General features: G+C 45.5%; 1 protein-coding gene across 2 annotated transcripts; it reads right to left on the minus strand.

Annotated features, from left to right (window-relative positions):
• Positions 1-18,218: 18,218 nt before the first annotated feature.
• Positions 18,219-88,415, minus strand: Papss (3'-phosphoadenosine 5'-phosphosulfate synthase). Of its 2 annotated transcripts, none has more exons than XM_084589729.1 (12): positions 88,183-88,415; positions 42,246-42,357; positions 37,990-38,225; positions 37,763-37,901; positions 33,703-33,821; positions 33,154-33,379; positions 31,984-32,189; positions 29,826-29,957; positions 25,127-25,256; positions 22,985-23,127; positions 21,625-21,750; positions 18,219-19,532 (listed from the first exon to the last, which is right to left on the minus strand). In XM_084589729.1, exons 1-12 carry the CDS (start codon positions 88,210-88,212, stop codon positions 19,293-19,295), a joined length of 1,839 nt encoding a protein of 612 aa, XP_084445855.1. In that variant the 5' UTR covers positions 88,213-88,415; the 3' UTR covers positions 18,219-19,292. The 2 variants fall into 2 exon arrangements, with proteins under 2 accessions (XP_084445855.1, XP_084445854.1); XM_084589728.1 differs by lacking the exon at positions 88,183-88,415 and adding an exon at positions 45,054-45,296.
• Positions 88,416-144,179: the final 55,764 nt, after the last annotated feature.

The following is a 144,179-nucleotide window of genomic DNA, read 5'->3' on the forward strand; positions in this document are numbered from 1 at the left end:
GCTGTAAAGAACGGGGAAAGCCTTAAAGCGGTAAAGAAGAAATTGGGCATAGGCAAAATCCAGATGTATGCGATAAGGGACAAGGCGGACAACGTGATCACGAATATGGACAAGATAGTCAAAGAAGCCGAGCAATTGTATACATATCTCTACAGTAGCCAAAGAAGTCAGGACCGTACGAGATTGGCGGTAGAGAAAAACAGTCAGACGTTCCACCAGTCACGAAGGACGAGGTCAAGAAAGCATTAGAAACTATGAAAAGGGGGAAATCAGCTGGAGAGGATAAGATAACTACAGATTTGCTGAAGGACGGGGGGGATATTGTGTTAGAAAAACTGGCCACCCTGTATACGCAGTGCCTGGTGTCATCGACGGTACCGGAACCATGGAAGAATGCAAAAATTATCCTCATTTATAAGAGAAGGGACGCTAAGGACCTTAAAAATTACAGACCAATCAGCTTACTGTATGTTACGTATAAGGTATTTGCTAAGGTAATCGCTAATAGAATCAGGACCTTAGACTGCAATCAAGCAAAGGATCAAACAGGTTTTCGGAAACGGTACTCTACTATCGATCATATCCATACCATCAATCAGGTGATAGAAAAATGCTCGGAATATAACCAGCCCTTATACATAGCATTTATTGATTACGAAAAAGCATTTGACTCAGTTGTGTTGTGGGCGCCACTGACGACAGTGCCCCAAGCGGCAAGCTAACCAGGCGGACCGCCGGGAGACCCCGGCATGGGCGACCGCGCCAAGGAGAGCGAAAACGGGCGCCATTACCTGATGTATAAATAAACAGTTTTGCTTGTTATACCGGCTACGTCTACCACATGGTGGCAGCGGTGGGATAACCAACGCAGCGTGACACCCAGAAGGACAGCGAGCCCAACGTAAGCGGCAGCCGCGTCATGCCAGACACTCGCGGCGCCAACGAAGATCGCGCGAGCGGCACTCCGAGAATGACGTTCAACCCGCTCGCCGTGGAACTTCCGACAAAGCTCGATTTCCGCAAGCCCGAAAATTGGACACGATGGCACCGCAGGTGGGAACGCTACCGACTCATCTCCGGTCTGACAGGACAGGACGAGACGACGCAAATCAACACATTACTCTACGCCATGGGCGAAGAAGCGGAGGACGTGCTCGCTACTTTGAAACTGACAGACGAACAGATGGCATCATACTCCGCCGTGGTGAGTGCTTTTGAAAAGCATTTCCTACCTCGAAAGAATGTCATCTATGAGCGAGTGCGATTTAACTCTCGGAAACAAGAGCAGCATGAAAACGTCGACGCATTTGCGACTGAACTGTTCAAGATGGCCGAAAGATGCGATTACGGAACTTCAAAGACGAACTGATTCGGGACAGGCTCGTGGTCGGCTTGCGAGACGTAAAACTCAGCGAGAGCCTGCAGCTTGACGCAAAACTACCTCTCGAAAAAGCAATCACAGCTGCCCGCAATTCAGAGAGCGTGAAACTTCAACACAAGGAAATTCGCTCAATCGAACAGCCAGCTCTCGACATGGGAGAAGTTCGCGGCCAGACAAACGTCAAACCTCGCCGGAACGAAGCGAAGGTGCCTTTCACGTCGCGTCCTCAACGTACACACAAGACGGGAGACGAACGCTGCAAGTGGTGTGGTGGTGTGCGTGACCACACGAAGACACAGTGTCCCGCGATAGACAAGACGTGCAACCAGTGTGGGAAAAAAGGCCACTACGCCCGCGTCTGCATGTCTACGCCGAAGGACTACACCTCGAGTATCCGACAACGACCAAAAGATCTCGGAGAGGCGAAATCAAAGTGGGAGTGAACACGCCGTGGAGGATTACTGCTACCGTGAACAACTTGCCTTTTACCTTCAAGGTCGACACCGGCACGGATGTGACTGCAATCGCACACGACCAGTACGACAGAACCGTCATGGGACCCATCAAGTCAACGCAACAGCTGTTGATAGGCCCAGGCCAGACAGCGATAGCCACTGTTGGCTACATCGATGCAACAGTCACCTGGCGCAGCACTGAAGTCCAAGAAGCAGTCTTCATCATCAAAGGATTAAAAGAACCGCTGCTCAGTCGACCAGCTATAGAATCACTTAGGATTCTACAGCGCCCTCTTGAGCTAGACGAAACCATCGCACAATCAACTGATGTCCCCAACTTCTTGGCGTCATACCCAAAGCTAACGTCTGGGCTTGGTGTCATGAAGTCTGAGTACCGCATCAAAGTCAAAAAGGGTGCTGAGCCATACGCAGTCAGTTATCCTAGGCGCGTGCCTCTTTCACTGCTTCCCCTTGTGAAGAAAGAACTAGTAAGGATGGAAGACTTGGGAGTCATCCAGAAGATCGAGCGAGCAACCAAGTGGTGTTTTCCAATGGTTTTCGCACGAAAAAAGAACAATGAGCTGCGCATCTGCGTGGACTACGGTGAACTCAACCAACAAATAATACGCGAACGCGTGTTCATGCCTACGGTGGATGAGTGTCTTGCAAAATTACAGGTGCAACAGTTTTCAGCCGCCTAGAAGCGTAAGCAGGGTACTGGCAGGTGTCACTGTCCAAGGACTCTCGCGAATACACAACCTTCATCACACCACTTGGTGGGTTCCAGTTCCTGAGGCTTGCCTTCGGAATCTCCACAGCGCCAGAGAGTCTACCAACGAGAAATGCTCCGTGTGCTCGAAGGACTAGATGGTGTGAGTTGTCTACAAGATGACATCATTGTCTCAGGGAAGACAACTGAGGAACACGACACCAACCTACTGCTGGTGCTGAGAAAACTGGAAGATGCAGGTGTTACCCTCAACATCGACAAGTGCTCCTTTCGACAAACAGAAGTAACATTCTTAGGACACGTCGTAAACTCGACAGGAATCAGCGCCGACCCGGAAAAGGTCAGGGCCATAGTTCAGCTCCACCCACCATGTGATGTGTCAGATGTCAGGTCTTTGTTCGGCTCTGCAAACCACCTAGCTAAATTTCTTCTAGCAGACTTTACGAAGCCTCTCAGAGACTTGCTCCATCAAGACGCCGACTGGCACTGGTGCCCAGCTCAGCAGCAGAGTTTTGACAAGCTCAAGCAAGCTTTAAGCAGGACGCCGATTCTCACTCACTATACGATGCTCAGTCGCCTCACACAGTGTCTGTGGATGCTTCATCATACGGTCTTGGGGCTGTACTTCTACAGCAGTCGCACGAAAAGCTCCTACCCGTGGCATATGCATCACGCTCCCTTACGGATACAGAACAAAAGATATGCCCAAATCGAAAAGGAGGCACTGGCAATCACATGGGCTTGCGAACATTTCCGCAAATACCTGCCATGGGATCAACCTTTCACGTGGAAACGGACCACAAGCCGTTAATACCGCTGCTGACGACTAAACAACTTGACGAGCTGAGTCCTCGCCTTCAACGCTTCAGGATGCGCCTTTTGGAGTACGACTACACCATGTCCCACACTCCCGGCAAAAAGCTGTACACGGCTGACCTTCTGTCCCGGAAGCCATCTGGGAAACCAGCAGACAAAGAAAGAACTCTCGAGAGTGCAGTGCGTGAGTTTGAAGAATTAGCACTTGAACAGCTCCCTGCTTCAAACCAAATGCTGGACAGAATCAGGGCAAGCATCCAGTCAGACGAAACATTTTCCAGGGTGTCTACCTTCTGCACTACATCATGGCCAACTGTGCACGGGCTGTCACCTGACCTAAAAAGGTACGTCGAGGTGGCTAGTGAGATTTCGCTCGTTGATGGTCTGCTATTCAAAGGCGACAGAATAATCATCCCGCCAGACATCAGAGTAGAGGTTCTGGAAAAACTCCATGCAGGCCACTTGAGCACAACGAGGTGCCGAGCGAGGGCAAGAGAATGCATATGGTCAGGCCGCGGAAAGTCAAGGGTACTTCCGTCCCGTCTAATTCTCCCAAGCGGGGGCGAAAGGAGGAAAGAAAAAGCTGGGAGGAGGACTTTTCCCTCGCGCCTAAATTTTCCCCTCGCACTGACGGCGCCGCCGACTGCGCTGCGTGGCTTGCTTCGTCCTCGCGTGAAGCGCTGCAACCGTTACGACTCCGCTCGTTTTGAATTAGAACCGTCGTCTGCGTCGGTCGTCTGCGTAGCCTAGCGCTGTGAATTCTCTGCGTGTTGGCTTATCGGCCAAAGTCGCGATTTTTCGTCGCGGTTCTTTTACTCTGTGCATCTCATTCCTGCTGGCTCTTTGCCCCTTCGTGAGACGATCGAGATACTTGTCTGCGTGCACCTGCAGTTCCGTGGACCCATCTCATCTGCTGATTGTGCTGGCCATTACAGTCGGCGATATCCGCTGTGTTTCGTGTTGTTGAACTTGTTACCTTCATGTACTGTGGAGAGACGTGAGTTTCGAAGACGACGGTTCTTCCAGGAAGGGTAGTGTAAATTTTTAATCATGCATTTTGGTTATGTATAGCACAGTGACATGTGATTACTTGCATCAAATACCAACCACTAGGTAACTAGAACACAGGTATTTGCTCATGTTTCTACATTGCTTTGATGGTATGGAATGCGTAGAATGAATATGTGCATCATTTATTTAATTTCATATCAACTGTACACATGCTGATAGAAACAGTGCCGGCAAACTGGGTTCTTTTGTAGTGATAAAGCAAGCATGCAAGATTACAATGTTAAAGCAGAACACATAACACTACTGCAAACTGTTAGCTATGTAAAGTGTGTATGTGTGTGAGGGATACCTTGTCGCATCTTTTCATTTTCTGTTACACGAGCAGTTAATAAAAAAGAGAAACTATCTGCTGTTCTATGTGCTATTTCTTGCTGCGGTCGGGTACGCTTGCTCGCGAGAGCCTGCGCCCTCGAGAGTGCTATGCTTGTGGTTTTTCTTCCCATCACATTGCTCCTGCCGCGAGCCGGTCGCGCCGCGGCAGAACGGTGATGCGGTAGAAAATCGACGGGCACAGCGTTTTCCCGGGCGCGGGCGCACGCGAGCGCGCGACCCGCGCTGCTTGAAGCAACCTACCCACACCCCCTTCAGCGCACCGTTTTAATTTTTTTGGACCAGTCCGCTATACGGCCTCCCCCGTCAAGTCCATTTTTTACGCGCCCCCTCCCGCTATAATCCTATAATGGGGAGTTTGGCGCTAGCGTCTGTAATTCGTGGCCGCTGGGAGGTATAGGGAGTTTCATACGTGGCCAGGCATAGGCAAGCACATTGAAGACTACGTGGAAAAGTGTCCAACTTGCAGAGAGCACAGAAAACCAGAAACAGAACCCCTGCTTCTAACCCCATTGCCAGCACACCCTTGGGACAAAGTCGGCATGGATCTCTTCATGCTGGAAGGGAAAGAGTATGTAGTAGTAGACTAGTACTCCCGATTTTTCGAGCTAGAACAGCTGCCGAGGACAGCTACAAAAAACATAGCCCTAGTTTTGGAACCAATGTTTGCACGATACGGTGTTCCACGGACAATACGCACAGACAACGGGCCGCCGTTCACTTCCACAGAGTTCAAAGAACTAGTGCATCACTGGGGAGCCTCACACACAACCTCAAGCCCTTACTACCCGCAGAGCGACGGTATGGCTGAGAGGGCTGTGCAGACCGCAAAGCAGCTTTTGAGGAAGTCTTCCAACATACACGAAGCGCTGCTTGCCTACAGGGTCATACCCGGCGTGGAAGGGTTTCCACCAGGAGAACTCTTAATGGGTCGTCGTCTGAACACCACAGTACCAACCACTTCGAAGCTGCTAGCCCCGAAGTGGGACGACAGCGAATTCAGACAAAATAATGAAACCTACAGAGCTCGTGCAAAACGATCATACGACACCCGGCACAAGGTACGGAGCCGAGAGCGCTTACCACCAGGCACAGCGGTGCGCATCCTCGCTGGAGCTGCATCACACGGCGTGGTAACACAGCCAACATCAGAACCAAGGTCCTACGTTGTACAAACCGACAGAGGACAAGCAAGACGTACAGCAAGACACCTGCAACCATTGCAGGACACGAGCACCACAAGAGGTGGACGTGTTTGTAAGCGACCAGAACGCCTGGACCTGTAAGATCAAACCTTTCAAGAAAGGGGGGTGTTGTGGGCGGCACTGACGACAGCGCCCCAAAAAGCGGCAAGCTAACCAGGCGGACCGCCGGGATCGAGACCCTGGCATGGGCGACCGCGCCAAGGAGAGCGAAAACGGGCGCCATTACCGGATGTATAAATAAACAGTTTGTTATACCGGCTACGCCTACAACAAGTTGAAACCTCGGCGGTGATGCAGGCATTGCGAAATCAGGGGGTAGACGAGCCGTACGTGAAGGTGCTGGAAGATATATATATATATATATATATATATATATATATATATATATATATATATATATATATATATATATATATATATATATATATATATAATGGCTGCACAGCAACCATAGTTCTGCACAAAGAAAGTAACAAAATTCCCATAAAGAAAGGTGTTAGGCAAGGAGACACAATCTCCCCAGTACTATTCACAGCTTGCTTAGAGGAAGTATTCAGACTTGGAAATGGGAGCAGCTAGAGATAAGGGTAGATGGAAAATACCTCAGTAATCTGTGATTTGCTGATGACATTGCCTTGCTAAGCAACTCGGGGGATGAACTGCAAATTATGATTGGTGATCTAGATAGGAAAAGTAGAAAGGTAGGCTTGAAAATCAATATGCAGAAGACTAAGGTTATGTTCAACAGCCTCGGGAAGGAACAGCAGCTTACATTAGGTAGCGAAGTACTGGAAGTAGTAGGCGAATATGTCTACTTAGGACAAGGACAAGTAGTAACCGCAGATCCGGACCATGAAAAGGAAATAACAAGAAGAATAAGATTGGGATGGAGCGCATTTGGCAAGCACTCACAGATTATGACTAGCAACTTACCGGTATCGCTAAAGAGGAAAGTATATAACAGTTGCATCTTACCTATACTCACCTATGGGGCTGAAACGTGGAGGCTAACCAAGAGAGTTCTACTTAAGTTGAGGACGACCCAGAAGGCTATGGAACGACATATGGTAGGGGTAACATTAAGAGATAGGAAGCGTGCAGAGTGGGTCAGAGAAATAACTCAAGTTACCGACATCCTAGTGCAAATTAAGAAGAAATGGGCATGGGTAGGACATGTAGTGCGAAGAGAGGATAACCGATTGTCGCTTAGGGTAACAAACTGTATTGCAAGGGAAGGAAAGCGTAGCAGGGGGCGGCAGAAAGTGAGGTGGGCGGATGAGGTTAAGAAGTTCGCGGTGGTGAAGTGGATGCAGCTAGCACAGAACCGGGTTAAGTGGAGAAATATGGGAGAGGCCTTCGCCCTGCAGTGGGTATAGTCAGGCTGATGATGATGATGACGCACTGAGCGCAGCTGGCCAGCTTTTAAGTGTGTCCGTACCCGACGCAACGACCAGACGCGGCTATCAAATAAGATACGTTGTACCGCGCATGTTAAAGATGTGTTACACGCATACCATGGCGCACCATGCATATTCCAGTCATTTCGGGGCCTAGAAAGTCATACAGAAAATTGAAATATTTCTGGCCAGAAATGAGGAAATCAATTGTCTAGTACTGCACTCAGTGCGAATCCGGACTGCCAGCTAAGAAAAACACACACAACGAAAAGTAAGAAATGCGTTCCACTTCAGGAATTCGGAGAGGTGAGCCGACTTGAAAGAACGGTCATGGATCTGATATGGCCCTTGCCGACAACTAGCAATAGAAACAAGTACTACGTGTTAGTGTTTCTCGATCATCTGACCAAAGGTGCGCCGGCTCAGGACAACTTCAACGATTGCAGTGGTTCAGTCCTACCTGCGGCAACCGGCTTTATAGATCCCGAAATTGCTCACGGCATTCGGACATATGTTCAACAATTACCTCCGCAAAATGCTGAAATCGGGGATATTCAGCCGGGCAGCACTGTCGAGGGCGGCGTGGATCATTCACAGGCCGCAGGGTCGCAGCAATCGGAAGAGAACAAAGACGAAAATTCCGAACTGCCGACAGAGCTAGACCCATCCCCAGCCGATTGTCCATCCCCATGTGTATGATATGTACAATCTGAGTCCTTAATCGATAACGCTACGTGAACGTGCTTGATGAGTTTCATATCATATTAATGACGTCTTTATTAATGCGCGATAGCGTTAAGGGTCCCGTGTCACAGAAACGCCGGTGTCGGCGTTGTGGCTGTAAGGCGAAAATCAGAGGAAAGTAAAGAAACAATAAAAGTTCTGCGGGAGCTCGCGGAGTGGAACACGGTTTCTTCGCTGTGCGAGGAGAGCGCGCAACCACTCCACCACAGAACTTTTTTTTTTTATTGCCAACTTCAAACCCTGATTTTAATATTACGCGACAAACCCACAACATGGGTTAAACATCACGCGATCCATTAAAATTCGCACACGTGTAGTAGCGCTTCCATTCTCGGAAGCCACTCAGGCACTTGATCTTGTGCCTTGAAAACATCAACAACGCTAGCAACTGATTCTCGAAAGTACTGCCGTATTTTCCTCGCATCAATGTCTGCATGCCTGAAAGCCATTCTGGATCCCCAAGTATGCACGCCCAATCGCGTTGCTTCTCTCTGAATAAAGGTGAACCTAATGTATGCATTGCCTGATATCTGTCAGCTAATGTTAGGCCTAGACGAAGAGGCATCAACCAAGGAAAGTACCTCGCGAGCCCAGACAAGGGCACTGGACAGCTGTAGAACTGAGGAAAAGGACAAATCGAAGCACTCGCTATAGAGCAGTGTCGTGTTGAAAAGGGTAACCTGACGTATGCACTAAGCCACTCTGATATATTAATTTAGGCCCTACATTTGAATACCGTGTTCTAAAACCTTTGAACTCATTTTTCTTAGTTCGCACCTTTTTCAAGAGCACAACCGTTAGAAAAACTACCATGTCCAAACCCTTTCGCCAAAGGCTGCTCTCAAGGTTTTTCTGAACTAAAATTTTCTTGGGAACAAGGTATTTTTTAGATTCCTAATTATTCAAAAAAAAAAGTTATTGAATATGTGACATGAAATGACAACAGAAAAAATGAAGTTCGTTTTAAAATGTTCAGAGTTTTACGCAGATGTCATAAAGAACCCGCAATGAACTATTTAGAAGTTGTCGAAGCACATACAGTTAGCGCATATTCATGATTTTTAAAATGAGTTTTCCTAATCTGACCCACTATAAATACTCTTTAATATAGCTACAATATATATTTTTGTTCTGTTTTGTGCTAAGGTGATGTCTCTTGGAATATATTCTAACAAAAAGAAAAGAGGCCATTCCTGGACATTTTATCGAAAATGGTTGAACCTTTGAAAAGTTGACCATAATAAAAGCTAGTAGTCGTGTTTATTTCTGTAGTTTGGGTTGATATAAAGTGCCAGCCTTACACTTTTTAATCTTGCATCGTTACTGAGGCTGCTGAAGTTTATATAAGCTGTTGCCATCCGTTACTGCTCTGTACCCGGACGTAAGTGAGGGAATCCGGCGCAAGCTACCATTGCTATCCGAAACATAATCTCACAGAACCTTCTTTAATTAAAATTTGAATGGGCAAATCAGCGAGTGATCATTCTCATGATGTGCGCAGCAGACGTTTCAGCAAGACAGATTTCGTCCATATAGTTGGCGCTAAGCCGGCGCACGCTTTTTAATTTGCGCTTATCACTGAAGCTAACGATACTATGGCTGGAAGGATGGAAAAGATGCTGGCTTCTTCGTGGTGCAGTAAGTATCCTCCCAAAGAAAGTAGGAATCGTGCGAAGGCCAGAAGGTCTCAAATTATTTGACACGGAAGTTTCACTGAAGTGAACTAGAAGATTCTGTCGCCTCAGGCAGCGTTATATGCATGGTGAGTTGTCTCAGGCAGCGTCTTCAGTACGGTAGTAATTTCAAATGACAGAGTTCGTGAATAAACGAAAAATAGAGCACTGCATGCATGTTGCGATGTGCTGGTCGAGATATGAGTAAAAAAAAAAACAAAAAAAAAACCTACAGTGCGTAGGGAAAACAAATATCCGCTCTAACCAAGAGTGCCAATGACGGTAGTCAGTGCACAAGAATTCGCTGCGTGGGCCGCACGTCATCCCACTTGCTAAAAAATTAATCCATGTCATCCCCACAGTCAATCTTGTTTGCTCTAACTATACTACGTTCAAGGGAGCAGGCGAACGGTGCCGCTTCAGCCGACGCTATGCGAAGGCACTCAACATATATCTGTCAGGCTCCTGACAGTCATCTGCTCTTGCAGAGGAATCCCATTAATTGTGAACTGACTGCTTACATCTGACTGGTTGTGTGGTAGCTTGTCTTTTCTTTTCTTTTTTTTTTTTTTTTCTTTAATAACAGCAGAAATGCTGCAGCCGGTGCGCGTCGTCGTAGCAGTAAAGCTCGCCAACTTCGAAAACACTGGTTCGGGACAGGTTTTTTTGCCGAATGAGTGCGTCTCATACCTCAAAATAAGCTTATACAGGCCCAGACCGAGGTGTAAATTACATAATTAAATGAACTTAATGCTTACATGCAACTGAACTGCCTAGGAAAGCATCCTACAGCACCAGTTCGACGTGCGTTATCCCACTTACTTCGTCATGAGGGCCTTGGTATGGCCTCGCGCCCAATAGTCGGGAAGATACTTTTGCTGATCCTGGGTGCGCAATCATGTGGCACATGGGTGACGTAGCTTATTGTCTTGTGAAGCTTTTTGTTTGTTTGTATTTTTCCTTTATAGATGCGCGATACTCAGCCACAAGGCGCGATGCGCGGGAATGTAGAGTGAGCAGACTGAAAGCCGATACTGTGCGTTCACAATTCTTTGCTTTCGTTTTTTTTTTTTTTTTTTTTTTTCCCCAGTGGTTGGGAATTGCGATGCAGGGAGTCGTGAGCGTGCTTCTCTTCGCTGTGCTCAGTGATTGTGCGTTTGCTTTCCTCATTGTAATGAAAACGCGCAAGCGTACTGACCGTATACGGTCTTGCAGTGCGAGAGGTGGAAAAAAAAAAAAGTGGAGTGGATGCACCGTGTCAGTTATATTGGTCGCCTGCGCACTACCTGCGGACGTTATTTGCACGCACGCACCCAAACACGACGAAAAAAAAAAAAAAAAACGTAACCGTGAAGTCTGAGAGGATCTTCTCAAGGGCACGTAAACGTTGGAATTAAGCTATGGAATTATACAAATTGTTGAGCTTGTGGACGGACGATTTTTCGTCATTATATTTGTTTCAAACAACGGCCTTAATTACAAAAGCGGCAGATTGAGCCCACCTGCTCTAACGCGCTATGCACAGAAGCAGAGAAATATTTCGCGCTAGGGAAAAATAGGAATTAAGGAAGCGTGCGTATACTAGTAGTAGTAGTAGTAATGACTTTATTAGAATTAACAAAGGAGTTAACTACACAGGATGCTACCCGCGCCATGGTGCCTGTTTTCGGCACGTTTTGGGCGTGTTCCCAACAAAGACACAAAGCATGCCGTCTTACCCTTTGGTTCATGCCGACAGCGACCATGGGAAGTTAGCTGCTGCGGTGCTGCCATCCGAAATCAATCTACCTTTAATGACGAGGGGTTTCTAACGATCTGGGTCACTGACGAGAAGTCGAGGCATGCCATTTTTGGTACAGTTTCCTCTCTCTGCGAGACGAACACCGAGGAAATGCGTAACGACTATCGGTGCTGTGGGGACAGTTCGCCAAGGATACTTTTGTCTTCGTAGTTCTGCAGCCACTCTCTGCAATCCAGTTTAGTCATCTGCTCAAATGAGTGCGCTGTGTTCGAGCTCCGGAAGCAGGATCGCATATAGGAACACAACCATTGACTTTTTAAAGAAACAAAGTAGCGGGGGGGGGGGGGGGGGGGGGGCGACAACCATCCGTTGTCCAACAAGGTTGACGACTGGGCAAATTGGTAAGGGTTCATTTTTAACCAGCCAAAGGACGAGACACAGGGAAGAGGAGGACAGGACAAGGCTGGACTATCAACTGAATGTTTGTTGAACGAAAGAAAGGACAATTGTGTGTGGCTAGGCATCGGTTAGCAGCTTCATTGTAAGGAATTCGCTCTGTTGGAAAAGTCGTTAGTTAGGCCTTGACTTTGAATTGACTTTGAATTTTCTTCTTCATCTTCTTCTCGATTTCCTGCCATTTCACCGGTTAGGTTGTGCGCATGCTTTTCGGAACGAGTCTTCGTGGTTTTCTTTCGTTCAATATAACAGTCAGTTGCTAGTCCAGCTTTGTCCTGTCCTCCTCTTCCCTGTGTCTCGTCCTTTGGCTGATTAAAAATGAACCCCGTTGTCGTTTACCACACAAGTTTTGCGAAAAAGCGCACTGTCATTTACGTTTTTTTTTTTTTTTGTTGCTTTTTTGTCCCTTTTGTTGGAACGCGACGGAGGCCAGAACGCGGCCGGAGGAGGAGAGAAACAACTGCGCGCGCGCGCATAAACACGCGCTGGAATGCAGCGCGGAGCAGACTACAACAGGAGCAGACGTCGCGGCCGAGCGGAGCTTTTGCCGATGTATCCATGGAGGGCGCTGACGATGAATGGATGGAATATAGGAGCGTCTCCTTTGAAACGATGTAGTAGCAGTTGCTATCATGCTCGTTTTTTTCCCCCCTATATCTTAATTATTGTTTTAGATTGGTTAACTATACCATCATTCTATTAATTGAAATTTTGTTTCTACGTCACATTGTTACTTTTCGGTTTTTAAGCCACCAATCTTCCAATCGTTTTTTGCTAGCTTCCACCGCAAGTTCGTTCACCCGGCCACTGGTATCTCTAAACCCCAGGGTCTCAGGCAGAGTGACTTGTGACTGCGCCTGCGTCAACTTCCGGATGGATACCATCACATTCGAGTATAAGATGGTTACTTGTTTCTGTGGATTTACCTCATACTGCACATGTGTAATTTTCATGGTTAAATTTCTTTTCTAAGACACCCTGATCTAGCTATAGCTTCAAAAAGTAGTGCACTGCCTCTTGAGTTAAAGAAAGCTTCCTTCCTGACCTGCCTTTTCCATTTTCGGTATAGTTCCATATTCTGTTTCTTTTTTATAAAATTTATCCAATTTTTACCTTCTGTGTTTTTCACCTGCACTCTTTATTTCTTCGTCCTTGTGACCAGCATACTTACTGATTAGTTTCCTAGTTCTTTTCCTCCATTGTGAGTCAACGCTTTTTAGGTATAGGTATTTAAATACTTTAGCTGCCCATCTATTACTGTTCAATTTCCTCAGGCGTTCCTTATATAATATTTTACTCGGAGCTTCCCGTACTTCGAAAGATGCCCAGCCCATATCTTCCTGTACCGCCTCATTTGTGGTTTTGCCGTGGGCATCCAGAGGTAATCTTCGACGGTTCTCTGATTTATTTCTGAATATATGTCGACTGTACCTCTGCTTTTAGGCACAAAACCACATTCACGAAATTAAGCCCGGGCACCATAATTCCTTTCCAAATACCCCTCAACACCTGATACCTGTTGTATCCCCACAATGCTCTATCCTTCATTATCCCGGCATTTCTTCGACCTTTTGCCCTAACTAATTGCTCATGCTCTTTTCAATGTATGCCAATCCTTCATTCACCCATACCCCGGGATATTTATATTCTGCTGCTCTGGGTATTTCACGGCCTTGTATTTTAAGGCCCTGATCAGTTGAGCTGTTGAAAATCATCAGACCCGACTTAACTGCGCTAAAACTGAAGCCTAGAGCGTCCCCTTCATCTCCGCAATACTTAGAGTTTGCAATCCTTTCTGACTCTCAGCTAGCAGCACAATATCGTATGCATACATTAAACCGGGGAGGCGCTGCTCTACCACTTTCCCGCTAATCTATATGGCAGATTTATACCTAGGTTACTTTCTTGTATCCTCCATTCCATAATTATTATACAAAGTATGAACAGCAGCGGGGATAAAGGACAACCTTGTCTTAATTCTTTGCATACCTTGACAGCTTCCGTACTTCTTATCCCTTCCCATGTAATTTCTACTTTGTTATCTCGGTATATTTCCTGTAGGAAATCTTAACTCATGACCGATACCTTCTTCTTTTAATATGTTCCACAGGGGTTCCCTGTCTGCATTGTCGTACGCCCCATTTATGTCCAGGAAGGCCAGATACAAAGGTCTATTTTCCACTCTAGATATTTCGAGGCATTGGGTAAGCACGAACAGGCTATCATCTAAGTGCCTACCATTTCTAAAGCCGCTCTGAAGTTCTCCGAGTATCTTCTTACTTTCTACCCATGATTGCATCTTTAATTTCACCGCCTATACGGCCAACCTGTATATAACATGTTATTATGGTAATCGGCCTGTAGGATTTTATGTGCATCCTATCTCCTTTTCCTTTATAAATCAAATTCAATTTACTCTGCCGCCAGCTGTCCAGAATTTGCTTATTCATAACTGTAATCAGACTTTAAAGTTTCCTTACTTCTTGGACCAAATTTATTAATCAACTTTATCGGAATTTCATCTATTCCTGTAGATGTGCTTTTAGAAATATTTTGTCCTGCCTTTTTCCAGTTTAGATTGGTCAGTTCTAAGCTGCTTTGTATTTGGCTAACTTGTGTTGCTTCCTGATTTGCGGAGATTACCCTATCGTCGCTCCTAAATGACTCGGCTATAACTATAATGACTCTTCTATAACTAATTTAGCCGGCTAAATGACTCAGCTATAATGATCAAAAACAACAGCGTTACACGGCTCGCTCTACGTAATAATTTTCTACTACCTAAGGTCAGTACTAACCACGGGAAACAAGGCCTTCAATTTTCGTCCATATCATTTTGGAATTCTTTGAATTTCGACATTAACCAAACTAATACACTTTCTTTGTTCAAGTTGAAATAAAAAAATTTCTTCTTAATTTGTGATTTCTTTTGTGCCGTGGAATTCATAAGTGTTTTTGTACTTTTTTCTGTATTCTATTTTTGTATCTAAATCTGTCGGCATTGCACTCTTTACTATGTATTTCGTTATTTATTTTCAGTGTTGCTTCATAAAGTTTCTCACAGTAATATTATTCTTTATGTTGCCTATCAAAATTTACTACCATGGGAGGTCCAACCTGTGGTCATGTACCACGTATATTCTTGTATGTTGTGTGCTGTATATTCTTGTATGTTGTTTTTTTATTCGAAAATAAACTTTCAACTTCAACTTCAACTGAAGTAATGTAGTTCACAACGTTGTCTCCCTTTAAACGATTTCCCTCATTATCTTGAATTCGGTTCTGTTTTTCTTTGATTCTTTTTACCTAGCCAGCTTACATGGTTCCAGAATTTTCTTGGTCCGCCTCTAGTGGCATCGTGCATTTCAGCCATTCAGCGATCGGTGGACTGCTTTATTTTACATTAGACAAGGGCTTGAACATTGTTTCTTTTGTTGATACGATTCGCATTTTTGGAATATTTCCTCCTGAGATGCCTGTGCTTTCTTTGCTTCTCAGTGTTCCCTTGAAGCTGCCCGTCGTTGTTCAATGGCTTTCCCGATTTCCTTATTCCACCAGCTCCATGGCTTCCACTTTCCATTTAAGCGGATTGCTACTTTAACTTCCTTAATTTTTCTCCTTATTAATAGTTCTACCTGTTCATAATCCCAGTCTTCCATGGGGCTTTTTCTATTGCTTCCTCTATGTCTGCTGCTATCTGTGCTATTTAATCATCATTTGATTTTGCATTTACTTTTTGTCCAGGTTCCATTTCCCTTTTCATCAAGGGCCCCATCTGCAGACTAATATGTTAATGATCACTTCCCAGACTACACTCCCTTTCTTCGTTTATTTACATTTTTGCGAGCTTGCTATAAATTCCCTGCGACATTAGACAGTAGTTAATGGTCGTCTTCCTGTTCCGGAATTCCCACGTAATTTATCCAATTTGTCCCTCACCATTTGGTTTCTCTATTTACAATAACTATATGTTGTGTCGCTCACAAAAATCTAGCATTAGCTTCCCGTTACAATCAGCTTGTATCCATCTAGACCATTGATTTGGCCGTTCATGTCCCCCAGATGAACAATACTGGCCCCATCTCCAAACTGACATATCGTCACTGAGACATTCAACGGGATCCTTGTTCTCCTGCCTGCATTGGTGTTCTGTTTCTAAATAAACTACCCCTAGCCATGTCCTTATGCAGGTAATTGTTCCTGATACCCAGATATGTTCTTTGCAAGATGATTTTATTCTTTGCCAATTTGTTCCAATTGGTGTATCAACACACCTACCCCTCCCCTCTTTTCCTCCGTTCTAGTTCTGTTGCACCCTTTCCGGACGTAGCCTTCTATACACGGCTGATCTTCTAGGTCCATGAGAAGAGTCTCGCATAGACCGTACACACCTATTTCGTCGTCCTGGAACTGCTGTTCTATTTCTAGCCATTTCACTCTCTTTTTACCCCCTTGCATGTTTATGTAGCTGATCCTAGTGTTAAATCTCTTTTTCACACTTTTCTTTCTGGACCTCCTCTTTGCCATTTTGTTGGGCTCAGCCACCGTTATTACGCATTCTTCTGCTTCACTTCCAACTACCCCTGCGCCCGGAGCCCTCACAGACCCCATAAAAAAGCTACAGCCCTGCCTGCCAGGCGCCGACCGATCTCTGCTCCTCCCCTTCTGTTAAAATGGATGCCATCTCGATGAAAAGCTCCAAAACCTGCTCTATGCACCTCCCCGTTTGCCTCAACCACTTCGAAACGCTTCTCCAGGCTTAACTTTCTTGTGTGATGATTAACTGTCACCATGTCCTTTTCAAGCTTTCTGTTCAATCCTAGCACCTCAGGTACTGTGCACACAACGATCTGCACTTGCTGTGCTATCACCCTGAGCACACAGAGCAGCGCAGTGCCCCCTGGCCATGGGAGGGTGCACGTCTGGAGTTGTCGCCAGAGCGTCTGGGGATAGTTACCTAGAGATAGGGTAAGGTGAGGGGCAGAGCAGTTGCTCGGTCCGATAGGCCTGCGTTAGCTCACTGAAGGAGTACATGCAGTCCAGCGTGAATCCCGGATTGAAGGCCACCGGCGCACGGTTTAAAGAACCTCGGGCAAACGCATTAACAGCCTCGTTACCAGGATTCCCGGAGTGCGCAGGCACCCATATCACCTCGACATGGCAGGGCGAGTTAGAAGCAGGCAAGCTCAGTATGCTGAAAGCAGAAGCGTGAACTCTACCACGCGCAAAATTTAGTACCGCGGTTCTTGAGTCATAAATTATATAGCGTGCTTCCGTGTGTGCAAGCGCGTAGGTGATGGCTGCTTCCTCGGCTGCCTCCGAAGAGGTGAGCGAGGGGAGGGGGCCATATATGAGGCTACCCGAAAGTAATAGAAAATAATATGCCTCTGCCCGTGCCACTAGGTATAACGGGCTAGGGGAGGGGGACATATATTATGGTGAGGCTACCAAAAAAAAATATGCTTCTGCACAGTAGCAATAGGTTGTAGCGAGGAATTGATGTCCACTACCGCTTCCTCATCCGTGCATACGGCGTCGTTAGAAAGTTTTATCATGGGCACTGCCATTTTGTGTATGTGGCGCCATCTAGCGGCCAAGTTGAGCACAACTGCCATGCTGGTATGTGCGGTCCTATCTGTGGAACAGGCAACAAGTAGCGCACATCGTGATTTCGGAGCTTTCGCATGCAAAATTTTGCTTTCTGAAAGTACCTGGCTGAAAGAAAAAAAAAAGGTTTTGAACAGCAGCCAAGCCATTCAGCCAGAAATGACCAAAATTTATGCTCCCGATCAGGTCGGCTGAAGTCTACAAGCCTGATTACAATTAGTAACTTTTATGTGGAAAAGAGGCGGTGGCGTACCACTGGCCTCGAGGGCGGTGAAGCAAGCAATTGAGGCAGGGCCTTTCAACCCATTTTTGATCCTTAAATGATTTCTAAGAACGAGGTGCCGCAAAAATTTGAGCGATGAAAACAACGCGAATGTCGCCGTTTCATGTCATATTTAGAAGGATCCGTTATCTGGTAAGCTAAATGCCTGCAGACTAAATCAATTGGTTTGGGCAGTACAACAGCTAGCACATAAATAGAGAGCTCTTCCGCTAAAATTAATATGTACTTAAGGATTTCCAGCTTGAAGATGTGTTGCACAGAAAGATGTCTTTTGAACAAATTTCATAAAGAGTTCTGATCAGCAGTGAACTTGTCAGAATGTAGCAGCATTCTTATTTTAAAACAGCTTTTATTAAAACATGTATATGAATAATCTTCAAACAAACCAAACTTCTGCAATAACAATACAGCCGTGAAAATTGCACAAAGATCACAATAAATTCTGTTTAGGTGCAACATGTGCAAATTGCACCACTGAAGTCGTTGCTGGAGATATACAAAGTTTCTGGGTAATGCAGTTGGGACCAATTTTTTTTTTTTTTTTTTTTTTTTTTTTACATACATGATCGACGTGCCGGCAAGGAGAATGCACACAGAATTCTAGACGCTGTTGACGAAAGAGTAAAAAAAGTGTGTACACATATTACATAGACCACAATACCTTGCTTACTACCTAATTTTTAGAAGCTGCTACATCATCTTGTGTGCCACAATGAGCACATTGGTCCCAGTTGACTACAAAAAATGACTGCGCTACACGGTAAAAAAATGAAGCCCCCTTTCTGATCCCAAGCTTCTCAGAGGGTCACAGGGTTTATACTTGAGCACCATGCAGAATGTGAAGGTAATTAAGCAAGTGGTAATATAAAAAGAAGGATGTATATAAAATATTAGCAAATACATTTCTTCCCGAGTACAACAATAACAAAAATGTAACGATAAAACATAGCATGCATGTGTAAAAGAAATCTAAATATGCCTATCAACATCAACAAGGCGAAATCATACTCTACAGCTGTTCAGAAGCCACAATCAATACCATCATTTCTAGAGGACTAAAACAGTTAAGCTCTTAAGAGGCACATTTCATGCTTAACTATCACACTCTTTCCATATAAAAATCCTACAAATAAACTAAAATCAGCTCCTTCTGTTTGTTTTCAAGGTACATGCTTTGCCCACCACCGGGGAAATAAACACTCATGACAGGTATAAAAGCTTCTAAACATAGTGAATGAGTTTACTTTATGTGGTGCAAGCATCATGCATTAACTTCTTAAGCACCAACATTCCCAAAAAAGAATGCAATGTCCTGTCAAATTGACCTTGAAACCTGCAACGCAACTTGGAGGTGGGGGGATGGAAAATAAAGCAGGAAGCGACTATAGCAAGAAGGCTATACATCAGTTCGTTACAGAGCGGTAATAATCAGCCAGGACTTTCCAGGCAGATGGCTCCATGAACCCTGACGGTGGCTCCTGACCGCTACGTGCTAAGCTGCGCATTTTGGTGCCAGAGATGAACTGGAAGTCTTCTTTCCGCTCAGGCTCGAACAATGCCATCTTCTTCTTTTTCGTGTCATATGCAGCCACTTGGAATGGGATGATCTCAAGCTGTGTAAGGCCGGGAGCCATCGTCAACACCTGAAAAATGTTATTTACAAATGTCACCAAAGGAAAGCAACACCTATATCGCAAAACAAAGCTTGATGCAAGACAGGACAGCGCTCTCCAAACACTACACTTTGAAATCTCATTTTTAAATGAACAACAGTATTCCAAACAATGTTTTCAACAGCTGTGAAATTTTGAAGTCATACAGATAAGCCATATATTTCCAGTAAAAAAAAAAGGAGGCTTCATAACTAACCTCGCAGTATGAACTGTGCAGCATCTAGGTGACAAAATGCTCTACTAGTCAGAACTAGCTCTTCTTGATTTCATTGCAAGAAAACAACTGAGCTTACCACTCAGTTTCAGTTCATTCACTTTAGCATTAGACAGATGCAGATTTGGCACACAACAAATTACTTAAAAACTGTGTCCACGGGAAATAACAGCAGCCACACCCTGTGCAAATTGTATTGGTAGCAACGATAGTAGTGCATATCGAACCCGGATATATTGAATTTTGGTTATATCGAACTCGCGGAATATCCCCTTGAAAATCCCATGTGAAAGTACAGAAAGCCGTGTCATATATCGAACTCAATTTCACCGGTCGTTCGATATATCGAACTCCGCACCACGCACCAGAAAATGTGCCTTTCCCAAACACGATTGCATCACCCTCGGCCGTCTGCCGCGTGACTTTTTCAAGCCACGCGCAGAAGTAATGAGAGGGGACAGTTCGGCTAGGGCAGCGCCGCGTTCATTTGCAGTTACCGTTTCCCGCGCACCAGCACGTAACGTTTGCAAGCCATGTGCGTGAATGAACCAGAGAGAACCGGTGGGAACGAGAGGGGGGAAACGCAACAGAGCGAAGCTCAAGGGTGTGCCCATTCTTTTGCCGAGCTATCTCACTCCTTCCTCTTTCCCGGTCTTCGTTCGCAGTAGCACGCGCTACGCATGCGCCAAGCCAGCTCAGTGGTTCAGCCCGTTTTCAGACAGAATGTCTGACGCTTTCTCCAGCGTGTGTTGCAAACCCTCTGCGCGCGACGGCTGACCTGGCTATGGCGCCTGCGGAAGTTAAGAAGCGGCAGATGCATCTTTTTCTTTTTTTTTTTTGAAAGAGTCTTCTATTTTTATAGTTGTGCTGTACGGCGGCATAGTGTAAGATATGGCGATACGAAGCGGCTTTTTTTTTTTTTTTTTTTTTCGGGAGTCGTTTATCCTTGCATGTATGAATCAACGAAAGCACGCAGTCAGCTGCGATCATGACACTGGCTTTTAGCATTTTTCGCTTCAAACAGCATTTGCAGCTACTCTATCACGCTTTCCCATGATTTTGTGGCAGTGGACTACGCCCGCACCAAGCGCGGCATGATAAATCGAACCAGGCTTGTAATCAAGCCATCACGGGCAGTCTGCCAAGTTCGCTCCCCACCGCCGCAGGAGCTATCAAATGATAAACACGCCGCAACGTGTTTATCGCTGTGCAGCATCTTGGCACGCTGCCAAGAAATGAGCTGTGGATGAGACGACCGAAACGGAGTGGCGCGCTATCGTCATGCAAGCGAAAACGCTCGTGATTTCTGTTTGCCGCGGCGACACAGAAACCTTGTTTTGAGCTGCGGAGGTGGCTCGAACGGCAGAGGGACGCAACTCCAACAAGTTGGAATTTTTTTGCTCTGTCAATGCCGCTCGTCGCTGAGATCGCTTAATCGCTTGCATGTGAGTGAGCTGGCCTTAACGCTTTTTTATTTTTTCCAAATTCTCGAGTGCAAAGTGGAAGGTGGGTTCATTATGTGAGAGAGTTGATTACGCGACAAATACGGTATTGTTTTTTCGAATCGTAAGTGCCATTCCAAGCCGATTTCTGTATATCGAATTATCGATATATCGAACTATTTTGTGATCACCTTCGAGTTCGATATATTCGGGTTCGACTGTGAATATATTTATTTATAAACACTTGAGAACACACCACCACCTAGCCATGTCATCGAGTAACCTCCAAAGTAAAAACATTTGCTAGAAAATATAATACCACGAGTTCTTTGAAAATGTATAAAGGCTACAAAGGTCACGTATGAGGAGAAAGGGCCCTCATGAACCTGAGCAAAGCACACTATACCTTTGCGCCATGAGTCGGGTCATACAAGTCCTGCTTTGTCTCAGGATGTGGCATTCCCGCGGGGTCCCTGCCTACAATGTAGAAGTTGCTGCCACACACCATTCTTGCCTTCGCATGCCATTGAACCTACACAAACAGTACACAAAAGTGGGTGTTATTATGACAGTTGGTATGCTAAAAAAATAAAACAGTTGTACAATGCTAAAACGATGAATCAGAAGCAAATAGAGCTGAATTTTAGTCAAAAGCTCCCATAGTGTAAAGAGTGCTGAACAACTGCTTCAAAAAAAAAAAAAAAAAAGAATGCTACAGATTTTAAATGCAAGAGCATAACACCCGCCAGTTTGGAACAGATCCAGGCAATGCACTTTTAATATATGCTCCACATGTTACGCACAGATGTGCATGTGTCTTGCACCGTTCCGCAAACAGGCTGGACAACATGCTCAAACGTCGTGAACTTATCTAATGGTGTTACCATTACCAAAGTAAAAAAAATTGGTAATATGCTTCACGATTCCATAAAATGAACGAAACCAGCTAACATTTTTTTTCAAGCAGTGTCCAATAAGTACTTTTGCATGAATGTTGCAGCAGCAGACATTGCTACCGTCAAAAACCCATCGAGCACAGAAGCATGGTACAGATTGGTGGCCCTTCAGTAGCAGCAGATGGTGGAGCATTATATTGCACACTGATAAGTGAAATTCAGTTCTAATTTTAGTTTCAAATCACCTTTACTACCGTGAGGCATGCCGACGTGCATCCACACATTGTGGAAAAAGCAAATTGTTCGCCTTTTTTCAATGTCACGAAGCATGAAAATTCAGAAGTATAAGATCGCTAAAATGACTGCCAATAGTATCTCTTCTTGCGCTCTAATATCGCCACGACTTGAAGTATATGAGAATTGTAACTTTACACTGCACACTGCATACATGAGGCCTAGATAACCCTAAACATGCATTCAAGCAACTGAAAAAGCAAACATGAAATGCAATGAGCCACAAAAACTTTGGCTTTCGCTTGATTTGGCTTTGATTGGCTGATCAGACAATGATACCGATGATGCTAGTGCGGCCGCTGATAATGATGCTAGCGATTAAGATGCAGCTGCAGATTCCACTGTGCCAGTTTTGCAATAACTATCCTCGTGAGGGCAAAGGACACTTATCAAGAACCATAGAGCAGTGGTTGTACAGTATCTTTGTTGCACAATGGTTCAGTAAGCAGCTAGCTTAAAAGCAAGCTGCTTACTGAACTAAACAGCTCCGAATTTTTATCACACTGATGCATTTAGCCATATCCACATTGTCACTATTACACTTAACCTGCACATTGCAAAAGTTAATTAAATTACCTCAGTGGGTCCAGCATACATCATGGGAGAAGGGAAAATAGCCAGCACAGTCAACTTGGGGTCTAAAACACCACTGTCCAGCACTGCCTTGTGCTGCTTCATGCGGATTGCCAAGGGCACATCATCGTCCTTGGTCCATCCACCTGAAAAGGAAGTAGAGCATACATGTAAGTTGGATGGCCTCTCAAAAAATCAACACAGGATTACTACCATGTCTTGTGACAACTCACAGTAAAAGTGTTGTAGTGGTACCAAGATCCCACATACTTATCGTTTTCAACATGCCAAGCATTGTGGAAGATCAGAGTGTGCCTGGCAAACCCTTTACATATAAACTGCATATATAGTTACGATTTCCTGTCAGAATGATCTACAGAAAGTCGCAATGTTACTATCATTAAATAGAATTGGAGACCTGTGCAGCTGGGTCTCCAGATGATCAGATCACATATCTGCTAAAAAAAGCCCCAATACTCATGCATAGCCTTTTGACACTGAACTATGTCATGGTCATCTGGAGCTTTCCAGCAAAAATAGACGAAGTCAATCTTACTCGGCCTACTGTGACTGCAAATCAAACAGATTCTGCAATGCTTATGCCTGGCACAGCAGCATGTTACGCTTTTGCGAGACTGCCTTTTCCGTCTAGCCCATGCTCGACTAGAAAATGTTTCGTCCTAACCACCACAGCCACCATATGCCCCAGTTTAAATCTCATGCCTCGGCTAGTATAGCATTCCATTTTCCTGTTGTAACAAATGTTATATGGTCCACCCTTTACCCTTATTTTTAGCCATTAGAGAGTCTAAAATTATGCACGCCGCCGAGAGCAGTTTTTTCGTCTATTCCGGAAAATCTAGGGAAGTACCGATGTTGAATCACTTATCAAATAATGTAGACCATATTTTGCTACTTTGTGAATGTTATTTCAGCTCGAATAGTGCAGTAGATTTCACATAGCATTTTTTTTAAAACCCGGGCCTCAAATATTCAGGACCTTGTAGAGAGCAGCTGATGCAGCGAGTCTATCAACTGCTTCATTGCCTGGTATGCATCTGTGACCTAGCACTCGGCACACCACACCATAATTTTAAGCTTCTGTTTATGAGCAGGCATGAGGTTTTTGAAGAAGGAATTCACTGCAGAGTTCTTATGCCATTTCGAAAAGGATGGGGAAGCTATCATATGTAGGCAGTCTATGTAAACAATTGATGCACTTCTTTTCCACAGTGTCTCACAGCTAATGGAATGTCATTCATTCAGCAGTAAGTACAGTATTTTCTCACATACAGCCTACACCAAAGATTAAAAAAATGTGTTTAAACAGTGAAGGCACAAATTATCCGAGATTTTTGGGGAGGACTGGGGTGGATGGGGGAGGTGTGGCAGCCTCCAATGGAGAGTCCACCATCCCTGCTATCAAATCCATATCAATGGTTTCTCTATTCCACACCACTAGCAATGTTAGTTCTAGTCACCCCAACAATGGCACGTTGGTCACGCTTACAGGCTAGCAGTGGCCTTCAGAATCTGGCACTACTTGGTGTATTGGGCAGCCTTATTTAAGCATCAGAATGTCTTGGCAGCAGTTGTCCACAGCGATTTTCAAGCAAAGAACCCAACAATTACAATTTTTGACAGTTCCGTGAAATTTTTCGATTTGTGCACACTATCAAATGTGTCAAAAGAACTGCTCCATAATGGCAAAGGTATCCGCAACTTATTTTAGCATGCAATGCGATACAGCTGGAGCTTCTTTTGCACATGACGTTTCAGCAAAGTTTCAGCTTTGCAGGTTTCTGCTACTTCTGCCTGTTCATTGACAGACAATGCTGCAGCAAGCTTTCACCATCTTTACTTCCATTCTAGTCAGAAAATAGATGAACAAATTTCCTTTTTTTTCAAGACACTTGTATTTTCATTGCCTCACACTTTACGGTATTATTACACCTGAGAGCTTTAAACCGTTACAAAGGAGGTTTGTCAGCTGAGGCAGTGCATTTACCTTCATCAAAAATGGCCCCACACCCAAGCCACTTACACAGGCTCATTACCTCCAGTTCCAAACACCTCATGGCAGCCGATATTCAACTATTCTCACAATTCTATTGTGCCAAGATATTTGCATCCCAAACAACTCACCAAGTGGGTGAAGCAACAACACTGGCTTCTTGTAGCCTTTCTCTGTCAAATGTTTCCTTGTGTCTTGCATGAGCAATGCATGGCCATTGTGAACAGGGTTCCGCAGTTGAAATGCAAACACTGCATCTGCCTGTGAAACAAACATAAAACTTCCGTTCAAACCATATGCAGTGTCGAGAGCATGGATGGCTTCCTGATAGCAGTGTTAAAGATAGCACGTGACATCAGAAGAATGAAAAACTGCGTCCAATGCGAGACTGCAATTTATTGTAAAAAAGAAAAGAAACTAAAACACCTACATGATCTAACGAATAAGTGAAAATCTGAAAGCACAGAAAACCAGTCAAAGATTTTCACAAGTAGAGCCATTGGGCAAACTATATGCAGGGGCTGCACAAACTACAGAGACTGAACAGAAATTGCACTTTATACTGAATCATAAGAGCTATGAAAAAAAAAAAAAAAAAAAAATCTCATTGAGCCAGCAAATATGGCTAAGTACTGCATGCATACTATAGATGCTGCACAAGACACTTCTGCAGGTGGTCCAGCAGGTGCCACTTTCAGTTCAGCACACACTGCTATGGACCCCCGACTTTCTGAGCCAGAAAATTTTAGATTCTGCAAGTTGAGACAAAGAATCTGCAAAATTTTGCACCAGGCATTACATAATACAGTAGAGCCCCATTATAGTAAAGTCACCGAGACCAACAAAAATCTTTACCATATTAGGGTCTTCACTATATCATTTGTTAGTGATGACATGGTCCTGAATATGCTGTCTGTAGTTAAATGGCCACTTACTGAACACGTCCTGTTGCTTAATGAAAAAAAAAAAAAAAAACACTGAAATAGCTTCCATCTCTCTCTTATCTCTTCATGCAATTTTTTTCATTTACAAAAATTTTTTATATATCTATATGGAAGTACCTCTTAAGCATGAGGACGTGGCTATGAATACAACCAAGTTTGATTTCATGCGAAAATAAAAGCCTTGCATGAACATGGTGTCACTTTTTGCTGTTTTTGTCTTTTAAAAGGCAATAAATGATAAATGCGCATGGCAGTCAAGTGCTCCAAGATGCACACGCTACACCTCCACTTCTTGCCTCCATTGCCTCATGCTTTGTGCTGCACAGTACTGGGAATGTTCGCCCGTGTCTTCCCCTTTCTTATTTTTTGGTGCATTTTTACTCTCCATTACTTTTTGAACGGACCGCGCCGCCTCCTTACCATGTTTGTAGACAGCTTTATTTTTTTATTTTTTTTCCCTACGCGCTGCGTGCTTTCAGACACAGCTCTAAGGCCTTCGTAAAGCAGGCTTCTCCTGAATGCTGCTAAGCCTGGTGGTAAAGCCACTTAAAAGGACACTCTGTGTTATTTTTGTTTTGAAATAGAAAAAATTCCTTTCCTCGCGATTCTAGGTAATGCGCGGGTGGCGATGTCATATCGTGGAAGTCGTCGCCGCGGCCAGGCGCACTTTACTATAACCAATTTTTACCAAAAATATCTTTACTATAAAAGGAAAAAATATACAGTTGTCTATGGAAGATGAACTGGCACTTCAGTTTCACTTTACTATATCAGAGGTTTTACTATATTCGAGTTTACTATAGCGGGGTTCTACTGTACTTCAAAATACACCGGGACATTCACAAACAAGGCATGAACACAATGAATATTTTTCACTCAAAGTTTGAAACCACCTCTTTAGGATTTGGGGGCAAATTGCACAGTGAGCAAGTGCTAAGGAGAAAGTGGCTATGGATATAAAAAGAAGATAGTGCAGGCACTTGGGAAAGAGAAGGCAATTTTGCATTACCTACGAAAAGCAAAAAAGGCAGATGGGCAGTCACACTTAATAGCAGCAGTAGTTATCAATACAGGCTGTCCAAGCTAAATTTAGCAAAGGGTTAAAAAATGAACATTTGAGGTAGGCAAGGGAAAGCATTTGCATACAGCTGCCAGCCGTATGGCACACCACAGGTAATTTTTTGTTTTGCAATTAACTAATCAGTAATAAGGATATTTTTTCTAGTTTACTAACTATTGCTTTTATATAACAAACATTATTTGCAAATCGAAGAGCCCTTTCTGAATTCCCCATTCTATTTATTTAAGATAAAGAAAGCCTCACGCGTATCTTTTTTTTCCGAGCTCTAAAGAAAGCAAGTGAAATTCAAAAACTCATGCGAGTTTTTGAATTTGTGTGCCACGATTATGCTGCTCTCAACCATGGTTTGAGCGAACAAAATTAGCTGTGGCCATGACTCGACAGCCCAGTTCTAGCGATAGGCTAACATGTTGGCGACGATTGCAGTGAGTGTGGCGAGCTTGCTGCATCTTGCATCATCCCGTGCGCTGACTGGCTGACGCAGCGCAAAGAAACCAATGCAGATATATCGGCCTGCTGCTGCAATGGGGCCATGGAGCCACAACCACAGCTGGTTTTGTTCACTGAAACCACGGTTGAAAGGAGCATAATCGTGGTGCACAAATACGCCAGTCACGCATTTTTTGGGAGGGTATTTCACGGGCATTCTTTGGAGATCGGGAAAAAGATGAAATGGGGGTTTCTGAAGGTGCTCTCCAATTTTGCAAATTGCACTTATTGTCTAATGTCAATATTTAATCATTTAGAAAAATACATTAATTAACAAATCATTAATTGCAACACAAAATTGCGCGTAATACACAAGCCAGCACCTCTATACAACTGGTTTCCCTGACCTACTTCAAACTTTACATTTTTTTAACCCTTGGCTAAAGTTAGCTTGGGCACCCTTCATAACTGGAGCTACTTGAGTACTTTTCCAAAATCAGCACAACTTGGCAGGCTGCATTACTTGCCTCTTCATCGAGCAACTGTACTTCAACATATGTTAATGTTTACAAAAAAGCACTCTGTAGCTGCACTGACCGGAAAGCTTGCTGTACAAGACGCAGCGGTAATCTCATGTCTCAGCAATTTTCGGCCCATTAAACTGTGTTGAATTTTATACATAAAAAGAAGTTAGGGAAAGGGCCAAATAAACGACTTGGTTATTACAAACAGATGCAGGAAAGTATGCACTTCATAAACAGCTGCCATGATGCACTAATGGTGAAAATCAAAAAGAGTGCTACGAATGCAAGCTCCAAACGTGTACTAGAACTACTATACCTCAGTAGACTGCTAGTAATTAGTGCTTACAGAGTAAATTTACACATTGCTTTATCTTTAGACCACAATGACTTCCCCAAAACTACTCTAAAGAGCAACTATTTCTAGAAACCAGGCACCAGTCTAAATGTCAATGCAGTGCTTTTGTGTGGAGCTCAAGTACGCACTTGTTGGAGGAAGACCTAATTAGCTAGAAGTTCTTGTAAACTACATGCCAGTTAATTACCATTCTATTAATTAGCTTCTAAACAGCCACCCATTTCTGATCCCTGTGGCACAGGAAGACATAACTGCAACAGGTGTAACTATAATCAAATGCCATGCGTAGCTAATGCTTCGCAGTCTCGACCACTTCTCAACACAGGCAACTAAATACCAAACTGCAGCAGACCAGTGCATTTCAGAGAGCATGTCAACACAAAGAGATGCACCAAGCAAACTTTTCTGGGAAGAGGGTGAACCTGCCTTTTATAACGCACACCCACTTTCTCTGAAAGGGGGCACCTGTATCTCTAAGCCTTTCTGCGCGCCAAGTTTTCCACAAACTACCCAGCTTTTAGAAGCATACACCATATAAACGCGTGTAAGGGCCGCATTCGTGTATGGGCTGCACACCGTATTTCTCCAAGCAAATATTTCTAAAAAATAATTTGTGTAAGGGCCGCATACAAATTTTCCGTTCCTCGTGGGAATAGCCTTCAAAATGCACGCCCACAGGAGCTTCCAATTGCCGCCCATGGATGGGGCCCGTAGTCGATGGTCATCAGCATTATTATATTTTCCTTCTGCCGCAACCTTCTACAATCCATATTGGCATCTGTATCACCAGCCCCGACCACCCCTCTGTTTTTCGACTGTAAAAGGCACGTAAGTGGTGGTAGCGAACAGACATGACCATTATTACGGGTGGCCTTACCGGCATGCTGCAACCCCTGAACGTCAGCATCAATCGGCCTTTTAAGGTTGAATTCCGAAGGCAGTGCTCATAACAGATGGCAAACAGCAATCACAAGATGCCGACCGGGCGGCTGAAGAGGGCACTACTCGCGACTTTGCTTGGCTGGATTTTGTCCGCGTGGACCATCGTGTCTGTGGATATCATATCCCATAGTTTCAAGGTGACCGGGATTACAAACAGTTTAAACGGGACTGAAGACAACTTGTGGGGTGAACGTGCACCGGAGCACAGCATCAGCTCGGAGTCTGAACACTCCGCGAGTGCCGAACGCATGGTAAATAAACGCCGCACATTATTTGATTGATCTGTTTTTACCCGAAAAAAAAAAAAAAAAAAATTCTTATGTCGTGTGTATGGGCCAAAAAAGTGCGGCCCTTACACACGTTTATACGGTATTGTAGAAGTAGCCCACAAACAGTTGCATTAATTTCTGAAAGAGCACTTGCAAGAAATTCCACTATAACAAGCACTGCATGCACATGAGAAAGAAATTCAGTTCAACAACTAAAAAGTAGCATCTATACTTTGAACCCTTTGAGTAGCAATACCGAACCGAGCCAAAATAAGAAAGTACATACCCCAAGCTTAGAGAATGCTTTCCTGAGTTCTTTAGGTGTGAGTCGGTACTCATCAAGTCCATCATCCCAGCGAATTCGCTCTAAAACTTCAAGGTCACCACCAACAAGCCAGTCACCGCTTTCATAGATCATCTAGGGAGAACAAGACTATACTGTAACATTATCGAGAGGAATATGGGTTGTACATACGTACAAAAGGAGCATGCTGCAAATATATTTTGTTGCAAGCTCGTGCAACTGCACATCTAAACAATATGCAACTCTGTACAGATCTTCCATAGAGGAAAGCCTGTGTTTCCAGATTTTCTTTTTTTTTTCTGCAATTCAGAAGGGGAGGGGTGAAAATTGGGCAACATTTTCCTTTAGCTGAAATTCAGGCATAAATCAGGTTATTTGGCAGAAAGTTTCATACTTCGGGCTCTTCAGGTGATAATTTGCTGGAAGAGACAATTTTATAATCAGCAGTCCTTTTTGTGCTGGACATAAAATGCTGTATTTATCCATTGCTTATTAATTCTATAAGATAGTGGAATGACTGGTAGGACTAATAGGTTTTACCAAATCATCTTTCCTTTTTTGCATTTATTACAATTATTTTGTCGTGTTCATCATCATAAACTGCACAGGAGCCGCACCTTCATGCAATATTTTCCTGGCTGAACAAAAACCATGAACAAAAATACCATTCAACCTGATGATGCCCATTTTAGGTGCACAATTTCCTTTGGGTAGAACACCATAAGTATGGCTTGAGGCAAGGATGCCCAAAAGACATGCGGTTAGTTTCCACGTTTTGGTCCCCAACTCTCAAAACAATACTTTTAGATTTTATCCTCAAATATCACCAGTTACCTGAACCATGTTTTGACTATAGACACACGATGTCAGCTAACTTTCTTGTGCTGTCTCCAGTTTTGTTCAGTGGAAACCATGTTATCTAGAAGGCACAATTTCAGGCAGAAATCAGGTTCAATCCGATTTTAAAGATTTCCGTTTGAGACTGGAATATCTGGTGAAACAGTTTCACCCCAAAACACAAGCTCTTACATTTAGACTAGCTCTGTAATGCATTATTTCCATCTCCCCAACCCAACAGCAAAACCAACAACTGCCATCATTATTGCAGCAGACACGACCTTAAGGATTGAATTTTCTTTGAAGCTTTAAAAACAAAGAATACCAGAAGATTATGCAGCATTAATCTTTACTGAATTATCCAATTAATAAGGCGCACCCTTTTGCAAACTCTGCACAAAGAAATTGCACACAAGTCACACCCATATGCAAGATGTGCCTGTTCATTTGGCAAGTGCTATAAAAGCAAATCAAGAATTCGTAAAGAATGCAATGAAAATAAACACTTCCAGCAGCTGCTGTGAGCAGATCATTCCAGAGATCTAGCCATAATGGCTACTTTCAAGTCTATTTTTCTTAGTCAGTGCCATGAGTGCTCTGGCGACTCTGCCCTCCTGGGTCTTTTTTTTTTTTTGCTCATGCCTAACTGTTTCTCTGCAGCCTGATTTCCATTTTGCAGCACATACATTCAATGGCGCACAACTTTAATTTTACACTGTAGCTTCTTCACCGTGCCAGCAGCGTCCCACTGAGCAACAGTGCACACTGTGCAAAAAGACAAATGCAACAGATGCTGCCAAAATGGATGCCGAAACTCAAAGTCAAGAACATGGCTGCAGCAGCACTTTCTATAATTCTAAGAGGTGACAGATGGACTGGACTTACTGGACTATCAGTAAGGTAACATTTTAAAAATAACTTTTCCTTCTTTACAGACTAATTTTATTTTCAAACACAGTTACTGGGCACGACAACAGCTTATGCAATGGCAAATAATTTTTGGTTGCATACAAGCTGAACCGTTATCATTAGGCAAGAAGTGTTGCCAAAATTTAGAAAGAAAAAGTGACATGAGAAAATATGCCATTTGTAAAGAAAGGCACTGCAGAAGGGCAAATCAGTAGTTTTTGATTCCTGTATTTCTATTATTCCTACTCTCTAAAACAGTAAAATTCAAATCCTCAAAGAACAACAACCACACCTATGAGGGCAGTGCAGTTCAGATGTTACAAAGTTTGAAAAAAAAAAAACGAAGTGAATGAAATGTGATTTACAGCAAATGCATTTAAAAAAAAGTGCTCACATTAATATATGGGTGCCCACGGCAGCTGGTTCCAAACTGTCTTGAGCAACGCTCTTCCTTGCGATGAGGATAAAATTCAGGCTGTCTTAGAACAGCATAAACTTTGCCATTGTGCTTGAGTGCGAATGCTGGCTCATTATCTAGGCGCTTCATATCCTCTGTCGTCACAGGCAATACAATTGGGATGGACTGGTTGGTAACACCACCTATTAAAAAAAGCAATGCACAAAAGCCATCAATCAGTGAACAAATTAAGCTCAAATTTTGGAGGGGCACAGAATACCAAAGAGGCCTGTTAGTGAAATTAAACACAAAGCTGTCTTCTCTTAGCTCCAAACATGTGCTCATTTCAGCTTTTAGGTCGATGTAGAAAAAGTTTTCATACTGGATGTCAAATGAATAAAAAACTGCAGCCTTTGCAAATTTAGTGGTGTACAGAGAAATTTACTTCAGTGCATATCCATACAACAGCTTATGAAAATTGACAGTTTTAATGTTTCATATCCCCTTCAGATGTAAATTATGATGGAAAATTTTAACAGTTTCATGCTTTTGTAAGGAACATGCCAGGAATACACAGGAAAAAAAAACAACAGTAATGTCAACCTCTTCAACAATTCATTCACACATTTTCTGTTGTGTCCTCATTAACATCAACATTATGACTTGAAACCATTTTCAAAGCATCTGTTATACTTACTTTGACTCACTCTTGTTATAATGAGGTATAAAGAAATCAACACATTTTGGGCACATTGGAGCATTTATGCTGGCAAAACATGCAAACACACTCACAGGGACCATACCAGAGCTACCATGAAACATGTAGCTAAAGAAACCAGATTCCTGCATACAGTATCATATTTAACTGGATACCTTTCAAATTTTTTAAACCTCAGTACATTGTTTTGCATTCACATATGTTGAAGCAGTGCCTTCGATAGGTTAGATTTGGTTTGGTGGCCTTGTGTTTCACCTCCGTTGAAATGCAGCTGCCATGACCGGCATGAAACCCAGGTCCCTTGGGTGAATAGTTTAGCATCTAACAGACGAGCCACTGTAGCAGTGCTAAAAGCTAGATCTGGTAGTGTTCAAGTTGTGTTCACATATGTGGGCACAGTTCCAGAAGGGAGTATATACACACAGATTGCTCATGCACACTATTCCTACCTTCAAGGTAGCAGCCAAAGTGCTGGCTCTGCAGGAATTCAGCCTCGCGCATGAATCCTGTGAGTGGTGTGGCCCAACCTTCGGAAAGCACTTGAACCCACTGCAGGTCTAGCTTGGAGATCTCTATGCTTGGTAGTTCTGCTGCCTCTGCCATTACAGCTGGCAGCCTCTCAGGGCTCACAAAAAGCTCCTTGACACAGTCCACCACACTGCCAGGAATGACACCCTGCAAAAGCCATCAGTTGCTCAACAGGCCTTGAAGGTAAGTTAACATCTCCACCTGGCCACTTTTACAAGAAAGCACAACTGACAAGATGATACTTTTTCTACTTTTACATTAGTAAACATCAGGCCAGTATGTTAGCCAAGAGGCTCACTATCTGCATACTACTACTTTAGCGGACGTTAACACCGCGAAGACAATTTTCTCTTGCATGCAGTTATTTTACCAATGGCCGCCTACTAAAGGTACAATCTGGCCAGTAAACATGCTTGGTTTTAGTGGGGATAGTGTAAATAAGCAATTCTCAGCTCAAGCTGGTTCCTCACCCTTTCTCTGAGCAGCTCAACCACTTGCTGTACACAGTCCTTGATAGTGTCCTTGCCCGCTTTAATCAGCAGATCAGGGCTATCTGGTGCTTCATAGGGCATATCGATTCCAGTGAAACCTGCAGAACATAAGCAACCAAGAAAAGTGAAAAAAGTTACACAAAGTCATAAATAGCCAAGCTAAGAGTTACACACAAAACTGTGTTTGGGTTTGATGCTTCTGTTAACTCTGGCAGTGAAAACCGGCTATTGCTTCCAAGGTTTTTGTTATATTTTCTTTGAAATTTTCCCACCATATCAGTCTCTCCAGTTCTGCAATGACAAGTGGTGTAAACTGGTCCTGGGACAATAAACATGTCATAACTAGACTCTTATACAGTGAAAGCTCGTTAATTCGAACCTCGATAATTCGAATTTTCGGATAATTCGAACTGCACTACTTGGTCCGGCCAAGCTCCATAGAGATCTGTGTATAAAAAAGCCCGTTAATTCGAACGCGAGTACGTTCCGCTACGGATAATTCGAACTACGCGCCGCCGCGTCTAGGCGGCTTGGCGCACATCACACGGAAAGAAAAAAAAAAAGTAAAGAAACACCGCGGTTGGTAGGCATAATTAGAGGCTGCGCACGTCCAAAACGGGGACAGAAGATGAAACCAGGTAAAACTATGGAAGAGTGGGTAAAACTTAAATGGCACCATGACTGGCGTGGCGGCCGGCCGGCAGCGTTGGAGGGAGGGGACGGCGGCCGCGGCAAGGTCGGTGCATGGCCGCGCAGCGGCGGCTGCCTGCTCTCTCTTCTGCGCAACCTCCGTAGCTCGCAACTAAATACTCGTTAATTCCAACCCTGTTAATTTGGAAATAGGGATGAGTACTGTCGACACGGTTCCAGCCAACGCCCATAAAGGGCTATGATCTCGGACGAACACTATGGGTTAAACTTTTTATTTTTTTGCGACAGCCATCTATCCTTCCACCCATCAGTCATCAACGGAAGCACGCGAGTCAGCCGCGATCATGACGCCGGCTTTTAGCACCGTTCGTTCCGATGACTGGAGTGGCAGTTGATGGCGCCCCCCGCCCCAGCATGAGCGAACGTACTGAAAAGGAGGCTTGTAAAACCGGACAAGCGCTGGCACTTTGCCAAGCTCGCTTTCCTCCCCCCTGCCGGACCTAAAGTCAAAAGATAAACACGCCGTTATCGCTGCGCAGCATCTTGGCGCAATGCCAAGAAATGTGTTGTGGACCGTGACAGCGCGACGCGCTAACGACTGACGCATTTATTATTATTTTTTTTTTTTTCAGATTCGTAGGCACGAACGGGGCTGGGTGGGTTCATTATGCGAGTGAGTTTGTTACGCGACTAAATACGGTACATTTACCGTAATACAAATGGTTTTGGTCAGTTTTTTCGAGGCCATTTGATAATTCGAACATCGGATAATTCGAACTTTTTTCCCGGTCCCGTGAAGTTCGAATTAACGAGCTTTTACTGTACATTTACCTAGTGGCCTGAGGGAATATTGTGCAGCTGGATGAAGGGAATACTATGCAGCTGGGGAGTCTGTGTACTAGACAGTGTCTCATACAGTCATGTGATCCACGATGACCTTGACAGTAGGCACTCTCATGGGGTGGGAAGGGGTGAATAGGGTTCCCACCAGTGCTACTTTCTCCAGAGAAGGGTAAAATGTCGAGATTGCTTTTACTGCCATTCTTGGGCTATTTTTACCAAATAAAACAGCTATCACGTCTTTCGTCACCCGAGTGGCATGCAAATATTTGATCATAGCAAGTTGTATCAAGGAATGTTTTTTTTTTTCTTTCACATGCATTATCACTTGTGATTATGGCATTTGTGAGCATACATTACACCTGTTGGGCTACTGGACATGCTTGAACTGTGAAAGCATTCTTTCAACATAGGTGGAGGTCATGCTAGGGAACCATTCCAACTCATTCTGAGTGAAGCCATGCCTCAGGCAGCAAGTGTTAAAACAATTTTAACACCAATAATTAACCGAGCGGTGGACTTCTTTAAACTAGGCCTGAGATAATTACTACCTTCACCACATTGCCACAGCAGTTTACACTGGCACTGAAAGGCAGCCTTGAAGTCAAATCAAAACAATTTTGATATACATCTTGTTTGGGGTGCAGGAACTGTGAAATGTTGGGTTTTACTCCGGAACAAAGAGCTTCAATCAGGCCGCGGAAACTCGGGGGCACTTCCGTCCCGTCTAATTCTCCCAAGCGGGGGCGAAAGGAGGAAAGAAAAAGCTGGGAGGAGGACTTCTCCCTCGCGCCTAAATTTTCCCCTCGCACTGACGGCGCCGCCGACTGCGCTGCGTGGCTTCGTCCTCGCGTGAACCGCTGCAACCGTTACGGCTCCGCTCGTTTTGAATTGAAACCATCGTCTGCGTAGCCTGGCGCTGTGAATTCTCTGTGTTGGCTTATCGGCCAAAGTCGCGATTTTTCGTCGCGGTTCTTTTACTCTGTGCATCTCATTCCTGCTGGCTCTTTGCCCCTTCGTGAGACGATCGAGATACTTGTCTGCGTGCACCTGCAGTTCCGTGGACCCATCTCATCTGCTGATTGTGCTGGCCATTACAGTCGGCGATATCCGCTGTGTTTCGTGTTGTTGAACTTGTTACCTTCATGTACTGTGGAGAGACGTGCGTTTCGAAGAAGACGGTTCTTCCAGGAAGGGTAGTGTAAATTTTTAATCATGCATTTTGGTTATGTATAGCACAGTGACGCGTGATTACTTGCATCAAATACCAACCACTAGGTAACTAGAACGCAGCTATTTGCTCATGTTTCTACATTGCTTTGATGGTATGGAATGCGTAGAATGAATATGTTGCATCATTTATTTAATTTCATATCAACTGTACACATGCTGACAGAAGCAGTGCCGGCAAACCGGGTTCTGTTGTAGTGATAAAGCAAGCATGCAAGATTACAATGTTAGCGCAGAACACATAACACTACTGTAAACTGTTAGCTATGTAAAGTGCGTGTGTGTGAGGGATACCTTGTCGCATCTTTTAATTTTCTGTTTCACGTGCAGTTAATAAAAAAGAGAAACAATATCTGCTGTTCTATGTGCTATTTGTTGCTGCGGTCGGTACGCTTGCTCGCGAGCGCCTGTGCCCTCGAGAGCGCTATGCTTGTGGTTTTTCTTTCCATCTCACTGTTCCTGCCGCGAGCCGGTCGCGCCGCGGCAGAACGATGATGCGACAGAAAATCCACGGGCAGAGCGTTTTCCCGGGCGCGGGCGCACGCGAGCGCGTGATCCGCGCTGCTTGAAGCAACCTACCGACACCCCCTTCAGCGCACAGTTTTTTTGGACCAGTCCGCTATACGACCTCCCCCGTCAAGTCCATTTTTTACGCGCCCCCTCCCGCTATAATCCTATAATGGGGAGTTTGGCGCTAGCGTCTGTAATTCGTGGCCGCTGGGAGGTATAGGGAGTTTCACACCCCTGCTTCAATTGTCAGCATCAGGCTGAATGAAATGTATTCATGCTGTAGCTGAAAACAGTGAAAGGCGTTTAGGTAGCACCACTGATATGTAAATATGTGCAGAGAATGAAAACAGTAACGCCCTTAAAATTTAAGCTAGCTAAAACCATACAAAAAAATAATGCTTATCTTGCCTAGTTGCTAAAACTTGCCAATTCCGTATTGCAACTATGCAGAAGAGTGGAAATCTGGGCCAGCTGGTACACTGTGAAGAGGAGAACCAGTCAAAAAAGGAGAAGGACGAAGAGAAGAGACGTACGCCCTGCCGACACAGTTGCTAGTTCAGTCATCGTGGTGTACGTCTCTTCTCTTAGTCCTTGTCTTTTTTTTTTTACTTGCTCTCCTCTTCACAATGTGTGCAACTAATAATGCGCAATACTCCACAGGGGATTAATTTTTGTTTGTGCGAGCCTAATCAGACCAGTTGAACATGAAATTATTGCAAGACAATAAAAAAAGAGCATTCTGCTGAACTCTCAGGGCAGCAGCAATATCATAAGCCACAGACATTTCCCAGACAACACTGAAACTTGCCTTTAATTTGTCCTGCGCGAGCTTTCCTGTAAAGACCTTTGACATCTCTCTTTTCACATACTTCCAATGGTGTGTCGACAAAGCATTCAATGAAGAGCAACCCAGACTGTTCATGAATTTCTCTGGCCATAGTACGGTCCTGAAAAAAAAAAAACATGGCTGTGACTACTACAAAGTGAACAACATGGCTGCCGAAACACCAAAACCTTAATGCAACACATACTGACCTTCGCATATGGACTGATGAAGCTGGTAAGACAGACCACACCACTGTCAGCAAACAGCTTTGCCACCTCAGCCACTCGGCGGATGTTCTCTTCCCTGTCTTGTGATGAGAAGCCCAAATTCTTGTTGAGTCCGTGCCTTATGTTGTCCCCATCTAGCGCATAAGCGGGAATGCCATGCAGACAGAGGTACTCCTCCACGCCAAAAGACACTGTTGTCTTGCCTGCACCCGACAGACCTGTGCCATGTGCAAAAAAAAAAAAAGGTGTGGTTGGAAGAGAAATGCACAAGAGGAAGTCTGGAGCAAACCTATCACCTAAGCATCGCCAATGTGTCTAAAAGGCAGATAGATCACCATACACAGATCTTATAGTTTATGAATGTTTGTGAAAGTCTCATGAGGGAGCCTAAAGCTTCAACTCTGTCGATTTCTACAAATGTGTGTCAGCACACTAAAAATAAAAAATGTCCTCGGCCCTCAAACCCTTCACGAAAAGGTTTAAAGATTATGAAAATGCCTTAAAAAAGCATTCTACAAAGACCAACCTGTCACAAGGCAGATATGTCCTTGCTACAATACAGAAGCCATGCCCACAGCAGCACTGCTCAATTTTCGCTGCCATAAAAGATGCACTGTCAGGTATGTAGCAAAACAAGAAAATGACTTTCGCAGACAAAGCACGAGAAAAGCAATTACTAAATCAATATCCTTTATGGGTGGCTAGCAGGAGACTCAGAGAGACAGCTGCAAAAGGTGAGAGAAGAGCCAGACGCTGGCGGCATGTCTTTCTGGGTTTCCTCAAAAACAATGTGCACTTTTAAATACATGTCATTTGTAACACACACACATGCACACGTGCACTTGGTGCGACAAATCTATGGCTCTATCAGTTGCAGCAACATTGTCAGTGTTGACAGAATTAAGCCACAAAAACCAAGTCAAACTGCTTTGCAGTCTAGGGTACAAGTAAAAGTGTCAAATACTATAAATTCCTTGTCCCAAATGTATGTTTTGACAGGCTACACACAACGGTCAAACAAAGATTATAACAGGAGCAGACAGATGCACCAAACAATGAGATTTTCCGAAGGCCACGCCATATTAGACTAATCAGTACGAACTAGAAAAAAAAAAAGTTCACTAGACTATGAAATGCTGGTCTCCAAGCAAGTTAAAAGAACAGATACACTAAATTTCAGCTGAGAGTTCTGTCTCTGCTACTGTGTGTAGCATATTAGAAAGCATGAACATCCAGATGGATTGTGTGAAAAAAGCAGTAAATAATTTATGACTGAATTTTTTACCTTCTGCTGCTTCGGTTTTGGTCTCAACTGCCTAGTGATAGCTGTGGATGCCACAGTAGAGTTAAGTCATGTGAGGCACACAAACCTGCAGCATGGATGCTGCTTTGTTCATTCTTATTCCCTTCAACTATAATGCAAGACTTCCCAAGGGTTAAAATCCAAATAAACAGACAAGTAGCGATAACACCACAGCTTGTCTTTATCTTGCATGACGTCTGTGACATTAAAGCCATTGTTCAATGCTTGAAACCAAAACTACACAAATAAAAAATTAAAATATAAAAAAAAGCACGCATCCAAAAATGTGGTGTCTACTCTTTTACGCATCTCTTCTTGGAGACCAACTGATACCAGAACCATGCATGACTAAGTGTCAGCAGGTTACAGAAAGTACCTCTTCATTCCCTTAGACCCGTCAAAGAAGCTGGCTGAGTTTTGAACCAGTGTTTTAGAGTTAACAAGACCAATGAACTCTTCAGATAAAGTAGACAGGTCAAATTGGCAAGAAGGTACCCAGTGTTTAACTACGATATGGAGTAGTGCAGTGCAATGGTGTAGCCAAAAGTTTGAGAATAGTTTCCAGTATTAACACCCTGCATGTAGTGATCATAGCCAGTGTTAGGCAATTATGCTAGAAATATTACTGCCTACTGTTATTCTTGCACCTTTTTGAATTGTTTTCTATAAATGTGAGCCTTTTGGCGTGCAAAAAGAAGCTGTTAACCATTTACTGTAATATGCAAACCCATGCTGTTTTCAGATGCAGTGCTCTCAAATCGTTACTTTTATTTATTTATAACATACTGTCGGCCTCACTTCGAGGTAGTAACAAGATAAAGTTCGCATGCATATAAAAAAGCAAAAAATAAAAAAGAGAGCAGAGAAGCAACTTTTTCACTCTTATACAAAAGAACATGGTAAATTGTACATGGCGACAATGTTAAAAATTTTGAAAGTAGCTTGTCAACTGTGACACAAATGTTTCAAGACACATTTGGCTTATAGTTTGAGGAGACAAAATATTCCACTCATGGATCACATGAAGAAAAAAATTCAAATGTATCACTATGGAAGCTCCATTTGGGCAGATGCTTTTGCATGTTTCAATCTTGTGAAACCTGTATATTAGGATCAAGTAGGTATCTAGTCTTATCAAGTTTTATGTTAGCATTCAAAAGGAGGAAAAGAAACTTGAGCCACAAGAATCTAGCTTGTGAATGGATTTTAGAAAGGCCTGCTTTTTGCAGAAGCAGTGTTGTTGATTAATGGCTATTCACTGGACACGCTAATCTATTGATTGAATATTTAGGGGAAACCACCAAGGTGGAGTAGATTTGTAATAAGGGAGTAATTACTCCCCGACATCCACCCAAGTGCAGCCAAAAGCTGTACAGCTTTTCTTTGTAGCCATATGTCTGCACTTGGGTGGATGTCAATGAGTAATTACTCTATTACTCTAATCTATTAATGTGCAGGGCAGCCAGCAAATAATACTGTATTCGACCACAGACCGGACAAGTGAAGTGTACGGCAAAAGTTATGTTTCTGGTGAAGCAAGCCGAAGGGAATGTCTTACAGTGTACAGCAAAAAGCACCTTCATCGTAATGTGTGTCACATGCTTGTTTCATCATAAGCCTGACAAATGTCACACTGAGGCCCTTCAACTGCTCTACTACCTTAGCGAGTATCTACTGTTCTATTTCATAAATGAAACTTAATGAATATTTCTTTTTAGCGACTGTCATGCAGACCATTTCTTCCAGGTTGAGGATCATCTGCCAATGATATGTACTGCAGCGATTTGTTTAGTCATATATGATTGGCAGACCTATGAAAGTCTTGGTAGATAGTGCTGTTGTCAGCGAACATGCATATTCTTGCATCAATATTCTTGCTTAGATTAATAATAAAGAGAAGGAAAAGCATTGGACCAAGCACTGTTCCCTATGACACACCAGATAACACTTCAGCCAAATCCGACTGGCTGTTTTCAAAGTAGACAAACTGATGACAACCATTTAAATAAGCTTCCAATCAATTGGCAATTGTCCCATAACCGATTAGTGAACCAACTTGTAGTGCAGTTTATAATGAGATTATTGGTCGAAGGCTTTTGATAAATCAAGGAATACCATATCTGTTTGGCCCCATTTATCAATTGTCATAGCTACATCATGGACAGTTTCCACCAATTACATTGTCGTAGACAAACCTTTTCGGAGGCCATGACAATAGGCAATAATTAATTTGCAGTTGTCAACAAACGTAATATGCGTCAAAATTTTACAGACTGCTTGTAAGAGAAATAGAACTATAGGTGGAAACATTGGCTGTGTTTATGTACTGAATTACCTTCGCTATTTTACACATTTCTGGTAGTTCTGCATTTCTATCGATTTCTTGTATATAACCAGAAAATATGTTGAAATCTATTCACCATAACGTTTCAGGAATGCCTTCAGTATATTGAGTGGACCCATAGACTTCTTGTCAATAATGAGTAGTAAGACAAATATCCCTTCTTCAGTTAACATCATTTTTTCGATTGTATTGCTGTTGTAATTAATCCGGCATTGGATGGCACCATCATCAAGCGTAAACACAGATTTAAACTAATTGTTACATGAAGTGGCTGTGTTTCATTCTGTGTTTGGATGAGATTTACTGCTAACCTTTGAGAGTTCTGGTACTGCCAGAATTTATGGGAATCCGCTTGCCCATGACCTGGTGTTGCAATGAACTTTTTGAGCTGCTTGAAACCATGTCAACTGAACTATCACATAAACAAGAATATTTGAACACTGAACCTAATACAGGCATCCTTTAGTGGTTTCTTGAACACAGATGCGCTGGAGTAATGCAGCAAGGTTTGATGTCAGGTCAATGACTCACTGCACTATAGGCACTTATTAAACAGCAAGCCAAGAAGTGAATTCAAATAACTAGGCATACCAGTGAACCAGATGGTACAGCCACGAAAGCCTCCCTTCTGGCCCATGATCTGACCCCGCTTGTCTCGGCTGACATGGTGCTTCTGGAAGACCACATTGGTGGACTTGTGGTTCTGTGGACGAAACAGAATAAGGCTTTACCATACAAGTCAACCAGCTGTGCTTGCAACTGTTATTACACTTTGAGCATAAAATACAACATGAACAGGCAATGTGAAGCTACATTTCATGGAAAAAAGTAGGAGAAAAAAAAAAAGATATCAATGGACAATGGAATAACTCATTTACATTGAATAAAACAACCAGAATCTGGATGTCAGTGATTCATGGGATCTCTTGTGCTTAAACGGCAAAGAAACAATGCTTTTCTATGCTATCCTTTATGAAAACTGAAATCCTCTAAATCAGATGCACAACTTGGAGGGCTTGGTGCAAGTTGCTACTGCTGATACTTCTATTCCTAATGTTACAAATAACATTTGCTCTTAGAACACCACCAGCAAAAGAGGTTTGTTTTGTTTGTTTGGTTTGGTTCGTGGGGTTTAATGTCCCAAAGCGACTCAGGCTATGAGAGACGCCATAGTGGAGGGCTCCGGAAATTTCAACCACCTGGGGTTCCTTAATGTGCACTGACATCGCACAGCACACGGGCACCTTGCTTTCGCCTCCATCAAAAAGCTGCCACTACAGCCGGGATTCAATCCCGCATCCTTGGGCACAGTAGTCGAGCGCCCTAACCACAGCACCACACCGGCGGGGCTCACCACCAGCAAAACTTAACACACTACATACAAGATATATTACAGCCTTTGTTTACTGGATATTTGTGCCCACTGCACACAGGACCTTTCACGGCAAAGCTGTGCCCTAGCCAAGGCTCCTGGCTTGGTGGTAACACTGAAGTGACCAATCGATGAACTCTTCAGCAGTAGAACTTGGCTACCAAGGTACAGCACCCAGCAGATATGATCACACAAAAATTTTGTCTTTTTACACTCTACCAAAATGCTACCACACACCTTGAGATTGAGCACGTACGAGCAAGAAAGCTGCAAGGAATTAAATCTTGCGAGAACGTTTTTGCAGGCCAGTTGGTGTATTACTGAAACTGGTTTACAGCGCAGACAGACAAAATTCGTTCCTTCCTGTGTTTTATCTGTCTGCGTTGTAAACCAATTTCAGAATTAAACCTGTCTGCTCTAAAATAGCCTCTACCATGGATGCAGCTAAGTATCAATAACATTTTCCCAAGATTAAATATACACATATCAGCTGATGCTGGAACCACTTGGAGACAAAGAAAGATACGAATTGCGATGTTTAGTGTCTTGAAGCATCACATTATTTATGAGGGATGCTGTAGTGAAGGTCATTGAAATAATCATTACACCCGAGGCTCTTTACCATGTGATGATACTACACAGCCCACGCGCATTTTCTTATTTTTTTTTTCTACCATCCAAATACGGCTGCCGATGCTGGGATTAAACTCTGAAAACTTGGCATTAGTAGCCAGACACCAAAACCACGGGAAGGTAGAGAGAAGCGGAATGTTTGGAACAATACTAGTAATCAATCAACAGCCTTTCATGCTAGTGCTCCTTGCATTTTCTGCAGGACAGAATAAACAGATTGATGGGAATATTGGATGAAGACATTGTTGCACTGGGGGCTGCAGGGAGAAGCGAGAAACTTTTCCTTTGGCATACACGCATACTGCTGCCAGCTGCCAAATCATGCAATTTTCACACTGACACAAACTTCTGATCAATAGGTTTGCAAATACCACGATCAGCGATGTTTATCGCAACAAGAAAGTTTTTGCACTAAACAGAGTGATTTATACGAAGAATGTATGAATATGTTATGTTTTCTACCCGTGTGCCGTACTTGTACTTTATTTTTTATTTTTTGCCCGAAACTGAGGTACCAGCCGCCCTGAACAGACGCTCGGCGGCTTACGACTTCTAAAGGTGTAGCCTAGTTTGCAATACGATCCCACCCACTTATTAGAAACTCCTTAAAACAAACTGAAGAACGAGAGAAGGACAGAACCATCCTGCCCCGGTGTTTGGTAGTAGTCCGTGCCGGATACGCCAAACCGTTGATGCTATGACCCTGAATTACATGCACCTATGCTCCTGTCACACCTACTCGATTTTTAAGCAATAATTCAGCGTCAGTTGGGCCCAATAAGCAATCGTTCGCATGTAACACAGACACCGTCGTACAATGAATAAGGGAAGATTTAAGTTCGTGGAGATGTCGTGCATATGATTAAAGATGAGGTGAATTCTTCATGGTCGCTCTCTTGCTTTTTCTCAACAGTACAGCTCTAAGCCAAACCCTTTGAGCGCCCACGTACGGTAAAGTGGTTTCTCTTCCACAATATCCTGAAGCAATCGGCGCTTTTAGGTCATGGCAACTGAGGCGCGCAAGGCCATCAATGAATTGCCAGCCACGAAGGCAATTTTAACCCAGTCGATTAAAGGACAGGGCTACCTGCCTACTCTTCCACGGCGAGTCAATCATGAGCAAATGCAATTCTGCGTTCGAGTCATTACGTCTACCAAAAAGCAGTTTCGTTCCTACGTGTATACACCACGTAAACAAAACGGGTCATGCAGTTGTCCTGACGCAACTTGCATAAATCTAGGTAACTGCGAAAACTGAAAGCGATGTTTTATAAGCTTGCTGTGCTATCGGGCTTACTATTAGCTTCGAGTACAGAGCGACAGTTCCTATGGGGACGAGCAACTGCTAAACACCTAGCATAACATGCCCAATACAAAAACATATGTGTACTTACTGTCTCGAAGTTACAGCTGATATTCGGCATGATGAGGGTAGTTTGAAAACCGGCAACGAATCACAGTCGCTCTAGTCACGTGAATGCAGCAAGACTTTAAATGCTAAGGCGACTGGGCAAACTCATCTGTTCAGGGGATGCCGGTGAACTGCAGCTGGTTCGTCGAGCGTACCAGCACCGCCGACGAACAACAAGCAGCTGAGGCTGGAGACGATGCAACGCGCGGATGACTACTTGGCCAACAAAGAACGGCAGCGCCACCTCTCCATAGCAACGATCTCTCGACGCTAGCGACGCGGCCGAAGCGGCGCTGCGACGCCAAGGTTAACGACGCCAGCGACACGCAAGAAAGTAATCGAAATCGCTTCGCGAAATCGTGGAGTCGAAAATTTAGCAAGGATATGTAGGCGTGGGTGGTGATGACAAACAAATGTCCTGTATTTCACTTCTCTAATGCCGAACCTATAACGAAGCTGACGAATGCTGTACTCAGTCGCATGATCAGGCATGTCGAAAAGGTCAATGCTGTTTTTTCTTTTTTTTTTTCTTTTTTGCTTTTCCCCCGAACGATGTAGCGCACGTGTACACGCTGACTATAGACATGACGTGTCACATTCATGCCGCTACAGAAATTATTTAAAATACCGCGAAAAGAAGCAAGACAAAAAAGATATAACAGGTTACCCGCAAAGTTTCTTAATATGAGACCGTTCAGACAACTCGCGTCGAAATAAAGGCAAATCACTTCGGAGAGCGTCACTGCCGATATTTACATGAGGCAGATTGAACAGACGCGGTCACCGTTACAGCCGCGGAGATAGCAGTAGCAGACGACAGACTCTTGCCTGTCGTCTGCTACAACACTAGTCTGCAACGTGGCATGAGCGTTCCTTTTACATCGCACACAAGGCGCTTACATTCGTTATTATTTATTTTTTTCACACACAAAAAAAAAATGCAATTAAACGTCGAAAGAAAGGAACATAACCACAAAGGGCGTGCAACGATGTCTACGGTCATCTTAAATTCAGCTGTTTTCGAACATGTAACGAAAACAGTAGCAAGTAGAAATTCTAGCATGCTCCCCCCTTCCTCGTTTAAAAGAGAAGGTCCAAAATTCCCGCGAATTTTACGATTTATCTGTATATTTTATTACCGATCAGTACAGGTAGATTTTAGAGGCACCTAAGAAAACAAAAAATGAAGCTACGTTTGCTTTTTCAATGAGGTTCAACTTGCATGGATTGGACCCAAATGGAATAATTGTTGGGTGTTTTTAGCTGCCTCCTTCAGATGAGCGGCAAATTTGTCTAGCAGCACACTGAATGGGCTTAAAAATCCCAGGACCGATTAAGCAAAATTAACGGTGACGATCATTCAAAATGTTATTTTTTTTTATTTTATGAAGTAATCCAAGCATAGGTCAATTTTTAATTTCGCGGTATCGATTAAGGCCTGTAGGAAATGTGAACATTTTACACACATATTTTTAGGTAGTTGGTCGCTGTCTCTAAACCTATGTACCGGAAAGCTCCTGGTCAATCAAGGTAATTGAAGAGAAGGCATAAACGGCCAGCCGTTGCTTTTCTTTGTTGCCCATGCCTGCCGCGTACTACGTAATGCGTGAGCAGTATTTATCTGGGGTACACACCTGGCAGCAAATAGCCTCCGCAATTCTTTTTTTTTTTCTTTATAGACATACGATCAATGTTTAAACCCATTCTGCTTTACAAAGCTACCATTTTCCTTTAGATTTTCAATTAATGCTGTATACTGAAATTCTAAAGGGTCTAAAGGGGTGGGAGGAGGGAGGAGGGAGATGAGGGAGGGCAGTGTTCTCTCTCCTGATTTTGCCGGCGTGTCTTAATACATAAAGACAACTTAAGAGATCGAGTTTCTGTAAAAGTAAAATGGGTACATGAACGGATCAACTTCGAAGGCAAATGATTCTGCCGCATAGTACGGCAGGCCATGTGGAGAACTTCGAAAAATTGCGGGGACACCTAAGATCAGCCTTTAAGCGTAGACGCCACAATGTGGCTCCCACCTGCGGCACCCCTTGCGGATTCTGATTAGCGTAAATGCGCAATGCTACTTGCCTAATAACTAATACTTTATAATTTGAGCTTATATTATCTCGCACACACTCATTAGCATACATTTGTTAGCTACCACGCATATTATGCGGAAGACCACCCATAAATTCACGTGCCTGCGAACCTAAGGGTAGCGTGTCCGACTCGAAATCCAGGGAGCCCGGGTTCAATTCTAATATCCCCATCTCATCTCAAAGGAGCTAAATGAGTCAGCAACTACTGCAAACTCGGCCGTGTCACATGGTCTCGTGACGTCACCCAACCCGCGCGCCTACTAATCAGCACCCGGCCATGTCACCTGCCAGCTAACACCACCTGCAGTAGGCATGCTCGGGATTTTTGCCGACGCCACGGGTTTTTGGGGCCTTCACCACTATCGAATTAAATTGTCTCCTGAAGATACGACCTTTTCGATGGAGGCGAAAAGCAAGGTGCCCGTGTGCTGTGCGATGTCAGTGCACGTTAAAGAACCCCAGGTGGTCGAAATTTCCGGAGTCCTCCACTACGGCGTCTCTCATAGCCTGAGTCGCTTTGGGACGTTAAACCCCACAAACCAAACCAAACCAAACCTGAAGATACGACCCTCAAAAGAAAAAAAACAATCTCCAGAGAAAAATGTTTCTGAAGAAGCGGCCTTTAGGATAAAAGTTTTCAGGTGAAAAATTACCCAAAGCATGAGTTCTTGGGAATCCCCCATGAAAAAAAAAAAAAACAAAAACAAATACTGCACTCTATAAAACACTTGTCACTTTGAGGGTAGATGCAAGCATGAAGTGCTACGCAGAGGTTTCCCCAGGTGGTCGAAATTACTCTGGAGTCCTCCACTACGGCACCCCTTTCTCTCTTTCCGCTTTCACTCCCACCTTCCTCCCTTCTTACGGTGCGATTCAGGTGTCAACAGAACAAGTGTGACAGATACAGCGCCTTTCCTTTCCTGTGAACCAATTATTTTATTTATTTATATCATCAAGCGGCTGAAAAGCGAGAGCGTCCGTCCTCTCCACAAAAGTCCTAAATTAATGATCTTATCTGGATCCACTAAACCGACCGAGCTTTTTTCTCCATAATACCTTTATGGCAGCATCTCCAAAGACTAGCTGCCTTGGCAGAATTCTTGGTCGCTCTTTCTAAGTTCCACATAAGTTACATGGCGATATAACAACGTAGTACAGTGACGGAAATCATGACCTGACACCACTTTAGATAACAAAATTAAAAAAAAAAAAAAAATGTGCGGCTGACAGCTATTACGCATTCAGCCGCGCCAGTCAATATATTTTATTAGATCATAAGCTTGTTTTTACTATGGTTAGGGGACGTTTGATGGGATCAATTTGGGGACATTTTCAGTGCGGAACCACTGCTTTGCGAGGTCTAACCGCGGCTCACTATTCCCTAGCTGCGTCTTCGAATAAGCAGACATTGCCAATTCGGGCTTCGCTTCAGATGGGAGGGCGAGATCAGAATCCAGCCTTCTAGGTTCCTTGGATCCAGAGTTATAGATACGCTGCCCTCACGCAGCCACGTTTCTTGCGGCTTGGTTCAAGCGGGGCTTTATGTCTATGTCACTCCCGCCAACTTGGGCAACATGCATCCTATCACAGTCCTCCTCACGAGCGTATACCACTGGAAGGTGATGGCGAGAACACAGTGACGTAGTCATTTACATCTAACCTCTATAAACTATATGCCAAGCTAAAGCTTTCGCACGTAATACTAGATTTTGCCATGTTAATCTCCGGAAACATTGTAAGTGGGAACATTTTTTTCCCATACCCCTAATTTCAGTGCCTTTTGCGTTTATGCTGCTTTGCACTTGCATTATCGCCATTGGTGAGCGAATGACTGACAGTGCTGGAGCAGTACGTCGCGAGTGCAACCACCAGTTATTAGGTAGATGCGACAACCACTGCGCTTCGGTTCCTAATCCTTTTCCGTTTTACCTCGATGTCCGCGGCGCGTGAATACGTGTGGGTCTATGGGATTTTGTCGAGCAGCGCGTTCGCGGCTACAGTTCCGAGCGCGATCGTTCCCAACTACATTCGCCGCACGTATGCGGGCTCCGGCTTCCCGCCTACGTTGCAGTACGGAGCCGCCCCAACACGAGAAACCCTCTTCTCATGTGAACGGATACGGTGGTGCCACGATGTTCGCGCAAGTCATGTGGAATGGGTGTAGATCAAATGCGAAATTCGAAAGACGCCAAGTCGTGCCGTGTTGCTAACAGGTACCCACTGCCAAGGAATGAAGCTCGCAGACGGCAGTCGAAGGAACAGCAACCGTATTCCGACAGGGACGAAGTACAAAAACTCCAGTGTGCTATGCAATGCCATGTGGACAACTGTCGAAATTATCTGGAGCCTTCCACAGCGGCAATCCTTTCGACTAACCTTTGTTCCCCTTATTATCGTTACTCTCAAGAAGCGGTTCAGGTGTCCTCCGTGAGTGATACATAGCTGTACTTTTGATCCTCCCTCGTTATTCTCCATCGCCACTACTACGTCTGTAATTGCTGCAGGTGCAAGACCTCCTATTAGATGATTTGTCGGAGAGGAAAGATCTACCGGACCTCTTTCTTTCCTAACGAGTTACTGACATCGTGAAAAGGCGAGGAAGAGAGCGATTAAATTTTGCTGAGAAATATCGCGACGCCAACCTACTGCCCATCGTATCCTCTGCTCCCATCGGGACGCCCAGTATGATGCATATAGGTCTCATAGGCGTGTTTCTCTTTTAGTGGCGCTCACAACGGAGGCGAGATCACGACCAAGCGAGACGTTCACCGCAGAAGCACTTTATATCTGCCAGTTATGTGTGCAGGCAGTAAAGAACCCAGCGCATTCTGTTTCTTTGATTTACTTCAGAGTACGCATCGCAGAGCGGCAGAGGTAGGAGGGGGGGGGACAGCCTCGCTCGCGCCAGGAAATTGGCGAGTTCCGGGACTCTTCGCGCTTTTTCCCTGTTGATGTCGACGCTAACTTTGCACTACGCGACCAATCCTATAGCGACATCGGCGTCGCTCAGCCGGGATGTGCGCATGCCTGCGCCGTCCTTCGCCGCCTGGCGCGCAGCCAGCCGCGGCGGCAACCGGCCTTAATGGTGCGTCCGGGCCCTGACGACCCGAGAGTGCCGCGGTCGAAGCCAATAGACGGACACGTGCGCCCAGGGAATGATAACGATACGGAAATTGCGCGGTCGAAGGACGCGGCCGAGTGAAGGCGCGCAGTCGCGCCGGCGTGGCTGACGTACGCGACCAGTGGACAGGCCGTTGTTGACAATGCTCGAGGGCGCATCCCTCTGTTTCGAAAGCCTCATGTTTTTTCCCCCGAGCAATCGACGCCGATAGCGTCCACTGCGCCCCTCCCATTGCCAACGTCGTGCGAAGCGAATCGGCTCAGCCGGACCAGAGAGCGACAGAAAACGTCCCCGTCTCCGCTGACAGGACTCGGAAAAGTCGGTCAAGGGGAGAAAAAAAAAAAAAAAAAAGGAGGGGGGGGGGGGGGGGGAGAGATAATAGAAAATGCTCGCGTCCTTTTCCAGCCTTTGCTATCACGCTCACCATCTTGAACTGTCAACAAGAGTACCACTCGTTATCAGAGCGCCAATTTAGTAAAGAAAAATAAAAAAACGAGCATTTTCACAAGCCCCAAACTGTTGCAGTGGGCTTGCCTTCTGGCGTTGAGGGCTCCAGTTGGAACACCTTACGAGTTCTAAGTCTTCAGCCTTCTGGCAGCGGTGACGGCGTTTCAGCCGTGGAGAAATGCAAATACAGTTGCACAGACTCACTCCGCGGTTTGCATGCAAGATCCACAGAACGCTGTTTGTGTAAACATGGAACCATACATGCGGTGAACGGTGTTCCTCAAAGCCGGCCATGGTTGTGGCCTTGAACTGGAACACAAAACCTGACCAAGTTCGTCTGCGTCCCATGAATGTTTCCTTTTGGAAAATGCGGTCCTAACACGTCCAGATGGTTATACAGTGACTGCCATTTAGCTATAGTTATCGTCGGATACAACTCAAGGAAAAAGGGGCCTTTGTCCTTTCAAGGACCCCCTTGCCGCCGATGGCGCCGACCATATCTCATGCATGACGTCGTGAATAATGAATGACCTTGGACCTGCTAGCGTGACAACGCAGTGTGCGGCAAATTAAAGGGGGCTCACCTCGGTTTAACCTCGAAGTCATGAAACGAACTCGGCCGACGCCAATGGCTGAAGGGGCTCTCTGATCGAGGTGTACCCGTCGATCTTTTCTTGATTTGTAACCGACTGTAGTCTGGCTACTTCCGAAAGGAATTCCGTCGCTAAATGTGCCAGAGGAAAGACCGGTGGGAAGACACCTTAATTTGGCTCGCGAATGTTCAGCCCCCGAATTGCAGCGCGCATGAACCAATTCAGTAGCGTGCTTCAGAATAGTGGGATCCTATATCGGTTATGGGGATGGGGGGAAAAGCGGTTGCCAATGAGCACGCGAAGAACGACACGCTGCAAGGGTGAAAAGTGTTGTTAGCGTACTACCCCTATACGTTCCGACCCTATTCTGAATCGGCCTATTCCGGGCGTAAAAGCTGGAGAACCCGCGCTGAAAAGCACGGGCGTGACTAAAACAGCACCTGGAAGTTCAAGTAAACAGCAGTTCGTTTTAGGGGCTATGCTGAATGGTAAAAGCGCGAAAAGATAGACGCAATAAATTTTACAGTTCGGCTTGCATGTCTTGTCACAAACGAACAGCAGACGTTCCGGCGTCTCAGAGCGGTGGCAGCCAGTCGCGCTATACGGCTGTCGCTAACGTGCGCATGTTCTGAAGAGGCCCATAAGTGGACCCAAAAGGTAAAAAAGGTAAAGAGGTAAAAAAGTGGACCCAAAAGTTGTTTTCTTTGTAAAGCCGGAAAAGAGCTCTGCGGCTGAATTATGCGAGAGCTTATATTTAACTGTGATCCCAGAAAATGGGGCATGAGTCTTCGAATATAGGAAGGGAGGGGCTAAGTTTGTGTCGGCCACCGTGCTGCGCACCGGCGTTTGCGGATCGCTTATGAGTTGTATGTCTGCGGGAAACGCTGCCTGACGTTAACTCTGCTTCGTGGCACACCGCACAAACACAGGAGTGCAACGTCCAACGTGCAGGAGAGTGAAAGAAAACGAAGAGAGAATGTAGGGAGAAAATTTTACATCGCTATAGTTCGAACAAAAACCTCATAAAGCCAGACGGCTGCTGACTCACGCTTTCACGTATGTGGTGTTCTCGCTTATTCGCATACGCAGACGTTAAAAAAACAAACCTCCGAAGCAAGAACGCAGAGAAGAGGGAAAATAAATGCTGAAACGCCCCGCACTTGGCGTGTTTTGCTAACAGGCGCGCTTTCGTATACACACGCAGCGTGAGTTGGCCCTCCCATAAGCGCAAGACCTGTTAGCAACGTCAAGGTTGCAGGCGTGATTTGCTAACTCCAGTGAATGCGCGCGACGTTAAGGCATTCGTATTTCGCGTCCTGAGCATGTCTGTGAGCACAGGCCACGCTTACATTCCTCTCTGCTCGCTCCCGCCGATCGCTACCGGAATAGAACGCGATGCATGCGTACTGCGACTTGGAACTGCCCGGGCTCGGGAGAACAAGACAAGATCGGCGGCCGGGAACACAAGAAGCCAGCCCCCAAATGTGAAGCAAAAAAAAAAAAAAAAAAAAAAAAAAAGGTTTGGTTTGGTTTGGTTAGGTTTATGGAGTTTAACGTCCCAAAGCGACTCAGGCTATGCAGGATGCGGTAGTGGAGGGCTCCGGTAATTTCTACCACCCGGGGTTCTTTAACGGGCACTGACATCGCGCAGCACTCGGTCGCCTGCCTCCATCGAAACTCAGCCGCCACTACTGCGTTTCGATGAAGGCGAAAAGCAAGGCGATCGTGCGTTGTGCGATGTCAGTGCCCGTTAAAGAAGAAATAAGGAAAGGAAGGACGAGAGCGAGATATTTTGGCTGAACTCTGTTTTCGCCTCCAAACAAATAACAAAAAAAAAAAAAGAAACGCGCGTTCTTGTGACAGATCTGAACCGTGCACACCAGTGTGGCAACGCGCATGCCGTTCGGGGAAGAAACAGCAACAGCGGCAAAACAAGTGTTCCTGTCGCCAGTGATCATAGGTATTGTGCAAGTACAGGGTAGAGAAAAATATTTGCTCAGCAGAGGAGAAAAGCTTGGATATTCAGCCGGGCCTTCACTGTCACCGCCAGCAAGCATGCTGTGGCTTAGGCGATCTGCGCAGAGCAACGTCGTTTTTATTTCTTTTTAAACGTCCAAACTAACGAATGTCACCGCCAGCTGCTGCACAGTCAGTGGGAGAGAGAAAAAAGAAGCCTCACTTACTGTACGTGTGCCTAATCAGTGGCATACACCAATTGACCGAGGTTTCGACTTCTTGCGGACTGCCCGCGAGTGCGCAAGTGCGGCAAAGCATGCCAGTCAACTGCGAGGCCTTGAAGATGGCCGGCAACGCGTGCGTTCTTCTGCAGGGGGAGCAGTCGTTAGCCGCCAAGGCTTTGAGATTGCTTTGGCGGCTTACGTCGGTTACACGCGAAGGCCACGGTGGGTTAGGAACAAGCCGGCTCATTAAGAACAATAGAAGAGTATATTTACACGGAGACATCTCAAGAAACGAAACGTCATAATGGGACTGCGTGGCCTTTAGCAAAACCTCGAGAGGTGCTCAAAGTTTTATTTTGCAGCTTCATTTGCTGTGATAGTCAGCCCCCATCCAACACTAAATATGTCTAAAGCCGCGAGCTCTTTGTACCACGTTCCCTTCGATGATGAATGCAGTGACTGAGGGAGACAGGTATAAAATGACCTTCATACCGAGGAGAATATGGATGAGTTGCGACAGTATGGTGCGCGTTCGGCTGATCAAAGTGAGTGAATGTACGATTATATTTCGAAAGGTGTTTTTAAAGGAAGATCGGGGATAGGAAGGGATGGGGCAGACACGGTGCAAAATACCCGACTCATTGGCGGAAGCCAGAAGCGAGTCTAGCACCATCCTTATGGAATCCGGCAAATCTTCCAGCGACCGAATCCAGGTCTCATATGTACGTCGGCACCAGAGTACCGGCGAGGGGCGTGGGTCGGCACTCCCAGAAGTGATGTGGTAGCGAGACCGCAGTGCGGCCGAGGGCAGCTGTGCTATCAGGCCGCGCTGAATCACCCCCCCCCCCTTTTGTGTGTGTGTGTGTGTGTGTGTGTGTGTGTGTGTGTGTGTGTGTGTGTGTGTGTGTGTGTGTGTGTGTGTGTGTGTGTGTGTGTGCGTGCGTGTGTGTGTGTGTGCGTGTGTGTGTGTGTGTGTGTGCGCGTGTGTGTGTGTGTGCGCGCGCGCGCGCGCGCGCGTGTGTGTGTGTGTGTGTGTGTGTGTGTGTGTGTGTGTGTGTGTGTGTGTGTGTGTGTGTGTGTGTGTGTGTGTGTGTGTGTGTGTGTGTGTGTGTGTGTGTGTGTGTGTGTGTGTTTTCTTTAGAGCATGGAAATTTCAGGGGCTTCGGCGGAGAGCAGTTCGGCTACGGCAGTACTTGACATTCGAGCGATCACCAGGCTTAGTTGTGCAATCAGCGGTGTATCGTTCACCCGCTTTTTTTTTAATTACTTGCTTTAATGCGGGAACGAGGTCACTTCAAGCTTTGACTTTTGGAAATTTTCTAACTGACTTTTGTTTCGCTTACGGACCTCTGTTGCAATTTAATTATATTTCTACATTCCAAGATAAATTAGACGACATCGAAAATTTTACGTGCTCTTCTCTACTCCAAGAAGACAGTATAGACTGGTAATGCTTGCACAGCCTTCCTCCTCAAACAGGCGGCCAGATTTCGAAGGGCACAACAAAGGCAGCGTGCTCTGAGTTTTGCACGTTGTTTAAAAGGCTAAAGGTGGTTTGAATTATACTGGACTTCACCTTTCGTGCCTCACAGAGCCCTAAGAAGGAAAAATAAGGAGATAATATAACGAAAACGTTTGCGGTCACACCCTGAACACTTTCGCCAGCAGGCCGCAACAGGTACCGAGTAGAAATGACGGAAGTCAGAGCGCCATTTTGACGTGTTGCGAAAAGCGTTCACATCGCCCACTCCACTCGAATCACACCGTCACTTCCTCACAAAAAAACAAAAAAGGAAAACAGAGGGGGGGGGGGGGGGGGGGACAGAAAGGTGTGGCTGGGAGTTAATTTCGAAGGCTGTGCCCTGAAAACAGTCTGGAAACTGATGCAATTACGAGCAAGGCTCATAAACCGGTCTCAGTGGATGATTAGCGGAGGTCGCGTTTCGGCGGTGCCATCCAGTGGGCTTGAAGTGGCGCCCATCAATGGGTGTGCCTACATTACAAGATACGATCCATGCTGCGAATGCTGAAAATTACATTGCGAATCACCTTTGAGGAGCTGTACGAGCACACGGGCTGTTTGTCAGCCGCCGGTTCTGTCGAGGACTCTGAACGCCAACGAACCTGACAGCTGGAGGTGAACTGAAAAAAGTCTTATGTACCTAAGACACGTTAGTGCTTCGCCGCTGATTTCCCTTAGCAAAGCCAGCACACGTGTACCGGCCAACAGCAGACGGATATAACGTACTAAAATTTTTGCGAATCAAGCTCTTTGTTTAAGAAACTCGTGTGCTCTTAGCTGCCCTCGATTATTGACGCGTGCGGCTAGCCTTTGAGGAGGAAATCCGAAGCAATGTATGCGTTTAGAGAGAGACGAAATATTAAGTTGCCAGTTGCCTCACTCACGTTTAATTCAGGGAAAGCCTGAAAAAGGAAGCGAATGCAATGGAAGGAAACCTGTCAAAATTCCAAGCTGCTTAAAATGCAATAACTGCTGATGGGGACAGAAGTAAGCGTCCGTCATTGCGCCGTTGAAAACTTGCTTCGACGCAGCTGCCGCACTGCCGACGCTTACAGGGAGATGAATGATAGCCAAGCTGGGTAGCAGTAGTCAATATGGGCATAGTGTCTAACGACAGCGACTCCTTGAAGAGTAGTCTCAGCAAAAGAGAGACAAGTTGGGGTGCCGAGCAGGTTCCGTGATAATTGCGACCACTCCTCATATATGGCGGTGACTAACACTGAATAGAGTCCCTTTACAGCGACGTCCCCAATTATTATTTTCCCCTTTATTACGCACACAATATACAAAAAAATCTCAAGAATTGTTTGGACAGATTGGCCCGTCAAGCGCAGCCATGACTTGCGCCTTTGACTGAAGATACATGCACGATACCTGATTTCGGTTTTTGATGCACAGTTGATTGAATGCAAACTTAATCTGACTGCAACATGTTCTGACCCAGCTGGCGAGCAGTTAGCTGTGATCAGGCTGTCCTCTACAGAAGGGAATAGGCTTGGGCATTCTAGTAAATAATCTTAATTCAGGAACCATAGCGCGGGAAGAAGGAGAACGAGGACAACACTGGACTAGCGCTAGTCCTGTGTTATAGTTCTCTGTTCTTCCCGCGCTATTCTTCCCGAGTTAAGATATCCTCTACAGAACGTTAAAGCGGAGCTGCGTATAAATCGTCGTAGCATTATTGTGGTCTAATAACACGGTGAAGCTCTTTGCGCTTAGATATACCACACTTTTGAAGAATTTTGAGATCTTTCAAATCGTTCTCATGGATGTAGTAGTTTAGGTATTCTCTTTAGTCTATTCTGACACACAGAGCCTTAACATGCCAAGTGGACGACGTGTGTGCCAGTATTTCTATCTGTTCATAGGACTGAAACAACGTCATATAAGCACCCGAAGGAGGCGCGGAAACTGCAATCGCGGCCCTTTCAACCAACAACCAAGCAAGCAATAGTTGAATAAACAGCTTTCTTTCTGACGCCTTTTCGATGCAGCAAAGGAATTTTTTAGATCAACCTAGTCTGTACAGACTCCTGCTCATGTGAACGTTTTTCGAACTCACTCCTGCTCGCGGAGCGCGCGTGTTTTCAGGAGACTCTCTCTATACTTTCCCTGTTCGCACAGGTGCGGTTACTTTCCGCTGAACAAAGAGAGGCGGGGAAATGGAGGAAAGAAAAAGAGCTGCGCTGATGTCGTTTTCCCGTGGCGGGCCCAGGTGCACGGCTGTCCGTGCTCGTCTCGTCCCGATAGCCAGCCGAGCACTGCGGCCTCATTCGACTGTGCCAGCCAGACCTAGATACTGCGCTATCTTGTTTGAAGCCAGCGCCCAGACAACGGCGGAGCTCTGCCTCGCTGTTTTCTTTGCTCTTACATGTTCCGACTAAATACGCAATGCATTCCTTATCTTCCCCTACTCCGCTTTGTGCATTAGCGAGGGAAGCGTACGCCTCAGATTTAAATCATATGCAATCGAATTCTATTGTCTATAGCCTTGGCTGCTCACTTAGTTGTTCCGACCGTTTCTGCATATCTATCATGTTTATATATACCGGGCGCTCTTTCTTATTTTTCTTAGAAGGTCCAACATATTTATGAAAGGGTAACTGACTTTAGAATAACTTTCGAGGATACCAGGTAAGACGCAGAAGGCTTCAATTTGTTCACTACTTAACCAAATACGTTAATTAATTGAATTAAATTTTCGTTTAGGGGTTATATTGTTTTTGCAGAATGGAGATCGTCCTCCAAACAGTATAGCAGCGAAAAGACATTTTCATAAAAAAATTGTAGTGGGCGTTACAAGGCCCGAAAATCTCCCCCTCATAGGCGGTTTCACCCAATAGCATAGCGCCAGCGGCGCGTCCGGCGTAGGTCGGTCGGCCACCGGACTACAAGCGTAATGACTGAGCGCATTGGGCGAGGCCGCGGTCGAAAAGAAACTAACAGCGAACCACCGTGCGCCCATCTGGCCCTCAGGTGATTCCAGATGAGTGAAGAAATATCTAGGTGGAGTAATTAACGTCACAGGCGCTGTGCTGCTGAGTCAAACTGCCCATCAGGGTGGCGTACATAAGCCTTGTAACATGCGCTACAACCTTTATTTAAGAAACTTTTTCGCAGCTCTACTATTTGGAGGACGAGCTACAATTCTGCAATTCCAACGTACCCCCTAAAATAAAAATGAAAAAAGTTAATTAACGTGTTTTGTTAATTAGTGAACCAAAACACACACATACCGGGTGTCCCAGCTAAATGTAGCCAAGGTTTTGAAAAATACGGAGGTAATTAATTACTAAATACTAAATAGCTATTTAATTATTGGATTGAGAGTATCAAAGCAAAAGTCGTAGATCTCGAAAAACAGCTATCTACCTTGTTTCCATCAATCTAGCGTCTATGTAAAGTAATTTTTATACCAGCCGAAAACGACGCCTGGCGCAAAAAATAATAATAATAATAATAATAATAATAATAATAATAATAATAATAATAATAATAATAAACCCCCTCGTGACTGCGGCGTCCCTTTAAATCTCCAAGACTTGTCCGAAATAGCAAAATCTGTCTTTCTGGGCCGTGCTCTCTACGATGAAGCCGGTTGTACGCACTTTGCGAATGATTTTAAATAACAGCTGGTCACGTGACAGCAGTTTTGGAAGGCCTATTACATAGGGAGTCGTAAATCGTAGCGTGATGGAAACAACGTAGCCAGCAGTTTTTTTTTTTTTTTAGATCTACAACTTTTTCATCGGCACTTTTCCTCTCAAAGGAATAATTAAATATAACTAATCTAATTACTAATCTTTACTAATTAACTTTAGGGAACGAAAAATACTGCAGATTAGCATAGGCGCCCCTGAAAAGCTCTTAATTGGTTTAACTGCGCTATCGCTCACTGTACTTTTAAAACCTTGGCTAAATTTAGCTATATTTCGCTGGGCTACATGCATGTACCTATATACAGGGTTTTTAAGCTAACTTTAGCCAAGGGTAAAAAATGAAACATTTGAGATAGGCTTGAAAAACCACTTGTTACAGCTTCCAGCCATCTGGCGCACCATAGGGAATTTTTTGTTTTGCAATTAACTAATTAGTAATTAATAATTTTACTAATTTACTAAATATTTCCTTTGGACAACAGATGTGATTTCGTTGCGACTTGCATCGTCACGCGCGCCGACTACGTGAAGCGGACGAAGAACCACCGCAGACATAACGGCCTGCCGCTCAACGGTGTCGTGGAGCCAACGGCGCAGCTGATTTCGTTCACTGAAAGCCAGGTTGAGAGCAGCACAATCTTAAGGCATGACTGCGCCAGTCACGTGATATTTTTTTGTATATCGCGGGCTTTCTTCAAGGCTTGGAAAAACGGTACACGAGAGGCTTTCTTTATGGTAAATAGATGGTATGGGGGTTTTAGATGATGCTCTCTAACTCTGCAAATAACATTTGTTGTCTAAAGGCAATAGTTAGTAAATTAGACAAATTATCTCAATTACTAATTAGTTAATCGCAAAACAAGAAATTGCCTGTTGTGTACCAGATGGCTGCAGCTAAAGTTAGCTTGGACAGCCTGTATATATATATATAAGGGTGTGTTCAGATAAGGATGGTAATTGTAGTCCCGTAGCCATTTTTTGTTTTCAATTACATTTGGTACATTTGGAAGATAAGTTCTTGTTTTTTTTTGAGAAAAAAAAATTATATCGCATGAGATTGAAAACTCCAGTTTTTGTCATTTCGTAAAGTTGCAAGTTTGGAGCTCTGCTCCATGCACACTGAAATTTTATAACACATAAGTATTTATTCATTGAAGTTACTCTTAGGAATGCTGTAAAAACGTTTTTTGTTGCTAAAGCTTTATCAATAAAAAATCTCAAACTTCCTTTCAGGAAGTACGCGCCGGAAGAAAGTCAAATTTCAGCCCTAAATTCTGGCACAATGCTCCAAGTTCTTGGAGCGGAATCTTAATCTCAGGCGTTCATTCAGGTTATTTTCTGCATTTCAAGCAAAACGCGTAGTTCTAGACCAGTACGTTTTTCTGCACATCGCTTCAAATCTGCCAAAACTAAAAAAAAAAAAAAAAAAAGACATGAAAAATGGACAGTTTCATCTGAAAAAAAAAAAAAAAGTGTATTAGACTTTCATTAAAATCTGCTTAAACAATTCTGAGTGCTTCATAAATGTAACAAACGAAAAAGGATTGCATTATATTGTTTAAGGTTATAAAGATAAGTGCAAAACAGATTAGGGCTGCCTCCTACAAAGAGAAACCTCCTCAGTATCGACTAAATGTTGCTACATTTTACCTCGTATAATATCCAAAGCCTCCTCAATGCTTATAAAGCCTTCCTTCGTTTGTTGACGGAGTTTACGATAGCTCTGAATAGAACAAAGTGGCAATATCGCGTGATTTTTTTGAAAAAGGCCATTGACGGTATAAGTTTTTCTAGCCTGTAATTTTTAATCGCGAAGCGCACCGGCCTTCAATCGAGTTGTCAGAAATGCTGTATCATTCTTAGGCCTTTGCAAAAAATTATTAGATTGTCTTGGAAGTCTCTTTTTCTAATTTGCATTTGAGTAAGTTTCGAACCGTGTCGCATTTCATGAAGGCGCCACTTCACGAAATTGGAGGGGAGGTCTTTTACTCTTTTTGTACTATGGTTCTGCAGGGGAGTGTCAGGAGAGAAATTACCTTGCGTTGTGGAGGAAACATTTTAAGGAGGAGTATGAGGCTCGATGAAATTAACAAGTATGATGCTGCTCCGTCCCGAAACTATATTTCAGTAAAATCACGTCAAGGAACAGAAGGTGGCCGTTGATATCGGTATTTGAGCGGCTTATTGTCCAGCACGGGCCCGAAGCTACATCACCATCTCTTCCACAAACAATCAGTGGTGGATGCGCCGTTGAAATCATTGATTTCACTGAACACGCTTCCATGTGCGGGCTGTCTGGACGCCAGCAGTTTTGTAATTGAAAAAAAAAATAAAGAAAAAAAAAAGATAACAAAGAACCAAGCAAACAAATAACCTTTGTTATCGCGTCAACTCTTGGGCGGAGAATACGTCTCCCATTTTTTTTTTTTTTTTATTACCGAAGTGAGCGGGAGTCCCGTCACTTCCACAAGTTATCTTGGTATACATGGGAGCGTTGTTCTGACGGCGCACCTTATAGAGGCCCCAGGCAGGGCTTAAGGCTGATTTTCCAAAAAATAAAGATTGAGATTTTGAGAAAAAAAAAAATTCAACGAAGTTTTTCGCTTCACAGGCTGCGCACGGTCGAGACTATAGTTGTTTCGGCCGCACGTTGGATGTTCAGTTCAAATATTAGAGGTGGGGGGGAGTATTCTTCGGCTCTTTTCCTTGCAGAAGAAACGTTCTCAGAGGTTGCTTCCGGCACAGTGTTACCGCATTACCCAACTTCAAATTTGGCTAAGATGTCTTTTTAGCAGTCTGCTAAGCGTCTGCATGGAACCGTCTGCATGATACCAAAGGGGGGGGGGGGGGGGGGGGGGTGTTACCTCTTTTTTCTTTCCCTTCTTCTCCTCTCATAGTGCGATTTAGGTCTCCACTGACAAGTGTGGCAAGTAGTGCGCCTTTCCTTAAAAAAATAAAAATAAACAAACCAATATGCTCCTTGTTATAAACTATTTTTTTTTTCGCGACAACTGCACCACGTCTTGCAAACATTCGACTAATTCCTTTCTGTCGACACATTTGCTCAGTACATATAAAAATTTATTTTATAGCAAACAATGCAAATAATGGATTGGAGCAGGTGGCTTCGAAGCAATTGCAGCGTACGGGCAGGGGTGGCAGGCGGTATAGTCGGCGTGGCTGGTGCTACGGCGCAGGCGAAAGTGGCCAGTTAGTTTTAAAGGAAACAACGTAACAAGTCGTTTTTTGAGGCTGAAAGTTTTTAGACTGATACTTCGTTCTTCAAGCCAGTAATTAAATATGTAGGTAATTAATCTACTAATTAATTAACTTTAACGTACGAAAAATACTGCAATCTAGACCAATCGACACTTAGCAGCTCTTGGTTTCCTTGGACTAGGGATCATCGTTGTTTTGTTTTTTTTATCCTTGTTTATATATAAGTACCTGAGGAAATCACATTAAATATTTTGAGAAATTAGTCTTCGTTTAGGCCGGGTCTCGAGAGATCAAGAATACTTGATAAATGCCAAAACACCCATGCGACTCTTTGAACTTATTCAACTGCCTAAAAGAAAACTCAGGTGTACGAGGACATGCCTGATTAGCAACCATAGGCCACATTCCGTAACCGGTTCGGGTATCGAGTCGCTTGTACAATTGCGACGCGATACCTGCAATAGCGGGATTACGGCACACTGACGTCCGCCGTTCCAGTCGCAAACATTACGCAGTTGACAACGATGCCGCAGCTATCTCGCATAGAGTGGGGATGTGGGGCACCGCTTATTTTATGCAGATGGCGATCCACTTGTCAGTCAAGGGGAAACACCTGGCTCGTATTCATAGAGGACTTTTATCGCCCGCCGCCGACTCGCACGTGCAAAGAGTGATGAAGCGCAAGCCAAGTAATTTCTTTGTCCGAGCGGTGTCAATGATATGGCGAACGTGATACTGGCGGGCACTGACCCACGCGCAAAGGTATTCACACCTGCAAGGGGAAAACGCGGGGTAGATGAGGTAGTCTCAAAGTATGTCCATTGTTCTTGATGCGTAACTTTCTAAGAAAAGAAGACGATTTTCAAGGAATAGGGCAGTATATGCGAGCGATTTGCAAAGTTTTCCGCGGCATTACATCTACCGTAGTGAATGGTACGATAGCATTGCCTCTGCAAAAGCTATCGATGCATGCGGTATACTTGCTCTTAGCATAGCGTAAAATATTTTGTTCTCTTAGTGAACACTGATCTATATGCCGAATTCTTTTCTTTGCTCTCTGCTTCTAAATTTTACATTCATTGCGTATTTGTTCCAACCTACCGCAAGCCATGCTTTGCTTACATCTGTTTTCCTGTTGGCAGATCTTTCCAATTCGACCATGATATGTCGTCTAGTTAAGCCACAGAAACCGCCGACCAATGCCATGTCGCCTGCCAACTACTCCTTGTCAAAGGCACACTCGCGAGAAGGGCCGGACAGGCAGCGGAGAAATGTGGAATGTGGAAGGGCAGACTTTCCACTAACACGCTAAAAAAAAAAAAAAAAAAAAAAAAAAAAAATCTCACTGCGGTTAATTTATACACTATACAGTTGGTTTAGATAAGTTGGCTTGTTACGGACTCCATATTGGCCAGTTCAGACGTACTACACCGGATACTGCTGTCGGAATGAGGCGAACTGCTCGTGCTATATGGCTCCCGCCGGCAGTCACGCCACTTGGCTACGAAGCTCAAGCAGGCATAAAAAGAAAAAACAATGTACGAACTGGCTGTTCTAAAATGCGTCCGATTCAAGACTGGTTCTGTAGTCCCGTGTTGTGCGTCTACTGGAGCATGTCAGAGCTCCTAAAAGGCGAACAGGACATTTAGAAGGATGCGGCAACGGAGGACGAAGGGTGCAGAATGGTTATGCTCGAATGCGTCGCTATTAGAAAATGCTTCGTCGGGGCAGGATGTGCGGAAACTGAGTTCATGCGGAAGCTTCTGTATTATTAAGTACAGGGATGCAGTCGTAAGGCTTTTCCGTCGACTAACAAAAGCGAAATAAAGCAGAACGCTCTGCGCCCAGCGGAACGTTTACTGGCTCAGAGTCTCACTAAGAGTGGCATAATTCGAAAATAGTCAACAATGAAAATTATTTCAAAGGCATACTATCGAAATTCTTTCAAACAGGTTTGGCCAACAGTTGGTCACACTACATCAAATGTATATAATATGTGTTGGTTTAGTTTATGAGGTTCAGACTATGAGAGGCGCCGTAGTGGAGGGCTCCGGAAATTTAGACCACCCCCCGTGCGCCGTTATTGCACAGAACACGGGCGCCCTGCTTTCCGTCTCCATCGAAAAGCGGCAGGAATTCGATCCCGCGCCCATGGGAACAGAACACCAGCGCCCTAACCATTGGACCGTATAATACGATGTAATATTAAATGCTAAGGCGGATATATATATTAACTTTGTTGCCCACTTTTTCTCACAAAATTCTGCAGGCGGCGCCCCATATATACTGCTGCTTCTATCGCATCATAAAGCATTTACTGCTCCTACAGCATACCCCCAATGCTCTCACAAGCGCGCTTGCTACTGGCGGGTTCAGGTACTGCTTCAGTTCCTTTCTTTTTTTCAAGACGCGCGATCTCTTTGTATACCATACGGCATAAAAAGCCTCATCGGAGAAAAACACGGCAGCGTCCGACGGCGTCATCACCAGTGACATAGCCGAGAGCTGATCAGTCGCCGGTGTGGCAGCCGGAAGGCACGGCACGGCCGAGCAAGGTGGCGAAACCAGCTGCTCTCGGTTTTGTGCAGTCGTTCCAAAGCCGCTCCGCATATACTCACTCACTCACTCACTCACTCACTCACTCACTCACTCACTCACTCACTCACTCACTCACTCACTCACTCACTCACTCACTCACTCACTCACTCACTCACTCACTCACTCACTCACTCACTCACTCACTCACTCACTCACTCACTCACTCACTCACTCACTCACTCACTCACTCACTCACTCACTCACTCGCTTTGTAAGGAAGCCGGAACCAACGCCGCCTGAGTATACCACAGTTGATAACCCCCGCAAGCGGAGACCACGGACCTACGTTGCTGGCGACGCAGTATCAACGGCTGCACAGGGGCTCAGCGTACGCGGCTGAGCCGCATTGGCGGAGGAGGAGAAAAAGGCCCTATCGCTATTGCATTGTCAACATGTAATGTGATTCGTAATTAGGTGTCCCCTAGAAGTTTTTCTGCTCGGCCAACTGTGCTTAGGTAGCGCTGCCTGTGCCACTTGTCCAAGTTAACAATGTGAGCTACATCTGCGCGGAGAAAAACTTGTACATATCTCAGCTCCTCCTGCGATATGACGCGCCAGCGTTAATGGCTCCCGTCGGCGGATTTCCTTGCCGATACTCGTTCGCGTACACACACTTTACTACTGGCTTGATTATTAATCTCTTCATTGTTATTTCACACATTCTCACTAGTACCCAGTCATAAGCTGCCACGTTAACTGAAATCCACCCGGCACAGATACAAAATCTCGCTTAACCAAACCGTACGAAAGTGCGTGAGTGGCCTAGGAGTAGCGTGTCTAGCTAGGATGATTCCAAGTATAGTGGAGGGTTAAATTCCCATCACAAAAAACTACCCAATTTGGCAGCTCGCCTATGTCATGTGGTCTCTCGCGACCACAATGCAGCGACCAATTAGTGCCCAGTCATGTAACTACCAGGCAGGCTGGTGATTTATCGCTCGCACAACGCCGACATCAACGCGGGACTTTTTAGGGAACAGGACAACGCTATCTTATTATTCTTGAGGGTTGGTTACGCCCAAGTTTAGAGCGACCCATAGTGAACCGTAAACGCTTTCCAACTTTGCGCAGTTAATTCCAGGACTCTGGGACACATTTTAGTGCGAAAGCCCTCACACGCTCCCCACCACCTACCAAGAACCTCGTCCGATCTTGTTTGTGCCGTCGCTCTGATTGGCTAAGCGGTTTCGTAAGGTCACCACCACGTGGTCTCGCGTAAAGCTTGCTAGCCTACGGGAGAGTAATGGAGCCTATGACTGACTAATGACTGACCATGGCCTCTTATAACGGATTATTATTATTAGTTTTTTTAATGAATTCAAGCGCACAAGAACACGCACACAAGAGAGGAAACACACAGGACAGGCGCTATCCTGTGTGTTTCCTCTCTTGTGAGCGTAGTCTTGTGCGCTTGAATTCATTTCAAAATAAGCTATGCACCATCTAGCCCGAACAGAAGGAAATATATCAGGAAATATATATATATAGCGCCTGTCCTGTGTGTTTCCTCTCTTGTGTGCGTGTTCTTGCGCGCTTGAACTCGTTTCAAAATACGATATGCACCATCAGCCCAAACAGAAGTTTTGTATAATGCTTTCACACGAAAAAATAACAATCGGAGAGGATTGTAATCTTTGCAAAGGATTCGAACCCTGGTAATTGGGTTCAGTAGCTGAGTGTTTTACCCACTGAGCCACTGCGGCGGGTACTTTCTATCGTTATAACCAGGTTTAAGTCGGTTTAATCATCGGCTAATAGACGTGGCGGCTCCAAGGTGGCCCGTAGTCTCTGTGATCTATAGCGTGCCGTTCTAACGGAGCTGATCGCGAAGGCTACGGTTAAACTACCACCATTTGACGCGGCGATGCGTGATGGCGCTATATGCACTTACAGCTGAAACGCACCAGACCCATAGCCATAGAAAGTTTTCACGTAACTATTGTGTAAAAGTAGCAATTACACCAAGTTAAAACACATAAGACGAAAAAAAAAACGTGTGCTTTTGAATGATAATCAGTTTAACAAAGGTAACCTTTCTCACTTTTTAAAATCGTCAGGCATCTGCGATATATTATAAAATACTGCTATGCAGATATTGATGGGAATAGTCTAATTTTCTGATGCATATTGTTTTACTGATATGCACCGATGTGTAACGATGTGTACCAAAAGCAATTTGTGCTTCTCAAGTTAGTCCTGCGCTCACAAAAATAAACCAGATTGCCGTATATAAAACAAACGAGGCGGGTTCTTGATAATTAGTAACATAAACTAGAAGCCTGCCTAAGGAGAGTCTACGAATATATTGATCGTTATCGTGCTGTTAAACAATAAGTGAAAACAAAAAAAAAAGTTACGCTAAAAAAACTTCCAGAATATGTGCAAAATCTCTGGGGACCTCTGAAACGCACGTCGACGAATTGGTCAAATTTTGCGACCATTATTTATGTCCTTCGCCAATAGTAGCTGTACAGCCTGTGAGGTCAGGTCTGTTGGATACACGGCATGTTTTTTTTTCTTTTTTTTTTATTAATCATATGCCCATTTTTTGTACATACGAATGATATAAAAGCTGAAGAGAGCCGATTTTGAGCTTTGGGTAACAGGAGCATAGCTCGTTTGATCACATCGGTAAATCTCATTTGAGTCCTGGCATTGGATAGTTGCCTTCATATTTATTGAATATAATCGCATCATTGAAAGGAAGCAGGAAATATATCAGCCGCCAGCTCCGGTGTTATATGTGCAGTGTGAGCCCACTGAATAGGCATTTTGCGACCATAAATTGGGTGAACAGACACCGCATCGGTGTCGTAATTTCTCGCATTTCATCTTAACCTTTTGGGCCGGTGCGCGCAAAAATAAAAGATGCATTTCTTCAGCCCGCGATATTAGAATGCGGAACCTTTTGCTGGTGCGAAGGTATAAATTTAGCCTGGGCGAGAACACAGCCAACCGGTTACAGAGGAAGCGAATCGCCATTTCGAAACATAGCTTTGCATTATGACCTTGGTTTGGGGCGTCGTCGAAGTATTCCTTCGGCGCTTCCGTTGCATCGCAACAGCCGGTAAATTTAGTTCCCTCACTGCACAGAGAGATGAGCCAGCAAGCGATTATAAATACGCCAGTTAATAAAGGGATCGGTACGTAAGTGAGTTTATTAGGCAGTACACCTTCTTGCAATGTGTAATCATTTGCATAACGTGGACCACGCTTCCGTGTTAACACCCTTCAGTCGCCTTGTGTAACACGAATAGAAATATTTTCTGCCTTTATGTGCAAGGGCAAAAGTAAATATTGCATAGCCATCAAACTTTTGTTACTTTACTCTAACCCGTTGGAAGACTTTGACCTCCGTGACACAGTTCATATTCTGTCTGCGACTTCACTATCGGGATCAGACCTAACACGAGTGGAGCGATCCAAGCCAGACCACAAAAAACGCACAATTTAAAATCAAAGAAAAAGAAATACAAAAGCAGTTTTTATCACTTGTCGAGGACAGTCGTCGTACCTTCGATGTATTAATTGGTAATTACTTAATCTACAGTAGATGAAGTATTAACAATTTGCTGTTTAAGTTTCAGTGGCAAAGTTCTTGTTTCATATGACCTCCAGTGCATGGCGGAATACCAGGTGTTTCAAAGACAGTGTTCGCCGCTGCTTGTTCGGAGGTGGGCCAGATGTACTTTGGAGGTGGGCAAAGTCAGATTTCTGCTCGGATATACTCAATTTTCGAACTACGCAGTCATAATTGAGGGTCGGTCGCTCGGTCACCCAAATTTTGACGGTGGGCCAAGTCTATTGGTCAAACCTTATCCTATGACCTTTAACGCACCTTAAGATGGCAATACTATAGCGGTGTGTTCTAGATCCACTGCATACGGATTTAAATCGACGAAAACGACGTACGACGTGCAATGCAGTGAGAGAGAGCGGAGTAAAACACGCAGCGTTATCAGCTCTGGCGATAACTATGATTTGGGGGTCGATACATTTCTCTAATAAACGACACGCTTTCAATGACGCTATCACGCGCATACCACACATTGACATCTGCATGGTACAGGTGAGCCTTCTTGATGACGCGGCACACCTGAGGAAATTTCGATATAACACGCTATTCTTGTGTGGCGCTGGTGCATTGTACATATTGATTTGTAGGTGTGTGGTGTTTAGTTCTAAAGACAAAGTGGTGTAGCTACAAGGTTCCGTGCTCAACTCCTACGAGAAATACCATTTGGCTCCACCCTGACGGATTTCTTTTTTTTTTCTCCCCATTCTGACTGTAGCTTTGCTAAGCTGACAAGGTCATTTTGTGGAGTAGTGCTTTTGCGCTAAAATTACTGCCGGATTCCTTGAAACACCTAGGCCCGTATTCCGAGTTTGCGTCGTTATCGAAGTGTCGCTATCGCACATAACCTCGAGTCATCTGATTGGTCGAAACGCTGGAACCCGTTGCTGCCACTACGAAACCGGAAGAGGGGGCAACCTCATGTTTCGGCGTTTCCACCAATCAGATGACTCGAGGTCACGTGAGAAAGCGACACTTCGATAAAGACGCAAATTCGGAACACGGGCATATCTCATAAGGTTAACAAGTATAAAGCAGGATTTTTCTTCAGGGCTCTGCATTTCCGGGTATAAAGTTGAGACAGTATATAATGTTTCACAGAATATTTGTTTTCTTAAAGGGCCCATGAAAAACTACTTATGGAAACTAGGAAACGCGCACGAGCAGTATGCTGACAACACAGAGCCCTTTCAGTGGACATATTAAAGGACAAAAACTAGCCTATTTCGTTTTCGGCAGCAGATGGAAGCATTAAATACAATCTGGAAAAACATATCTAGCGACGGTTTAATAGGAAGGTTGTCGCCGCCCACCGTTGCAAGTCAAAGCTTTTGGCTGCTGAAGATGGACGTTCATCCGCTTCCGTGCATCGAGTTGATGGTAGCACGCATGTCATGGAGCTTCCAAATATTGTTGCGGGGAGAGGAGGATCGTGGTACTCTGAAAGTTTTTCGACTAGACACTAGGTAGGCGCACTGGTAACAAATTGCACTACTTAAATGGCAAAAGATAGGGTTCCTTTGTGCAGCTACATGCACTCGTAATTACTGGTGGCAGCACAGGTGGCGATGCATGCCGCACCAACAGAAAGGGAAATCGCATGAATATGACTGTCACAACCACCCGTGCAGATGCTCAGCGGCAGTTTAATACTGCAGCCGGTTGATAGTGCCAGATGATTGATGCAATCGTCTTCAAGATGTAGCGCGCTGCCCGAGTACGATGCCGGAGCAGAGAAGCGCTCGACGGATCAGAACGGCAGCTTTATGCATCGGCACACGAAGACGCAAAGGCTACCGAGGACGCTGTCAAGGCTGGGTTCTGACAGCCACGGTTAGCGACAAGGTAGAGCTTTATATTGAAGCCGTACTACCAAAGATAACGTACGGCCACCCTTTTACTTCATTTCGCCGTCTTCATTTCTTTTTCCATTTTTTTCGGAAGGTTAATGCCACCTAGCGTTGCCAGGTGGCGCATGACTGAGTGAAGGAGGACGAAGTTGAAAGGACGACGAAGTGTCGCTTGCGCGTCTGTGCTGCTCGCTGCCGTTGTGTCTGGGCTAACCCCTTGCTATCCTTGGTATCCTGAATCACCGTGTACGTGACAATATACTCTTCTACCGAGAAATGACGGCCTATGGTCACGTTGATGTTATAAAATCTGCATAGCCCGGTCTCTTGCGAAATGGTGCTGCTCTGTACTTCGCCACTTCAAAACATGAAAATTTACAAACGCTCACTGATGGTCTCACGCGATGTACTGATTAAGCAGAGACGTGGCCTCTACAATTTAGTTCTAGAGGGAAATGCACTATTCTGCCGATAATATTTTCATGGACACCTTATAGCAAGGGCACTGTGGCCTTGACAGACGACAGCGCGCTTTCCCGCTGATCGTACAACCCTATGAGACTATGTGCCGGGAGACTTGCTGCATTCGCTTTCGCTCCTCCGCGAAGAGCAGCCACGGAAAGGTGCGAGACGGCGCGATATCTGCACACGTAGGGGTAGTATGCAGATCCTCGAGCGGACAAAGCAGCCGAGCATGCATAGGAAAGCCGCTGAGTACGCGAAAGCATAGCTTTCTGTATGGCTATGCCGGTTGGCATGACGCCAGACAGAGAAAAATGCGAGCGCTGGTGTAAAATCAAATTGCCGGCAATAAAGAGTGGACCCACGTCATATGTTTCCAAGAAAGTCACGATGGGCGTAGCAATGTAGCAACAAATGTGGACTTCGAGGCGGTTGCGCAGCGATACCAAACGGGCTACGCGGTGACGGTGCGGCGTACAGGAGGCTTAGTGACGTCTGAGAAACTGCGTTGTAGGGCTCTCACTGATCGAAAGATTAATGATGGCAACACAGTCTAACGTAAGGGCAGCTCACTGCAGGCCCATTTGCAAAACGGATGATTCGTCGAAGCCGCCTAACAATCGCATACAAGGTGAACCGTAACTGCGATTAAAGGGAGCGAATGTGCGTGATTGATAATCCTTGTCTTCTTCCGAATGATGAGCAAACACGTGAACATTGTCGTAGTGACGAGACAAACAGGAATGGATGCTCCAATTAGAGAAGAATAAAACATAAATCATATTGATACATGTGAGCCCTGTCAGTTCTAACTATTCCAGCGTTAGTGCGCGGAAGGCAAGCAAACATTTTCTCTTTGCACCGTGCAGTAGTGAAAAGACTATAGAACAAGCCGACGGAAAAGAGCAGCTTGCCGACATTCGGCACACGAAGGAGTGTTTGTGAGCATGATCAAATGGCTTCGAATGCACCAAAGGTAGACGGCGTCCTTCGGATGTATGCTCATGTACGCAAGGGCGGCGCTCTATGCTGTCATGAGAAATGTTCGACTGACTGCGGCAGTTGTGCTTTCGACTTGCTTGTTAACGTGGAAATACTAACGGGCCTAAGCCGGCTGACTAACTTGTAGAATGAATAGTAGCATGTAGTTAAAGACCTCCCCAAGCAAATTAGACAATGATAGGATTGACTCTTTCGTCGCTGTACCCATTGGTCATGGGTCATCGATCATCCATAGGCATCGCGCTCCCTTTCAAGCTTGCCACTAAACTCTGGGGCTTCTTTTGTCTTCAAATATATAGTTTAAGATGTTAACGTTCAGCCTTGAAGTGATTAACAACTTGGCCTGAAAGCAGTATATATTGGTGCGGAGCTGAAGAGCGCGGTGCGCAAGTTTTCTTAGCAAGCATGGCAAATATAGTCTTACCCTCTTGTAAGAGACCTCGTCGTCATTATTTTTTGAAGTCACGAGGCACTTTTTTAAGGCCAATAATATCACTGAATTTCAGGATGATCTCATATAGCCTGGTATTTGTTTGGACGATAAAGACCTCAGTAAATCAACCAGAAACATCAACTACTGTCCATTTGGAAGCATTGGTCTCTGTCTGAACCCAGTTCCCTGATATTCTTGTGCCGCCTAGGATCAAATAGCGATATTCGCAGTATTATGGTCGTTATTTGACCGAGTATCCATATTATGCAGCTAAGATTAGGTCCGGCCATTTCTTCAGAGAGAGTCGTTTTTGCCTAGAAAAGGAACAATTCCACTAGGCGTCGTGGCTCAACAAATTTTGACCATCTCGCAAGCCCGTTTTTGGTGCGCGCTCACCAACGCCACAGAGCAGGTGCACCGCATGATCTTCCTTGTCTCGCCGCGTGGCGGCGCTGGCCGCTTGCCAGCTGTTCCAGGCCAGTATAGTTAAAATTGTTACTATTGGAAAATTAGCTAACCATGTTGCCAGTTAGCATGCACCTGGACTCTGATGTCCAATACTACTGTGCTACGCATAATCTTCAAAACACCTCTAACCACTGCATGGACAGGGGATGAGAACGAAACCGTAGCGGGAATCGAAATGCGCCTCGATAATAGAGGGGATTCCAACAAGAGGAAGACGTATAGCAGTGGCATATGGCCAGATTGGGAGGTGGGCACTTGGAAGGGATTCGACGCCCGCTACGGGCACGATCGAGGCAGGGATAATCACCGGTATCGATGGGAAAAGCTTTTGTCCCGCTGCGTACGAAAACTGTTGATCATGACAGAGGCGCACACGTACGAACGCGTTTTTCATTTCCGAAAGATGTCTCTTTCAATGCGATAGCATTGGAGTACGGTCCACATGAGCTGAATACCCGGCGGTGTCGGGAAAATTCCTGACTGGTCGATGACATTAGAAGGTCACGTGGCATGACTGCTCGCTAATTGGCCTATAGAGTGTGTCACATCCTGAGATGATGTGACATAGCCGAGTTTGCGATCATTGGCAGAGCGGTGGTGGGCTCGGCGGAAATTGTTAGATGCGCTTGGGTCTGTGCAGACGGTTCCGGTAAAAACGTCACCGGAAAAGATGTCCCCAGAATAAACGTTCCCAGAAAAAAAGTTCCTATTTGCGAAGTAAGAAAAAATGTCCCTAAACTGGTGCAAACGCATTGCAACCTCAGGCTTTCGCGGCTTATCAGGGGTGAACTTAGTGTCATCGGCTTTTACTGCCTTTAGATAACATCTTGATGCTTTTAGCTTGGGCATTATTTGTGTTTCTCGTTGTTGCCGCTTTTTTTATTCCCTCTTGCTATAGTCGTTCGGCTATCAAGCGTAGATTGTATTTCTCTACGGCGAGCTGCGATGACGTATGCTGCAGCTCTTCCACCTGCTAGCCTGAAACTGACCGAATGCTGAACTGATGCGGGAATTTCATAAAAAAAAAAAATGATGACAGTGGTAACAGAGTGACCGAACTTCATCTTCGCTTTGTTTGCGAGGAAAACGGTGCTGTGATCACTGGCTCTGGCGGCCGGATGATTGAAGCAATGCTTTAGGGTGATCATATTCAACGACCTTGTAGCTATAGCTTTCCCTAGCTCAGCCTCTCCATTAACCCTGGAAGTGCAGCAATAATTCCACGTCATCCCCTCATGAACTGTTGAACCTCGCGACTGGAAGGTCTGCGAGGTTGTTGTAGTTACGCCTTCTGTTTTGGGCGGTTCTCCAAGACTACCACGCGCCGAGCCAGTTGCATCTTTTTCAGTGTCTAATATTACCCAGCGATTAGACCAATGAGCTGCGGAGCTCGCGACCACGCATGTCATATAAAACTAGCCATGTGACACGTTGTTGCAGGCTCTTAGCCATGCCTTTCGCACTGAATTCTGCAGTTCCTGTAAATGTGTCAGGCGTCCAGATGACCGAGCTCCCAAATAAATGTTACATCTCAAAATCAAAATAAAATTCAATAGAATCTGCTAGTTTTTATGATGTAAATTCCTGAAGAATTCATTCTTAGGCACAATTTTTGTATTGAGGACATTTTTGCCTGGGGGACGTATTCCCCCCCCCCCCCCCCCCCCGCCCCCCTTGTGGCTTCTTCCTCATGGGGGTTTTCTTCCGAGAAGGTTTCTTCCGGGTCCGTATGTTCAGGTGACACTTTTTTTTTTTTCGGGGACGTTTTTGCCTACACCCCTGCGCAGACGTGTCTAGAAAAATCCGCGTATCAGGTTGTAATTGGTCAGAATCAACACCGTTTGTATCTGTATCGTTGTGGGAAAAACAGTAGGATTCAAATCCAACCGTAAGTTAAAAAAAAAAAAAAGAAGCAACGAAGAGCGCCTAGCTGCAGTGACAGAACACTGCAGCAATAACGTTGCTTCTCAATGCTGTCGATTCTTAATGTGGCTTAAGCTTTCCAAAATTTTTCCGTAAAGTTGCAGGGGTGAAATTTGACGCAAAGGAAATTTTTAGCAAGTTGCAAGAAAATTTTAACAGTCTAAACGATCTCACTTTTTACCTGTTGACGCAGCTCCCAAGCTGATTCAGGAAGAAAGAGCCTAAAATGGGAGTTCTTAGTGTTAACGGAACGGGGGGAGAGCGGGGAGGGGGGGTGATTTTTTGTTTCGACATGGAACATTATTGCCGGAGAGTATGGTCTAACTGGAGCAACTTCTGGAAAACACTTCAACTGCAGTGGTTTTCTGCATTTTCTTTAGTCGCTTCTATAAGCAAACAGTCACAGTTATAACGCGGAAAGTGCACTTGGTAATAATTACGATCGTGCGCTTCCGCCCTTATTGTGCTCTACTGAGCTCTTAGCATTTCTATGAATTAATTTCACTTTTTTTTTTTTTCAAGCGTTTAGCGGCCAAGTAGTCGAGGCAACGCTGATCTCTAGCTCAATCCTGAGGAACAGTAAAAGGATATTTGGTCAGCCCGTTTCCTCGTTTCTACCGCAGCTTTTATTCGTCTTCAAAACATGACATTGAACGAATGCTGACGACCAATTTCGACAGCCAGTCGTCCGGTTCGTCGAAATGTCTGTTTCGAGAATACATTTATCGCAAGTTTTCCTATCCAACGAACCGCCCGTCATCCGATTTTCTTTAGGTGAGTGGATCAGTTAGGGAGACTCTCTTCACCAGCGGGAATGCTACCACAGCCACCGGATGTGTACTGGGCCCCAGTGGAGCTGGGCGTTTCACGTGCGCGTCATGCGCCCGCGCCTGACGCGGGAGGCTGTCAATGTGTGATGAGGAGGCCCTCGAACCAACGATAGCAGAGTGTAACGTTCGGTCCACCCGAGGGGCCGCCGTTCCCGCAAACGCTTCGCCACTCTCAGGGACAACACCGATAAATGCGGCGCCTTCCGCGTTCTGCAGTACAGTTGCCTATGCTTGAACAAACGAGCAGTGGTTGATAAGACAAGCTGTATGTAGAATACAAACCCAGAACAATCTTGTCGAAAGCATTGACGGGTGATGTGATTGGGAAAGTTGAGCTGCTGCTCTTGAGCTTAGAAGCGTGTGAGCAATGAACGCTGCGCAGAGTCGCCGCTGCGGACTCCGCATGGTCCACGGTGTAGTATACACATGATACGGCCTTTGCGGTGCGGCGTGCGAAAAGCTGCGCGTATACTGGCCGCTTCGCTGATGCGACCGATCGAACTCGGGCCTGCTTCTTGGACGCATCCTCTACGGTCCACGTTGGCACACGCGCACTCAAAATGCGCGTGTGCCGGTTGGAAGCTGATCCATCTTTCCTGACACGTCAACGCGACTGAAACTGCACTTGCCATTGCACCAGCAATGGTAATGCAACGCGAATATTGCAAAACTTGTGCTGTAACCATTTACACTCTATATCAAAGCATTCTAAGACAGCAAGGGATGGCGGTGTTTGATTTAAACACAGCAGGAGCATCCACGAAACTAATGAGACTTGTGATGGCTAGGCTTGCCGTTTTCTTTTTTTTTTCTTCAGAAAAAAAAAAAGAACGTGCCCAGCTTACGACACGTCCACTGTGGCAAAGCCGCTGAGTGAACACTTGGGATCTCCGAGGTCAGGAAAGCAACGAAGCGTGCGTGCCAATGCAAGCACTTGGGAATCTCTTTAATGAAAGACAGAGATTATAGCCGGAGTTGTAACAGCAGTGACGTTCTATATTTCTATAAGAGAAAAGCGAAAAAAGAGCTGTACAGAAAATATGAAGCAAAATAATAAAAATGAGGATAAGAATATGCGGCCATTTGGCTAAATATTGGGCTAAATGCTCATGCATCAAAGGGGATTGGGAGGAGCGTTTTAAAGAAGTCCATCTTCCTCAAGATGGGCATTGAGTATGTTCATTGCACTGCGCATTCATATCGAGGGGGGTGCAGAAAGCTTTAATGTTTGTCGGTGAGTCCAATTTTCTCAAATCGTGGCAATACAAATTTCAGTGCACGGCAGAGTAGCGCAGCCAAGGCTCTTAACTGGGCTAGTAGGTTTCTAAATTCGAGCATAGTAGCTAGCACGCAAGGAAGACGCATACCACGGCTGAGGGGCCTAAAGCGTAGTTCATTATTCGCTGCACTTGTGTGAGACAGTCCATTTGGTGCTCCTAATATGCGCGCTCGTCCGCACATAAGCTGATCATTGCTGAGCCCTTGCTAAAGCTGATCATTCTAACTGGATGTGCTCCTCTTTTCAATTGAGTCACAATTGTGACTCCTGTGCTGAAAGCGGCAAATACAATTTAGCAGGCGTGCAACGAACGCAGATAAAACTAAGCTCGCTCTACGGTGACACACAATGACAACGATTCCGGAGCGCCAAGCGTGTTATTATTCCCTTCAGCCAGCGGCACTGTCAGGAACACCAAAACGGTCACAGACAGGCGAACGGGAGATGGCTGCAAACGCGTTCAGTTGGCTCGATCTCAAGGACCCGCGCGGACATTTTGCTTCGGCCGTGGAGAATAAATACGACTGGCACGGAAATCACATATACGGGCGGCGGAAATAGCGTCAATGTCCGTGCATTTTTTGTTGCAATAACACTCTAATGACAGCTCTTAAGCAGGCGGCCAAGACGCTCTTAGGCAGTGTGAACGCTTACTCGTGGCAGCGCCAAAACTCTATGCTTATGTAGTCACAATCATGCACGTGAGACAACGTGTAGCCAGGCATACACGTCAAAGCTAGCCTTCGTCACTGGAGTAAAACATTTCGCTGTGTAGGGCGATCCGGTCTACGCCCTGCCACGCAGGTGTTTCTACCTGATGCCGGAAAAAACATCGCGCTATTCTCATTGATTAGCCTCTCCGCGGCCGACTTCTAACGGTGTCCCTGAGGACGATAAAAGTTATCGTTGCCAACAGGGGCGCCTGAGCTATTTTTCGACTTTCGATTCATGTCAAGGCTCTTAGCGGTGTTCATATACTTGTAAACGCTTTTCAGAAAGCTGCAGCGACCCACATTTGAGTGGTATCCTTCAGAGATGGATTTAACCGGGGAGGCGGGCTAAGCAACAAATTTTACATCACGTCACCGTGCTGAGCCCTAAGTTTCCGACATAAAGTATCAGTACAAAAAAAAAAAAAGAAAAAAAAAAGGCTTGGATGCAATAACATGCGAACCTCGTTGTAAGCTATCACAAAACGATCATCTATGCAATGCATCACCGCACACTCTTCGCAATTGATTACATTCTTCCATCTTTCCATGGCGGCCACCTTCCATGGCCGCCACCTTCCATGGCAGCCTACTCCTCTAGAAGAGGAGAGTAAGTATAGCGGGGCTTAAAAGAACAAGAAAAAAGCCTCTGCCTGCGCCACTTTCGTAGGGGAATTTCGCTCTCTCCAATTTCGCCTACCAACATTATTATAGGCTTTTTCGTGCATCGACCTCGCCAGATGGAAAGTGACAGGTGGCAAGTGCTTGGCACCGCTGGTATTTTGCTCAAATGGAGCCGTTATGCTGTCGCATAGTACAAGATTCAGCTGTTTTCTCTGTTTTCGACCAATACTTCTCGTGGAAGCGACATCTACATCCGCGCCTACTATGCCACGAACGACACAACACTGCGAAACAATGGTGACCACTATATTGGTGCATAAAAGCGATTGTTTACACATTTTAACTGAAAGAAGAAAATAAACTGAGAAATTCGTCGGAGTATTTACTTTGCGACTAAAGAGGTATGTTTCATCTCGACAGCTTCAACAGCATTCTAAAGAAAAATCTGCAGGGATAAAAAAATACACATGGTGTATTACTATCTTCCCGTTATTAACTATACATAGTGAACTTCGAGGCACTGTGTCAACCTAAAGAGGGAAGCGCTGCTCTGTGTGCATAGTTGTGATACAAAAGAAGCGGTGCTGCCTTGTATTTCGGCAATAAATTACGATAATTACGATGAACGCCTCAATCGCACCGTAAGCGAAGGTGAGAATGTAGCAGCAAAAGAAAAAAATATAGAGAGAGAGTCGGTAGAGGACAGCCCGCTAAAATTTCGACTACCTGGGATTTTCGGCGTGCACTGATATGGCAACAGTACATGGTCGCCTTTTCTCGGCCGCCGCTGCCGGATTTGAACCCGGGTACTCCGGCTTAGTATATCCCAGCGTCCTGAGTAAGCCTTGCCAAAGGGCCGAGTATATGGAGCCCATAACGGGCATTGCTAGAGTCAGTTGCGTGCCTTTCATGACTCAGAATGTGGAGATGCTGGGAACATACCACTCACTTCCTTTGGTTTTTTATGGGGTTGTTTTAAGCAGATGGGTAAAGCTGCCCCCCCCCCCCCCTTCTTTTTTTTTTCTCTTTTCAGAACGGTCGAAATTTACACGCTTGTTGTTGGAAAAGTGCAGAAAATGAGTATCTGTAATTGTTACGCGAGCTAAAAATGTTTAAGACGCGCCAATTAACAGAGCACTAATCGGGACATGCAATGAAACACAGACACGGGCGCTCATGATTTCATGCGCTTAATTTTTTTTTTTTTTTTTTTCATGGATCGATGACCCGGTTAATTCCGTCTAGAATTTTGAGGAATATTTATATGCGCGAATCCTCTAAGAGCTTTATTTCTAACTGTAATCATCCCATTGTCATCGGCGTTTGATCAGACATCCTAGACGTTTCGGTTTCTGATATTTTGCACGGGGGACGCGATAGCGTTTGAGGCCCCCTTCTGCAGAAGATCTGGTGATGTGAGCGCTGGCGCGACGCCGTGAGACCTCTTAACATGGCCGATTTGGCAGGAGCTGCCAACTCGGGCTTCCCATTTCGCATTGAGCCAAATCGAACCCTTCAGGATCCTTGCATTTTCAGCCTGGCATGCTACCCTTAGGACACGTGCAGACTCGTTCATACGGATTGGCTAAGTAAGCGGGGATTTATGCCTATGTCGGGTGGTCTTCAACATAATATAGCAGCTCACAAATGCTCGCTAAATAGTATGTTCTTATAAGATAACAAAGGAATAAAATAATTAATTAGTAATTATGTGAATAGCAGAGTGCGTGTACGCGAAAGAGAATCCGCATGGGGAGCCGTAAGACGGGACCATTAGCGTCGTCACATAATACCTGTGAAGGCGGAGCTTAGGTGTCTCCCTCCTCCACCTCCCTTATTTCTCATTCGTTATGCTACCAGCTAGCCGCTCTGAGCGCAAGATTGCGCAAAGCTGCATTCTCGGTCCTAAAATATCGCAAAAGACGACTCCCTTCATTTCATAACTACAAAAATAATCAAAGTACAGTACTGGCGCCGTGATCCGTAAGCTTGCATTTTCCGCTTCGGATCCATTTGGTCCCCCGGCACAGGTTGCGTGACGAAGCGACCGGGCGATTGGCTCATTGGCCAGTGCACTTCAACATTGGCTGCATGGCGTAGCCAGTGACTAGCCGGTGGATGCGGCGAATTGCAATGGTTATTGCTGACGCCGAGACCCGCTATGCTATGACTGCGGTGACTGGCCGCTCGCTCACTCGCTGCTCTCTCCTGATTCTGCCGCCATGCTGTCGCCACTCCAAATGAAGTTGAAAATGGCTCCTTATGGAATACTGCCCCATCAGAAACGTAATATTATTGCAACAGTCACCTTGCAGAATCACCTTGGCGGGCACCCGCAGACAGCACATGTGCTGAGCAACGTTTTTACTTGCCAGTTCCTGATGGGGAATTACTGAAAAAGTCGCTCAGCGTAAAGTGATCATCCTTTTATGAAACCGAGGAGAGTAATGTGCATGTTAAATCGATTTGTTTCCAGACAACGCACCAGCATTCGTTTGAACGCTGGTCACCGCAATCATACTATAGCGGGTCTCGGCGTCAGCGATAACCATTGCAATTCACCGCATCCACGAGCTAGTCACTGGCTACGTCATGCAGCCAATGCTGAAGTGCACTCGCCAATGAGCCAATCGCCCGGTCGCTTCGTCGCGCACTCTATGCCGGGGGACCGAATGGATCCGAAGCGGAAAATGAAGCTTACGGATCACGGCGGCAGAACTGTAGAATAATTATAGAACATTTCTTTAAAACATCTTTTCAAGATAAAGCATACGGTACTTGTTTAAAGGGCCCATGAAAAGCTATTTACTAGAATTATGAAATACGCACTAGCAACAGGTATCTCATCAATCCTCTCTGCAACGGAAACATTTTTAAGACAGCTTAATTAGCACCGAACAAACGGGTGATCGAAAATGACCTCCTCTCTCCCATCAACTAAACCCATGACACGGCGGGCACAAAAAAAAAAACGAAAAAAAAAATCAATTCGCGACGGCCCGCTCGCCTAACTTGAGAGTATCCAATGAGCGGCCGCGCCCAGCATTCCCGCTGACGTCAGTTAGGAGGCTTGCGCACGTCGATATGTCGCCCAAATCGGCGGCTAGCGGTCGCCAGGACCACCTTTAAAAAATTATTTACAAATCATGTCCCCGTAAAGCTTTCAAATTTGTCTAGAATACTCATAAAAACCACCTCTATGAACTGCTTGCATTATAATTTTACCCCAAGTAACATTTCCTGGGCACCTTCAAGTTCGTTCAGTCAGCAGAATTTAAAAGCACCAATCGGAATAAACGAACACATTGAGGGCTCGTCCTATCCTGGTAAAAAAATCGCTCCCTTCTTTTTTTGCAAACACAGGGTCAAATATGCACGAGTCGGCGCAGTTTCTCGACTATCGGTACAATCAGGACACTTCAGTACTGGTAGGAGTAATCTATACAATAAGCTGTATGTACTGCTCCAGTAGCGGCCCCGATCTTCTTTGGTTAATGCCCTTGTCCGGAGCACAAAACAGCAATAATCCGAGACTGTTTGACGCCATTCAGGCTTGTCCGCTCGAGCGAGCGAATAAACGTTCAATTATAGATTGTGACGAGTCCCGACACACGTGAAAAGTGCCTTCAGTCCAGCATTCCTGCGGCCTTGGCTGCGGTCATGTATATTCGCCAGCTGTGACACACGCGGTTGCGCGTTGTCAAGAACGGCGACAGCGAGTCGCTCTTGTAAGCGGCCATGTGTACGAGCCCGCAGGTCAGTGTATACCCGCTGTCTAATTGACGAACAGCGCTCCTGGACCTGCCGCCATGGACCATTTGGAGAGGAGCTGGCAGTCATATGGATCTATAATAACAGTTTTAAGCCGTGTTACAGGGCGGCTGCCAACCGCTCGTCAAGCAGATGATCGAGAAGACGATGGAGGGGACACTTATTGACGTCCACCTTAATGGTTCCCCGTCTGCGGCTTGCTCTGAGGATCCTCGTTTGCATACATTCACTATGCTATTCGATTAATCACTGTTCCCTTATTTTGCGCATTTGTTATTCCAAGCATACTCGCCAGTAAACAGTCGCATTAAGTGAAATACCACCCAACAAAAATATAATGCCCCGTTCCAACCAAATCGTACGAACGTGCTTGCGCTGCCTAAAGGCAGCTCAGGTGGTCGAAATTTCCGGAGTCCTCCACTACAGCGTCTCTCATAGCCTGAGTCGCTTTGGGACATTAAACCCCACAAACCAACCAAACCAACCAACTAAAGGCAGCGTGTCTAACCTCCACCCCCGAGATCTTGACAAGGCCAGCCCACTCAGCAGCCTACGTCACGACTGCGGATGGGCAATAAATTGCTAGCAAATGAAGATGCGAGTGCAGATATGAGTCCAGTCATGTGGTGTCCCCTCGCCATTTAACCCACGCCTTTGCGCGCAGATTCATTGGCTGATAATTTATCGCCCATCAGCTGTCGTGATGTTCGCTGCTGGGAGAGAAGGTTCACTTGCCACATAGCGCTAAACAGACACAGCGAGATAAACAGGACGGGCGCTGTTCGACTGTGTCCGTGTCTGTTTCGCGCTATGTGGCAACAACTTGCCCCAGTTTCCATTCTGAGAGAAAAGGTCGTGAACCGGCCTTGTTTCATTCTCGGTGGTGATGGTCTAAGTCGGGATCCAAGGGTCCCAACCGCCTTCCCATCTCAAAGGCGAAGCCTTAGTTGGTAGCGCCTGCTCACTCTGTAATGGCATGTGATCTCGTGGTATCTCACAACATGATGACCAATAATGGCGTGTCATGCCACCTGCGAACCACTTCCTGCCCGTTGTTTTTAGCTCGCAACGCCGATGCTGGATTTTTTTTGGAGAACAGGGCATTTAACGCTATCACGTTAAAATGTCTCCCAGTTTATATGGCTGCTCACGTGTTGAACCCCTACCGCGGCAGGTAGTCATTGTCTCCTTTCTTCGTAGCCATGTGGAGGGATAAAGGAACTGTTTCCGGCTACGTTACCCCGTTGCATGCCAGCCTCGACCATCGGGTCTTATAAAGCCGAGGCGTGGACCACGCACGTCGGTCCCTGGCTGACCCTGGGAACATCACATGCGGATACCGCACAATCCACGCCACCTCAACGACCACTTCTTCACCATCAAGCCAAAACCTGGCTTAGGAGTTTACATGAGTGCGCGAGCATGCGCAAAAATGAAGTTACCAGGACACTTCTTCCAGGACTGGCCCGTCCTCCATCTAGGAACATTTGAGAAAACGAGCCCAAAACTTGGCAGAGTGTGGCCGAGAGACTCTACCTTTCTCTTGCCACTCTACAAAATATAAATTATTCCCAGTCGTCTTGTTCCTACCATTATCCAACTCCTCTTCCAACAGCACTCCTATCCTGGGTGGAACGGGCTTCTACATGGCCGAGGATCCGGGGAGCGGCATCCGAACGTCATATACAACAGCGTGTACGAATCGACTAAGATTATTCAAATGTTTATAGATCTTCACAGCAGTATTGAATGCAAAGAACAACTATCACCGATTACTGCACCCGTGTAGCACGAAATTCAAGCACAGCTCGTTACATCTGTTTCAATTTTGCGCTATTTGAGGAAAACAATTTTTAGAGAGTCACGTTGGGGTGTAAAGTCAGGGAACACACTTTATTTTCCACACGTACCCGTTCTTCAAAATACTCTCCTTCTCAGTCCTTCATTGGATAAAGAAAGCGTCGTGGTTGGATCAGAGCATCCACCTCGCATTCGGGAGGTACTGGGTTCGATCTCGGGTGCCATCGGGTACCCACCGGTTTTTCAATGGGTACAAGCTTTCCCCCGGCCTGATGCTCGGCTCTTCTGGGGTGAAATGCTTGGGAAAAAGGGCCACATAATGGGCTTTTGCCGCGCGAGGTGGACTTATTGTTGTTCGATGGCGGAACGGATCCCTGCCACATCGGCGCAACTATTTGGCCATGACCCCTTTTCCCAAACATTTCATCCCAGAAGAACCGAGCATCAGGCCGGGGGAAAGCTTGTACCCATTGAAAAACCGGTGGGTAACCGGCGGCACTAGGAATCGAACCTAGTACCTCCCGAACACGAGGCGGATGCTCTACCACAAGGCCACGCTTCGGTACCAGGGTCCTTTCAGAAGGAAGTTTGCGCGATTAACATTTCTTCACACATTATACTATAGCAATTCGGAATTTGCTCGCTCCCATCTCCTTCCTGCTCCTCACTTCTCATCCCGCCTTGACCATGCAAACAAAATCCTCCCAATTTTCGCACGAACAAAAAAAAAAAAAATACCAATACTCACCACTCTCTTTAGCAATAAATGAATGGAATCAGTTGGCGTCAAATATCGCTGTTTTGACTGATTTATCAGAGTTTCAAGCAGCATTGCTAGTTCTTCAGACGCATCGTAATCAATTTGCGCGGTTTTGTCGTTCCCTGTACAGAGCTTCCTTTCCTTGATTCTTTCGGTGTCATCTGTGTTTCTGAGTCGGTGGGATCTCAAATGGTTCATTTATCATCTTTTTTCTGGTTTTAGTTTCTGTATTCATGGTCAGCTTTGTAGTGTCGGTCATGCGCGATGTGCATGTTTTTCCCTTTTGCTGAAATCGCTGCACATTTTTCTCTTTCTACAGTTCTCTGATTATGTTGAAATGTTGCTTGCCCGACTATTTTTTCTTAATTTTGTATAAAGATTACTATGACTAGATATATAATTCCCTCACATACCACCATAACATAATCTGTTATCCTGTTTTTGTTCCACCCTGATTTGCTTCCACATCCCCCCCCCCCCCCCCTATGTAATGCCCTATTGGGCCTTTAGGGTATTTCAAATAAATAAATAAATAAATAAATAAATAAATAAATAAATAAATAAATAAATAAATAAATAAATAAATAAATAAATAAATAAATAAATAAATAAATAAATAAATAAATAAATAAATAAATAAATAAATAGCGGGCGATGTTCTACTTGCTGCACCGACGGCTGGTTCTGAAAGAGGAGGCCTGTACAACTGCTCGGGGATGTCGTCCGATCAGTGGGAGGAGTTACGAGGAATAGGAACGAGATGAAACCGGCATATCCGGGATAGATAGGGTGTCCCGGGTGGCCTTAAGCTTCGCCCTTAAGTGTAGGACGCGATAGTTTCAGGATTCCGCAGGATCCCAGCGATGCCATTCACTAGACTGTCCAAGCCGTCTGTGTTCTAAATAGCCATGGCGGGTTGTCGGACACCGATATAATTTTGCACCCCAGGTTGACCAGTGCCAGTTGTGATAAGGTAGCCCCATAGGCCACCACTTATGCTGGCGGCGACGCCGCTTAAGCCAGGGACGAGACCCTAAAAACTGTGCTTTAAAAAAGCTTGAGGAAATTTAAGCTCTATTTTTTACGAGAATCACGTTATAACATTAATGGCTCCCATCTGCGCTAGCGGCTACCCAAAAGCCCACCCGACACAGACACCTATAACGCCCTCTTTAACCAAGCTAACGGACACGCTTGCGTGGCCTACGAGTAGCGTGTCTTGTTCCTAGCCCAAAAGTCCTAGAAGGTTCGATTACCCCCTCCCTCACTCGCCCATCCGAAATGACAAGCCCGAGTTGGCAGCGCCTGACATGCCAAGAGACATGCTACCCCAAGGTCCCTCATACACGTTAGTACGGGTTCTTTAAACCGGGGATTTAAATCTATGTCGCGCGGTGTTTGGCATAATCTGGCAACTTACGGCTGCATTCTTAAGAGTATTCGAAATAACAGAGGCACAAATCAAACGATTAGTGATTGAGCGAGTATCGAAGTGCATTTAGGCGAAATCCGCAAGGGGAGCCACTACTGGCGGGGGCCATTAACGCTGTTTCGTCATGTCTCAATAGCGAAGTTTAAGTGTCCCTATATTTTCTAACTCTATGGGTTTGCAGCCCTAATTTCATGTACAACAGTACAGTAGCATGCAACCTAAAAAAAAAATAAAAAAGGCAGCAGTTGCTATGGGCCATCGTACGCGGCGTGTGTATTACTTCGTTGAACTGTAAACGAAATCAGTTTTTTGAAATTTGACCCTCGCAAAGAAGCCAAACACATCGAAATTCTTGAGTCTAAAATTCGGTCTGAAGCTTATTTCTTATATGGGTAACCACAAAAGCCTTAACAGTGGACTACTTTATGTTGCAGAGGAACTGTGTGTGACAGTTGCTACATATATGAGTTGTATCGGACTATAGATACTTTGAAATAGGTTAAAAAAACAAAAAAAAGGTTGGTTTGTTTGGTTCACGGGGTTTAACGTCCCAGAGCGACTCAGGTTATAAGAGACGCCGGAGTAGAGGGCTACGGAAATTTCGACCACCTGGGGCTCTTAACGTGTGCTGGCATCGCACAGCGCACGGGCGTCTTGCTTTTCGCGTCCACCGAAAAGCTGCCGCCGCGGCCGGGATTCGATCCCGCATTCTTGAGCACAGTGGTCGAGCGCTCTAACCACTGTGCCCCCCCCCCCCCCCCCCTCCGGGGTAAGAAAGAAGTTCGCCTAAGATCTTGAAGGGATCCCTAAGTTACGAAGGACAGTGTAGTAGAAGGACACCAGAATAATTTCGACCACCTGGGATCCATAATTCGCCGCCATCCAAACATGGCTGGCGCTGTCGGGTTTGAACCCGCGTTCTAGAACTCAGTAGTCGAGCCTCCTCACCACTGAGCCATCGCGGTGGTTCTGTTCTAAAGAAAAAATCATGGAAGAAAAAACACTAGGAATATATGGCAATGCTGCTCTCGTAGCGCCGACAGTGAAGTCAAGATTTTTCGCAAAAATATAAGTTTTGTACCTTCTGTGACAAAGACTCAAACAGGTGCATAATCCTAACCATAAGAGAGAGAGAAAGAGAGAGAGAAAACGGTGTCGCGTACCATAAATTTTAGTAACAAACCCTTTCTTTTCAGCATCCATTAGTTTTCCCCGAGAGCTGGGCAGAAGCTTAACAAGGGGAAATCATTTATGTTTTTCTTTCGAATCTTTCTACCCTTGATTGCAAATCATGCGCCCAAACTTTTACGCGGTATTCAGCTCGTACATTAGATAAGCCATAAGGCAAAATGCTTCTCTCAATTAGGATACCAGTCGTTCAGGGCAGCGCAAACATTTTGAATTTCTATTATATATGATAAAAAATAACACAATTGACTGGCACCTTATTCCACGAGACAATATCGTTTTAAGCTTTCGTCGCCTATTCGAGTACACTGAACTTATCTTGGCATCAGTAGTTATACGAGTGCCACGTGAATGGCATGAGTCAATTAAGATGCTTTGAGCAACAGGAACGGAAACTGCAAAAAAACAACACAAACAACAACAACAACAACAACAACAAAAAAACAATGAGGCACAATTTTGCAGTGCCGAGCGCACGTGCGCATGGCAGCACAGCAGGATGTGCAATAGTCAATGACCCCTATAATTTATTTTATTTTTCTATATTCAAAGCCTGTTTCACAGAACGACTCTTCCTTCCGTTCATTCCGCTCTTTATTTTTGGCGGTGCACAGGATGTGGTGCTTTTATGCAAGCGTTCGAAGGAAGATGGCAGCACTGCATCAAAGATGATTTTCGGCTTACACAAAATAATAATAATCATTAATGACATCACAGACGGAGTATTCTTGTGGCGATTCGTTTTCAGATAGTCACCCAAAAACTCTCAGGGCCTGAAGGCAACTTATTGACCGCGACTGCAGCCCTCACAAAAGCTATGAAGTGTATTGTTTACCAAACCCTATTAGTTTGTGTGATTTCGCTCTCAGCAACACAGCCAAAGCCGTCGGGATGCGCAAGTGTACGAAATAGATTTTCTTATGGCAGGACAGAAACACGGGATCCAATAAAAAGACCTCGAGCGAGACGTGTAGCTTCCCCTAAGCAACGAGAATAAATCAGGTATGCATATAAATCATCTGAATGTCATCACGCCAGCACTATTTTTCATCGTAATTACTAAATTATCCGGTATTCTTTCTTTTTATCTTGTGCTTTTAGTGGCCACGAGCGATATACATCGATATGTGCGGAGGGAATGCACTCGGCTAAAACGCGGCAGCGCAGTGAAAGCCACAGTAGACGCCGGCAGCCCAGGGGCCAAATTCACAAAGCCCGTCGGAGTAGTTTCGCGACTGGCTGGCGCCTTAGGCGTTAGGCTCCCGTAATTGCCGGGGTCAGGGGCGCGGGTCAGCCGCGAACTGTGCTTCCGTGCGAAAAATTTGGCGACAATCTAGCCCCCGATTTGCTGGCACCGGGAGATGTAGACTCCACAGCGCTGACACTTAGCGAGTTTGTCCGCGCGCTGTACCGGCGCTCCATTCATAGCCACTAGCTGTCGAGTGCTGGCGCACCTCGCGGACCCGCTTATCGTGAGTTCCGTTATCGTCGGGTGCACCGGGACCGGCTCGTTCTCCTCCGTCGGCGACCAGGGGAGAAGAAGCCGGTCCCGGGGCTCGGATCGTAGCACTCACCCTGTACTGGAAAGCGACGCAGTTAATCATGGTGCTTGGCTGCAGGCGGCTCGCAGCGGCGGCGGAGGCGGGGCGCGCAGTACACGAGTCGCACTTGTGCGGGGCTGAAAAGGCCGGGGCACGCTCGGTTGGCTCAGGAATCTGTCGCACACTGTCCCCGCGCACACAGCCGCTCCGACCGGCAGCAGCTAAGTCAGCTGTTGGCTTGAGCGTCGATATCAGCCGACTTACGTCAGTTTTTGTCGAGCCCTTATAAAGAAGAGCGAGAGAAAAAAAAAAAATACGGAGCTGTTACAACTGTCCTTCGTCCTGTCCTCGGCGCTCATTTGCCCACGGCCCCCTCCCTCTCCCTTCCGTGCCTCCCCTCCGTAGAATGGGCCGTGTGTTTTTGTTTTTAAAGCGGTATCAAGCGACACGCTGCTATGAATTGCATACCGATAAGCGGACAAAGATGTCGCGGATGCTGCGCGGCCGCTCTTTGTGTGCGCAGGTCCCGGCTCGTTCATACTCCAGTGCGCATGTCTTAGGCCCCGCTTATCGGGGAAAGTGGTCCCCTTATCGGCCGCCCTTTGTCCCCCTCCACGCGCAGGGGTGACACTGCGCGTACGCGGCGTGACACTAATTGCCGCCACCGGGCATCCGCGTGCAGGGGACGATAGCACCAATTGCGGGCGCCTCTCGGCATTTTATGGACGTGTCTCGGCCCCGTCGCGCCGGGAAACAACCTTCCGGATGGAATCCCGGACCATCGCAGGACAACCCCTTTCCTTACTGCGACGCCTCCTCGGAGGGTCGCAACCCAGGTTGTGGCGCCAAACCTGGGCAGGCCCAGCGCAGGGCCGTGGCCGCCTTTCTTCTTGCTTACCGTGATCCGGAGAACGGCCCATTTATATGCGCGTCTTCGCACTCAGATTACGTCCCGATTGGCCGCCCAATTTAGACCCGTGCACGGGCGGTAGCGACAGTGCCGAGCCAACGCCACGGGCAAACAGGTTTATGTATCTGGGGGCCGCGTTCACGAAAAGTCTACAAGATCGCTGTTTGACAGCCAGCGTGAAGGTAGCCCGCATGTGACAGCCGACGATAGGGGGCGCCAGTCACTCAGGAGCCGGTATTACGTATAACACTATCACCACGGGCTCGTCCAATGAGATTCTCGAATAGCGTTTTGTTCTATCCGTGGGTTCGTACGCCAAAGAACCGCGGGAATTTCGCAGTTACCAGCTCCTTGTTCCCCTAACCCGAAAAGCAGTCGGAACACCAACTGATTGGCGAGTTGATTTGACATGATGGTGAAATAGACAAAGCAAAGAGGGCTGCGTTACGTCTTCGTGTTCTGGCGATGTTTCGTTAGATGGAAAAACAGGGGAAAGGATGTGTGCTTCAAAATAGGTTTACGCTGTTCAACTTCATAGGAGAGAGCAGCTCTCTCCCGAAAGAATACCGGCTCCTCCGTATGGTCCGTACAGACAAATGTGCGTGAAGTGACGGCAATCTGAGAAGAACCGATGCGCGACGAGGAAAAACGGAAAGGGTCTGCGACGACGCAGGAAGTCAAGCACGCACAGAGATGCGATGCGATACACGTAGTTACGCTGGACGAACGATTATAAGTGGCTTTAGTCACCTATGTACGGTTTCGTACGCACAGGCTCACACAGCATTTCTCAAGGCACGCAAGCCACGAAAAAAAAAAAAAAAAGAGAAAGCCTGGAGACAGAAGAAAATCTACGCATGTAGCAGAGAACTCTGAATGCTTTCTCGGCGCCCTCTTGCTGGACCTGCACACTGCACCCATTCAATAACTACGAGTTCAACTGCACCTCTTGTAATCAATAATAATGGACGCTGATTCTAATGAAAGACCGTTACGAAAAAAGAAAAAAGTCGTCTTGAATGCGGGAGATCTCAGCAACTTCCAATTAACTGAATGCATTGTTCCGCTCGGTAACTCAGTGGAAGAACATCAGCGAATAATCGACAGAGACACTTAAGACATGCTTATAGTGTTAGAATGAGAAAGCATCTGTGTGGCTGCAGTTTCGCTACAAATGTTTCTAAATACACTGAAGTTCTTTCTTATCATGTGGTTGCGTGTATGCTGCCCACAAGGCCGGAGATTTTCCGATTTTCCATTTTCCGAGTTTGCTGACCCTGGTAGCCAAACGCCGTGGAAGTGCATTTGAGGATACATTTCTGCTTATTTCACGCGACGCTTCAGTGCGTGGATGCCTGCTAGGTTAAATCACTGCGTAGGAGCAGCCACCGCAGTTGAATTCGACGGTTATTATTACTGCAACATCAGCACAAATCAAAACGCACGTTGGTAAGTTAATTTTCCCTCTACCACAACTCGTTTAGTATAGGCTTGAACTGACACCCTTTCGCGGCCTTTTTTATTTTTCTTCTTCTTTTTACGATCAAACTTATTCACACAATAATCGTTGGCCGTATTTGATCGACATAACGTGGCTAAAATTATTTTATTTTTTTAAGGATGCAATGGTGGGAGAGCCATGCAGGTTGGATACGCTAGTTTGATTACTTCGATATCCCTTGTAATGGCTTCCTTAAAGAATTATTTGACTGGCCGTGCGTCAAGACCTGCCTGACTCAGCGCCATCCTTCTTAGCGCCGTTGCTTATCGGGAACCCACCGAAAGCAGGGTGCCTTGTTAGATCCTGCTCACAGTGGACAAGCTTTTCTCGCGAAAGCAACGACGCCCACGGCTGGAAAGCAGCGTTTTTTTTTAATTTTTTCAGCCACTCACTCCCCCCCCCCCCCCCTCCCTACTATCCTCCATCCCAATCTCAGTCTTTTAGTTATTTTCCTTTCGTGGTCCGGATATGCGGTTACCACTTGTCCTAAGTAGACATATTTGCCTACCAGTCCCATCGCTTCACTACCTATTGTAAACTGTATCCTTCGTATTTCAGAGCTGAAAAAAATGTAACTTTTGAGTATTTGCCTGTATTGTGTTAAAGAATCGTAACCTTCTACAGTACATTCATATGCTAGAACTGATCAATCGTACTACTAGATTTGCATCCTACAATAATTTTGCGCTTCCAAAAGTTCGAACTAATTACGGCATTCAGACTACCGGGTTTTCTCTAATAAATCTTAAAATTCCTTACCTCATAGTATGAAAACCGTCTCATGCGTATCTTCATTTAAACGTGAGCTCCGCTAATTTATTGTTTATTCTTGATACCATTTTTTCCACCTTATACCTGTATCTATCCTGATTGCTCCCTTTATTCGTATCTTATCGAAACTTCGCCTTTTAGTGTATTTGTAGCCTTAAAGAAACTTCGCATTTTAGTGTATTTGTTGCTTCCTTTTGATTCTTTTTTTTAAATTCGCTAACAAGTTTTAAATCATGCAATGCTGTTGGAGAGCATTCGGCGGGAGTGCGCTGCCCAGGTATACACAAGATTTTGCTGGCACCGCACGGAACGTAAGAAAAAAAAAAATGATGGAACACTTGACTTCCGCCTTTAAGATATGGCGCGACGACAATGGTGGCTCCAATCTGTGGCTTGCCTTGTGGATCCTCACTCCACGTACATATACTCTACTACTCGCTTAGTAATTATTGTCTTAACCTGCGCATTTATTATCTCACGCGTACTCATTGGCATATAGTCGTACGCTACCACAATATGCGAAGGACCAGTTAACATATCCGTATGAGCGTGACTGGTGACCAAGGTATCGCTTGTCTAAACCGTGATCCAAGGGTTTCGATTCCTGCTTCTCCCTCCCGTCTGAAATGAGCTGCCCATGTTGGCAGCTCCTGCCAACCCGGGCATGTCATGTGGTCGCGTGATGTCACAAAAACCGACGGTTAATCAATGCCGGGACATGCCACCTGCCAGCTATACCACCTGCATGAGGAAGGGTCATGGCTTGTGCCCACAAGGTCGACAATGCCGGATTTTCTGGAGAACGGTGCCTTTAACGCAGTCGCGTATAATCGATGTATCTTCCCGGAACATCCATGGAACATCCCGGAACATCCCACAGGTCAAAGGCTTACAAACAAGCCCTACAAACGAGGACAAGGAAAGTGAAGCGCGGCTCCTTCACATGCAACCTCAAGAGGCAGAGTGAGAGTCATGAGGATCAAACTACTGAAGTGAGTTGATAAAATCTGAAAATTTACGAAGGAGTAAATATACCTAGGTTATATCTGTTATACCTCAATGTGATAGAGTGGGTACTAACAGAAGGAGAAGGCAGTCGAGAACAGATCGAGCTGACGGTATGAGGTTAGGAAGCTTGCGAGGATAGAAGCAGACCCGGCTGAAGCAAGACAGGAGCTGTCTTTGCCCTCAGCAGACCTGATCTCGCTTGATACGTCGCTAACGTCAAGAAGTTTTACCTTCTATTATTTTATCTGTTCTTTTTTGTTTGTGGAGCAGTATTCCTATTTAAAGCGCGCTATATGCGCTGTGTCAAAAGAAAAAAAAAAACTTGGGGATGCTGCTTTGTGGGTTATCGCTGCTACAAGCGTGCGACGGTGGGTATCTCCGAGTAAGCTTAAAAAGCGAGGTGAATGGCTGGGGCTCCAAGTTCTGGCGCTAAATCGGTCGTTCGCGAAACACCTGAAAGCTCTCGACGAAGCACGGCTTATCTGGGCGCGGCGACTGGAGCACCTTGTGCTGCTTTGCCGCCCCAGGTCTGTGTACGGTTCAGCAGCGCAGTCAACTGCTTGAGACACTGCAGAGTTTCTACTCACTCGGTGCTCAGCGTATTTTTATCCTGTGTGACCTCCGTTATCTATACATTGCTTTATACGCCTTCTTCGGCGAAGCATAGCCGGCCGATTAGTCTTCTCGCCTCCATTCCTTTGTTTCATCATCTGTCTCTTTTGTGTCCACAACAAACAGTGGGCCATGCCCTGATGCAGCAGCTGATCATGCGAACGGCAGAACTACACAGTCACGAAGTATAATGAACGCGGTCCGAACTTCTCCAGCCCGCATCTTTTCTCCTGGGAGGACGGAGCTCTATATATAATTCCAAGAGGGTCGGAACCTCTTAGCTGTTCGAATGGAAGGACGGTTGGTGACAAGCTAGCGGTCGTGACCTAACCGATCGTGATGATTATCATAATACTCCAGCGTACGATGGCCAAGGAGCTAACTGTAGTCGCTAAACATTCTTTCGTGCAATGAACCCATCTCCAACCGCTGTGCCTTTGATTAGATTAAGGATACAGTAAAACCGCTTTAATGTTTTTACCTCGTATTTAATAATTATTAGAAAAACTGATATTGTATAACAATAACAGTAAATAAATAGCTTAAATTAAATCCTACCATTGCTTAAGAAAATAAAGAAGATAAAGATAAGGATCATTTGGCGCTTTCGAATACATTGTACTCATAGGTGTTCAATATTTTCTTTTCTTTCGCTGGTTTTCAATCACTTTTTGTCACTATACTGACGTTAAGACATGAATATCCCATCTTGCTATGACCCCTAAAATAGGGCTAACTGTAATTTAAATTAAAAACTAATTTTAGCCATCATTTAATTTGTTAATAAATAAGGGTTGTGGTTAGCGGTAAAATTCCATAATTGTTTTCTCCCTAGGTGTCTCGCAAGTGTCAGTTAGGGGCCAGCTTCATCTGTAATTTTCACAAATGACATTTTCTCTGGTATATCGTTTTCTTTGAGACTTTTCGCTGATGATAGTATTTTATTCCCAACTGATACTAGTCTTGCGTACTTTGTCCTTTGCAGTATGTCGTTGATAGTACTACTGGCTACTAAGTAAAATGTCGCCTCATAAGTTTGTTAAAAGATATGCACAGTTAATTTAGTGACCGTCGCTAATTACAAGTATCTTGGGAAAGGCAGTGCGGAAAAATGCGGGCCGATGACGTCTCCTAGCGGCGAAGGAGCACTGAGGAGGGAGTGCTCTGCAATAAATGAATGGAATAGGCTGCCTTGTTATGACCTTGCATCGTTCGCACTGGCGCGCTCTATTGTTCGCCTGTGGGCGTGGATATGTGCTGAGGATATGTGCTGAGGATATGTGCTGCTGGTGCAAGGGCGCTAAGCGAGCCTGTTTCCATGAATCCTTTTGTGTAAGCCTGTTTTGCTTTGTGGAGACCCTGCAAATGCCAAATTGGCCCTGTCAAGAGAACGTCTAGAAAAATACAAATAAATGTCCCCCTGAGGGAAATAGCCGAAAGTGCTTTCGTTCAATTGTTCACCCTTCCCGTCGAGAAGCGCTATCGTCCAGTGAGGAATGCCTACTGTCCAAAGGAGACGAATGAGTGACATGTCCGCTGACGTGCAGGACAAGAAAGGAGCAAGGTGATTACGGCCATTAGAGGATTTCCTGGGAATGCTGGAAAGATTTGCAATTGCTGGAAAGGGACAATGCTGGGAGCAGTATGCGGCGCGTACGTGCACTTGGGTTTCTGAGAAGGAAATCCACTTACCGGAACCAGCATATCGAATCTTTGCTGAAGAATAGAAATGTACCTCCTCGCCGTTCCCAAGCTCTTCCCGCCAACAAGTGACCACGCCCAACGAAACAATGCCGGACCAGTCAGTGCATCAGACCATCAGTGCAGTGATGTGTTCGATTGGATGCCGATATCTGAGGGGCGTGCCCTGGAACTGGTTGGTCAGCATCTTCAGAGAGGGGCTGGACATAGGGGGTTTTAAGGACGTTGCAGAGCACGAAATGACGCTCTGAGCCCTGGGTAAACGGCTCATCCAGACGCTTCTCGCTATGAACTCTTAACGCTTGCCATTTTGCTGATATACCCTTCTTTTTCATGTAAATACGTTTTCTCAAAGTGCCATTAAACCTGCTTGTATATATTTTACCAACTTCGAAGATTCAATCCTTCATGAACCCGGAGTCTCTGCACGCTACCAAGTGAAGGCCGGGTCGACTTAGCCCCAGCGTCACGACAGCCTCAAGAAGTCATTCCCACACTATGTCTAACGAATCGTTTGCCGCATTTTTGTGATATTGATTATTATGATTGTTGAAACAAGACTATGCTAAACAGCATTCTCTATGTATCCTATTTTTACCTGCGGCTCTGTTGTACAACTTATGTTATAAAGTACACCCTCCCCCCTTCCGCCGCTGTGTGTAAAGTGATAAGGAAAATACTTAAAGAGCTGCACGACACAAACAGTAGCCTATCTTCGCACAACCTTGAAGCGCTCCAGATATGCTTGTGGCCGATTATGGCTAGCACCGCTGGTTGCTATGTCCTGTGCACACTGTTGAAAAGTATGGCCGTTGTTTCGGGGACAGGCTGCCACTGGACGTACTCCCCGCCGCCGACAATACTATCACGTCGCATGACGCTCTACAGTGCGATATCATTCCACTCCACGCGTTTTTATTGCAGAGCACTCCATGCTCAGTGCTCCTTCGCTGTCAGGAGACGTCATCGGCCTGCATTTATTTATTTTTTTTTTATTTATTTCAGTTACCCTCTCGTCCCGGTGGGCATTATTCGCACTCTCTTTCCCTCGCAACATTTTGTAGGAGCGACACGCATTGCGTAAAGGGAGACACGCTTTGTTCGCATACATATTGAGATAGCTCAACTGCGTCGCAGCCACGCCCCTTCCATGGATTGTGCCGCTAGCGATACGCATTTTGAGTGAATGTGCTCGTGCAACTTAATCACCGACTTGAACACTGTCTCGGCGCATAATTTGCTCGAGTTATATTATCCTGACGAAACCTCCAGCGGCCCAATGGGTGAGGCCCTCCCGCGACGGGTTTGCCACGTCCGTCCTTTCGGTTTGACACGACCCCATGTCCGACGAGGACAGTTCGGAAATGGGCCCTGAGTGCTCCAAGCTTGATTCAACTGCCCCTCGGTTTTATGCAGTTCCGGGCAACCCCACGCCGCCACTTCCAGCACCAATGATGCAAGCACAGCGATGTAAGGAGGCTAACCTGTCCGCAAAATTTCTTAGAAATCCAACCAGCTAATCAAGCAGCGTGACAGTCATCTATAGTAGTATACATAAATCCCGGCGCCTCAATCAAAAACCGTGGGGCCGAGAGCTCGGTTTTCATTTGACTCACTGGGATGCTCGCAGTTCATTTCGGTACAGCATCGAGCATAACAACATTATCGAAGATTTAAAAAAAAAAAAAAAACTTATGTGGTCGAGACTAACGGCCGTCTTCAAATCTCTAATAACAGCCAGACGTTTAACTGCAATACCTGAAAGTTAACTTTCAAATTTTATTTAACCAGCTTGCTAGTTAACACCATTCACCTGTTCTGTGACATGCGCACCCATCTAGACAGCCAAAAGCCTTTGGTCACCAAGGTGATGGCTTTTTGCAAGCTAGTGCAGGCCACAGCAGTAGACAACTATTTGCTTGTAGCTTACGGCGCACATTGAAGCCGGCTAAGCGAATCCACTTGCTGTACTGCGAATAGCGAAGAACAGCTGTCAGCACAGTCTGATGTGGAATCTTGCAGTGTTTTAGAGGAAACCTACGGTATTTGTCCCGTGCTGCTCATATACCTGGCGATTTTTTTTTCTTTACTTTTCACAAACGTGTACTTAACAGGTATGAGAGTTACGTCTATGTATAGTCTGTGCAGGGCAGCTTTGCAGCAAAACACACTTTACATACGTTATTGCGCCAACGACCATGCGATTAATTAGTTTAAATTATCTAATCTCGTTTTAGTTTTGATTTTAACAGGCAAAACTGCAAAAATTTTGGCCGTCTACATAGAAGGTGAGCCCCTCCCCTCTTTCTTCTTCTTTTTGCTGTGAAAGCGAAATCATATTTTTATATTTTTATTTTATTTTGCAAAATGAATACACAAACTTGACTAAGCCCGTAGCCTGTTTGGCTAATGAAGGGTCCACATACAAGACAATCATGAAGTGGGAAAGATTTGAACAGTACGTACAAATGACGCGACAACACTACAGTTGTGACAATGTAGGCATGCAGAAAGGTATGGAAAGGGCAAGAGGAAGAAGAGCAAAGAATCAAATTAGACATGTGCATGCATGTAGGAACACAAAACGCATTCGCTCCCATATTTCCGGGCAATCAAGAAAAATATTCTTTTATTAAGTCGAAAGGTTATGTTTGAGTTTGTAAACGAGAATCTCATTTAAAATCCAGATACCAGTGTAATCAAGCAGCCTTTGGCGATTAGTTTTGTCACACGGTGGTAGAGTGAACCTATTATTAGACACGGTTCTGGTTTGTCTGAGCGGTGATCCAAGTAGTGTAATAAGCAAGTTATTATTAGTAATAAGTATTGTGCTTCTTAACTGAGCGATTATTAGTTTGTACTCAACTGACAAGGGTAGACTCTGAAATAGCGTGTGGCTAAGGACAGTTGCCTTTGCGAAGATCATGGTGCGAACGCCAGGTTTCCGCAAGCTAGCAAGTGACTACGTGGTTCGAAATACCGAATGCTAAATATGCACCTTTGAAAGCTCGTTGAGTTGGCTTTCCCCCATCGCATAATTGTATAATCACGTGGTTATGCGTAGTAATGTAGCCAAAATGATAACTTCTTCAGCATTATGAAGTACACAAACGGCGATTGTATTTGATGCATAAAAAATGCATATATGCCATGTTATGAATGTGCATATGTTGAAAAGCCCCTCAACGAGCTTTCAATTCCTTTTTTTTACCTTCGACAAATTAAACCACACTGTCGATTAAGAAAAGTAAAAAAAAAAAAGAAATAGGGCTCACCTTTGACATTGTCAACCTTCAATTTCGCACTTTAATATTGCCTCATAAAAAATAAAAAAACGAGAAGTTGATTAGTTCCGTTATTTAATTATTTGTCTTAACATACAAGCTCTCTCTCGTGTATAATGTCGGCCTTACTGAAAAATTAACCTGCACAGAAAGCACAAATGTATCTGTCGTAGTAATTGAAATATAGGTTTGTAAACGGTAAAAAAAGAAAAGTCACCTTCTGTACGCAATTTCCAAGAGCGCAAAACCTCTGTAAGTATATTGGCGACAGGAAGGAAGCGTACGAAATAAAACTAGAGAAAGAGCGTGAGAAAACGGATCTTCACGGAGCTAGTTCCTCGCAGAAACAGGACGTGACTTTTCTTTCATAGAAAAAGATGAAAATCGTTATGACGAACAAGAAGTTTCTGAGCGCAATCGCTGTCTATTCGTGATGGGTTGGTCCACAGAAGCCCATTGATAACCTTGCGTACATATAGCTTACTTTCCACCAAGGCTCAGTTTACTTATAGTCAGCGCAAGACACCTCACAGTTTGCTACCCTATACGTGTCTGGTCATAGCACCAGTTGTTCGCAGAGAGAAGTTACGTTCATGAACCCTGGGTAAATACGGTGCCTGAGGCAGTGAGAATCAGGAGCTTCTCACGACCACATCGAGGTACTGTGTGGCACGCGGAAGAAAGTAGACGTTACTTTCTTCTTGCTTTCTCGGTATATGCAGCGTGTGACGCCCTCTTGAAAGTATTTAAATACATACATACTTAAGAGAACCTTCCGCGACATAACACGAACAGGCAAACGCTGTTTGCCAGATGTTAGTATTAACGCAATTTTTTGTTATTTAATACGGACATATTTTGGAGCACTCTTCGCTTTTAAAGCATGCTGGCACCAGACAACACAAGGAAAGCGGAATGTTGTAATACAGGTGTGCGTATGACGGAAAGAACAGCCGAAGAAAGTTGTGCACAGGGAAAACACCGCGCACAGATTAGTCATTAGTAGATTAAAGCAGCCGTGACTGAGAGTTCGTTAGTGCATGCTGACTGATGGGAATTCCTTTCATGCTCCCCCACGTACTCGAGTCCGTCACGGGGGATCACTTCAAGCGCACACCACGGCCCGTATTCCGAGTTTGCGTCGTTATCGAAGTGTCGCTATCTCACGTGACCTGAGTCATCTGAGTGGGAGAAATGCCGGGACCGCCACTACGGAGCCGGAAAATGTGGCAACATCATGTTCCGACGTTTCCACCAATCAGATGACTCAAGGTCACGTGAGATAGCGACACTTCGATAACGACGCAAACTCGGAATACGGGCCCAGATCAAAAGACGAGTGCGGTTCGGGCTTAGCTGAAGTAAAGCAAAATCTACTCGCCTGAGGGCAATGCGAACATGATCACTATCTACGATGAAGCAACCCGATTTGTTTCGAAGAGTCGGCAGAGGAGATCATGCAGATGAGCCAGGACCTGCGTGGACACTTGTAATAGCTGCAATCTATAGGGAAAAAGCGATAAGCTCGGATTAGTTAACTTTCACTCGATATGCTGGAAGACGCATTATATATATATATATATATATATATATATATATATATATATATATATATATATATATATATATATATATATATATATATATATATATATATATATATATATACACCCCTTGAGCTCTTCACTTGTGACAAATTTACATCTATCGCTGCAATTGTCCGCTGATCAAGTTGGCGAGTTATTATACCTCCACTGAGCTGGAGCGACGATAGCAAGACGTGAGGGGAGATGGGCAAATACGTGGAAGCGTACATCAGCTGGAGTCCGGAAACGCCTTAAGTTACATAATAGGCAAGAACTCCCACTGCGCTTTCTGATATCTCTGCCATTGTGCCTGCAGCAGGTGCTTACGGAGACGTCTTTATCTGCGGCGCATCGACGTTAGGCCCATTTACAAACGTGCTCGCACGCTGCCTCCAAGACTTTTTCTCTTCGCGGCATATATTTTTTCTTTATCCCGGCTTTATCTTTGCCAGGCTCCTTTCTTTATAGGAACAAAATGTGATATATTATTACAATGCTTTTCGCACAGCGTTCCACTAACCACTTGGCGCATCCGATACCACGGAGTCCACGAATGTCATTGCCTCATTAGCTGCCGGAAGTGACGTCACTCGTCGTAGCTGCTATCGTGAGAAGGGCAAAAGAATGAATCGTAAAAAAAATAAATAAAATATGTATGATGTGTAGGTTTATCGTTCCGGGCCTGCACGCAAGCTACGAGGGACCTTGTAGTAAAGTTGGGCTCCGGATTTAGTTTCCGTCATCCGGGATCTCCAATATAGGCTGAAGCCGTACAACACAGGGCCGTCTTTCAATTTTTTCCTCTGGCTTGGATTCGATCCTATGGGCTTGGAATGCAGTAAGTTGGGCTCTGAGTGGTTATCCCGACGTGCTGGGACGCAGCAGTTGCGCAGTTGGCCATCCACAAAACGATCGCACGGGAGAAGGCGTGAAAATGGATTCGGCGATTCGAGCACGGGTTCAAAGTACACACGAGTCCAGCGATTGCCGTGTGCCTTGACAATCTCTGAGGCCACGTTCACTTCCGCCGGGTTCGACGAGCCGCGCAGCGAGCTTTTCGCGGGAGAGCTCGCAACGGGCGGAAGGGTGCCGCAGCTGGCACGGGCGTCGACGGCCTCCGGAAACGCGAGGGCGTTGAGGCCCCGCCGCGAGCGACAACGGCGCGAAGAACGGCTGCCCAGCGTCGCGCCAGGGCTGCGTGGCGCCCATTTGTATGCGTGCCATTAGACGGGCTCAAGGACGATTGCGTGCGGCCTGTACCTCTCAGACTTCCTCGCTTTCTTTCAAATCAGCCTTCTCTGCGGAAATATGCAAGCGCCAGTACACCTGCTCGGTGGCGTGTCACCGCCCGTCGGGTTAATATTAGATTCCTTCGAACAGCGAGTAATTTTGGTCCATAAACTAAGAATAAGTTGTTCGTTAGTAATAGCTCTTGCTTGCCCAGTACGCATGGACTGGATCCGGTGATCATTCCTACGACAGGCTCGGATAAATGCATGCTAGAACTAACGCGACATTAACCTTGCCTTGGTTTCCTTTTCGAGAACAATTAGGGTTGGGGAAACGATTTGGCTGCCAGTAGCTGAGTTAAGAATTGGCAGCAATCGGGTTTTACTGAAAGCCTTTCCGTTATTCGAAATCTTTTGATTATTCTTACGTATGGAAATGGGTACTGGCGAACATTTTTTCGCTGCAGGACTTAGAACAGCATTTTTATTATAATAGGTTTTATTTTGAGGAGCGACTGATGAATGGCAGGCCGCCCCAAGAAAATAATTTCCAAATACATTCTTGTTTGTTTCAACAGTAGTAGTTCGTCGCGTACACAACGTTACCATCATCATGAGAAACATTTCAGTGTCCTTATATGCTAAAACTGTCCGCCTTTGCACGTATGTGTACGCAGCGAAAACATTTCTCCGCGCGGATTCACAGTGCCTCGAAGAGGTGGCGCCCCTGTAGCTCTCTTGAGGGAAGGGAGCAGAAAAAACCTCTTCGTGTGCTCATCTGGACACACAAAATAATATTCAACATCACCGCACACACCTCCTGATGAGCACAGCGAAACAATGCCGCGCCCGTATTATGCATTAGGGCTGGAGTACGAGAAGAATCTGTGCGAAGGCAGGGGTAGCTGGCTTGGGGTCTTTATAGTCCCTTGGTCATTCATGGCTATTTGGGTGAGCACTGCAAGGTGAAGAACATCTGAGCACTATGTATTTGAAAAATCTCTAGAGATCATGAGGGGATTTTCTTGAGGAATTCCCAGACAGCGCGTCATAGGGGAGTCTATCCGCTATCTCGTTGTCCAGAACACGTATGTGTGAAGGTATCCGCTGGCAAGGTATGGAATGCCTCTTGTGCACAGTTTATACACCAAGCCTCCAGAGGGGAACCTACGTTCTAACCTTTGAAGGGGCGGTTTTGTATCAATTAGAATGATAGCAGGTTGAGCCGAACAAAACCATAACTTCCATAAGGCCATCTCGACGGCGGCGCTTTCAGCTGTTGCGAAGGGCACGACTCGGGTAAGGGGGACGGACTAGACAGCATTCAAAAAAGGAATGTGAAACACCGCTGGGCTAGCTCAGCTGACCTTGCCATAGAAACATCAGAAAATCTAGAGATGAAAAGCATATTCTGCTACAAAATGACTGACTAAGAGCGAACGCGTTTCCGTTAAAGGAGTATATTCTACTGGGTACTGCGAACTGTCATAAAGTGAATTTGGAAGCTTTCTTCTGCGCCTTCTTTATCTTCTTCTTCAGATTCAACTAGCTAACACTGGTGATAGAACAGCTCAAGGGAAGGGGAAAAAAGAAACGAAGAAGGACACGCACGGGCGCTGACTATTCCCATCCCTCTGCACTGTTCCTTCGCCATGCAGAACCGAACCAACTAGCCTGCCAACTCGCTCTCCAAAGTTAACACTGCATTTTATGGGTGTTATACTGCATATCAGAGTAAATGACAGAGCATGTCTGCTCCAAATCGGCAGATGAATGCAAGAAACAATTAGTTGGTCATTTTCTAGCACCAGCGGCTTCGCGCGACACAGCCGCGTCGCAATAACCCCTCACGCCCTTCGCTGTCCAGAAGAGGAGACAATGTCCGCCGATGGGGAAGAAAAAATAACAGAATGGCTCTGCCGCAATTGCCTCTGCGCAGCCGGATGACGATTGTGACAATCATATCCGTCGTGCGCCTGCCCATTTGCAGCAGGTGGATCTCACGATTCACAAAGTGGATGACCTGAGGTGCGCGTCTGTCACCTGGGTGTTAGTGCGGCGTGTAACTGCGCAGATTTGTCTGGCACTGGATGCGAGGGTTTCAATTTCGCTTGCTCAGCGCGAGAAAAGAGAACGCATATAAAATAGCCATTCAGTGGCAATATGATCGCGGTTGCAGCCATTTAATGCAGCTTAAATAAGCTTGGCCTGCGAAACTTTTTGTTTTCTAAATTGACCGTATGAATATTATTGGGAAGCACTTCAGTTCACGAAAGAAAAAAACCTGCGGTATAAGAAACTAAGAAACTTGACAAGCTTGCCCCCGCTAGTAGGGGCAACGGCAGACATACAGTGGTGTGTGGAACATAAGGAATACCAGAATTTGAATATATATATATATATTGTTACGAGGCACGTCGAGATGTTAGGAGGCGATGGTACGTCATAGCCGCAACAGTTCACCGTCAGGGACACACTCACAGGAGAACCAGACGTAGCTGCAGCGTCGTCTTTCTCCACTAGTCCAGCACTTCGTCATCTTCTCTTTCACTGCGTACCGTAACATATATATATATATATATATATATATATATATATATATATATATATATATATATATATATATATATATATATATATATATATATATATATATATATATATATATATATATATATATATATATAAATGCGTATCATGTGACATCGTGTCACATTTATGAATGACATATTTGACAATCTCGAAATTATGTTTCATAACATTTGCATTTCACAACTAACAACTAGTCCTTGATGAGGGCACTTCCCAGTGTTCCCTGTGGCGTGTATGATATGTTTGAAAGCTTTTATTGCAATAAGCAGTTATTTTATATTTTATAGTTTATTAGGGCTTTGCATAAACGCAAATAGTAATGGAGTTATATGTTCTGCTGTTAAGCTGATTAACCAGCGCATCAGTTGAACAACGTGAGGATTCTGTGATAACTCTTACAATCATCTTTTCAACTCGACTGAGTCTTGCAACGTTATTAAACATACTGCTACCCACACCAGGAAGCAGTAGCGTACAGTTGACAAGAATCTGAGTGCTATAAAGCGAAAAATGCAATGCTAAAAGAAAGTACGCCACGGTACCGATAAAGCAAACCTGTCGTGCGACCTTACTCGTTTGTTGCGAAGTCAAATTGGCAATCCCGCAGCGAATGTTCCAAAAATTTAATTCATAAGATTTTGAGGCCATAATTCGCAATATTTATGGGTTGCCTACCAAGAACGAAATAAAAGACTTGTTTAAAAAATCTTACCTTTTGATCTAAAAACTACAGCTTTTGTTTACTCTGTGTTTATAGCTAACGTATAACTATTTGACCAATCAGTTGGCACAAATAAAACTTGGATGCCAAAGTGAGTAATAGCTTCAGTCTCACTACATGCGATAACAAGCTGGTACCGTAGGCGTAGCCCATAAATTTTGCCGATCGATAAATTTGTACGATATCACTTATGAAAATATTAGAGATAAAGCATCAAATATTCCCGATGATACACCAAGCGATGTTACTCCAGTCAGTCAATACCAGATTTTAAAGATACGTATTGTTTATGGCTGTTAAATTAAAGCTCAGTTCAGTTCAGTCGTTCAGTCGTGTACGACCCTTCGTGACCCTATGGACCATGTCACGCCACGCTTTCCGGTCTTTCATCATCATCATCATCATCATCATCATCATCAGCAGCAGCAGCAGCAGCAGCAGCAGCAGCAGCAGCAGCAGCAGCAGCAGCAGCAGCAGCAGCAGCAGCAGCAGCAGCAGCAGCAGCAGCAGCAGCAGCAGCAGCAGCAGCAGCAGCAGCAGCAGCAGCAGCAGCCTGATTATACCCACTGCAGGGCGAAGGCCTCTCCCATATTTCTCCACTTAACCCGGTTCTGTGCTAGCTGCATCCACTTGACCCCTGCGAACTTCTTAATCTCATCCGCCCACCTAACTTTTTGCCTCCCCCTGCTACGCTTTCCTTCCCTTGGAATCCGGTTTGTTACCCTAAGCGGCCATCGGTTATCCTCTCTTCGCACTACATGTCCTGCCCATGTCCATTTCTTCTTCTTAATTTCTTCTTCATAACATCACATAACTTCATCTGCAGCGCCTCGAGGATGCCATCTAACCATCGCGTTCGCTGCCTACCCCCGGCGACCCTCAACCTTTTCCAACATCAAATCTTTCTCCAGTGACTCCTCTCTTCTCATCAGATGATCAAAGGAGCTGAGCTTTAACTTTAGAATTTGACCCTCCAATTAGCAGTCAGGGTTTATGGTCGACAATATCGACTGATTTGATCTGCTGGCAGTCCAAGGAACTCTCAAGAGTCTCCGCTAGCACCACAATTCAAACGCGTCAATTCTTCGGCGGTCAGCCTTCTTCACAGTCCAACTCTCGCATCCATACATCACAGCTGAAAAGACCATAGGACGAGTTATACGGATCTTGATTGGCCGACTAATGTCTCTGCTCTTTACTAGGCGGTCAAGGCTAACCATGACTCTCTTGCCCAGAAGCAGACGTCTCCTAATTTCATCGCTGCATCTCCTTCCGGGGTAATCTTGGAGCCCAAGAAGAGAAAATCTGTCACAGTTTCCACTTCTTGTAACTTGATGCTCCAGGGCTTGATAGGGCAAGACGCCATGATCTTTGTCTTTTTAATGTTCAGTTTAAGCCCAAACTTCTCACTCTCTTCTTGTACGCGCATCAGAAATCTCTAGTTCCACTTCACTTTCTGCCATTAAAGTGGTATCATCCGCATATCTAAGGTTGTTGATACGTTTTCCAGCAATCTTCACTCCAGCTGAAGACTCGTCCAGACCGGCCTTCCTCCTGATGCACTCTGCATATAGGTTAAATAGGCAGGGCGACAGTATGCAGCCTTGCCTCACTCCTTTCTCAATCGGAAACCAATTAGTAAGACCATGTCCAGTTCTGACTGTGGCCTCTTGCCCTTCATACAGGTTCTTGAGGAGACAGCTGAGGTGAATTGGAACTCCCATCACTTGGAGAGCTTGTCACAATCTGCTGTGATCTACGCAGTCAAACGCTTTCGCATAATCAATAAAGCAGAAGTAGATGGGTTTCTGGAACTCTCTTGCTTTTTCCATGATCCAGCGAAGGTTGGCAATCTGGTCTCTAGTTCCTCTGCCCTTGCGAAACCCAGCATGCACGTCCAGAAGCTCCCGATCCACATACTGCTGCAGCCTACCTTGGAGGATTTTCATCATCATCTTGCTAGCATTCGAAATAAGCGCGATCGTGCGGTAGTTGGAACAATCTTTGACACTGTCTTTCTTTGGAATGGGGACGATTTGTGACGTCACGTATACAATATAGTTCTAACTTACTAATAAATAAGCTGCGATCTAAGGAATCAAATGCCTTCGAAAATCCACAAACATTCGTAAGACAAAGTTATTTTGTTCAGTCTTGTGTAGAATATATTCTGCTCGGCTTAATAGAGCCAGTTCAGTTTAGCGACTTTTTTTTTTTTCTGAATCCAAATTGCGAGTCAGTGAATAACCTGTGCTATCTGTGAATGACGCCAAGCGAGAAAGTAGGAGACTCCCTAAATTTTGTGAGACGATAGGAAGAATTGAAATAAGTCAACAGTTGTCTAAGGTATTCATGTCTTCCTTTTTATGAGGTATATGATAACCGACTCAACACAGCTACAGCTCGCGAACAAACAGGGTGCGAGAAAAAGCGCAGATTAGACAAGACGCAATAGTTTGGACGATGCATGCGCAAGTCTATTCCCGGGCAGTGTACGTGTAGAGACAGCCGCGCCTTTACCTTCGCGGGCATAAAAAGGCTCGGAGAAGAAAAAAAGAAAGAAAATAGTCTCCACGTTACATAGTGCTATAGCTGCCAAGTTGTCGCATATGCCTACTTATTAAACATGAGAGAGAGCATTTGCTATCTGCAACTTCTTCTAGCCGAGGGCACCAAGATATTCTGGGAATCTTTACGCCGCGGGGCTTCATATTGCCGCGATGGCGTCCGAGGTACTGTTCAGCGGGGAAAACGGCGGCGTGTCTAGAAAATCGGGATTGGTCAAGCGGGTCGTGATGTCACATGTGGAATGAAATAGATTAAAACGTTAGAAACTTAGTGATTAGAAGGACGCGAGATTATTTGGACATGTAAGTACTCGTATATATGTAGATGAATTGCGCTGCAAAAAGAAGAATTGAGGTATCAGTCTGGAACTAAAACCTTGACCCTGGCTTGCGAGTCAGATACCCCTCCATGCAGGTGCGTTCGTGCGGCTCGGTAAAAGCGGGGCTTTATATTTACGCTGTGGGATCATTTACACAATGTGGCCGCTGATGACTGTACAGTGAAAAAGTGCATGTCAGAGAGGCTGAGTGTACGCGATGTCTTTATGCTTGTACGAACCTTGATAAGAGTGACAGTGCTGTCAGGTGCGCGTCAATGTGAAAGAGAGCAAAAGAAGCCGCTAATGGGACACATGAACGCTGTCGCGTCGTATACTTCAATGCAAAGCTTAAGTTTCTCAAAAATTTTCTCTTGTGCTTCCTTTTGTTCGTTTTGGAGTCACCGGTTCTCATTGAGAGCGCCGCAAATAAGCGCGAGATGGATGAATGCCAGAGCGTCTGAGTGAACTTGTAACTGCGGTGAAGTCTGGAGTAACTCCTCACACGAGGCTTGCCAACGCTGCATCACCACTCGTCGACACGTGTGGCCAGACATGCCGTGCAAGATCCTATTAGTCCACGACATGGGCGTGAGGCATTCGCGTATTGAAAACAAAAAGATTAGACACACAGAAAATATTGCATACACCCTCCCTATAACATATTGACGAAACTCTTTCGGCGAGCGGATCCAAACATGCCTGAAGCTAAAACCCCTTGATACTTTGAAAGTTACGCCAACGATTGAACTTTGCCGTCGCCGCGCTACCTCCTCGCCTCCTCCTCGCCCCTTGCGCGCCCCTTCGCTGAAGGCCGGTTCTCCGCCCGATTCCCTGAGCGACGATTGGTCTCCCTGCCGTTGCCCTTGGAAACCAACGCGCGTCCGGCGTTTTCCTTGTGTTTTCTTTTTCCTTCGCGCCATTTTTCTCCTATTCGCGGCGAGCGAATATTGCGAGCTGTGCTTTTATTGCAGCGTGCAAGCTCTATGCCGTGCTGTTGCGCGTACAACAGCAGCAAGAGGCCTGAAGATGGTTATGCGGTACTCATGATACCTCAAGGCAAGCGTGACGGCTTGCGCACGAGTCAATTGATTCACAAGATTAGTCGAAAGAAGTTTATTCCTAGAAAGGACTGAGTTGTTTGCGACGTAAGGTGCCTTTCTCACTCCCCGTAATAACGCGTCACCTGACGCTGCGTTTTTTATTCCTGCTTGCTCCTCAATATTTTTGCGGCGGCAACATGTTCATTGTATAAAAATAAGGTTGTCCTCTGCAGCATGCTGAATATTCTGCGAGGCTCCAGGGCTCCATCCTTTAATACGCTGTCGACTTCTGTACAGTGAGAAATAGGGCACTCTAATCTGCTTTTTGCTGTCAGAGATAACTGTAAAATTAGTCTCTCGATTGCATTTATCGCGATTATGCTAGGATCGCTGGCCTCCTTCCCTAAAAATCAAAATTGCGGCTTGTAGAGGAGCTAGTCTTTCTAGCTTGTAGTCTGCGTCGGTTACTAAGGAGCAATGAATGCTGGCCCTGAAAAACTCTTTGGCAAGTAAACCCGAGGTATTGCGGGTAATCTGCACTAGTTAGGTCGTACGGCATTTTTTTTTTTCAATTCTTGAATGTGTCTTGCCATGCTTCGACGCACGCGTGGGTTAAAACGTATGCGTTCGTTTTATCAGGGATACGGCCAATGTGCAGGATGTGTTCATATGATCGCACACGCTTCACTTTGACCATGACTACTAGGCGTTGGCAGGTTACCTTCGCTTTGAAAGCTGGAGCTCTAACAGCGCGATTCCGCGTATTCATTTATTGCGAGAAAAGTTATCCCATCGATGTCAAATCAGCCGGAATCATTGAATCAATTTTCTGTATTTACGAAACTTAAACAATCAATGATGATTATAGTTATTATGTAAAAATAGGGGAACATTTTGCGAGCAACAATTCTTAACACTGTAACATATTACTCATTTCAATTGTATGCAAGAAGATTTTTTTTTTCACCTTGCCTGAGTGATTAACTCATCGCTCTCTATGTTCTAGCTACATTTCACAGAAGACCAGTTTGAGCCGCCAATATTACACGAACTCGTAAAAAAAACTGAGGCCCAACACAGTTCCATCAATTTTCTCTCACCGACCTGTCCTGAAGTAAAGGAAGCCTCCTCGACAGAGACATGAACCTCGCGCTGATAGTAGCTAGTTATTTCTGTGGCTTGCTCTTTTCCCACCTCCATTTATGAGAAAACAAGAAAGTATAAGAATTAAAAGTCAATGTATAGTTGTCTCGTCAGATATTAGTAATAGAGATATGACTGACAACGCAAGTCAATGAAAATTGAAGTATATCAATGGGTCATGGGACGGCATCAGATTTATAGTGATGGTTATGAATAGTGATAGGTAATGATGGTGGCTGTTACGGATAATAATAGTAAATGATAGTAATAGGCCCGATAGTGAGGTGATAGTGTTCGTTGCGGATAGTGACAGTTACGATAGGTCACTGGCATTAGTAGATATAGTGATAGATAGGATAGCGATAGCTAATGAATTGGCAGTTATATGCTTTCTCATTTGCGCACGTTGAAGACCTATGTGCACCCTGTAATTTTTTTATTTGATTGTTGCGTTCAATGAAATCACGCTCTTTTACATAGCGCATGAGGCCGCAGCATGCTTGCCTCAGAACTTCAGTGTGTCGGTAATAGTGCCCACCACTTCTCCCAGTGTACCCTGCTGTCATTTAACCACACGCGAAGTCAGTGAGTGGCCGCGTGCTCATAAAATTATTTAATTCCTCCATCAGCATCATATCAAGACTGCCGTGGCAAACCTGTTCCTTACCTCGAAGCCGCAAGGAACAGCTCAAAATTTGGTTTTATACAAAATTAACTAATTAACGCAGATTATCGCGGATCGCTAACTAACACAGTGCCATTACACTTGGCCTAAGCTTGCCAACGGTATACGGTTCGATGTTGCAGCTAAAATTTAAATTTTAATTGCAATTTACTAAATATCAATTAATTTGGCCCAGTAAGTGATGAAAATACATGTACAATTAACCAATAATCAAATCTCATGGTTGATCACGTGACATATACTATGCTTAGAGAGATAGCTTGACAGTAGCGAAATAGACTAAGTGCTGCTTTGACCTTCTCTGATCATGAAGTTCAAAGCACCAGCCTGGATCGTTTTCCGAAGTTTTACCGCGGTGAAAGATTTCACTCTAAAAAAACACAGTCAGGGGCAGTACTAGATTAGGTGCACAAAGTAAAACCTTATCATGTGACTTAAAAAGTGTCTGCAGCACAGAACTTGCCCGAAAGCTTTGTTTATCAGTATTCTCCATTCAAACAGTTCAAAGAAGAAACCAATCAATTCATGAACTTTACTTTCGGCATTCTTAATGCTTTTCTCGCAATTTTTCACAAATTTTGGGCACTCCTGGAGCGCAGACCTGGCCCAAAAGCTCGCGCTTCACTCACTGCTGCGGCCGGCCGGTGGGCGACAAGGAGAAAAAGCGTGTCGTGCGCAGCGCTCGCCGCCGCCGCGCGAGGAGAATCGAGGAGGAAAGCGCGGCGCGGAGGAGAGTGTCGCTACTTTCAAATTATCAAGGGATTTTACCTGAAGCTAGAAGGCTGCGCCACTTGATGCGTGGGGTTAAAGAACAGTTTTTTGCTGGTCTTGTGCGTAGCTCACCAACTACTGTCATCTTGTTTTTAACAGAGGCGGTCACAATAGAGAAGATGCTCCACCAGCGCTCGGCTGTCTACGACAGACCAATCCTCGCCACCTGGTGGTTTCAGGTGACGCCTGGGAGACGAAGAAGTTAGACTCTCTTGCGCTTCTCCTTCTAGCTGGAAACTTATACCGTAGATCAGCTCTTGACTCTGTGCCTCTGCCCTATTACCTTTTCACGTAAATCCTTGTCTTCGTGATAATATCATCGCACTGCAACAAATAGTCTCCGGTACTTGTCTTTGTGAGGCATGGTGTTTTTCTGTAGCATACGTAGTCCACTCCCAATATGCTATATGTTGTGAACGCGCTTCATCCTTTATTTTATCTTTCATTCAAAGGCATTGCCTGTGACATAAAATGGGGTTGCTCTTATGTTAAAGTATACCGTGGAAGTATTACCTGTGTGGTACATTTTATTTGGTGTATATTAGAATGAACCGCCTCCAAAAAGACCCTGCCTGGACCTGGTGAGGCTGTAAACATAATTTAGATTAGACAGCTCACTAGAAATTTCCACAAATCGATGAAAGGACCGCTGTACACAGACGCTGCGGCGTGTAAGCATATCGGCGAAAACGCTCAAGACTGCTTGCGCGCAAGGGGTGCCATATTTTTGCGGTCTGCATACGACGGCGGTGGAGCTCTCGGCCCTATTCAAAGCAGCGTCCTACACCTACACGCTGCGAACGCAGGCTGGTTCGCTTGAATGCGCTCTCGGAGCAGGGACCGTACTGCTCCACCGCTCGCCGGCCCGTGTACAAAAGACGAGCAATAATATATCTCTACACGAAGAAATAGGGCGGCGCGCTCTAGGGAATTCCGCGAGAGAATATTGCCTCGGGTGCCCTTGAGCATACTAGCACAGAGCTTTTCACGGAGCCGGGAAGAATTAACGTGGAGAAGCGCTCAGATGTGTTCGTGCTTATTCGCTTACGTGAGCGCTTTTATTGCAGCCCGTTTCTTTTTTATTGTTCTATTTATCGTTTTGTTTTTTTCTTTCGCCCTGATCGATTGCAGAGAGACTTACGGATAAGCTCAGTCGGGGATATCTTGTTCAGGTATGAACGTAAACGTTCCGCATGTTCCTTTATGCTCTAGTGTCCTCTTACAACTCCAGTCATGAATATCAGAGAGGCAGTGATGTGCTACTTACGAGAGGCGAAAACTTAATTGCGCATGCATCTTGTGCCCTCAAGCGTACGAGCGTGCCTCTTTGGGCGCTGAAAAAAAAAAAAAATGCAAGGAGAGCGCCTAAATTTATACGTTCGCCAGCGTTTGAATTAAATCAATTTACCCATTTTTTTTTTGAACCACGGGTAAGGATAAGGCACGGGTAAAAGTAACACAAATGCGAGAAAGGTCTCTTTCTTGCTCCTTACGAGAAAGGGAACAAAATTGACGCTAGTGATTCTTGTCACGCGCGAGACATGACGAACGCGTTGTTCGATCTTCAGGCTTGAAAGCGGGAGCGACGAGAAACTTTTTTTTTTTTTTTTCTGGAACTTCAGCATGCGCTACGCTTTGCGTGTCTCAACGCATGCTTCTACATAAAGCGCGCTACAGTACGGTGGTTTGTGGCAATAGAACACGCGCATGAAAACTTCGACGATGCAGCTATACACGGTATAAATAGCTCTAAATATGAGACTCTTTCTAGTGTTTTAAACGAGTGAAAAGTAACTCTTGTTGCGATGGGGCCACAAGGGCACCCCTTAGCAGCATTCGCCAAAAAAAAAAAAAAACGAAAAAAGAAAGGCTGTGACATGTGAGCTTTATTTTGGCTCGCACGCAACCAGACGTCCCTTAGATAAAAAAAAAAAGCAAACAAAAAAAGAGGAAATGACGTCATTCATAGCAGTAATGGGGTTCATGCACTCAAATCGAATTACGATAGCAGCGAACGTCGACATTTGCGCCGCATTAAATGACCGCCGACATAAGTTGCTGCACAGACTTTGCCCCCTCGTATCAATGTATCGGCAACTCTCACGCAATCCCCGCCATACTCGGACGGGGCCGCGAACTAGTTACGGAGGATCGGCGTGCACGGAACCCCGTCATTTGCTCCGCTCAGTAGTTGGTTTGCCGCCACATGCAGTCAGTGTTGTCGCAGCTTTGCTGCAATATTCACTGTGAAAAGAAATGCACGCTTAAGGGCGCGTGTCCTTGTCTATAACGCACACCCTGGTACCGTCTGAAATGGCTGCAAAATGTTGGCTCCCACTCATACACAGGGGGGCGTGACAGGTGCAGCAACACCCTTTTCCCGACCGCTTTGCTGCTTTAGAGGTCTTAATTGATTTACACAGTATACAAGTATCGACTGCTTTAAATTACGCTGGTCGGTTTTGTGGTGCGTGCCGCTCTTCTGAAGAAAGAATCAGAACAGTCCGTAAGAAAATTTGCAGACCGTTAGTCATAATATAAATATGCACTAAAATTATCGGCCATCAGCTGTTATTATGATACCTAGATATGCGTTGTACTCCAGGCCTGCACCTTTTTGCAGTGGTATATTTCTGATGTCCGCATAATGTACGTTCATCGCACCATTTTCCGGTATGTATGTATGTATGTATGTATGTATGTATGTATGTATGTATGTATGTATGTATGTATGTATGTATGTATGTATGTATGTATGTATGTATGTATGTATGTATGTATGTATGTATGTATGTATGTATGTATGTATGTATGTATGTATGTATGTATGTATGTATGTATGTATGTATGTATGTATGTATGTTCACTAAATGTACCAAAATCACTCTGGAAAGAACACTATCCTTCCTGAAAAGATGTATGCACGCGTGTATATATATATATATATATATGAAGGAAAGAAGCCAACAGTCGGCGAGGCCAAGGAAAGCGTTGGGGATGGTATGTTTATGTCATTTTTTTTTTAATGTTTACTTCGATAACCACAGAAATTAGTAATGTAATCTTGTTTAGGGGAAAGATAATTAAACACAAAGTAGCAGAAAAAACAACGTGCCGATGGTGGGATCCGAACCCACGACCTCCGAATAACGCGTCCGGTGCTCTTCCAACTGAGCTACATCGGCCGCTGTCCCCCCTGCTACTTTCTCGGGTATTTGTGTTGTCTGTATACGAACCTTGAGACAAGGTTCGTATATATATATATATATATATATATATAAAGATGAGCTATAACCTCAGCACTCAGCAAGCTAGCTGGCTCGTGTGGTGAAATTGTCGGTCAGAGGACACAGCACTCAAGTTGAACACATGTCCTTGGGATGTGCGGCAGGGCTATAATGGGAAAGTACTTTGTGCACATAGGGCGCACATTTTTCACTGATTATTTATAAGCAATTTGAGCAAGCCCCTATTTAGAACCGGTCGAGCTTTGGCAGTTTCACTGAAATAATTCAGTCATTTCTCCACAATATGGCGCCGAAAATTGCACTCCTAGCTGCACGTACCGTACCTGCAACTTCTCCTTGATATGGAAACTCTAATATATTTCATCCTATTAAAAAGGAAGCTTGACAAACTACTGAAACGTTTTTCAGACCGTCACATAGGACGCGTAAACATCGAAGCACTTCCTACGAAGCTACTACACCCTTGCACCCATGTAGGGTGCAAAGTGCCATTGGTGTTGCCGTTGGGCAGATTTTAAAGGAAGGTAAAGGTAGCCGAAAGTAGCAATTTAATTCGATTTCAGCTCCAAATGTGTAGACAAATAGAACAGAAGCAACATTATCAATACAGTTTTTATTATCGAACAATAGATAATAACGTTTAGATCAGCACAAGAAGAAAAACACGGAGAATAGAAGTCTGGCCTTCTAGCTCGGTCATTTAGGCGCCGCCACGTTGCAAGCAAACAAATTACAACGTGCGCGTGCATACAGCTTTTCAGGAAGGATAGTATTCTTTCCAGCGTAATTTTGGTACATCTAGTCCACAACTAGCCAAATATACATCTATTTTTCTTTGAACCGGTAGAGCGAGCTTTATTCGCAAGTTCAGCTTACTTTTGTAAGTGCTATATTTTTACATCGTTCACACAACGGAGCAAGCACTCAGTATTAACATTAAAGGCTCGAATTGGCGAAACGTTTAAAATGCGTAGCGCCAGGTGAGGAAAAAGACATTCGCGGAGAGTGCCCTCATGTCATATGTTGCTGTGTACCAGAAAATCAAACATCAAGATTGATTAAGGGCATCATTTTTGGGTAGTCATGTTGCCTTTCTACATCTCTTTACAAAAACATAAATGAAAAGGCAAGGGTGAAGGCTTCTCACAACAACGGCAGTGTAAATGTGGGCTTCCCTATAATATAAACCATTCTCTTCATCAGTGCCCGAATTTGTTTGTGACCCTAAAAATTATTAGGTGGCGATTGGCACTAGTCGCCTCCCCGCAGAGGGGCGTCACTTGCTTGGAATGCGCGACCGTAACGGAGGAAGTACTTCAGATGTACCCTGTATATTAATGGCAGCGCATAACAGCCGATACGCATATGGAGCCTGCATTCGCGTCTGATTGAGCTGTGCCTCGATATGTGCCCTTATACCTGCCGGCGGAGAGGACACGAGTGCGCGTTGGCCACGACGACCATTCGTCGTTATGCTTGCTGACTGTTGCATCTGCAATTACGAGACAAGTGTCTAGTAAACGCGCGAAAATGTAAGTTCAAAGTAGGCAGAAAATATCCAGGTAGCCAACCTGAAGAAAGGTCGTAATGTAGCCAACTAGGCAACCCTGGCTCAGCCTCGGGCATTAATGGTGTTTACAAAAATTACTGGTGACAAATGAGTGCCCTGGTTAGATCCACGCATTTACCGGCGCATTTTTTGTTTTTGTTTTGCAGAGTACTGGTCGGTCAGGAAAAGAAAAAAATGCCTAACGTTTAACCCTACCTAAGCCTGGTTACAACGAGCGAAAGCACCCGCCTTGGTGAATCAGTGGTTAAGCACCCGGCTCCTGAACCCGAATAACTGGGTTTCAACTCGACCGGTTTGGATACGCTGCGCTACGATGACATTTTTTTTTTTTTTTGAAGTGTGAAAACATCTCACGCGGACACGCAACGTTAGATGATTTTGCTAGGCTGTAAAACCGAAATTGGTGCTTTCACACTAAAAACGGCGCATTCTTACGAATTGAAACCAAGGACATGTTGTTAGGACCTATGTGAAGCGTAATCTAGCGTTTTTTTTTTTTTTTTTTATTTCCTTCGCCATCATCATAGATCACTAGATCACGGTCAATGCCCCCGAGAATACAGGGCACCGAAAAGGGCGACCTCGCTGCTGTCACTTTCCACCTGTACACGTGATTCGAAATATAAATTCATATTATAAGCAAACGTGGCTAGCAAAATTGCAAGCAAAAAAAAAATAAAATAAAAAACCGCCAAGGTATGGCATTTATAAGTTGACGGATCGTGCTAACATGTAATGATAGCGTCTTTTCTTTCGTTTTTTTTTTTTTTTATGATACGCCACTGCAATACTCATACATATACTGCTAACTCACACTCACGCCTCATAGGCCCTCCTCTGACAGGCCAGCGCCAACAAGCTTCTGTCAAGTGCCCTGTGATATATTAATGTTGTTAGAATTATTCAATTTGTGGAAGAGCCGTATTATGGACAGCCGTGCTGAATGTTCACTGAAATCGAAATCTGTCTTTCAAAGGTATTTTTTGCGCTTTGGTACCGTACCTCGATGGTATTGTGTACATCCTGGAATTTTCACATTTAGTGACGGTGGAGAAATGTTTGGGCAGGGCGGGCTCGCATTATGCAGCTCGGTGATTTGGGCCTTGAGCTGTTCGGGTTCCTCGAAGTGGTCCCGCACAATAAAAAAAAAAAAAAAAAAAAAAAAAAGCTTTTATGGCATTTGTGCAGAGGGCCCACGTGTTACGAAGCGGAACCTAGATTCAAATCTCAGCGCAGGAAATTTCATCATTTTATTTTATCGAGTTATTTACATTTCTGAAGCACCATTATTACAGCAACTTCCTCGCCAAGGTTAACTTTATTTGGACTCTGCCCTGATTTGTCGATTTCATTTTCAGCTCCTCGAACCAGTATTTCTGACGGACGCCGCCAGATTTTCTGCGGAACGAACTTCCTTAACGCTACGCGCAAAAAAAAAAAAAAAAAAAAAAAAAGAAAAAAATTCACAGTCGGATTTTGCCGTCGATATTGGATATAAGCATCGAATTAATTGGAGACAAGGCGTACCGCATTCAAGGGCGTTCTCATTTCTGTTCCGACACGTGTCTCCTCTGACGGCGCGCTTGAGGCGGCGCAGCGTGTACAAGGTGCGTACTAAGAGCAATTGTTATAACATGCTCGCGGACATGGCCACGTCGGCGATGCGGTAGATTTGCGTGTCCATTGCGACACCAACGTTGGGAATCCGTCGCTAATTGGACGGAGTTTCGCCCACTTCAGGGCGCATGACCTAAAGCCGCTTATCTTAATTACCGAGGAATACATCTTTTATGGAGCTCCTCCGAAAAGATAGTGGGCGCGTATACGTGCGGCAACGTTATTATCGCCTTGCGATTTTCACGACGCGTTTCGAACAGCCGGCACACAGTGTACCACTTTCACTTCTTCGAGGCATAGAGTCGTACTGCGAGAGGTTCAAGGACAATTATTTTTGCTTGCCATAGCTTCACCTACATGCAACCGCTAACTGCAAACAAAACGATAAGATTCACTTGTCCCTCAATATTTATTCTGCGCAAATGCGGCCAATTCTCTGGTCCCGAAAAGCCAACCTTCGCAACTTTAGGTTTCTTGCGGCATCGCTATCTTATGCGCATGGATGCGATATGATTACATTGCTCTAAGAAGGATCGCGAGGACAGCACCGATTGCTTTCTGCCATGATTGGAAGGAATGACGCGGAGGAGAAAAAGCGCTTCACAATGAATGTACCCGGATGGGGGATCAGGCTGTCTTGTGCGCGGCAAAATCGTTTTGCGTTCGCTTAGACCATAGCTGATATCGCCGCGTTCTGATAGTGAGCTCTGCGGGTCATTACGCCGAGAGGCAGAACGCTTGAGCCTTTTTGTCATTATAGTTATTTCTTTTTTTTTTTTTTCTGTCGGTGACTCAATGTCGCGATGTTAGAAGTTAGTGCAGGATTTCCTGTGATTCTTTTCTTTTTCGGGAAGGGGGGGGGGGGAGGGGGCGGTGGAGAGAGTGAGAATACGGTTGTGCCACGTATAACTCCTCTTACAACAATAGATTGAATTAGAAACGCACTCCTAAAAGAAGTAATCCGCCAATAGTGGGCTTCAAAAAAAAAAAAAAGACTGCAGGCGGGCTGGCCGAAAATACGTGCACAGAAGATGCCATGCTACTGTGAAGATTTAAGTTTCATCGACGTTCTGCTAATTGCAGTGGAGAAATCAAGACTAATGAAGCAGAGGAAGAGAACAAACGAAAGAACGCTCACGACTTTGCCGATCGGACTATCCCTGTGCAAAAGCTTTTTTTCTTTCTTACACTGGCGCTCATTCGGAAACGTCTTTCTTTTTCTTTTCTTTTCTTTTTTTTTTTTTTTTTTGCGACGTTTGGAACCTGCCAAACTCTACGACTGCAGTCTCAGATCTTACATGCCATATGGAGGACGGAATTAGAGCTCCGAAGGCTTCAGGTTGGATTTGTGTACTTAACTTTCTGTACCGCGAGTACCGGTCAACGTCGTTGAAGGCAGAGATGAAAGCACCTAAGCTGGAGCGCAACTAACAGAGGTGCCCCAAGTAGGGCCAGCTTGCCATTGCCTCTCCACTGGCAAACCAAAATGAGCAAAGCTGAACGCAGGCCGACCGCGAACCAGTTTTACATGCGGAAAATGAGTGCATTTGTTGGCAGAACGCCCTCTTATACCTATTAGCCGGAGTTCGTGCGGCACACCACATACAGTGTATCCAAAAATAACTACTGATATGTCAGCTTTGTTTGCCAGCTTAAATTCTGGAATTCGACGAAATGATTAAAACTCCACTGTCCAGTCTCAAAGCAAACGAAAGTTTTCAAACCTGTGCCAGCAACGCCAGAGGTCTTCGTGGGCCTACTTTCCTGCCGTGGCTCAAGAATATTGGGATCCTGGCGCGGAATCTGCTTAGCTCGAGACGGGACATTCAATCGTCCACGCCTGAACGCAATCATGGTGGTTTTTCGAACCGCGGAGTGGAACCGCTCGCGCTGACCGCTCAAATGCGACACTTTTCTCCCACCGAATACTTATGCGCCTTTCAATGAGGGCACTAAAATGGAGGACAAGAATCGGCTCGCTACGGCGGCATCGCTGGGCCACGTAGGTGTGAGCGAGCAGTATCAGAAGCACGAGGCGTGTGCTGCGTACCTGCAAAAGTACTCAAGGCATTAGAATCCATATCGATGTAACTGCGCGGTTGCAGCATAAAGGAACGTTTGGAATTGTCTATCCTTCACGTCTCTTTTTAATTGCGACAATTTTTGTCGGGGAACTCTATAGACACTTTTGGCGTGGTCCTCAGGCCGAGAAGCCCTCTCCACGTATACGCGTAGTCTGATCGTAATTTTCAGGACCACTATTTAGAAGAGAGGCAGTATTGCAAGGGCGACTGACAGAGCGTCCGTGAGCAAAAGTGTTGCCTGAATGAGCCTACGTGGCATCTGATGCCTCGAGTGAGGCGTTCGCTTCAACATTGCTTGGGTAGAGTTTACGAGAACCGAGACGAGCAGGTGGGAGGGATCTCTTTTCGATGTCACATACACGACGAGCGTGGCATACAGGATGCAGCTGGATGTACGGAAATTGACAAAACGAGCACTGCTCTGCCCCAACGGCAAACAGCGAACGTCACAATAGCGGCCTAAGCCAATCGCAGCGCTGCGCTAGAGCAAGAATCTGCTTCATTTAGAGCGTGATGGGTCGCGATTTCGCTTGCTGTGGTTGGCGCATTCTCCGAAGCCGAAAGGAAGTAAGATAATTAAAAAAAAAAAAAAAAAAAAAAAAAAAAAACATGCGAAAGCAGGACAAGCGCAGTGAAAGCGGCGGAGCTTTCCTGCAAACCTTGGGTACAGGTACACGCGTTGTCTTGTTTTTCGGTTGAGGGCACGGCAACACATTTATCGTGATAAAAATACGCTAGCAAGGACTACTCTACATTGTATCCTGGACAGCCGGACGCTGAGCGCAGATGACAGTCTTGCTAATATAGCTGTAGTAAGTTAAATATGTTTTTCGTCCCAGTCGCCGATTTGGAAACATTTGCTTGCATTGGGGAAATGAAGACAGTCGTTGCCCTCAGCGAATCCATTCTGTGAAATTGCAGTAACTAATGCTCGAGCTTCGAAATGCTCCGTGTCAAAACTAAGTACGCTAAGCACATCTCGCGGCGCTTTCTAGAATTTATGGGTGTGTAGATGAGCATATAATCCTCTACTCAGCTGTCACTTTGATGGCGAGCAGATGGACAGCCGTGAGCTCGAGTGCGTTGTGCCTGAGCCAAGCGTGCCGATATTAATATACGTCGTTTCCCGAAATCTGGCATTTTCGCTGCTCGACACTGAGTCGTCTTTTTTTAAATGGGCATATTTAGAGCTTGCTATGACAATGAACAGTTCTAATAAGCCTCCTGTTACGGCCAAACATTAGAAACAGGAACGAGGGTTAACGTTAAATTGCGATTTTTAACTCCCCTTCTGCAATAGACGCATCTGCTCTGAAATCGGTAATCACTCCCGATAATCCGTGTTACGAAATTATTTGAGCATTAGTACTAACTGTTACCTCCTACAACGAGCAGATCGAGCCTAAAAGTGCCCCAAAATTAAAATACTTCGTGGCTTCCTTGTAGCGTCCGCGTTCGTTCTCTTCGTGTGCTATAGATATAGTCCTTATTTGCCTACCTTTTTCCGACCCAATGACCATTATACTAAACATACAAAAAGTAGTAAAGCAAAATAAAGACAACCTTATTAAATCAAAAGCGTTTCAATGGCTTCCCTAAAATACCAGCAATATTTCGATCATGATATTTCCTCTTTCGGAAAAGTTTTCTTGAGGAAAGTATACCGTGCGCGAGGTTCTTACGTTAAGGGTATTGTTTTAAGGTTTCTTTTTGTGTGAATAGTCGCCTCACATAAACATACGTGAGGCGACTATATACGCTCCCTAGCTGAAATTTATGTGCAGCCTGTAGTGAAATAAATCCTTGTGGTCGTGTACTGGACGTACCTATAAATAGCGTCGTAGGATGTCTTCAATATATTTTCACACGTTCTCCAACAGGTTCATCATCAGAACAAGGTGCCAGCAATGTTGTTCTAGCATGCAATAAATTTGGGATTGAAAGATTTATGTCTCTATCGTAGTGCGCACAAAGTGACTGTAGTATGCTTGTACCAACAATAATACCCTCGATCCTTGCCTCCACCTGACCGACCTTACCAGGCCACAAGCTGTCGGGCTAGTTGATGTTGGCCGATGCTTGACAGCGCTGAAACACACAGTCAGAGCTAAGAAAACAGAAAAGACGACGACACAGGTGCCTGTGTCATCGTCTTTTCTGTTTGCTTTGCTCTGTCCATGTGCTTAAACGCTTTTTTTTTTTCTTTATTGCCGACTTTGACATTTGAAAGTGAAATCAGAAATACAGTGCATAAAACGCGTAAGCCAGGCTTCGGCAAACACGGATTAAAATTCTCTTAGCGACACCAAAACGCTTAAACGCTTAAACGCTGTCAACCATGTATTTACCATGGCACCCGTTACGCCATTTGAGACCATGAAATAAGAGTAAAAATGAAAATAAACAGTCAGCATGCTCAATTTCTCATTGCAGATTTTAGTTGATATGCTACTTTGCAGGTGTCGTGAGCCGAAAACGTCGCCTTTGGCTAGCCAACAATTGCATAATATATCAAAGTGTTAGGTGCAGTGAGTCAAAGTACCACGAATTCTCCTGAAGTCCACGGGAAGCTGTCAAGTAATATACACAGGATGCCAACGTAGTCCATTTCTGGAATAGAAGAATACAGTGAATCGAAGGCCTGCTTTCTTTTTTTATTTTCTTTGAGGTGAGGGGGGGGGGGAGTGAGAGTGCTTAATAAAACGAGAATAAAGTTCCTAGCACGCATGATACTGTTTCGCATGTGCACGCGGTGCTGTTAGCGGAACAACGCAGACATGTTCCACTTTACAGAACCCGCGCTGCATCGGAACGCTGCATTCAGGTCTCTGTAGTTTTTTGATAATTTGTGCCATATCAGGGAGTCGCCGCTCCCTTTTCGTTACGGCGATGAAAGGTGTGTCTACTGGGCCTCCTTTAAACCTGGTGGGTCGGCAGCGGCCACCCAGAGAAAGCGCATCTACCACCCGAGCGACTAATGGAGCCAGGACACTGATGTGTACTCGGTGCCAAGTGATGACTCCTCGATCGGCGACAGGTTCGTACCAGTTGTCAGTAAGAAGGCCAAGCGTAGGGTGCGCAGAGAAGCGGAGTTATCCTCGTCGAGCACATCAACGATCATCACGGCGAGAAATACACCGGTACGTACAGCTTTGTTTGTGCCACAGAAACCGACGAACAATTTGAACCTCCTGAACAGGCAAGCCATCTCCATATATTTGGAAAGCCTAGTACCGTGAGGGATCAAAAACGTGAGGATAAACCCCTATAAGAACATCATTGTCATTGATGTCAAGGAGCGAAATGCACTAGACAGTTTGACCGGCATCACTAAACTCGGCAATATTAACGTACGCCCTCTTACTCTTCAAGAGAGCGGAACTACGGCTGGCGTAATTTACAATGTTGACATCGCCATCTGTGACGCCGATTTGCCTGTGTTAATAAAGCCGGTGATCAATGGCATCTCAGTAACCCGAGTTCAGCGCTGAAACTCTATATGCATCAAGCTGACTTTCAAGGGTGACTGCATACCATCGTACGTGAAGGTTGGCCACTTTCGACACCCAGTTCGACCTTTCGTGCCTAAGCCTTTACAGTGCAGGAAGTGTATGAGGATCGGCCACGTGAGTGCTGTCTGTAACAACTCCATCGTGTGCCCGAGATGCTCCGAGCCACACAGCGGTGACATCTGCCGCGCCACTACCTTAAAGTGCGTCAACTGCCGTGGCCCTCACGATCCTTCATCTAGAGATTGCTCTTGTCTGAAGACTGAGCGGGCGGTACTGAAACAAATGGTGTGCGGGACCATTCTACGCACTAAGAAGCCGCTGCTAAGGTACGGCGACGTCGTTCGCACCGCCGAAGGTCGTCGAAGAAACGAATGACCTTTGAAGCAAAGCTCCCAAGTACCACTGCAACTGTTTCGACTCTACCAACAGTCATACTAAGCCAAGCGAACCCGATATCTGATGACGAGGGGCCTGCTGCACAAGAAAAAAAACTTGGCCCCTACTACCAAAGTCTTCTACAACCACCGGAGCTAGAACATTGCCGCACTCCAAGCGTCCAACGCCTAGGACTGATCCAGCCAAAACGCCTGCTCCGGACCGTGACCAAGACCTGCAAGTGATCGCAATGCTTACGTCGCTGATGGATGTCATGCGTGCTCTTCTTTCCGAACTGCGCACGCCAGCAGCACACAAGGCACTGCAAGTACTGGACGCCCTGCATTCGGTTCTTGCGGCTTTACAGTAGAAGGCATCATGGCTCCGCCGAATATATCTTTTCAAAAGAAAGTCAAGCAAACTTTTATTTTTCAGTGGAATGCCCGTGGACTCCAGTCCAGAATTTTAGATATTCGGCAATATGTTTACAAGTATCACTTCCCCATTTTGGTTATTTGTGAACCGAATCTAATAAAAAATTTGAGATTATCCGGTTATGAGGCATTTGCATCGCCAACACGCAACAGAACCAGCAAGGTCGCCGTTTACATTCGGCGCGAGCTTACATATGTGCTTCATTCGGTTCCCCCTAACAACCAGAATCAGTATGTTTGCTTGACTGTGAAGAGACGGGACTTCACATTTACGTTTGTGGATGTGTACTTGGCACCCTCAAGCCGCTTTGAGGCTGAAAGGTTGAGTGCTTCGATGGCAGTCACAACAGGCCCGTGGATAATTATAGGTGATTTCAATGCACACCACACCATGTGGGGAAGTGTTAGGGTGAATCTAAAGGGGAAAAAGCTTCTGTCCTTCGCCCCTGACCATGGCCTTCAGTGCCTTAACGATGGAACTCCAACTTATATTCGTGGAGTGACTTATGGTAGCTGCTTGGACTTGCCATTCGTTTCGGAATGCCTTATCAACATCGTCCAGTGGTTTTCATATGTAGAAACTCATGGCAGCGACCATATTCCAACTTACCTGATCATTGCTGGCCATGCGACATCCCCCTTAGCCAAATGTATGAAGCGCATTGATTGGACAGTTTTTAAAGTACGAATGGAGGATGCCTGCACAGAGAATTCTTCACGGGTTTTGAAGAAAAAATTAAGGAGGTCATGGAAAGCGCAACTTGTTCAGTTAACCCGGTTGCAAACTGCATCGATTTCGACATTGAGTTACAACGACTGCGATCTCTTTTTGTGGAAAGCTAAATCCACGCAAGCCTTTGTCACGCGTTTGGAGTGTCATTCGCAGTCTTCGCACGTCCCCTCAACTGCGTCTCTCGTTCAAATCTCTCGCGCTCCACCAAAAAACGTAGTGAGGTAGAAGTAGCCGAAGATTTCTGCGCAAGAATAACATGCAGTTGCACAGAACCCATTTACAACGCTGCATTGCTGCGACGTTCCACCTTCGCGGGATTCACAGATAGATCTGCCCTTCTCCATGGAGGAACTTGATGCTGCGCTGGCATGTTGTAGAAAGTCATCATCACCAGGGCCCGATGGTGTGACATATTCCACGCTATTTAACCTTGGACAGGAGGCTCGACGGTATCTTTTGAATAATTACACTATGCCATGGTGCGATGGCCCAGTTCCTAAGGAATGGAAGACCAGCCGCCTGGTTCCACTTCTGAAACCGGGAAAGCCACCACTCGACCTTGCGTCATATCGACCAATCGCACTGGCCAGCTGCGTCAGCAAAGTCATGGAAAGAATGTTACTAACACGCCTCGAATGGTACCTGGAGCGATACCCAATTTATCCAGATTTTATGTCCGGGTTTCCCCGCGGCCGCTCCTCAATCGACAATGTGGTTGACCTCGTAACGTCTATGCAGCACCAAAATGCTTTGAAAATATTGATAGTAGCATTGTTTTTAGACATCAAGGGCGCCTACGAACGCGTAACACATCAGACCATTTTGGACGCCCTGGTAGCTGCTGAGATCGGAGGCCGCATGTTCAGCTGGATACGCAGCTACTTGTCACAGAGGTCCCTTTACATCCAGTCTGAAGGTGGACCAACGTCTATACATCGAATTTCGCGCGGAGTTCCATAGGGTGGAGTGCTCAGCCCAACTCTATTCAACCTTACTGTCGTAAGCCTCGCAGACTTGTTACCACAATCTGCTCAAATCTCCATCTATGCGGATCATATATGTATTTGGGTATCCAGTGTGACTCGGCCCCAAGTACGTGCAAGGCTACAAAAGGCTTCAACGATATTGACGTCGTACATTCGTCTGCAAGGCCTAGATATTTCGACCGAGAAGTGTTCCCATGTGGCATTCACTCGCAAAACAATGTCACGTTACCCCATATGTATCATTGGCAAATCCATTCCCTACGAGAGAAGCCACCGATTCCTTGGAGTTGTCATTGGCAGACATCTTTCGGGGAGTCCTCATCTCAGAGAAATGAGAAGCAAACTTGTAGCGATTGTCCAAGTTCTCTCCCTCCTCGGGGGAAAGTCCTGGGGCACACCAATGCACTCGATGCTCCAACTGTACCAGTCAATATTTCTGGGCTACATTCCCAATATTTAATAAGGTTAGAAAAACGAACCTCAGGACCCTTAAAAGTTTGCAAGCTCAAGCTCTTCGTATATGCCTTGGAATTCCCAAATGTGTCTCAACAGCAGCGACTGTCCTTGTCACCCGGGATCATCCTGCTACCACACATATTGCTGTTGACACAATGAGAACGCATATTCGGCACCTAACCAGGATCCCTAGTCATCATCTAGCAACCTTTCCAATAAATTAGGCCAAGCACTGCATTCGCCAAAGTTATAGAAGCCCATCGCACCTATATTTCTTCTCAGTTCACCCCCGCTCAGTTCACCCCCGCTCCCCCATATGGAGTATACATGAACCAAAGGAAACAATTTAATATTCCAGGAATTACGAAGAAAGCCGGAATGTCATCACCTGCTCTTAAACAATTGACAGTGGAGTATCTGCACTTTATACATCAAAATCGCATACATGTCTACACAGGTGGCTCAGTTAATCTAACCAGTTCCGCGGGGTCTGTGGTCATACCGGCCAAGTCAATCCAGATAAAGGTTAAAACACCATACCTGACTTCTTCAACGTGCTGAACTAGCTGCCATACGCGTGGCAGTTGAATTCATTTACAAAGAATTCGTCCACATTACCAGACATATATTATGGTGAGGCAGGCCAAAAGTAAAGAAAAATAATGCGCCTCTGCCCGTGCCACTAAGTATAACGGAGTTCACATTACTGGACAGAGTGTAGTTGAGTCTAATTGGAGTAGACTCCCCGCACCACTAATGTATCGCGGGTAACACATTACTGGACAGTGTTTACAGATTCTAAAGCAGCCATTCAAGGCCTGCAAGCAGCACTAAGCCGCGGGTCACATGAACAACTCGTTGGAGAGATCCGCCAGCTTTACCACGATGCAGTATTTATAGGTCACAATATTATTTTTCAGGTGCTGCCAGGACACTGCGGCATCAAGGGAAACCACCAGGCGGACGAGGCTGACCGTTCTGCCCAAAGCGATGACGTTCCAGTTAAAATCCCCATACCGAGGGTTGATGCCGCATGTTCCCTACGCCGTTTGGTCCTGGAGATCACAATTTCAGCGTGGAACACGGGGGAGTTTAGCAACCGGCGATTCAGGGCACTGGATCCTGAACTGCTCCTCCGCCTTCCCCATCAGATTGCTCGTCGAGAAGCAACGTTGCTGTGTCGTTTATGAATCGATGTTGCGTTCTCCAACAAGTATACTTTCAGGATTGGAACGACCGACAGCCCTGGCTGTGAAGATTTCGGCTGCCAAGAGATAATCGAACATCTCTTGTGTGAATTCTCTGCCTTTGTGAGTGAAAGACATAAGCTGCGTTGTGCGCTGGACCGCCTCGATCCTCGCCCTTTAACGACGGATAAAATCCTTGGTCCGTGGCCACGGTAGTCGACCGCCTTTAAGGCATACAGGGCACTGTTTAGTTTTATAACAACCACCGGCTTGTGTGACGAACTCTGACTGTGCTCCATGTCCCTTTTCTCTTCCCCTCTTTAATCCTCTTATCCCTTTTCGCAGTGTAGGGTAGCCAACCGGAGGCCTTTCTGGTTAACATCCCTGCCTTCCATTCTCATCCCTATCCATCTAACAGAACCCGCAAACTATGGCGGCCTATCCTGTTTTGAACATTTGCTTTTCCGCCATTACACTTCCCAACATTTATGAAAAGGGTTCATTATTGCGGTGGCACGATGTTCAAAACACGCTATAAGACAGTAATGCGACGATTAAAGTCAATCATTTGCATGTCATCTAACGTCGTGAAACAGAGGCTAGCCGTTCAGCACGAACCAAATATAGTGACGTTTGTTTCAGTGCATTAAAGGCAGCTACTCAGCAGCCTTCATGGGGTCGAGATTCTGTTCAGCTTATATGTAGAATTTTCACATACTAAGGAATTTTGACATTTTCGGGGAGAGTGTTGTTGAACGTACAATTTTTTCACGCATTGTATAACTTCACAATAACAACCAATATATATTGCCAGGGGGCGCTCGGAGTGAAAACCACGTTGAAGTGAATCGGCTCCGGACTCGCAGGACGCACCTAAACATTGGACCGTGTAATTCCACCGGCTCTGTTAACCTATCCCAAGTCGCCAACACCGTGACAATATATATATATATATATATATATATATATATATATATATATATATATATATATATATATATATATATATATATATATATATATATATATATATATATATATATATATATTCTCCTCAACGACAAGCTTCTAGCTTTTCTTAAAAAAAAAAAAAAAACACGCCCCGATGGCTATTTATATTAATTGTCCTTTATGGGCGCAGCACAAATTTCAGAAGTGAAATATTGCTACGCATCGGTAGCTTACAGTCTTTATATCGATATGTTCGTGACGAGTATATTACAATATTCCAAAGTTGCTCCCTCACAGTTATTTTAAACAACGCAACCCACTGGTTTCCTATGGCAGTCTAAATTATTCGTTGTGAACGCGAACAAAGTTCAGAAGCGACATTTTGTTACACATACGAAGCTTATAGCATTTATAACGATATGTTCAGAGAGATTATCTTAGAATATTCCACAGTTGCCTCTCTCTCTCTCGCGCGCGCGCGCGCGCGTGTGTGTGTGTGTGTGTGTGTGTGTGTGTGTGTGTGTGTGTGTGTGTGTGTGTGTGTGTGTGTGTGTGTGTGTGTGTGTGTGTGTGTGTGTGTGTGTGTGTGTGTGTGTGTGTGTGTGTGTGTGTGTGTGTGTGTGTGTGTGTGTGTGTGTGTGTGTGTGTGTGTGTGTGTGTGTGTGTGTGTGTGTGTGTGTGTGTGTGTGTGTGTGTGTGTGTTCAGAAGAGTATCTTAGAATATTCCACAGTTGTCGCCTCACAATTATTTACATAGACGCACCCCATTGTTTTTTTATAGAAGTCATAATTACTCCTTGTGATCGCAGGACAAACTACAGAAGAAAACTTGCTACACATCGGAAGCTTAGAGTGTATCTTACAATATTCCGCAGTTGTCCCCTCCCAATTATTTTCGAAAAGCACACCATTGGTTTTTTTATGTCCGCCGTAATTGCTCGTTGTGAGCTCAAGGCAAACTTGAGAAGCAAATTTGCTACGCATCGGAAGCTTAGAGTATTTGTATCGATATCTTCATAATAACCACCTTTCAGAGCTCCAAATTTACCTCACTGTTATTTTCAAAAACGCAGCTCATCTGGTTTCTACGGCACTTCTACTGCACTCGCTGCGAGTGCAGAAGAAAGTTTAAAGACATATTTTTGGCATGCACAAACAAGCGCCTTCCTAGTTTCACCATGACATTTCTCAGAAAATGGGGGTTTAGAAAATCCTTGGACGCTAGCAGGAAGTCGCGCCAATCACGGCCTATGTTTGTTCACAGAACTTGCTCATAGTGAAGTCATACTTCCTGCAACTGGATAGCGGTGGCTGCTGGGAACCGCAAATTTACAAAGAACGTTTTATTCAAGTTGTACGTAGGAATGAGTACATTGTAAACAAACGATATGCATAGCGGATTCGCGAAGCTTGTACAGCAAATGGTTAAGCTATAACTCAGCTAAAAGAAGCTGGACAGCTTCGGACGTTTCACAGGAGGGTGAAATTTTTCTTTAAAACACCACTCGAACGGAATGGCTGACCTGATGGCAATGCTCGCATTGCCATCAGGTCAATGTGTGACGTGTATTACCATGACATGAAGTCTCACACTCCGGTGCATATCCCCGCCAAGCAAATTTGCAGAGGCGCTGACATGCTGACATCATAGGGCATGAATTTACGTGAATTCGTGTTCCCAGGTTTCATGAAAGGAAGCCAAGAATGGCGCCGCGGTGGTGGCGGCAGGAAGTAGGCGCCTCCCATCACATTCGGTCTCGAGGAGAGTAATGCGCTCCACTGGAGACCGACCAGCAGATTCAGGCAACGCGCGGCACTGCCAACGAAAGGCGCTTCAGGGCCGTTTCGTGTTGGGGGTGTCAAGCATGTCTCGAAACTCCATTTAATCAAGAGCATTTTGAGACATGCTATAGCCTCGGCGGCTAATCCATAAACTTCACAAGCCTAACGAAAACTAATGGTGCATTCTAATCGGTTATCCAGAACAGGGCCTCCAGTTCCTGAAAGAGCATAAAGTTTGGCTCTGCAAAAAGAACCAAAAATTTCAATCCATTCCGCTCATTGTAGCATGCATTTTGGTTTCGAGGAGGAAGAAGACGTTCTCCGACTACTCCATAAGGCAGGCTACGGAATGCTGTAGTGGTTTACTAATCGGAAGAGGTGTTTGCAAGTATGGATGGATAAAACTCTTAGTTGGCTATTTTGGAGGTTATTTTAGAGCCGTAATAGGTGGACCTCCTAGTCCGGCAGTCCATTGGCCTTCAGCGCATCTTCAGCCCTGTTCACCAGTCTTTGCTGGTCTTGTGGGTCATCGTTGCACAGAATGGCCTCTCTCTAGACGGGTTAGGCATTGGATCTACCAGGGGTGTGTCCTGGCAATCCCATATCATGTGGTGCGTGTCTGAAATTTGGTCGCAGTGCCTACACTGAAGGCTGTGTAGCGTGGTGTACCATTGATGTAATTTTATGGGTGTGGGGAGTGTCTATGCGCCGAAGTGAATGTTCCTCAGCATTAGTTAGTGTTTTGTAAGGTGGCGGGTAGACTCTTTTAGCCTCTCTGTGTAGAGCCAGTTGTTCCCCGTACGGCATTGCGCTGACGTCAATTGCGTCCGAATTTCTTTCCATGTCGTGCGATGTGGGGGCTACGACCGAGTGGGGATTGGCCCGGTGAAGCATGGCGACGAAAATGCTGTTTCCAGAGCCCACTGCCAGAGCTTGGAGAAACCGCGTGGTTCCCACGGTTGTTCGGACGGCACACATTCCTACGAAGCATCGTCCTGGATTAGATCGCCAAGTAAAATAATCACGCTCAAAGCCGTGAGCCGAGGGTGTGTGGACAGAATGAATTGCTAGCCGCCCTGACGTAGGTATCGTTAATCTCGGTTGGTGTGGCGTGACGCGAGCATGGTCGGAGATAACCTACGGAGGCAGCGAGACAGGAGATTACCGATAATTGTACCATGGGAGACCTTCTGTGCAGTCGCTTGTTTATCAGGTTCCGAACCTAGTGAGCGCGCACCTGTGAGGAAAGATATGCGTCCTCGCTGCGTGCGCACATGTGCATGGCGAAGGTAAACACCGAAAAAAAAAAAAAAAGCGAACGAAACAGGGGAGGCCGCCAGCGCCATTATGCTGAGCTTCGAAGCAACGTGTGGGCGTCACTGTACACTCAGGATTAGCGCCCATACGCAGCTCGAAGTGGGCGTATTCTTCGGAAGGTCAGAAATGCAGTAGAGGACACGACACAGACGAAAAACTACAAGGCTGTACAGGTACCAACCATCGTTTCTTGCGTATCATGCGCCCGTGCAGAATCGCACTGGCTTCGTCTGCTGTCTGGAGTGGCCGAAACTGCACTAGCCAGCAGATGTACTCAAAATGCGAAGCTCTTGGAGCACGCTTCCGTATGGATGAAACCATGTGGAGGTTTCGAAGGTCAGTGACGCAGGAGATGGCACAGACCAGCTGCAGAGCAGAGGGGGGTTGCATGAGTGCTTCGTTGACACTGCAGTTAACTCCTTTTGACCAGAAGTGAAATTTACACTGATTGAGCTAAATGTGCCGATTTGGTGCATTCTTAATCTGAGACAAAATGCTCTAACGTCTGATCGAGAACGCGGTGTCAAAAGTCAAGAAATAAAAGCTTGCCACAGGGACATGTAGTGACAGGTGCTCATCTATATATTCTCTGTTATTCTGTCCAAGAGGCCAGGCTTCCGTGGCAAAACCGTAGCAATGCTAGGTCGAGGCAGCGAACGGATTCAATCCTGCGATGCACGCTTGAAAGGAAGCACGTGTGTGGGAAGAAACGATAATTTGTTTTAATGATGACGTATAGCTTACACATAAAACAAATCATTTTTTTTTTCATGAGGTGTAGTTTAGACAATTGAAAGACCCTATACCTTACAAAAAAATGTCCTTTATTTTGATGTAAGGTGGTGTTTAGACAATTTAGGGACCCTTAGCAAAGGCGCGCTAAGCAAAATGTTGGCTTTCGCACTAGCGACTCGATGCACGAACGAAGAACAACGGGCAGCCATGAAACAAACCAGAAGAGCGGTTAAGATCACTCTTGCGATAACGAGAATGTACAACTTCGTAGCAAACATTGTGTGACTAATGCAGCAATTTTTAAAAATGAAAATTCAAGGCGCTTTTTCACGTTTTAATGAAGAATGGAAATGATACTTTTCCATTCACGTATGAAATTTTCATTTTAGGCAATAAATATCTCATGAATTATTTCAACGCGAGAGGAAGATCGGTAGTAGACGGAGAGGAGATCGCTGTGGCACTCGCAGCGGCCGAGGGCTATCGAAGAAACGAATCACAGGTTATAATAACAGACTCCAAGACAGCCTGCAGAAGTTTCCAACAAGGAAGGATCTGCAGGGAGGCCCTACGCATTCTCCTCGGCGCAGGAGCCTCGGGCTATAAAGCAACACAAGTAGTTTTCTGGGCACCGGCGCACAGCAACATAGAGGGCAACATGAGGGCAGACAGCCTGGTTCGCGAAATCACGCACCGAGCCTTGCTGACAGAAGACCTCGTGGACCCCGTGATGGTGGACCCGACGTACGCAGATATTTTAAATCACTACAGAGGCAGCAGGTTAAAATACCCTCCGCCCCACAAGCGACTCACACAAGAAGAAGCGACCAGCTGGAGAAGACTGCAGACTGGCACCTTCCACAACTTATACATTCTAAACAAAATGTTTCCCACACAGTATAGAGATAGCTGCCCCTGGTGCGGAGACAGTCCGACCCTATACCACGTCACATGGGAATGTAAACACAACTACACTTTCCACAAACAAACTAACCCGAGTGCGGAGCAATGGGAGGGCCTGCTAACCAGCTGCGAGCTCACCGCCCAAAGGGCATTGGTGCAGCACGCATGCGAGGTAGCCAGGACCAGTGGAGCCCTGGAATGAGGGAACCACCCGTGCTAAGGAGTCTCCAACGGTGGCGAAGAAGCGGCTGCAGGAAGACTCTCCGAGACTAACCAAAAGACCTCAATAAAGTTTTTTCACTCACTCACTCACTCAACGATTCACACAGGAACACCTCTATCCCTGTCGTTTTCACGGCACTTCGCTGCACTACGATCGCTGAAGGGTGCTACATCTTGAAAGACCGGCACCAGAAAACGTTGATAGCGACCTCAAGGATTATCTGCATAAAATGGAACAAACTGGGACGGCGGGCTGAGCACCCTATTTAGTAGCCGCATATTTCGGCCCGGCTCACAACCGTCCTAGGAGAAATGTCCTTTTTGCCTGGAACATTGAGCAGGCTCGTTTTAATCACCTGCCATAATGTTTCTGAAAATTTAGAGCAGAAAACAAGAAACACCTCAGCAGTAAACGGCAACTAACAACGCATACTTTCAAGCTACCGATGGACATTAAAGGGCAACTCCGGGGGTTTTTTGACATTCGAATATTCTAATAAAAATTTTACTGTAGATTCTCCTCTCCGTCCTGACGCATTCTACAAAATTTGGGCGCCGTACGATAATCCGTTCGCGCGCAACACGACTTTAAAATATGCTGTTTTCATGGCTTAAGTTGAGACTATTTCTGCCGGCAACACTGAGTTTCTGACGTCAAAATCAGTATACCGGCGTTACTGTCCACTTCCCGCATGATTATGAAATTGTGAGGCTTATATTGAAGTACCTAAGACATTTTATGCAATGCTTCATGATTTCCATACTTTATTTGCACCATCCAACGCACGTACGAGTGTTTCTCTAATACTGAGTGTGACGTCACCACTTCGTCACCTGGGATGTTGTTTCTGGTCGTGAAAGCAGTTTCGGTTTCGATTTGCTGTTTTTTCTTTTTAAAAATACTTCTAATTGGAATTTCGAAAAACGGTTTTTTGTGTTCGAGTCAGGACGTGCCGAGGAATGTAATTCAACCAAAAACACAGAATGATGGAAAAACCACCGGAGTTGACCTTTAACCATCATTCTGGTTACAGATGGGAGATATGAAACCAAAATTCTCTGTAACAGAGACCGACACACAATGGTGTCTCGAATACGACCACTTTAGAACTGTTACCCATTAGTTCAACTGAACATTCTACAGATGTTTTACCTTTGAGCAAGCCTTTCTTTCGTTGGAAATAAATATTTTTCTGCATAATAGTACATTCAGTCCTTAAGAAAGACGGTATATTAGTTTCCTAGCACGAAATAATACCAGATTGTTTTTTCGAATGTTCTAAAATGTCATTATCGATACAATCGATCGTCAAAACAATCTTCCCTTTGAAAGCGCACCCTGCGCTTGAAACTTGGAAAAGATAAATGATGTTACTACTTTCAAAATATGTCTGCATGAAAATGAAGGAGAACGTGTCACCCGGAGCAGTGTTTATTGAAATATTATTTACTGCGTTGGCATAAAAGCACCATATTTCCGACATGAAGAATGCGAAATTCGCCTGAAACAAAGAAATCGTTTCTATGTACACCACTCTCTGAGAAAAAGCCGCGCGATCGTTTTGCACAGACTTCTATACGCAATGTGCCATAGGGTCAGAGATGTAGTTTCCGAGAGAGAAAAAAAAAAGATTATACGTGTTTAACAAAAAAATTCTAGGGTCATTTTGGACCACTGAAGTACGATGAGGCGATAGAGTCTGTTGCGAAGTGGTCCGAAGCCTTCCACTGCGGCACATTTTTCTTTTTACACTGTCATCCTCCTTTTCTTTACAGCTCGGTTAAGGTGTCCGCGGAGAATTCTAACAGATACTGTGCCTTTTATTTTCTGTCAACCAATCCGAAACGCCGCTGATGCCTGCTGCTCTGCATCTATTCTATGTGCTCTGGGGTGCAGCGTTCGAGGAAGCGGCAAATTAAAGGCGCCGCACGGACGCCTGGCTCGAATACCCGGTGGGGTCAGCTTCGTATATGCGGGAATCGCCTAGTGACGTCATCACTAGTCCTGACGTTATGACCGGATGTGACGTCATGATGACGTCACATTCGATCATGATGTGACGGCCGATGACGTCATGCGATGACGTCGTAGCCAGTCGTCATTACTCATGAGTCATGACTATTTGTAGTCACGGCTAATGACTAATTATAACTAGTTAGCGACTAGTTAATCATTACTTAGTACTGGTTACTGACTAGTTGGCCATTAGTTAGTACTGGTTAGTGACTAGTTAAGAGAAAGCGAGCGCAACGATGTGGCAAGCGGTGTGACGTCATACCAAACGGCGGCGGCGGCTCCGCGCCGACAGCGTGGCGTCCGCCAGCTACGTCGGTTGCTAGGCAACGGCTCAAGGTCATTCTGTGCCTCCTCGGAGCACCGCCTCGGAGAAATCGCAAGTTCGTGGCCAATGGGACTTTCGGCACCAGGAAAAAAAGAAAAAAAAAGAAAAAAAATGGCGCTTTAACATTAACTAAGTTATCAAGTGCGAAGCCCTGGCACAGATGACTGGCATGGAATCCCGAGCCTTGCAAAGCTTGACGGCATGGCCAGTTTCGTACTACTCAAAGGAAGCAATAGGGATAGGTGAAGGATATGCTGTCTTTAGAGTGGGACAACAAGAATATGCGCCTTCGGTCTCCTGAATAAGGCATTTTACACTGCGTGCGAAACTACTGAAGTACCAATAGCCGCGAGCACGCCAGCGCGCGCGCGCGCACGCACGTACGCACGCACGCACGCGCACGCAGCTGCGTGAGCAGAAGAGGTCAGAATAAAACTGCCTCTCCCACCGTAAAAATGCATTTGGCATAAAGAATATATTACTCCTCTCGCTTGGTTGCATACTCTCAGCAAGAAATGAAGCGCAACCAAGAAGTCCAAAATATTAACAAATAAAGAAAGCTCTTCGAGAGCAAACGTTAGCGAGGTTGATTGCACCTTCTAGAGCCTTTGCGTCTTCGAAGAGAAATGAATCTGCACTGGTGAGATTCCCTATTCTAGTATCTTCTCGTCTGGTTTGCTTCTCGTGATTTGCATTCCTCGTTCACGTTTTATATTTTGCGGAAGGTACTACAAAATAAGAGGCCGTTCTCTCCATGTTCACAGCCATGCCAACCTGCTCGCGAGCGCCCCTTGCCGAAGCAATCCTGGTTTCAAGACTGGCGAAGTGTAGAGTGGTCCTTTAGGCGGCGCCAACATGCATGCACTTTGGCGTCTTTCGGCGGGGTCCGGCACGTGGTGGCAGGGTTCTAATATATACTCCGTTTCATGAGCTCTCTGCAGCACTACGAATGGTAAGAGCGACCAAGGCTAATTCAGGATGGCGCGCACTTCAGCTTTGCATTCCTAAGCGGTCGGTGAACGAGCCCATATGGGGGCACACACATATATATTGTTCGCTATCCTGATTGGCGTGTCGGCTCCTTCTTGCAGGCAGAATACCTACAAAATTAGCTCACTTCACAACTAATCCATTGGCTACAAATTCATTGCTCAAACATCACATCACTTGGGTCCCGGGGCACTCCGGGTTGGAAGGTAATGAGTTCGCGGATAGGCTAGCTCGAGGTCACACAAACCGAGCGGTCACCACCCCCATCTCACAACTATAGCATTCCGGTCCCTGTGGCTTACGGCGTGCGACTTAAGTATGTACGCGAACAACGTCGGATTTACCCCCCTCTACACAAGGGGCTAAATGCACAGGAAACGCGGGAATGGAGACAGCTCCAAACCAACACTTTCCCCCACCTACATCAATATAGCATCATTTACCCAGAACACTACACAGACATAAGCCCTTGGTGCAACGACCAGCCCACCGCCTACCACGTCACATGGGGGTGCACGGGCCCCAAACCTGCAGGCATAAACACACACCATTCGGAGGCGCAATGGGAGTCCACTCTGCTATGCTCTGACCTAGCGACCCAGCGTAGGCTGGTAACTCACGCAAGAGCGTCTTGAAATGAAGACTCCACTCACTGCACCCCCCCCCCCGCCCCATTTTTTCTCTTTTTTTCTCTTCTTTTTTGAAATAAAGTTCTCTCTCTCTCTCCTGATTGGTTCAAATCGCCCTTATCTTTCGTTGTGGTGCAAACAGCTTGAGACACGGAGTATATACTTTTGTTCGCGAAAGTACAGTCGCTAGTATAAAAGGTTAGCTCAATGACGCCACCAGCGGCGGCGAAAGTCGCACCACGCGGCTGGCTTGGCTCCGTTCTTTGCGAACACGCATGGCACTTTTGCTATCGACGGATTTGTAACTGCAGCACCGAGCTTTGTGCCGCTCCGGAAACACATCGCTAATGCTAATCGTTTTTACGCTAAGAGTACTGCTTTCGTTGTGCTGAAAAGCTGTCGCCGTCGCAGTGCAAGCGAAAACCGTGCCGGGTAAAACAGCTGTGTGGCGCCGAGCGCAGGCCACCGGAACTCCGACCTGATACGTCTCTGCCAACATAAATGGCGCCACCGCGAGTGCCAACTGCACATCTACTTCGACAACGAGTCGGAAAATGCGTCTGAAAAAAAAAAAAAATGACAGACGCCTTCTGTGGAGTGTATATGATATCATTGATATGTGTAGTGTTGGTTGATTGAGTATGGATAGTTGATACACTGTAAGAAATATGTGTGAAAGTACAGGCATTTTTCTGTTGTTCTTTTTTACTTTTCTCTTATTTTACAGAGTATATTCTGTTGCAGGTGACCTAAAATGTCCGTCATTATACATAGCAGACGTTTTATATGTTAGCTGCAACAGAAAAAACCCTGAAAGGAGAGAAAAGTAAATAACAGGAAACGAAGCATAAAAAATAACTTCTGTCCATTTACAAAAATTTTGTGTAGTTGTAAACAGAAAAAAAAAAAAAGAACTCTGAAATCACTTAAAAATCAGAACCAGAAAACATAGCAGAACAGAAAAATTTCGGGCAGGATAGCACCCAAATAATGTACAATTTTCAGCAAAATTTCTTACAGTGTAGTGTGTTGATTGATTAGTGAGTAGTGATTGGTGATTAGGGATTGAAACCAGCGCGGTGCAGACGAATAATCTCGTGTCTGTGTGGCAGAGTATGAGCCCGTGCTAAGGAGTCTGTGACTGGTACTACTGCTGCAACATTGCCTGGCATTGTACCATATGCGCAATGTGGGGGCTTCGTTCGACGACGGGCCTTCTCGTGTTCGTAGTGCTCGACTGCCACGGAGGCCTAGACGGATGCCGACAAGGCGGGAGACGCTCGGTATAAGACAGCTAGATGGTAAGGCGGGATGCCGAGGTAAGAGCATTAGAAGTGCGGCAATCAGTGCGCTCGGTACCGCTTCTACTTTTAAGGCGCAGCTAAACATGCTCCTTATTTCTCTCGCGACTGTACATTAAAAATTTGCGGTCAACATCGCAATTTTCATTGCGGGTTTGTAGTAAACCTGCGCTGCCCAGGCGGTGCTACAATTGTCCCACTGCACGCCTAAAGACTGCTGCGTCCAGCTACTTTGGCAGCGATAAACGCCCACCACATTCTTAAAGATTAGAGGTGGGCATTTAGCTGATAACATTCCTCGTCTAGGTTTTCTAGACGTAGCCCAGTCTGCTGACTCACGCCACGTTTTGCTTGGACAGGGCGCGTAAGCGCACGCAGGTGGCGCGAAAAAGCCCAATACGGCAGCGCCCATAAATTTCTTCTATCTCGCTAGGCTCGGCGTTACGGCACTGCCCCTGCAGTGTCGATGCCCTCTGGGCTACGTCGGGAGCGCGTAAGTAAGGAATGTTAGCGATCAAATGCGCACCTTTAGTTGTTCAAATGTAGTGTCGCGTTCACCACTTCCCAAGCGGTTGACTGTAGTAGTTTTTAGACACGCATTGAGACTTAAGCACCGTCTTGGCACTGCGGGTTGCCATATGCAGTTAAATGGCTGACTTGTCGACGTAGCCCTACATCGGGAGCACCCAGACAAAAAATGTCAGCGATTTAATGCACAACTAGGTCTAATCATCCGGAATATAGTGTGGCGTTTGGCACTTCCAAAACGGTTGAAGGTAGCAGTTTTTAGGCGTCCGTTGAAACTTCATCTCCGTCTTGACCTGCAGCTTGCCTATGCAGTCACACGACTGACTTGCCGACGTAGCCGTACGTCGGCAGCACCTATTTGCAAGGGATGTTACCGACCAGATGCACACCTTTAATCGTTCAAAAAGTAGTGTCGCGTTTGAGACTTCCCAAGCGATGGACGGTAGCAGTTTTTAGGCACGCATTGGGACTTCAGAGCCGTAATCGCACTGCAATTACACAGTTCGGTTTCGTGGCAGTCGGAAGCAGATGGGCTGATATGTATTTAGTTTACTACGAATCAGTATATTGTTAATCTGTTTATTTCACGGCACATAATTGATTGCTAAACTACATAAACATTGTCCTCCCTCAAAGTGGGTTAAATACGCCATGAATATTGCACATGCGCAGCTGGCAGGCTTCCTGCCCACGCCATATTTAGTCACTTTAATGTAACTAAACATGCATGCCCCACTTTCCAACGCAGCGCCCCTATGCAATTGATATGGGCTGTTTCAGCGAACACTTTCAAAATTCCTAAAAATAGAGAGTTTCGAAGAGAAAAAAAATTAACATGAACAAACTCTCAGCCACGGCGGTTGTTATTTACTTTAAAATATCTGGAAATTTTAGGCCTAAATAAGCAGAACTTACATGGCTTTCTAATTAACCAAGCCCCCCTGATAGTGTCAATAGGGAGTTCAAAGCCTCGGGCGAGACGATACCACATCAGTTGTTGAAACGAGGAAAAAATCCTTTCCTAAAGTTATGCAGCGCCCAAAACCCAAAACCAAAGCTGAGTGCATAAGACACCCAGGAAGCTCCGTTCAAACGCGACATTGACTCGCATGACGACGGTGCAGAGGAAAGGGCTGCAGCTATGGCTGTAGTTACCAGCTAACAGGGCGACCAAATAAAATAAAATACAATAAAATAAAATAAAGTGCATGGCACGACACAGTATACGACAGGCAGTCCGAATCTGATGCCATGGTCACTACAACACATCATCAGCGGACCTAGAGTCTCCACCGAGCTTCCTACGCGTCTAACGCGGTAGATTTTGTTTTCTTGTTTTGTTTTGTTCTTTGCGGAAAAAAAAAAAAGCGCATAATCTTCTCCCGCTGGAGCGTTTTAGGAATTGAGATTTTCGTTTCGAAAAGTGATACGGCATCGTCTTGTGCACAGCTTCGAACACCCCATTAACACTAACCACCAAACGCCTTAATTAAAAATGATTTTATTGATCCTCTCATAACTCGACAAAAATAAAATGTAAAATAACGAGAGAGGGAGTCCGGACCATCAAAGCTTTGCCGGCCTTAAGCCCATTTTCAGGTAAATGGAAAGGAGCTGAACGCCTAAAATAAAAAAAAAAGAACGTAATTTAGGGGGAAAAATAGGAATGTAATATTTATAACGCCCCGAGCTAGCGGCTCACGGGTCCCGGAGGGGTACGACTTGGCAGCTCCTGCCAACTCGGTCACGTGGTTTCGTGACGTCGCACAACTCGGCAGTCATTCAGTGTTCGGTCATGTCACCTGCCAACTAGAACTTGTCAGAGCCATGATCGTGAATTTTTGCTCACAATGACGACGTCAACGCCGACAACGCCACCGACGAATTTTCTGGAAAATAGGACTTTTAACGCGCTATAATCTGATTGGCGAGTTCTCGTTACTTAATTATATGACTATAAGATAATGTGTACAGTAAATCTCGTCCGTCCGCCACGGCTAAAATACTGATGCCTAAAAAAAAAAAAAAAAAAATATATATATATATATATATATATATATATATATATATATATAGGCTGTGTCAATAATCGTTTTTTCGTTGGCTTCCACTTCACGACTGATGCAGTTAGAGAAAAAAGTACCCATGACGCTGGCCGCCAAATATTAATTTTAAAGGGCGTCATAGAGTAACCAAACGGACGAAAATGCAACAGTAGCGCTGATTTTTGCGCTCCTGCGTCGATACTAACGTGAGAAAAATAAGAGGCATCTACGAGAGCCAGAGTTATGTGATGTTAGGAATGTAGTGAGAGGCCGGAAAGCGTGGCCTGACATGGTCCATAGGGTCACGAAGAGTCGGACACGACTGAACGACTGAACTGAACTGACGAGAGCCAGTCGGGGTTATGTCGAAATCCATGTTGGCGCCATCTGATGAAACCCGCTTGTGTCTGTATTCAATAGGCTTCCATTTTTCAATTCATTTGGGCAGACGTCAGCATGAGGGCAGCATCAGACGAAAGCAGCGAGCGGCCTGTCACAGAAATCACAATTTAGCGGGTCCCGCCGTCACAATGGTTGGTTGGTTTGTGGGGTTTAACGTCCCAAAGCTACTCAGGCTATGAGAGATTACTAAGAGTGGTGTGTTGTGGGGATAGGGTGGATGGAAATTAAGGGATGGCACAGCCCGGTAATCGCCCTCAACTGGGCTGTGCATAGTAAGGGCGTAATACAGGAGGAGGACAACCAAGAGGGCTATGGAACGAAAAATGGTAGGGGTAACATTAAGAGATAGAAAGCGTGCAGAGTGGGTCAGAGAAATAACTCAAGTTACCGACATTCTAGTGGAAATTAAGAAGAAGAAATGGACATGGGCAGGACATGTAGTGCGAAGAGAGGATAACCGATGGTCGCTGAGGGTAACAAACTGGATTCCAAGCGCAGGAAAGCGTAGCAGGGGGCGGTAGAAAGTTAGGTGGGCGGATGAGATTAAGAAGTTCGCAGGGATTAAGTGGATGCAGCTAGCACAGAACCGGGTTAAGTGGAGAAATATGGGAGAGGCCTTCGCCCTGCAGTGGGTATAATCAGGCTGATGATGATGATGATGACAGGAGGAGGGGCAGGAGTTAGTGAAGAAGGACATGCACTTTCTCGAAAGCATGACGCTGTTCGGCTGGCGTCTGTTGAAACGCGTACCAGTTTTAGTTGAGGTGTGCTGTCAGTTCAAAACAGGAGCACTGCCCACACAGTGTGGTCAGAAAAAAATTACGCCAGCATCATCCATAAACCAGACTAGGGAGCTGAGAGCGCTGCTAGAAGCGGATGTTCAGGGAAGGTTAAATAACCAATGGTTGAGCGGGGAATGCCCAGCTTCCTGTAATCGTTTGTGAGCATGGATCACGCATTAGCGTGTGCACGGCACAAACAAAGCAAATGTTCTATGGTCTCACTCCCGTCACAGTCGCAACATAGGCCTTCGCCCTCGCCTATGATGTCAGCGGTTTGCTGTCCACCGCACCCCACTCGGATGCGCAGTAGGAGATAACCGGCTCTGTGGTCAAAGTCTTAGTAAATAGGACAGGGCAGTCTTCCAGCTGCTATTTGAAGGTCAAGATGGCGCAGCAGATGTTGCGCCAAACGGTCTATAGTCGCCATTCACCGCACGCAGCAGCTAACCAATGGCTGCGTTATACAGCCGACGCGTAGGCAGTGTCGCTAATGAGCTTCGTCAGCCGACTAAATGCCAGAGGGCCAAATGAGTCCGAATTTGAAAACTGAGGCTACATAGAAGGTGGCCTCTGGTGTCGAGACCGTGGTGCAGGCCGCCATTTGACGAAGCACTTCGGCGCAGTCCATGCGCCGGCGCCATCAGCCGGAGTGCTTTGCCACATGGCACCCGAATGCAATTCGGCATGATCCTGGCTCACACTCGCCGCATGGCTCTGTTAAGTTAGCTGACGGCAGTACGTCACGCTGCTGCTGTCGTCACCAGCGCCACTAATCCCTCGTCTGCGGTTATCGCGGCTGGCTTGGCCGGGCCTCAGCCACACGCTATCATGCGGTCGGCGGGGATAAGTGTGTACCCTCCTTGTCGCCGCAACCCGCTGACGGGGCGTCAGCGAGGCCTAAAGCGCCTTCAGAATAAAATGATACTTTTTGTCGCTGCAAGAGCTCTTCGCACCATCTTAGTGAACTGACGAAACCTCTCCTGGCCAGTCGCCTCTGCACGTGCTTAACACCAACCGGCCCGACGGCTTCGCCGCTCCCTGCGTCCCTGTAGTAGTACATGATCATTCTATAAGGCAGGAAACGATTAGTCTAGACAAAAATATGAATTTGTTCGTTATTGTTCTATAAAGTCGAAAATGACTTTTTGATATCCTTTACCAAGAGGAATTTTCGTTAGCGAACAGAAAAAAAAAGTGCGCCTAATTACACAGTCAGTAGGGAGAATGAGCGGCATCGTTATGACATACATGAGAAGGAATCCAATAGCCTCTAGCAAAAAAAAAAAAAAAAGCACAGGCGATTCGCAGCCACATGCCACCGGTGGGATCTGAACCCATGTTGATCGTTTAACAAATAATGAAGGGTTTGGTTTGATTTTTACAGTTTAACATCCCAAAGCAGCTAAGGCTATGAGAGACGCCGTAGTGAAGGACTCCAGAAATTTAGACCACCTGGGATTCTTTAACGTGCACTGACATCGCACAGCACACGGGCGCCACTCTGTTTCGCCTCTATCGAAACGCAGCCGCCGGCGGTCGGGATCGGACACGGGTACTCCGGCACAATAGTCGGGCATCTTAACCTAGGCATCACCGCAGCAGGGCAAATAATCAAGGGGAAATATATGCAAAAGCATGCGCGCAACTAAAAAAGCGGTAGTTAACAGCAAAAATATGCTTATCATATCTCATTGCTATGTATACAAACATCGTTGCTAATAGAGGAATGAAAACCGCCGAAAATTCCCCGGCGCAATCGCGAGCGCAATAGGGGCCACTCAAGTGATGGCCCGGAGCGAGGGCAGACGCTTTGAGTAGAGGTATTTCCCGCAGTCGCCTCCTTCTCTGCATTACCATCATGAATTCATTGGCCATGAATAAATTTCTCTCCGTTATGGAAGCAACAGTAATCCCTGGTACCGGCCAAAGAGTGTAGGATAGATGCTTATGCTCCGCGAAAGGCTAATCCTGATCACAGCATGCAATTCGCGGGACTTGTGAGTTGGCTGATTGTCGCTCAGCAACACACCTGCCAAGTTTTCCAAGGCGTTTTCTACTTGCTTGTCTTCATTACTGAAGTGTAAGTGCTTCCATAAGTTGTCTTTTGTGGCAGGAACTCTAATAACAAAATCCCCTTCCTTCACCGCCCCCCTCCCCCCCCCAAAAAAAAAAAAAACAAAAACAAAAATATGTTGCCATGATTTTTCAGACTCCCTCCCGGACAAAGAATCTCTCTAGTGTTGGCGACCCCTTGTGCACCCATAGCGCAGACTCTTGTTCGGTCTCCAGATCTAATGTGTTATCACCCATAACAATTCTTGAAGTCTCTTCGATTTTTTTCCAAGCATTTCTAAATTGTCTTGGCTAAATTGCTGGCCGCATGTTTGTGAACAAACAGCAACATCCGTGCCAGTCACGGCTAACTCACCTTTCCTGTCATCAAAACATCGCGAATGAT

The sequence above is a fragment of the Amblyomma maculatum genome, chromosome 1, assembly GCF_055883805.1.
Source record: "Amblyomma maculatum isolate TAMU_Amacu chromosome 1, ASM5588380v1, whole genome shotgun sequence".
Taxonomy (NCBI): Eukaryota; Metazoa; Arthropoda; class Arachnida; order Ixodida; family Ixodidae; genus Amblyomma; species Amblyomma maculatum.

Bases quoted from the DNA above. Each gene is read 5' to 3' on its own strand.
- Papss (XM_084589729.1), bottom strand. From the start codon at position 88,212: ATGATTAACTGCGTCGCTTTCCAGTACAGG. The intron at 42,358-88,182 runs GTGAGTGCTACG...TTTCGTCCACAG, and splicing joins GCGTCGCTTTCCAGTACAGG to AACCACAAGTCCACCAATGT. The intron at 37,902-37,989 runs GTCAGTATGTGT...TTTTTTTTTCAG, and splicing joins TCATCAGTCCATATGCGAAG to GACCGTACTATGGCCAGAGA.